The 144,179-nt window shown below is 47.1% G+C and overlaps 2 protein-coding genes across 2 annotated transcripts; both read right to left on the bottom strand.

Annotated features, from left to right (window-relative positions):
* Positions 1–35,944: 35,944 nt before the first annotated feature.
* Positions 35,945–134,852, bottom strand: DTD1 (D-aminoacyl-tRNA deacylase 1). The gene is made up of 5 exons (XM_082857554.1): positions 134,758–134,852; positions 129,243–129,333; positions 127,288–127,523; positions 108,767–108,873; positions 35,945–36,100 (listed from the first exon to the last, which is right to left on the bottom strand). Exons 1-5 carry the CDS (start codon positions 134,798–134,800, stop codon positions 35,948–35,950), a joined length of 630 nt encoding a protein of 209 aa, XP_082713680.1. The 5' UTR covers positions 134,801–134,852; the 3' UTR covers positions 35,945–35,947.
* Positions 134,853–142,304: 7,452 nt separating this feature from the next.
* SMIM26 (small integral membrane protein 26) lies at positions 142,305–143,727 on the bottom strand. Its single transcript, XM_082857559.1, has 2 exons — positions 143,598–143,727; positions 142,305–142,616 (listed from the first exon to the last, which is right to left on the bottom strand). The coding sequence occupies exons 1-2, from the start codon at positions 143,713–143,715 to the stop codon at positions 142,450–142,452; spliced, it is 285 nt and encodes a 94-aa protein (XP_082713685.1). The 5' UTR covers positions 143,716–143,727; the 3' UTR covers positions 142,305–142,449.
* Between the last annotated feature and the right edge of the window lie 452 nt (positions 143,728–144,179).

The following is a 144,179-nucleotide window of genomic DNA, read 5'->3' as shown; positions in this document are numbered from 1 at the left end:
CACTCTGGAAAAGAGGTTTCAGTATCTAAAATGGTTAGGTATTTTTGTTGGATATATCTGTACAAGTGGAATTGCTGGGCCCCAGACGATATTTCTAGGGATATAGCAACCAGAAATACCTGCATTTTGTTTTCAAAAAAGACACATATTACAATGTGTTGCCAAATCTGGCAACCACCCATACGCTCATCAACAGAAGAATGGATAAATTACAGGGTATCCACAAAGTAGGATACTAAACAGCAATGGGGATTAACAATCTACATCTATACACAACATAGTGAAACTCACAATCATAATTTTGAACAAAAGAAGCCAGACATCCCCCCTGCCAAAAAGGAGTTCATACAGCTTCCAGAGGGCTGGTAATTTTCTAATTCTTGATCTGGGCGTTTTACATGAGTGTCTTTCATTTGGGAAAATGTACTGAGCCATACATTTATGATGTGTGCTCTTCTCTACAGGTATATTATGCTTCAATGAGAGGTTTTAAATATTTATGCACACAGAAAAATTGCCCGAAAATCAGAACAGAAAGTATTGGAGGAAAGTGTCCACCTAATCTTCCACTCTCCCTCCCCACTCCTACCTGTGGGAAAAGCAGGGCCACGGCTGACTGGCGGTGAGGAGGGAGCAGGAACCAGAGCTACACAGATCCCGGGTGGCCCATTTTCCCCAGGATCCCAAGCGCCGCTCTGATCCCTCTGTCTTGACTGCCGTGACTTGAAACGTGAGAGGCAACAATTCTTTTGCCTGGCCAAACCAGTGGACCTGCTCTGCAGACCCAGGTACCACTGCTCATGGGCAACCCAAGTCCAGAAGGGAAGAAGCAGGAAGCCCTGTCTGGCTGTCGCCCAAACCACATTCTCTGGTCCAGGGCTGCCAGCAACAGAGGTGCTACTTTGACCTCCAATTCCCATTGCTTGCATCAATTTCTCAACTGATTCCAAAGATGGAAGGGGAAGACGCATGATTTATTATCACCCCCTAAACTCAACAACGTTTTTCTCAGTAGTTAAGAAATGAAGACAAGAATTAATGTATTGTTCTTCTTTTATGGAGCATTAAGACCAGAGGCTGTGAGTTCCTAATGGATCCGAGGAGATGATGCCTACCCCTTTGGAACAAAACCAACTGGGTAATTAGAAAAGAAGAATGAGATTATCTAATCTCCTTCCTGTAATATTTCCCTGTATTAACAAGAAACTGCTTCTCTGGGTGACTCCTGAAATGGAGATTTAGAGGTTTCGAATGTAGTGTCAGAGGTTATCCCACTGCTGAGTTAGATGTCCCAGGCACCAACTGCCATAGATGGAGGAAACGGGGTCACAGCAGTTTTCAGCTCCTCCCATCAAGAAGTGAAGTCCATCTCTCCATCCCTGCAGTCTGGGTCTGGCCAAGTGACTTGCTTTAGACAGTGGGATGTAGCGACTGTAAGACAAACAGGAGCTTGGAAAGTGCCGCACGATTGGGCGTGCCCTCTTGTTACTAGAACCATTCCACCACCATGTGAGGAAGCCTGGGCTAGCCTGCCCGAGGATAGGAGACTGCACGGATTGAGGCCCCAGCCATGGTGGCCAAGGCCCCAGAAATACACGTGAGATGCCTAGACCACCCAGCCCCAGCTGAGCAGCCCATGTGAGAAGAGCCGCCTAGACAACCCACAGAACCATGAGAAATGAACAATATGTGTTACCACTTCACACCTACTGGAAGAGCCAAAATCCATAACGCGGACAACACCAAGTGCTAGCAAGGATGTGGAGAAACAGGCAGGCACTCTCATTCATCGCTGGTGAGAACGGGAAATGATACAGCTACTTTGGAAGACAGTCTGGCTGTTTCTCACCAAACTAAACATACTCTTACCGTATGATCCAGCTATTGGTGGTATTTACTCAAATGAGCAGAAAACTACGTCCACACAAAAACCTGCACTTGGATATTTATAGCAGCCTTATTCATGATTGCCACAACTTGTAGCAACCAAGATGTCCTTCAGTAGGTTAAAACATAGACTGTGGTACATCCAGACAATGGAATATTACTCAGCACTAAAAAGAAATGATCTGTCAAGCCATGGAAAGACATGGAGGAATCTTAAATGCATATTAGTAAGTGAAAGAAGCCAATCTGAAAAGGCCACATACTTTATAGTTCCAGCTATATGACATTCTAGAAAAGGCAAAATAATGGAGACAGTGAAAAAGATCAGTAGTTGTCAGGGCTCGGGCGTAGTGGGGACTGAACAGCTGGAGCACAGAGGATTTTAGGGCAGTGAAACTGTTCTGTATGATACTATAATAGTGGATACATGTCATCAATTTGTCAGAACCCATTGGATGTACAACACCAAGAGTGAACCCTAATGTAAACTGTAGACTCTGGGTGACAATGATGTCTCAATGCAGGTTCACTGATTTTAACAAATGTACCATCTTGGTGGGGAGTATTGATGCTGGGGGAGACTATGCAGGTGTTGGAGCAGGAGTATATGGGAACTCTCTGCACTTTCTACTCAATTTTGCTACGAACCCAAAACTGCTCTAAAAAATAAAGTCAGTTAGGGCTTCCCTGGTGGCACAGTGGTTGAGAGTCCGCCTGCCCATGCAGGGGACACGGGTTCGTGCCCCGGTCCGGGAGGATCCCACACGCCGCGGAGCGGCTGGGCCCGTGAGCCATGGCCGCTGAGCCTGCGCGTCCGGAGCCTGTGCTCCGCAGCGGGAGAGGCCACAACAGTGAGAGGCCCGCGTACCGCAATAAATAAAAAAAAATAATAATAAAGTCAATTAAAAATAACATGTGCTATTCTAAGCCACTAAGCTTTGAGGCGGCTTGTTACACAGCAAAAGCTAACTGATGCTCTGGGTCAAACCCTGAGTCGGGGGAGAGCCAAGGGGAATCACATCTGCCACCTCAGAATCACAAACACAAATGATGCGAAAACACAGGAATAAACAGCCATCGTGGAATTCAGGAGTGAGTATAGCTGTGCCTGTAGTTGGGCAAGTTAGTTAAAACCAGATGACAGGCTGGGTCTGACATTTTACAAGAAGGACACACTTTACAGGCCCCGTTGTGTGCTGTTTTAGTCTTTTCCTTACTGTTAGGGGAACGGACTCCCTCCACTGAGGCCTGACAGTAAAATTCCTTTTTCTGGAAGCCTCAAAGGTGAAGCACAAGATAATGAATGCAATTCCTATGTCTACTTTTAAAGAGGCAGAGTATGGGCTGCTCGGACCTGAGCGGTTCAGCGCGTGCCTGTCCTCCAGTCACCGGATCCCAAAGGGTCTGGTTGTCAGCACCAAGGAGGGAAGAAAAGGTAACAGAAAATATTGACATGATGGACTACCCGGAAGTAATTTATTTGATCCTTTGGAATGAGTGACCTCACCACCCCTCTGCCTCCTTCGTCACCCACCTTGCCTTCTATTTCCCCCGTCCCTGCCACACACGCGCACACACACCAGCAAACACAACACTGCACTGGGTCCTAGTCCCTTTGTAAAAGACCCTGACACCAATAACCAAGGATTTCTCTGGGCATCAGGGATCATGTACTGAGAATGTTGCCTTGGATGGTGATACAAGAAAATTCCCTGTGGATGAAAAGCTGAAGCCGGGCAGCTGAGGTCAGACGCCAGCCCCAGCAGCTGGGAACCCTCATCCACTTCTGCAACAGACTCTGGGAGTCAGGGGGGACACTGGGGGGCAGTGTGGAGGGAAGGAGCACAGCTCATTAACAGACGGAGCTGGCAATGGTTTCAAATTAGCACCGTCTCCTGAACTGATAAGAATTCCACCAAGGCCGTTAATTAGCTGCTAACCATATGCCTCTCTTCTCTGAATGTGCTTCCTGACTCAACATGAAAATGACGACTGAATTCCAGACTGGTCGTGGGCTTGAACTTTCATACCTGAGCTGCTTTATTCATAGTCTCCTCCCACATTCATAGGACAATCCGGGATGGGAAGAAAACTGTCCTGGACAGTGATGAGACAGCCCTTCTTCTTCAAGGAGAAGACAGGAACAATTAGGGAAGCTATGTCCACAGATTTGGAGATGTTTTCTAGTTTAAATCAAATAATAGCTTGAAGACTTCACTAAATTCTTCATCTGCGACCATATAGGTCAAAAAATGAGAAGCTGGGGAGGGATGAATTGGGAGGTTGGGAGTGACATGTACACACTACTATATATAAAATAGATAACTAATAAGGACCTACTGTATAGCACAGGGAACTCTACTCAATACTCTGTAATGGCCTATATGGGAAAAGAATCTTAAAAAGAGTGGATGTATGTATATGTATAAATGATTCACTTTGCTGTACACCTGAAACTAACACAACAGTGTAAGTCAACTATACCCCAATAAAATTCTTTTTTAAAAAATGAGCTGGACACAAAAGACCTAAGAAACATGCTTTTTTAAAAAAAACTGCATTTCAAGCTTTATAAAAATGTGTGTGTGTGTGTGTGTGTGTGTGTGTGTGTTAATGTCTTGTCCCCATCCAAAGTCACATTATGATATTGGATCATTTTTTTAAATTATATTCCTTCTTTTACCAACGTCAATAGAGTGCTGACAAAACCAGATGTCGGCAAGAAGACAGAGCAGTTGGAATTCTCATACACTGCTGATGGGCACAAAATGATACAGGGCTTTTCGCTTTCTTTTGCTTTCAGTGGGGGACAAAGAGTCTGCTGTTCAACATTTACACTACAGCACTGGGGGAGCTAGTGAGAGTTTATATCGGGCAGGGTTCTTAGTTGCAGACAACAGAATCCACTCAGCCTGCCCTGTATGCATCTATTTGGGTGGGCCCCTCCAACCTCCAGATGAGAAAATGCTACGTTTAAGTTTCTGTCACTTTCTACCAGGCGCAGGAAACTGCTCCCCCATTTGCAAGTATGGCAGTTTTAAAACATGACCCTAAAATTATTTGATGCTCCCTTCGGGGAGAGAGTGGGGACTGTTTTCCCTTCCTATGCATCTGGGTGGGCTTATGACTGCTTGGAGCAATAGACAGTGTCAGAAATAATGCTGTGTGACTTCCAAGCCTGGATCAAAAAAGGCATGCGGCTTCACCCTGTGCACTGGACACCAGAACTTGGAGCCTGAGCTGGCCCCTAAGAAGGTCAACATGTGGAAGCCGCCATGTTATGAGGAAGCCCAACCACGTGGGGAAGCAGAGGGGGAGTGTCAGCTCTCTCAGTCTTCAAGTCTTCCTGCTTCAGGCACTAGACATGAGAGCGAAGGAGCCTTGGGATGATTCCAGCCCCCAAGTGTGGAGTCACCCCTGCCCCAGCACTGAAGTCTTCCCAGGGAAGGCCTTAGAAATCAAGGAGCAGAGACAAGTTATCCCTGGCATGCCCTGCCTAACTTCCTGACCCACTGAATCTGTTAAGCACAATAAGATGGTTGTCTTAAGCGGCTAAGTTCTCCGGTAATTTGTAAATAGCAATAGTAACCGGAACGGCAAGCAAGCCCATGTACAGCAGGGAGGTTACGCTGAAGCTGCTTGCACCGCAGGCAGAGTCCTCGGGAGCCGCTCGGGGGAAGGCATCGTGGCCCCTTTTTTGAAACATCTGAACCGTGGCAGGGGCTGGACCTGGGTCTCAGCAAAAGAAGGAATGTGGCAGTCCTGCTCTGGCACGTAAGACCAGTGGGGTGTATACCCAAAGTAACAGTCAGCACAGCCGTGTGTGCACATCACCAGGTGAGACCACCTGGAGTGCTGAGCTCTGAGCCAAAGACTCTTGTGGGCGGGGGGCCGTGGGAGAAGATCCTTTCTGGTTCTGTTTTTCAAGGGCTCTTTTGCTCTGACCCAATAAACGTAAAATTGGGAAATCTCTAGAGAAGAGACTCCTTTGTACTTTGGAGAGAGTTTGAACATTCTGGGCTTCCCTGGGGGTGAAAAATGCTACAAAAAGTCCGTTTCTCTTTTCATTATAGATAGTACTCATGGTTTCAAAGTCTGTTAAAAATGACAACTAAAACATGGTTTGGGCATTTGCGATTAGATGGAAAAAAGTCAGTTTATTCATGTGAAATCAAGTAAAGAGGCAGTAATGGTGCAGACAGATGAGGCCACAAGCCACTCTGCACAATTCCTCAGACGGTAGACTTGCAGCAAGAGAGATTCCAGAGGCTACCTCCTCTGGGTAGTTGCTCCAGCACCCAATTTTGCCCTGACACAGCTCGTTCAAACTGGATCTTCATTCTTAGGTAGCTTGAACCATAATTATTCATTGATCCTAATGCATCGGTGGGGTTCAGGGCACCAGCGGGCTCCAGCAGCACTTCCTCCCTTCTCCCCACAGGCCTGCAGAAGGCAAGGGCCTCTGGCTGCCTCAATGTCCTGTGTTTGCTCTCCTGCCCCTCCCTCACCTCTGTAAGAAGTCCTTTCATTAAAGTCTCTTGAAGCAGCTAAGATGGACTCTGTTTCCTCACTAATGCTGTAGATGAACATAATCTTCGGTCAGTGCAGAGTTTAGGAAGCCAGGTGGTCTTTCTGACAAGATTCTCCACGAGCTTCCCCATCACTGAGCAAATTCCCTGTGGATTGGACCACTCATCACTTAGGTATTGTGTTCAGCTGCAAGTAAGGGGGAGAAAGCAATGGCTTAATAAAAAAGAATGAAATAATGCCATTTGCAGCAACATGCATGGACCTAGAAATGATTATACTAAGCAAAGTAAGTCAGAAAGAGAAAGACAAATACCATATGATGTCACTTATATGTGGAATCTAAAAAAAAAAATGATACAGGTGCACTTATCTACACAACAGAAGCAGACTCACATAGAGAATGGACTTGTGGTTGCTGAAGGTGGGGGAGGGATGGATTGGGAGTTTGGGATTAGCAGATGCAAACTATTATATATGGATGGATAAACAACAAGGTCCTACTGTACAGCACAGGGAACTATATTCAATATCCTGTGATAAACCATAATGGAAAAGAGTATGAAAAAGTATGTATACATAAACTGAATCACTTTGCTGCACAGTAGAAATTAATACAACATTATAAATCAACTATACTTCAATAAAGTTTTTTCAAAAAAGCAATGGCTCAGATAAAGGCTTGGCAAACTTTCTCTCCAAGGGCCAGATAAGATAGTAAATATTTTAGGCTGCAGGCCACACAGTCTCCGTCACAAATACTCATCTCTGCCACTGTGGAGTGGAAGCAGCCACAGACAACACACAAACAAATGAATGTGGCTGCATTCCAATAAAACTTTATTTACAAAACACACGCAGCCAGGCCATGGGTTAGAGTTTAGATCAGTGGTTTGTTTCTCTCATGTGATAAGAAGGTCGGAGGTGTGCGGTTGTGGTGACAGTTCAGCAAGGTGTTCGCTGATTCTGCATCATCTGAAGGCTCCACTGGGCAGGAAGATCCGTTTCCAAGGTGGTTCATTCACGAGTGGCAGGTTGGTGCTATAGCTGGTTCCTTTCCTTGTGGGGACCAAGCATGGGCACTGCATGTTTGAGTGTCCTCATACCATGATGCTTGGCTTCCCCAAGAAAACAAGGTTGAAGTGCAATGCTTTTCTGACTTACCCCTGAAGTCCTACATCATTAGTTTTGCTTTGTTCTACTGATCACACAAGTCAGTGAAAGAAGGACTACACAAGGGCCTGAATACCAGGAGGTGACAGTCTTCAGGGTCCATCATAAAGGCTACGTACCACACCACCCGGGAAGGCTGTATGGCTACAGTACACATCTCACACCTGGACAGCAAGCAAAGGAGAGGCAGGAAGAGACCCAGCATCTCTGGGGAGGAGGACCTGCTGTGTGTCAGCTACCTTCGAGACACTTTTCTAACCACCACTGTCATCCCCACGGCATCTCTAATGAAAGCTGGGAAAGCCCAGAACTGAGGAAGGTTCCTCTGGCATATGGAGTTGACCAAGGTTAAGGGCTCTTTGAAGAACCAAGACTAAAGTGAAGTAACAGCTTTGGAAGGTGTCTTTGGACAGAGATTGGCTTCGGGTCCCTACTGTGAACCAGGCTGACCCTGGATGGCCCAGTTCCTCGCACTCTCCACTTTGATGTTCAGAACCGCCTTGACTTCACTTCTGGGGCAGCTGCCTGTGCGACCGGTAGTTCTCAATCCCACTGCGAGAGCTTCTAAGCATTCTCGGTCCCTCATCTCAACCCAGACTCACTGAGTCAGCATCTCTGGGGGCAGGACTCAGGTGTTTCAGTCCTTTCACTCTGATGCGGGGTCCAGCTTGAGAGCCGCTAGCACAAACACAAGATTCCTTTCAGTGAGGCGGAGACAGAACCAGATGTTCGGAAGCTACATCATACTTGCAACTCATCTGTCGCTTGTGGTTTGCTAAACCCCAAGTTCATTGCTGCAGAAACTCCTCTTCACCTAGATCCTGCCTGGCCTGTATTTTGCAAGTTTTATTTCACTCAAATAAACTTGTTTAACTGTATCGCATTGAAGGTGGGCTCTAGGTTCTGGCAACACTCAAGGTTCTCCTTTCAGGTACAAATTTGCCTTTTTTTTTGCGTTACGCGGGCCTCTCACTGTTGTGGCCTCTCGCGTTGCGGAGCACAGGCTCCGGACGCGCAGGCTCAGCGGCCATGTCTCAGGGGTGCAGCCGCTCCGCGGCATGTGGGATCTTCCCGGAGCGGGGCACGAACCCGTGTCCCCTCCATCGGCAGGCGGACTCTCAACCACTGCGCCACCAGGGAAGCCCCAAATTTGCCTTCTTGATGAACTTGACTTCATCTCCTTTGTTGGCAAATGTCCTGTCTGGAGCACAGCATGTAGCACTCCCCCAGCAAATTTCTGCTGAGAACTTACCTGCCACAAACCTCCTGGCAGCTCTCCTATCCTGTGTGATTTCTCAAACATTAGTAACAACTTCCCTAGGGTCGTAAGAGCAACTGCCTTTCTTGCACAGCCTGTGATGGCATCTTTGGCCCCACCTTCTACCCTTTACATCTTCCTAATCTACCTACGTTGTTCTAGAAGACCAGCCATTGTTCTTCTGGACACGACACGGAACAGGAACCTAGTGATTTTGCCTCTTCTGGGGCCAGATGGCCTCATTCAAATGCTAGTTCCTGTCCTGAGTAGCCGTGTGTCCTTGGACAAGTGACATAATGGCTCTGTGCCTCAGTGTCCTACCTGTAAAACGGGGGTTCTACTAGTATTTTCCCCAGAGGGTTACTGTAAGTTTTAAATGTGTGAGCACATGAGATCTGCTTAGAGCAGTGCTGGTACCTAAACAGCACTATGGAACTATCACCCATCATCACCATCATCATTACCACACCGTCGTTAATGTCATTGCTACGATTACTATCACAATGGTTTCTCCAAGCAGTAGAGCTACTTCTTTCTCACATCTTTTATTCAGGGTCGGGGGATGGACTGAATATATTTTTCATTTCTCTTATTCTACTTGCCTTAAATTTAAGTTACTCTTCCTTCTTTAGTTTCCTAAGAGGAAAGCTTAGGTTGTTGATTTTAGTTCCTTCTTCTGTTCTAATATATGCGCATTTACGCTATAAATTTCCCTCTAAGCACTGCTTTTGCTTCCTCCTACAAATTTTAATAAGCTGTATGTTCATTTTCATTTACTTCAAAATATTTTTAAATTTCTGTCAAGACTTCTTCCTTGACCCACGAATTATTTAGAAGTATGTTGTTTAATCTTCAAATATTTGGGGAGTTTCTACATTTTTTTTGTTGTTGTTATTGATTCCTAGTTTAATTCACTGTGGTCTGAGAACTTTGTACAATTGCTGGTCTTTTAGATTTAAGATGTGTTTCATGACCCAGAATGTGATCTGTCTTGATGAATGTCCTATGGGAGCGTGAGAAGAATGTGGATTCTGCTGGTGGTGGATGGAGTATTCTGTGAACGCCAATTAGATGAAGTTGATTGATAGTGCTGTTCAGGGCAACTCCATCCTCATTGATTTTCTGCTGGCCTGACCTGTCAGTTTCTGACAGGGGGATGCTGAAATCTCCATCTCTAATGGTGGTCTGTCTATTTCTGATTTTAGATCTATAAATTTCTGCCTCACATATTTTCACCATCTGGTGTCAGGCACATACATTGTAATGTCTTCTTGGGGAAATGACCCACTTACCACTAAGTAGCACCCTTCTTCACCCATAATAATTTTCCGCATTCTGAAGAAATTAACACAGCCACTCCAGCTTTCTTCTGGTTAGTGTTAGCATGGTATATCTTATTCCATCCCTTTACTTTTAACCTATCAGAGTCTTTATATTTAAAATGGGCTTCTTACAGAAAACATGTAGTAGTTTCTCTAGAGTTTAAAATATACATTTGAAACTAATCTAGGTCCACCTTCAATTAACACTACACCACTTCACATGTAGTGCAGGTACCTTATAACAGGATTCCCAAATCCCCCCTCCCATGCCTGGTGACATTGTCATTCATGTCACATTATATGCTATAATCACCAAATGCATTGTTACTATTATTACTTTAAACCATTAACCTTTGAGATCTCTTAGAGACTAGGACAGAGTCTTTAGATTTGCTTCCAATGCCAGCAGTCCAGTTTTAGAGAGGGAAGTGAGACGTAAGCTCCCTCAAATACAAGGCTACTCCCAACCCTCTAGAAAGCAGGACTTCAATTAAATATCTAAAGGCCATCAGGTATCACAGAACTCGGATGTCAGCTACTCAGGCCCCCGCATCTTACAGATGAGGAAACTACGGCCCACAGCAGGGAAGTGATCTGCTCCTGGGCTAGTCTGGAGGAAAAAGAAGCTACAGAAAGGCAGCCTGATCCTAGACTGAATCCCGAGTGAAAGTGTAGCAATAAAGGACATTACCGGGTGTCATACTGTGGTTTATAATAAGAAGTATATATTTGGTCTTCAGCACAGAGCTCCTAAAACCGCTGGAATTTCTTAAGTGATAAGAGCAACAAAGGTCTCTTTATTATGTTAGTGAGGTGACTTTTGGACCTCACTTAAGGATCTTGGGGAGGGGAGAGGGGCTGGAGGTTGAACCAATCACCAGTGGCCAGTGATTTAATCAACTGCGCCTCAGTAATGAAGCCTCCATAAACCCCAAAAGGACAGGGTCTGGAGAGCCTCAGGGAGGTTTGGGGAGAGTGGCGAGCTCGGAGAGAGCACGGAAGCTCTGAGCCTTTCCCCACCCCTTGCCCTGTGCATCCCTGTTCCTGAGTTACATCCTTTCATAATAAACTGGTAATGCAGTAAGTTAAATATTTCTCTGAGTTCTGTGAGCCACTCTAGCAAGTTAATTGAACCCAAGGGGTGGTGACTGGGACCTCTGCTCTACAGCCCGTCCATCAGAAGCACACGTGACACCTGCACTTGCACATATACAAAGGGGGCAGGGAGGAGTGATAATGCAAATGGGGCAAAATGTCAGCAATAGGCAAATCTGGATAAAGGATATAAGGGAATTTTTTTGCACTATTCTTACAACATTTCTGTAAGTTTAAAATTATTTCCATAAAAACGGTTTAAAATGTAATCCTTTAAACCGTTTATTATGATAGGTTATAATCCCAGGGAAACCCAGGGATCTTTCTCCATATTTCTAGTGTCTTCATATCACTGGTCCCAAAATGCCAAAACATAGTTTGTTTTTTGTTAATATAGACTGCTTTTCTGAGAGGTGGGTTTACTGAAAGGGGTTATCATCCATCTTGGGGAGGGGCGTCCGGAATATCGTGTGTGAGGAGAAACAGTCCCTCTCCGTTCAGAGCCAAAGCCTTCTGGGGTTGGGAGGATTGTAATTATGCCTGAGACCTTGCTCTCAACGGAAGCACAGCTTGGTCTGTCCTTCTCTGGGACTCACCCACCACCCCCGGGGCAGGGAGGGCCTCCTCTTTCCCTGCCCTTACTTAGAAGCGCCCCATCTGCAGGAAGTACTGAGAAACTCCAGGAGCACATTCTTTGCTGTCAGTTGTCCACGTCGTATTTATGTTTCTTCCAGCAGCAGTATTTGCGTCCACGTGCGCCAGAAGGAAATCCGGAACCTGAAGCCCCCAGCAGGCCTCTCGTGGCCCCCTCGGAGCCCAGTCCCCGACCCCACTCCCAGCCCCTCCTCCCCTCGCTGCAGACACAGCCCTGGCTGAGCAGCTGCCGTCCTGCTGCACGGGGTCCTGGGCATCATCGCCCTGAGCCTCACAGCAACGCCAGGCGGGAGGCACAGCCACCACACAGACAAGAAAGAGCCTCCGAGGTCCAACGGCCTGACCAAGGCACAACCGCTAAGAACGTCTATGACATGGGAAGCCAGACCTGGGGCTTCTGCCCAGACGCTTACAGCCCCTCTGCTCCACCTTCTACAAATGCTGAGCTCTGGGACACCATCGGCTTTTGTCACCTCCTGCCCAGAGCCCCCCAGGAGGGCATCCCCTCATTATGCCACAAAGAAGGCAAAGCCTCCTCTGTGGTTGGCCCAGATGACAGAGACAAGACCCTGATACCAAAGCCCATTTCCTCTGAATCCCACCAAAAATGGTCCAGAATCTGGACTGGTATTGCCCTCAAGATACTGCCCCGATTTTATTGAATAACCTGCTCATGGATCACAGGAAGACTCAGACGGGAAAGACTTGCAAGGTCTTGGATGACGCCTTCTGTCCAGAGAGTAAATCTCCCTGAGGTTCCCAGGGTGCTCCATGTTTCTCCAGGTTCGTGCTCCAGATGCACCTTTGTATAAGCTGTCCGCCGATGCCTGAGCAGCGCCTGCACATCCCCGACCACCAAGCAAGCTGCCCGGCAAATGCCCCTCAGAGGTCACTTCCTCCGAAAGCTCTGGAAAGCTTGCTCAGCCTCCTCCAGACCCTGGACTGAAGCACTCGCCACTCTGCTCTGCACACCTGTCTATCTGTCTGCCTGTCTTCTCAGCAGACAGGGCATCCTGGGATCAGGGCTCAGTTACATCATCTTTGTGTGCCTGGAAACTAGTACAGTAGCTGACATAGACGGCTGAACGAATGAATAAACAAAGCCTTGGGCTCAAGCCATGGACAGTCTCTATTTCTTTGATCTAGAGCAAGTCAGTTTCCTTCTTGATCCATCTCTGGCTGTAGCACAAGGTTATTCCAGCTCAGGGGTCATGTCTGCAAAAGCATTTTTAAACGTAAGGTACTATCCCCCGCGCATTATCTTTATAGTTTAAGGGAAGGAGGGTGTGGTTAAGGAGCTTTGTAAGCGGAAAGTGCACTGCAAGGTCAACCACCCCGCTGGTTCTCAGCCTCGCCGCTCACTGGAGTCGCCTGGGGAACGTCATGGGCTTGGGACACAGCTTGGGTACTGGGATTGTTAAAAACTCCCCAGGTGACTGTTCTAGAAAGCTAAGGCCAAGAGCCCCTGGTAGACCCAGAGATGCTTGTTACCCTGGTGCGTGCCTCTCGGGCCTCCTACCTGGACAGGTGAGGGCAGTGGTACTCAACGCTTAGCTGTATCAGCACCAGCTGGAGGCTGGTTACAACACAAGCTGCCAGGCCACACCCTCGGTGTCCAATTTGGCAGGTCAGGGGTGGAGCCCGAGAATCTGCACCTCCAGCAAGTTCCCAGGGGGTGCTGATTCTGCTAGTCTGGGGACCCCACTTTGAGAACCACTTGGTTAGAGAAGCAGTTCCCAAATCAGAAACACACCACGTGCCAGCTCAGGTGCTGAACTGCCCTCGCCGGAATCTGTTTTTATAACCAACTCAACAAGTGACCGTGACCAACAGGTGGATTTGAGAGCCTCTCCACTGCCTGATCCTAGTCTGTGCTGCTCCGGGGCTGCAGGGAACATTGCCCTGGTCCACAGAAAGCAGAGGCTGAGAAGACAGACTTGTCTGTTTAACTTTAAAAAGGGCAGCCCTGAAGCCTCATATGGAAAACCACTGAGTGTACGTTCACCCCGAGCGATGTACGGGTGACCCTTGAACAACCAGGGAATAGGGGTGTCAACCTCTGCGCAGTCGAATATCCGTGTGTAACTACAGTCAGCCCTCCGTATCCGTGGTTCTGCATTCATGGATTCTGCAACCACAGATCATATTTACTATTTTATATATATATAGTATTTACTATTGAAAGACATCCCTGCGAAAGTGGACCCGTGCAGTTCAAACCGGTGTTCTTCCAGAGCCACCTGCATCTGGGGTGCCGGCACCTGCCAGGAGTATGTCTGAGCCCACGGCAGGGAGTAAACACGGCACTCGACCCAGGCTCCTGGCATGCGACCTTGGAAACCAGTCACCTTCGTGCCCCCCACATGACAGAGCAAAGATCCGGTTGGATCCTTTTGTCACTAAAATATGCTATTATCCTCCTCCCCTCCTAGTAGGAAACTAAGAGTTAACTGGAAGGTCGATGGAGCAAATATTGATAGAAACATCTACACGAATCATCCGCAGATCTGGGGAAATCCTAACGGAATGAGGATCACGATAAGAAACTTTCATTTTTTAAAAAAATAGTTCTGTTTCTCTGTGAGAAGACTAAAAATGCTAGTTAAGATCGAAACTGACTTCCCGAACAGGTGACCATCTCCACATACATTTACTCATTTACTCCACAGAGTCATGGCCCTCGCCCCAGCAAGACAGATGGACCCGCCCTTGAGGAGCCTGCAGTTCAGTGGAAGAACCTGACAGCAACCAGGCCACACACCAGGGAGTGGACTGTCCAGCTTCACTAAGCGCCAGAAGGAAAAGAACAGAGTGCTCTTAGAGCACTGGTGGGAGGGACAGGGATCCTCCTGAACACTGGTGCTCACAGAGGCCTCTTGGAACTATTACAACTGAGCATGGGCCTGAAGCTTTAGAGAACCCAGCTGGAGACAGAGTAGAATTCCAGCAGGGAAAGTGCAAAGGCCCTGAGGTAGGAGGGAGCTTGGCTCAAACGTGGAAAACAAAGGTCAAAGACGTTAATAGCACAAAGAACAAAGGGGAGGAGTGGGAGGCGAGGTCTGAGAGCAGAGGGAGTTGATGTAGGGTGACCAACCATCCCTATTTCCTGGGATGTCAGACTTTCAGTGCTAAGACCAGGAAAAACCTGGACTAACTAGAACACACTGGTGATGCTGGAGGTGAGGTCAGAGAGGGTGAATGGAGGCGGGGTGGAGGGTCAGAAAGCCAGGTGGGCACAAGGCAATGGGAACTTTACAGACCTCGATAAGGAGGCTGGAGCTGAAGCCAAGGAAGGTTTTAAGTCGGGAAGTGGCTTGTTTCACATCATTCAGTGTATAGACAACAGACTGGAGGGAGTGGGCAGGGAAAGCAGGAAGCCTGTCAAAAGTGGTCATGGTCGTCCAGGTGGGAGCACCGTGGATCAGCGTGACAGTGAAGATGGACAGGGGGCAGCGAACAGGGCAGAGGCAAAACTGCAGGGCCACCTGGGCAACTGCTAAAGGCCCCAGGAAGCAGCGAGCCCACAGACAAGAAGAAACAGCCTTGTTGCTGATGTGGAGAAAGTTTTGTGGTCTGGATAGAAGATCAAACCAGCCACACCATTCCCTTAAGCCAAAGCCTCATCCGAGCAAAGCCCTGACTCTCTTCATTCCATGACGGCTGGGTGAGGTGAGGAAGCTGCAGAAGAAATGAAGAAACGAAGAAACGTTTGAGGCTGGCAGAGGCTGGTTCATGAGATTTAAGGAAAGACGCTGTCTCCATGGCATAAAACTGCAAGCTGAAGCGGCAAGTGCTCAGCTAGAAGCTGCAGCAAGTTCTCCAGAAGATCCAGCTGAGATCATTAATGATGGTGGTTACACTAAACAGACTTTCAATGAGATGAAACAGCCTTATATCAGAAGATGCCTTCCAGGACTTTAGTATCTAGAGAGGAGAAGTTTACTGGATATTTTAAGCTCACTGTTGAGATCCTCTGCTCAGAAAAAAAGATTCCTTTCAAAATATTACTGCTCATTGACAATGCACCTGGTTACCCAAGAGCTCTAATGGAGATGCACAATGAGATGAATGTTGTTTTCATGCCTGCTAACACTATACCCATCTGTAGCCCATGGATGAAGGAGTCATTTCTACTTTCAAGTGTTATTAAGAAATATATTCCAAAAAAAAAAAAAAAAACAGACAGACATTCCGTAAGGCTTTCGCTGGCGTAGATAGTGATTCCTCTGATGGATCTGGTCAAAGTAAATTGAAAACCTTCTGGAAAGGATTCACCCCTCAAGATCCATTAAGAAATTCATGATTCATGGGAAGAGGTCAAAATATCAACATTAACAGGAGTGTGGAAGAAGCTGATTCCAACCATCATGGATGACTGAGGGGTTCAAGACTTCAGTGGAGGAAGTAACTTCAGATGTTACAGAACATCTGAGAACAGGAGAACTAGAATTAAAAGTGGAGCCTGAAGATGGGACTGAATTTTCACAATCTCAGGATAAAACTTTCACAAATGAGGAGTTGCTTCTTATGGATGAGCAAAGAAAGTAGTTTCTTGAGATGAAGTCTACTCCTGGTGAAGATGCGGTGAAGATTGTTGAAATGGCAATGAAGGATTTAAAATATGACATGAACTTAGTTGATAAAGCAGCTGCAGGGTCTGAGAGGACTGACTCCAATTCTGAAAGAAGTTCTACCGTGGTTAAAATGCTATCAACTAGCATTGCATGCTACAGAGAAATTGTTCATGACAGGGTCAACTGATGCAGCAAACTTCACTGTTGTCTTATTTTAAGAAAATAACTACGGCACCCCGGCCTTCAGCAACCACCACCCTGGTCAGTCAGCAGCCATCAGCATGGAGGCAGGACCCTCCATGAGCAAAAAGATTACAACTTGCTGAAGACTCAGATGACGGTTAGCATTTTTTTAAGCAATAAACTATTTTTTAGCTAAGGAATGTACTTTTTTAGACATCATGATATTACACACTTAATACACTACAGTATAGTGTAAACATAACTTTCATATGCACTGGGAAACCAAAAATTCATGTGACTAGCTTTCTTGTGATGCTCACTTTCTTGCAGTCAATTTATTATCAGGAGGCTATAACAATTGTAAATATATATGCACCCAACACTGGAGGACCTAAATATATTAAGAAAATACTAATTGATCAAAGGGAGAAATAGACAACACAGTAAGAGTAGGGGTCTTCGATACTCCCACCTTCAACAATGACAGATCATCCAGACAGAAAATCAATATGGAAACACTGGACTTAAACTACACTTTAGATAGTAATGAACCTAATAGACATACACAGAACGTTCCATCCAACGGCAGCAGACTACACATTCTTCCCAAGCACACAAAAACATTCCCCAGGATAGATCACATGTTAGGTCATAAAACAAGTCTTAACAAATTTAAGAAGACTGAAATCATATCAGGGATATTTTCCAACCATAATGATATGAAACTAGTAATAAATAACAGGAAGAAAACTAGAAAATTCACAAATATGTGGAAATGAAACAACACATTTCTAAAAAGCTCATGGGTCAAAGAAGAAACCAAAAGGAAAATTTTTAAAATCTCGGAACAAATGAAAGTGAAACACAACATACCAAAACCTATGGGATTCAGCAAAAGCAGTTCTAAGAGGATAGTTCATAGCAATAAATACCTACTTAAGAAAAAAGAAGGACCTCAAATCAACAACACAACTTTATACCTCAAGGAAATAGGGGGAAAAATAAACCCAAAGTTAGCAGAAGGAAGGAAATAACAAAGATCAGAGCAGAAATAAATGAAATAAAGACAAGAAAATCAACAGAAAATATCAATAAAAGTCAGAGCTGTTTTTTTGAAAAGATAAAACTGACAAACCTTTAGCTAGACAAAAGAAAAAAGAAAGAAAACTCAAATAAAACCAGAAATGAAAGAGGAGACTTTAATACTTTTGTATACCACAGAAATGCAAAGGATCATAAGAGACTATGATCAACAATTACATACCAGCAAAACCCTAAAGACTCCACCAAAAAACTGTTAGAACTAATAAAGAAATTCAGTAAAGTTGCAGAATAAAAAGTCAATATACAAAAATCAGTTGTCTTTCTACACACAACAAACTATTGGAAAGAAAAATTAAGAAAACAATCCCATTTATAATGGCATCAAAACAATAAAATACTTAGGAATAAATTTAACCAAGGTAGGTAAAAGGACTATACATTGAAAACTATAAGAGACTGATGGAAGAAATTAAGAGAGACAAATAATTGTATAAATATCACATGTTAATGGATTGGAAGAATTAATATTCTTAAAATGTCCAACTACCCAAAGCCATCTATACATTCAATGCAAAATTCCATTGGCATTTCTCACAGAAATAGAAAAAAAAATCCTAAAATTCATATGGAACCACAAAAGACCCCAAACAGTCATAGCAATCTTGAGAAAGAACAAAGCTGGAAGCATCCTACTTCCTGATTTCAAATATATTATAAAGTAATCAGAATGGTATGATACTAGCATAAAAACAGACACATAGACCAATGGAAGAGAACTGAGAACCCAGAAATAAACCTAATTTATGTATATGCTTATAAAATATGTTCAATTAATATTTGACATGGGAGCCAAGAATACTCAGTGGGGAAAAGAGAGTCTCTTCAACAAATGGTGCTGGGAACACTGGATAACCACATGTAGAGAAAAGAAACTGGACCCCTATTTTACACCACTCACAAAAATTAACTCAAAATGGATTAAGGTAAGAAACCTTATAGGTTTCTTATAGGTAAGAAACTCCATGGTATTGTTCTTTGCAATGATTTCTTGGATATGACACCAAAAGCACAGGCAAAAAAACCCCAAATAAACAAGAGAGACTAAAACTAGGAAGTTTCTGCACAGCAAAGGAAACGATCAACAAAATGAAAAGGAAACCCATCTAATGAAAGGAAATATTTGCAAACCATGTATCTGATAAGGAATTAATAGTCAAAATACGTAAGGAACCTATATAACTCAACAGCAAACAATAAATAAGTAACCTGATTAAAAAGTGGGCAAAGGACCTGAACAGACATTTTTCCAAGGAAGATATACAAATGGTCAACAGGTACATGAAAAAGTGCCCAACATCACTAATCTTCAAGGAAATGCAAATCAGAACCACGAGATTTCACCTCATACCTGTTAGGATAACTCTTCTTAAAAAGAAAGAGATATCAAGTGTTTCTGAAGGTATGGAGAAATGGGAACCCTTGTACACTGTTGATGGGAATGTAAATTGGTACAGTCACTATGGAGAACAGTATGGTGGTTCCTCAAAAAATTAAAAATAGAACTACCACATGATCCAGCAATCCCACTTCTGGGTATATATCTGAAGGAAACAAAATCAGTATCTCAAAGAGATGCTAGCACTCCCACATTCATTGCAGCCTTATTCACAATAGCCAAGATACGGAAACAACATTAGCGTCTAGAGATGGCTGAATGGATAAAGAAGATGTGGTCAATATACACAATGAAATATTATTCAGCCAAGAGAAAGAAGGGAATCCTGTCATCTGCAACAACACGGAATGAACCTGAGGGCGTTATGCTGAGTGAAATAAGTCAGAGAAAGACAAACACTGTATGATCTTAGGTGTGGAATCAAAAAAAAAGTCAAACTCCTAGAAACACAAAGTAGAACGATGGTTACCAGGGGCTGGGGGGCATGGAAAATGGGAAGACTCTGGTCAAAGGTTACAAGCCTTCAACTCACACTGTTAGAATCGTTATCATTGAAAAGACAAGAAATAACAAATGTTGGAGAAGATGTAGAGAAACGGGAACTCTATAATTGGTAAGACCATAAACTGATGCAGCTACTATGGAAAACAGTATGGAGAGTCCTCCAAAAATTAAGAATAGAACTACCATAGGATCCAGCTATTTCATTTCTGAGTATTTACCCAAAGAACACAAAAACTCTAATTAGAAAAGATGCATGCACCCACTATGTTCACTGCAGTATTATATATAATAGCCAACATATGGAAACAACCAAAGTGTCCAGCAAAGGATGAATGAATAAAGAAGATGTGAGATATATATATATATATATAAAGAAATGAAATTGAGTTATTTGTAGTGAGGTAGATGGACCTAGAGTCTGTCATACAGAGTGAAGTAAGTCAGAAAGAGAAAAACAAGTACCATATGCTAACACATATATATGGAATCTAAAAATAAATGGTTCTCATGAACCTAGGGGCAGGACAGGAATAATAAAGACACAGACATACCATACAGAATGGACTTGAGGACACAGGGAGGGGGGAGGGTAAGCTGGGACGAAGTGAGAGAGTAGCATTGACATACACACTATCAAATGTAAAATAGCTAGCTAGTGGGAAGCAGCTGCATAGCACAGGGAGATCAGCTCGGTGCTCTGTGATGACCTAGAGGGGTGGGATAGGAAGGGTGGGAGGGAGATGCAAGAGGGAGGAGATATGGGGATATATGTATAGCTGGTTCACTTTGTTATAGAGCAGAAACTAACACAACATTGTAAAGCAATTACACTCTTATAAAGATGTTAAAATAAATAATAAAAGAAGATGTGATATATATACATAATGTGGTACACACACACACACACACAAGGGAACACTACTTGGCCATGAAAGAGAAGGAAATCCTGCCGTTTGCAACAACATGGATGGACCCTGAAGGTATTATGCTAAGTGAAGTAAGTCAGACAGAGAAAGCACATATTCTTGATACGTGATTTCACAATATATGGAATCTAAAAAAACAAAACAATCAAAATAAAACAAAAACTCATAGGTACAGAGATCAGATCAGTGGTTACTAGAGGGGAAGAAGGTTGGCAGTTGGGTGAAATGGGTGAAGGGGCAACTGGATGGTGATGGGCGGTCACTAGACTTGCAGTGGTGACCACTTTGCAGCGTATGCAGATGTCGAATTGTAATGCTGGACACCTGAAACATACAATTTTTAAAGAAGTGTACAAGCCTTCAGTTATGAGATGAAGAAGTTCTGGGGATCTAACGTACAGGGTGGTGACTATAGTTAATAATTTTGTATCACGTTTGTGGAATTTTCTAAGAGTAGAAGCATTCTTACCAAAAAAAAAAAAAAAAAAAAAAAAAAAAAAAAAAGATGGTACCTACATGAGATGGTGGAGGAGAAGGGAACCAGAGTTGCAAGCAACAGAAGTAAGAGAAAGAGAAGGTCCTGGCGCCACTGTGTGGCGCTCAACAGGCAGACGTCTCCTCCAGGCCTCGGTGAGCTCAAACCCGGGGCCCCAACAGCAATGCAAGCACAACGGTGCGCACATAGACACATAAAACGGAGGCAGCAGAGGGAACAATGGCTGTGATCGCCCCCAGGAGGACAGTCATCTGCTAAAGGAGCGGAGGTGACGATGTGGCTATGGAGGTGATGGGCTTGCTAAGTGCCTGCTGTCCTCCCAAGTCTGGCACTGCTGAGCTGGGGGAGCGAGCCCGCCGAGACACAGGCTGACCAAGCCTCCACTTGCCCTGCCTGCCCCTGAGGCCCAGGGTTCCTTCCTGTGAAGGAAGCCTGGAACGCATCTGTAGATCAGTGCTGTCCTTAGAACTTCCTGCAATGATGGAAATGTCCTCTAAGGGCCCTGCCGATACAGCTGCCACCAGGCCCACGTGGCTACTGAAATGTGGCTGCTGAACGGAGGGCCTGGATTTGTATTTGAATTAATTCGGTACATGTGGCCAGGTGGTCACTGTATAGGACAGTGCAGTTCTAAAGTTCTGACACTCTGGGTAGAAACCAAGAGACCTGGGGACACCAAGAGACTTGGCATTGCTATCTCTTCCTTTAGTTGAAGGTATTCTTTGGGAGAGGAAGGCGGCCCTGGGCTCCAGCCTGCAACATTAGGACTGCACGGCCTACGGGACCACGGGACCTCTACCCGGGACTTTAAGGTAAAGGGGGGCATGGGGCCAGAGAAAGCTGTGACACAACGGATGTGACACAGAAAGAACAATATAGGAGAAGAAGCCCCATAATTTTCCAAGGAAATTAACTGGGCGCAGGCCACGGTCCTCATGACTTCATGCCTCCCACTGCTGGTCACCATTAGGCTGTGGAGGTTAGGAGGAGTGGGCCAGGGGTGGGGGGAGAAGCACCCAGGGCCACAGTGAGGGGGACTCACCCCGGCCCTCGTCACCGGGTCCTCGGACCACCCACAGACACCTCCTTTGTCCAAACCCAACAGCAGTCAGCCTCCGTGAAGAGCAGGGTGGACAGAGCAGAGAGGGCAGGGAGGCAGTCTGTCTTGGAGGCGTCACCAGGCCCGGTGGGTCACCTGGGGATGGGGTTCGGGGGCCGGCAGAGGCTGACGCCAGCTGCCACTACTGCTCGCTTTTTACTGTAAATGGGGTGAGATCTATACCCTTCACAGCTCTGGCCAGCTACCTCGCCTCTTCAAGCCTCAGTCTGCTCATCTGTAAAATGGGAAAATAAAGGGCTCTGGTGATCACAAGGGGTGACACACGAAGGGCTTAGAATAGCTTTGGTCATGGCTAAGTGCCCACTTTAAGTTAGTTATTTGTTTCAAATTCAAAAAAGGCAAAATGAACATCGGAAAAGGGGATATGGGGCCCTGCGGTAGGTCGAGACACAGACTAGGTTCTCTGAATGAAATGAAGTTTCAAAACCCTGAAACAAGTTAAATATGCGATTAAGGAACAGACTTACCACGGATAACTTTGAAAAAGATTCTGAAAAGAAGAGAGGGGACAGAAAACCAAACATGTCCAAAATCCCAGTTTCAAAAAGATGGCTTCCAGACACATCAGGCCAGTTAGATGTATACTCCTGAAAATATTCTAGAACTGATGATGAAATAGATCGTCTGTGACCCAGTGGAAAAGAACACAGCGATCATCGGAAGACAGCATGAGTTCACAAGTGGGTTGTGCTGTACTATTATTTTTTGACAGGATCATTGGATTAATCACCAAAATACTGTGAAAATAGTGTAGCTTGATTTCGGCAAGAGCGGCGACATGGGGAGAAGGAGTGTGGGGTGAGTGAGAACATAACTGATGCATCTATTGATCTGTAAGAAGATCTCGAACAGGGTGCCAACTCCGTGCTATGCAGAGCATTTAGCCGAGACCTGGATAAGGACAGAAAACTCATCTGAAAATGACGCAAAGCTGGAGGAATAGCCGGGATGACACTGGGGCCCAAGAGGTCTGCACCGAACAGGAATACAATTAAGTTCTTCACTGGGGATCTTTCACTGGCCAGACAGTGATTACATGGGATACACGTGGGGTTTTAGTCGTCTGCAGGCCTGGTGTGAGCCAAAGAAGGGATGCAGCCACTGCAAGCAAGCAGCTTCCATCACGTGGGGCTGAGTCATCTCAGGGAGCTGATGGTGTGCCTGGGAGCGCCACCGGGAGGCCCTGTGCTGAGCGCCCGGCGTACTCTCTCCTTTAACCCTACAGCCATGCGCCAAGTGAACAGATGGGGGATGAAGCTCAGAGAACAGATCATGTGTAACTCCAAAACCAGAGAGGTGAGCTTTCTGATTTGTCAGATTTCTGCCCTTTTTCAGCCCCGCACTTTCGGAATTCTTAAAGTTGCAATTCATTGCTGATTTAGGTCTTTTAAAAAATAGAGTTAAAGCACCTCATCTCAGAAGACATGGACTAAATATCAAAGGTAGAGCCCCCCATTGATGGTATCAGAGATGAAGACGGAAAATCAGTTTTGAACGGAGTCGGTCTCCGGCCGCTGCCATTCGTGTTCTTGTTCTCTCCTGGGGTATAGAGGCTAGTGTGTTAAATTTTTAGAGGTTCTGGTAAACAGAACCTTAAATTCTCATTAGCAAAATATCTTCTAGTGATGGTATTTCAGATTTGTTAAACTCACTTTTGATAATATATTCCATACTTGTAGGGGGCCTTAAAATAACTTTTCTGTTTTTGACTCTTGTCCAAGGAGCGGTGGGTTAGAGGCTCCACCGTGGAGCTGGCATTGTACTGGGGTGTCTGTTGGAGGGGCTGCAGCTAACAGCTCCTCCGCAGCAGCGAGGTGGGCTTGGCCCACCTTCCAGAGGAGCTGAGACCCTCAGGATGAGGTGGGGCTGGCCAGGGGGAGGGGGAGAGCAGGGGAGGTCCAAACCACTGCCAGCAGGTGGGCAGCCTGGACTCGGGGAGGGGGCATGAGGGGCGGGGCACAGGCAGAAGAAGGCTGAGCGGAAACAGACCCCTCGGGGGCAGGTGAGCCGGCCACTACCACACGTTCAGGCCTCATCACTGTCCATCTTCTCCAGGACGATCTGTTCTAGTTCTTCAGCAGTTTCTCACACAATGTGGCCTTGAGAGTGACCTTGAGAGTGAGTGCAGCTCTGCCCACTGGGGAGACAAAGCCTCTGGGCAGCTGGTCTCAGCGGACCTGGGGTGGAGTCCCGGCTGCACTGCTGACCTCCGCGTGACCTCGGCATGGCTTCTCTGTTCTCTCTGCCAGTTGGCAACCACCTCCACTCGGGATGCCACCCGGCAGAGAAGATGCCTTCGCGAGGACCACCAAGGTGCGGTGATACTGTGGAGTGTCCGGCCCTGGAAGGCGCCTTCATTTGGTCTATGTTTTGTGTCGCCAGAAGAGCTTGGTCTCCTCTAAAATAAACCACGAAACGCAAGATTAAACAGCCCCTGCCAGCCAGTGTCGTCCGGCAGTGCTCTGTTTAAAGTCCCAGGCCTGAGGTCTGCCAAGACCTCTCAGGAAAGCCATACATGGTACGATTCTCTCCCATCCTCATTCAAGCGATGTTTTAATGGACAATAAACAGCGAGCTTTATAAATAAGCAGAAAGGAGGAGTTGGAGATGTTGGGAGGGACATGAAGACTGGGAGTTCTACACTCTGCAAGCAGAACTACACCCCAAATCTAATTTTAGCCATTTGTCCCACAGCAAGAGTTGGAAATGATCTTCAGAAGGAGAGTGAAGGGAGCTGGGGGAAGGGAGAAATTAAGGACCTCTTTGACGCAGCTGTGGATGTCATGGGGTTTCTTCCTGAGCTTTCATTTTTTCCTTCATAACCCTGCCTTGTGGTTAGATCTGACCCTCGCCAGCCGGTCTTTAGTGTGTACACGCTGCTTCTCTGTGGCTAGGAGTTGAAAGTGACCTTCAGGATGATGCAAAAGCCTCCTTCCATCCCATGCTACAAAAGTAGACATCTACCATCTTCCCTGCATACTGTGAGGGAGGGAAGATTTTTAGAATACAGTCAGCCCTCCATACCCACGGACGCGAACCTGCCGATACAGAGGGCCGAGTGTCCCACATCGTTTTACATAAAGGACTTGAGCACCTGCGAACTTCGGTGTGTGCAGGGGGTCGTGGAACTCCGATGAAAATAAATAAAAACTCCCGCCACACATAAGTAGGCTCAGAACTTCTGCTCCAATGCTCTCAACATCGTCACCCCCTGTTGAATTGTGTTGTTTCATTTATCAAGACAGCATCTGTGTTAATGACACTTACACCCATTGCTCCCAGCTTTGTTTCTAACCCAGCGTCTCCTCCACGTCCTTCAGACCTTCAGAGTTCTGGTTTTTTCCCCTTGTCTCCCTTTACCTTTTTCGGACGTTTCAGCAAGTTGACCACACGCTGCTACTCACACTCCGACATGTCTGAGTCTCTCTGAAGTGGGATTCGCGAGCCGGGGTGTGAGCGATGAGGGTCGTGTTTCACCACCGTCCACACGTCGAGCATGCGGGCTCTCCTCTCTGTGCGGTCCTCTCGCCCATCACCCCACGACAGGCTCCATCTGCTCACTGCGCATGAGCCGCTGGTGATCAAACACTGCGGCAGGAAAACGTCTGACAAATCTGTTCAGCAAGTCCACCACCCTACAGCTGAGTTTACAACACTGGAGATTCAAGTTAACTTTAGCGTGAATCTGAATTCACTCTGTAAAAGCCAACACAGACCACGGAAATGGGAGAGCTCCCCGGACCTGAGTGCCTGTGAGCTGGGGGAGCTGACCAGGCTCTGCATCCAGGACGGCATGATTTCACACCGAGAGGTTTATGCCATCGAGGATTCTACTGGACCATCTGCATCGGGTCAGAATAAGGCAATTTGGCAAACCCCTGTCCAGCTCTATGTTCCAAGTACTTGAATGTACACTGGAGATGTGATTAAAGCTTTTTTCCCCTCATATTTTCTAGCTATGTTCTTATCTGAAGCAGACAACTGGGTCAGAGTAGAGGGACTCAGACGTTATTACAATGTCACAGATCAAGTGTCAGCATTGCCACCCTGAACACGCCCCACCTCGTCTGGTCTCAGAAGCTAAGCAGGGTCGGGCCTGGTTAGTACTTACATGGGAGACTGCCTGGGAATAGCCGGTGCTGTAGGCTTTAAAAAAAGTTTCAGCATTACCAAAATGCCAAATAAGGACGTCTCTTCTATAGTTAGACAAGAAGTACTTCAAGAGAGGATAACTATATAAGCATTAGTATATTATAGATATGTTATATAAATGTATATTATGTATGGCAATAGATACATTATTATTGACATCCCATAAAGTCTAAAAATGATCACTATCGTTGTACCACTAGATCAAAACTAACTGAGAAACTCTTTGCTAGAACGTGGTTCTTTCTTCATGCTACTGTGGGGACTTGGATACACGGACAACCATGCAGCTCCTGGAAAAAGGGCAGCTGTGTGGTCCGACATGGCGAAGCCTCTCCCCCACGTCCCAAAGGCAGATAAATCAGATATTGAGCTGCACGCACGTGGTATCAGTCATCTGGCCTTTCTGAAACAGAATTCCCTTCCCACATACACTCCCCGTTCCTGCTGTCTTGTGTCCAAGGAAAAGGGCATCAGCTATACATCACCACAGACAGGCTCCCACCATAGAACCAGGGGCCTGTGTGCACCACTCAGGGAAGGCCTCTTGCATAAGAATTATTTGAAAAGAAGTACATACATACAGAGAAGGGTCAGACACATTGTATCTCTACAGACAAAATCCTTAAAAAGAAACATAGCAGGATTAGCAGGATTTGTTTAAGAATAAAGTAGTCTGTTGAGCTTTGGAGTTTATTTCTGTTTAGAAAAAACAGATAAAATTGACAAGATGCAAAGGTCTCACATAATACATTATCACTGATGACTATTCTCTTTACACCCTAACAGGAGCCCTGGCTTAGCCAGTGATGGGAAAAACACAGACAGCAGGAATGCATTTGGGACCCACCATGGACACGCGGAAATACACCACAGTGTGAAAGGGGGACTCGATGACAAGTGATGTTGGGCCAGCCTGTTCCGAGAGCAAGCTGAGACATCAGAGGGACCAACACAGCCATTCTGAGGGGGACGCTTGGGTGTATTCTTTGCCTGCCCTGTGCATGGGGCGCCTTCCCCACACTGGCAGCACCCCCTCCTCTACTAAATCACAGCAGCAACAGAAAATGGTAACACTACTTTGGTGGGTTCATTTTGTTTTGTTTTTGTTTTTGCAGGGCTATTCAGGTTCCCAGTTTCTTATTTCCATCTTCCTTTTTAGGATTCAGTTCCAAATCCTTAAAGTAGTAGGTGCCTAGCATCTTTCATGAATTTTTCAGGATCCAGTTCTGCCCAGTGATAATGCACTAAAAAGAACAAAGATAAGACACATTACTCAGAAGAGTCCCAAAATTTGCCTTCAATTCACATTAAAATACATGACCAAGCATAACAAAATAGCTGGAGATATCCTTTCAGTTCTTACAACGACAAGAGAATGACAGTGTTTCACTTTACTGTGAAAAATCTGCCGTGTTGTCACGTATAAATCCAAATACCTTCTCACCAAAGAGATGCCAATTTATTAGAACTTCACCCTTAGAGCTCAAAAAGCCACCAACCAAATATCTGGGAATTAAACAACACACTTCTAAATGGACTTTGCATCAAAAAGAAGTCACACGGCAAATTAGAAAATATTTTAAGGTGAGTGAAAATTGAAATACAACAATCAAAATTTGTGACATTCGCCTATAGCAGTGCTTAGAGGAAAATTCATAGCTTTAAGTGCGTACATTAGAAAATAAGAAAGCTTTTAAGTCAATAATCTGAGTTTCCACCTTAAGGAATTAAAAGAATAAAAGCAAAGTAAACCCAAAACAAGCAGGAGGAGGGGAATAACAAGAGCAGGAAGGAATGAAGTTTCAAACAGAAAAACAAAAGAGAAAATAAATGAAAAGGTCAATAAAATTGATACACTTCTTGTCAGACTTACCAAGAAAAAAGAGAAAAAACAAGTTAGGAATATCAGGAATCAAACAGACAACGTCAATACAGATTTTACACACATTAGAAGAATAAAAAGGGTATATCACAACTTTATGCCCACAAATTAGACATGGATAAGATGGACAAATCCCTTAAAAAAAATACAAAAGTCTCATTTCCACATCCTTTTAACAATGAGGGAGGCAGAGGGGTGGGGAGCCTAAAGAAAGCATAGGGACAGTGTACAAACTAAATGCTTGTTCTTGGAATATCTTTAATACTGCTCAAAGGAGGGCAGGTTCTTCGGTATAAAATGTCCAAACGTCCTGTGTTTCCTTTTGCAATTCTGAACCCACAACAAAAGCCAGCTGGTTGTGCCAAGATTTGTGTGGCAGGCGTTTGTCATCCAAGTTTAACTAAATCCCAAACTTCACACAGCAGTTTCTATTCCCTCAGACCTAAACTCTAACTGGATGAACTCCAGTAAACTCAAAAGATTATAGTCATTTGCACGCGGTGATGCCACATCTGTGAACATGCTTCCAGGTGTACTCAACACAGGTCACGTTCTCAAGAAAGGGTCACGTTATGAGCAGACGCCTCCATGGAATGACCAGCCTTCCATTCTTGAGCCCAGCTTGACACCAAGGCTCACAGGCCCACACAGGAAAGGCTGGTTGGAACTGCAGCTGGTCCATGTTCTTCAGGTCTATCTGGACCCACACAAGGGATCAAAATTTCCCCCAGGCCTACCCTCGTGCTCTGAACCCTGGCTGCCAAAGTACAACACTACTTCCTAGGAGATATCTAAAAAACCACAAGGGGAATACACAACCTAATTCCTGGAGACCTTAATACTCCCGTTTTAAAGTCAAGAAAAGCAACCCACTTGCTCCTATATTTTAATCAAGATGTTAACCCAAACTTAAGAACCTGGGGCCTTTTAATACCTCTTTCCTCACCTGCAATACTAGTAACCGCAATCCTGAAATGAGTTCCCACATTCCACCTTTGGGGAACTCTATCTTCTTGGCACAGATTAAAACCTTTGCTTTTGAACTTAAAATGAGCTTTGGGATCCTGCTTGAATACATTATTCTTTTACATTTGCACCAGTTAAATACTCTACACGTTTTAATGAACTGCGGTAGTAAACTTATGCTTCAAATGTTTGCCATGCAGATGGAGATGGTAAGGTTTACTACAAAAGAATGAACGATCGAGAAGATGTCCATGATAGTATGTTCTATGACAAAAGCAAGTACCTTTATGCAGACAGTATGTCTCTAACTTTGTAAAATTAGAGAGACATAGAATCACCTGCTTAGAGAAAATGTTATAAATGCATTAAGAAGTGTCTAATAGCCTGGCACCACCATTTCATGGCCTTATGAAAGAAGCTGCTGGGGTGGTTCTCTTTCACTGCATTCAACTGTTGGAGGCAGCAGGGAATAGACCAGGATCAGGAGCAAGGGATCCCTCAACAGCTTGTTTAAACACGGAGTCTCTCAAAGATGCTGACTCCCAGCTGATCTGTTTCTGGCTTCGGGCCATTCGAGCAACCAGAAGACGTGAGTGCTAGTCAGGATACGCACACACCACAGACTGGCTCTCCAAACCACAGTCAAAAGAACCCAACCCAAGTTTTATTTATTTATTTACTTCCAGTCATAGCTGGGAATCTAATATGAGCTCGTTTACACAAAAAAGGCAGGCTGTTCCATGGAAAAACATGAGTTGCTGGGAATTCGATGTTATCAATGAAGGACTCACACAGCCCTTGTAGCAAGTTAGGAACCCCAGTGAAGCCTCCACTGAACTGTCAGAGCAGACACTCCTCTGGTGCGTGAGTGCTGCATGCGGGTCCTAACTTGGCGGTGAGAACATGGGGACAGTGATGCCATTTTTAACTGCAAAAGGAAAGCTTGGTGTGAACTAATAAAGCAAGCAGGAAGAAACAAAAAACCAACTGACGTCGCCTGATTGTGGAAGGAACAAACTCTGACAGCAGTTAGTTTTTGTTTTTTGGATTAAATTCTACCCCATGTAGAATTTGTAACGTATATTTGTATATATTTAACCATGTCCGTCTTACCGAACTTACAGTGGTTCAGATGACAGTCTCAAACTTTACTTTGATCCCTCTAGGCTGGTGCCGCCCAAGCAAACTTTCTGCAGTGACTGACTGTCCTGTACCAGCTCTGTGCCACACAGCAGCCACCAGCCATATGTGGCTACTGGGCACTTGAAATGTGGCTACTGTGACTAAGGAAATTAAACTTTATTTGATTTTAATTAATTTACATTTAAATATCCACACACAGGTAGTGCCTACTTTATTAGCACACTCTAGGTTATCACCAAGCTTAGCTCCGCACTTGAGCAATAAACAGAATCAATTATTATGGCCAGATTCTTGCCAGTTTATTTCTCATAAATACGGCAACTGAGGAGCAAGCCTGGGCATGAAGTAAATCCAACCTCCCTGCCAGTAGAGTGACATAATATGCCTGCTCCGTACCAGCGAGCAGGCGAACAACATCCTGTGTAACAAAGGCCAGAACAACACTTTCGGTTTGGGAACAGTAATCTCCTCCCAGTAAGACGAGGGAAAACAGGGCAAAAAATAACGTTGGAAGAAATACTGCTTAAAATTCCCCAAATGTATTGAAAGACATACATTTATAGATTCCAGAAGCTCAGAAAACCCAAAGCAATCATCAGAATGAGACTTAGATGTTTAACACAGACGCTGGAATTATCAGACAAGGAAAAATAACTATGATTAATATGTTAAGGGCTCTACTGGGAAAAGTAGACAACGTGCGAGAACAGATGGGTTATGTAAGTGGAGACATGGAAGCTCCAGAAAGAATCAAAAGGAAATGCAGAGTGCTTTCGACAGGCTCATCAGCCAAGGGAGGAATCAGTGGGCCTGAAGACAGGTCCCTACAAACTTCCCAAACCGAACTGCAAAGAGAGGAAGGAACGGAAAAAAACAGACCATCCAAGAACTGTGGGGCAGTTGCAAAAGGGGTAACATACACACACCAGAAGGAGAAGGCAGAGAGAACAGAGGAGTAACAAAGGCCAAGAACGGCCCAAACTTAATGACAGGAGACACTGAATCACAGATCCATGAAGCAGAGAACACCAACCAGCAACCACACCTAGGCAAATCCTGTGCAAACTGCAAAAAAGCAAAGAGAAAATCTTGAAAGAAGCTGAAGGCGGAGTGGGAGGAGGGGGCACATGGCTGCGGATTACAGAGGACATCTCAGAAGAAACTATGCCAGCAAGGGGAGAGTGGAATAAAATATTTAAAGTGTTCAACCAAAGAAACCACCAAACCAGAATTCTATACCAGCAAAACTATACCTCAAAAGTGAAGGAGAAACAAAGACTCTCTTTGATCTGCAAGAAATGCTCAAAGTTCTTCAGGCAGAAGGAACACAATACAGCTCTGAAACTTGGACTGACATAACGAAAGGGACAGCATCAGAGATGAAATTAAGGTAAAATAAGATCTGTTCTTTTTCTTATTCTTAGTTCATCTAAAAAACTACTTATGAAATGATAACAGTAACAATGCATTGGGTTGTGGAACACATGAAAGTGGCGTGAGTGACACAGGTCATGAGGAACATAAGGGAGGGACTGGGAGATGCTGCCATGAGGCACCTGCACAGGTGAGGAGGCCAGGCTGTTTGCAGGTGGGCTCAGATTTGTTAAAAGTGTATACCACAAACTCTGTTATATCCTATAAATGACATAATTGTGAATAACTCATTAACCTCACAATGGAAGGTATCATTTCTCTTTGATTGATATTGTCACATAAGATAGATTATTGTTTTCCACTAATTGCATATGCTATCCAGGCATTATTGGGCATCCTAGAATTCTGTAAAATTTTCCCATTATCCTCACATTATTCTTCAAATATTCCAGATCTTAGTAAATATAAACATCATGGATTTTAAAAAGCTTAGGCCCGGGCTTCCCTGGTGGTGCAGTGGTTGAGAGTCCGCCTGCCGATGCAGGGGACACGGGTTCGTGCCCTGGTCCAGGAAGATCCCACATGCCGTGGAGCGGCTGGGCCTGTGAGCCATGGCCGCTGAGCCTGCGCATCCGGAGCCTGTGCTCCGCAACAGGAGAGGCCACAACAGTGAGAGGCCTGCGTACAGCAAAAAAAAAAAAAAAAAAAAAGCATAGGCCCATATAACAGTGAATTTGGATTAAATAATATTTTGTCAATGTGTTCTTTGAAAATCTTATTGTATGTTCCTTCAATATCATGAAGTAACACCGTAAGTGTTTTGGGGATTTTAGTATTAGCTTATGCCTATGAAAGAAGAAAACAAAATGTATGCTGCAAACTCTAGGGCAGCCGCTGAGAAAAGGTTGTTTAAAGTTAAAAAAAATAAAAACACTACCTCAGAGGCATAGTGTATTTTTATACCATGAAATGCACAGGGACTTGAAAAGTGGTATGAATGTTGACACAGGGAAGCAAAGTGAAGCTCTGGGAATAAAAGATCCCACCTTCTACAGGGAAAAAAACGGTGAAAAGTGATGGAATAGCCTTTTACAGAGCGTGCGTGCGCACACACACGCACACACACGCACACACACACACACACACACACACACACACACACACACACCTGCTCTAGCTCATCAGGAAGAAACGTGCTTGGCCAGGACAAGTCTTACTATACAGACAAAGGTCAAGTTGGAAAAGCAAACAGACGGCAGCTTCCAAAACTTTTTCCTTGCTTGGTTTCGAGGGCTGACATCTGAGGACAGAAACACGGGGTGCTGGCTCGAAGTGCGCCCCTCTCATGCACACACTCATGACGGCAGTTAAGTCAATACTCAAACGAGTGGATACTGCAGCCTGTGATCACAGGCAGAAACCACACTCTTTTCATGAGAAGTAGCCCTCGTTCCTTTAGCTGTGGGACACAAAGGGGGGAAAACTGAGCTGCAGCCTCACAGGAAACCATGAATCCTCCCAGCAAGAGGAGGAGCCCGAAGGAATGAGACAGAGGACAAAAGAGAAGTTAATTTTAGCAGTTTCACGTCCATTTGGTAAAATAAGAAATGTCTGCAATGTGACAGAGAGATGGCGGCACCCTGGGGAGGTCCTCCGAACCAAGTAGGTTTGAGCTCATTTTCAAAGGAACATACACCCAAGATCATGCAGGTTCTCATTCCATTTTCTCTCGCCTCTTTTTTCTCCCTCATGCCTCGGAAACTCAAAGCTGCTCCCCTTCGAGCCTGTGAGGCTCCCCAGGGCTCTTTCCGTTTTTAAAGAAAAGTAAATGAAACCTGCAGCAAATGAAAACTGCAGCTCCCCTCACTGGGGGCGGGGGGGCTGCTGTTTTTCAGTGGAACAGGGCCAATGCCAAGGTTACCTTCTGTCACCATGTAACTGAGCTCTTACAGACATTTGAATACTGGGTGGTGGTTTTGGGGGTCGACTGGGATGACAAAGTCCAGCAGAAGGGGCAACAAAAGTCCACGGGCAGCAAACCCCCCAATATATCCATGGAGTACCAGCTATCGCTTAGCCTAACCCCTTTAAGGTCTGCAAATCCGGGAGCGTGCCTAAAACCCGGGTGCTCTGCTGGGCATGGTGGCTCGTACCCGCCTGCATCTCCCCACTTCGCTGAAGGGATGAGCTTCACTCACTAAGTTCACAGAAGAAAAACCAAAGAAGCAGAAATTACATAACTTACTCGCTGTCACACAGAAATTGGTAGGATGCAAATAAGCACCTGACGAGGTTCTGAATCACTGCTGGACCCACTTTATTAATTAGCACAATTAGAAAACTAACCCAAAGAGCAGCCCTGTGCACTGTCTTTATGTGGCACGTTTCACCCCCAGATTTCGGATTTCTGGATGGACCATAAATCAGAAGCACTGCCGGTATTTCTGACAACAAAACTGACTATGTCAACGATGAGCAAATCCTCATCATCTTGGAGGGGAAGTTTTATGTAACATAAATGCCACATAAAAGGTTACCGTGTGGGGCTTCCCTGGTGGCGCAGTGGTTGGGAGTCTGCCTGCCGGTGCAGGGGACGTGGGTTCGTGCCCCCGTTTGGGGGGATCCCACATGCCGCAGAGCGGCTGGGCAGCGTGGGCCATGGCCGCTGAGCCTGCGCTCTGCGGCGGGGGAGGCTGTAGCGGTGGGAGGCCCGCGTACCGCAAAAAAAAAAAAAAAAAAAAGGTTACTGTGTGTTCATGAATATTTAACATTATTTATACACCAAATTCCACATTCAGAAGACTCTCCCTAACTTATAACAACTGTTTCAGTTCACAAATAAAAACCAACGGCTTGAGGCCGCAGCGTCAAGATCCAGAACAAGGTGGGGCTTGTGAACAAGGTGGGGCGACAAATGAGGCCGAGTGTGAAAGGCTCCCCTGTGACTCCGCTTCTTGCTCACCTGAGTGTGTGACACGCGTGAGCCCAGACCCGCGAGCACGGTTTTTACCTCCCCGGAGTTACACTTGGACAGAACATGGTGACTGGGGAAAGTCAACAGGGCCTTACAGGACTGACAATCCCACACGGCCCCCCATAAAACTACGATTCAGCAACCCCTCCTTTCCAAGATCTCCACCCCACCCGTCTGCTCTACTAACGTCTGCCGGCCGGTCCGCCGTGGGCTCGGCAAATCTTCCCAGCACCGGCAGCGGACATCCTGGGGACACTCCGCAGGAGACTCCTGGTCCCCGGTCGCTTCAGAAGGTACAAGCCGTCTCACAAGTGTTCCCTCTCGCCATGTGGCATCTCCAGGGCGAACCCAAGGCTGACTTGATTTGAACGACAGTCCACAACCCGAAGGCTCCAGACTGCACGCCCGGCCTGGCTCCTTTGGTTTCTGCAACTGGCCTGTCACTGGCCTGTCGCCTCCAGCCTGCTCCCCACGGCTGCTGGGGTCACCTTTCGAAACTCGGGATCTGACTGTGTCACTTGTGCACTTGACAGCTTTCAAAAGGTTCGCCATGATCCCAGGACAAAACCCACATTTCTCCAAAACCGGACCCTGTATGGCCCGGGCCCCTCCTCCACCCCTGCCTTCAGACAAGCTGCCCAAAAGAGCCCCATGTCCCTTCCCTGGAGCCACGGCCACGTCCCTGTCCACCTGGCCCGCGGTCCTGGCACCGGTGCACTGCCCGGTGCTCTGGCGGGACTGTCTCCTCGCTGCTCCCTGCTCCTGTGAACGCCGCCATGTGATGTGTTCACTCACGGGGAATGAACTTGAGCCGAGGGCCATCGGGCAGCTGGGACAAGCTCCAGAGGCCTGTGACCTCCAGGCAGGGAGGTGGACCCAAGCTACAGGGAACTGTGAGGCACTCCCTTCTCGGGAAAGTGAACAGGCAGCGCTGCGCGGGGGACGTGAAGGCCGCAGGCTGTGAGGGGAGGCCTCCCGCAGCTGCTGAGAGGAGAGCGCAGAGGCAGGAGCTCCCATCTGCCACACTCTAGAAGCGCCAGGAGCTGCAGTCGTTGCCTGACGCGGGCGCGTCTCAACTCTTCTCTCTGCCCTGGAGGCAGCAGATCTCAGGAAGCCACAAGGAACCGCCATAAAGCAAGCTCTGCCTCCAAAGCCACCCCATCCTCTACCCCGACTGGTGCCCCCGACGAGAGGCGCCGATGCAGCTCCGGGGGGAGCCCTACCTGCGCCCCGGCCCCTACGGCTCCCGCTCCGAGGACACGTCCCCCTCGGCCCCGCTGCTGGCGCTGCGGTCTTCCTTGCGAGGAGCGCTTCTTTCCTTGCTTGATTCAGAAGGCCCTTTGGCTCTGGTTTTTTCTTTCCTCTGCTGTTGCTTTTCAAGCTTCGACAGCTGGTTATGAAAAAGAAAGAGAATTATTTTACAAACGTAAACTCATGCCTGTATGTCCAAAGCACCAATTACTTCACAGGCAGCAACCACTAAAAACGCTTTCTGTCTGATAACATGGGGCATTGCAGTGGCTCCGACATGCCAGATCCCACACCAAGTGTCTGTCTGTCAGACACCAGCATCCTTAATACAGACACATCAGACGTATGACGTCCGTCAGATTTCCCCACCACTCTGCCTGTCTTGGGGTTGTGGGGAGGGGCCACTAACAGCCTTCTTTGACAGGCTGAGCAGAGACTGTAAATGAAAAGGCTTTTAGTCTGTTATTTTTTTCTTTGATGTCTCTATAGCTTTTTTCTCACCACTTTGTCTTCCCACTCACTGTTTTCTCCACCATTTGCTGAAGGTGAGAGAAGGCTGTGATAAAGTACATCAGACACATGAGACATCATCTGGGCCCTCGGTTTGTCCTGAGACTGAAGCCTGACTCGTCCACAGCCCAAACCCTGGGTGCTCCCAGCGGGCTGCTTGGTGGCTACACGGGGACACTGCCACAGGGCACATGTCCCACAGGCCACCCGGGGCCACTTCTGCCCTGGGTGTCTCCCCAGCTTGTTCAGAGACCACAGGCCGGACAGTGGAAAGACAGATCCGCTGACACTCTGCACAACGGTTCAGCCACCCCAGAAAGACCTGCCAAGAAACTCATCCAAGGAGACGGGCCAAGCCGTGGCCACGGGATTTGCTTGGACCATAAAAACCATCTGTGACAAAGCTTGAGACACGGCAACACCCAGGTTCATGGGCCTCCCAGGTCAAGTCTGCAAACATTTTCCCATTCACGTGGAAAGGGGGAAACAGGGAAGGGCCAGATGCTCCCCGCTGGTCTCTGCCCCGTGAAGACGCAAAGGAAAGTTACTGTAACCAACCTGCCAGATCATTGCTTTATTATTCTCAGACTCTGAATTAAACCTTTAGATAGATCAATAATCAGCAGCTCTCAATTTGGTCCAGAAAACCAAGTTTATTAATGGTGGACTTATGATATTATCTCCCCCACCTCCCAACCCCAGGTGCCTGAACAGCTGTAGTAAACAACCGGCTTGGTTAACAAGCTATTCCATTTTGTGAATGAAGGCTTCACTTCCCCTTTGACCCAGGACTCCCTTCCCAGAAAGCTCACCTGGATAAATTCCCTCTCGTGTTGCAGGAAAAGCTCCTGTGAATGTGCACCGTGGTATTGCTTGTATTTAGCAAGAGCCTAGAAACAACCTGAGTCCACTGTAGGAGGACAGGTAACTAGAACGTGGCACAGTCCCACAGAGCGATATCTAGAGCAGATGGACATGTATCAAAACAGATACATCTCTAGGGCTTCCCTGGTGGCGCAGTGGTTGAGACTCCGCCTGCCGATGCAGGGGACACGGGTTCGTGCCCCGGTCCAGGAGGATCCCACATGCCGCGGAGCGGCTGGGTCCGTGAGCCATGGCCGCTGAGCCTGTGCGTCCGGAGCCTGTGCTCCGCAAATGGGAGAGGCCACAACAGTGAGAGGCCCGCGTACCGCAAAAAAAAATAAAATAAAAAAAAATAAAAAATAAAAAACCAGATATGTCTCTAAACCCACGTTAGACAAACCAATGTAAGCTTCAGAGGCCAGAACAGTAGGATCCCATTTTCACAAAGCACTACGTGCCACTAATGGGCAGATGGAGGATGGACTGGGAGCATACAGGCAAGTCCAGTTAACTTTGGGGAGAAAGAGAAGAGAATGGGATCATAGTGGGATGAATATACATGGGCTCCAACTGTAACTGTCAGCTTTCACTTCTATAACAACAAAACCAGCTCTAGAACAGAGCTGCTGACCGCTGTCAGACGTGGACTGCTTGCTACTGGCCCTCGGACCACTGACGGTAAGACTCGTGCCAGGATGTAAACCAACACACAGCTTCCTTCGTCAACAAAGTCTTGCTGTGAAAAAGTATCACTGCTAAACTGTGCACTTAGTGGCAAAGCTGAGCTCCTCTGGCCATGGCCTGGTAAAAAACAGCTCAGGTACAGGCACGGTGAATAAGATGATCTTGAGCAAAGATGACAACAGGCTAGCACTTTTTTTTTTTTTTTTGCTCCGTGGCATGTGGGATCTCCCCAGACCGGGGCACGAACCCGTGTCCCCTGCATCGGCAGGCGGACTCTCAACCACTGCGCCACCAGGGAAGCCCCAGCACTTTTTAATTGAGATAAAATTGACAGACAACATTATATTAGTTTCAGGTGTACAATGTAATGATTCGACACTTGTATACACTGCTAAACCAAAAGGTTAGCGTTTTAAAAATCTGAGTAATGGCTACACAGAGCTCTTTGCTATATATTTCCCTCTGCACTATTATTTTTCCATGAACGATTATTCTTCTCTGTGCCATTCTACCGCAGATGTGGGAGGAATTTCCTTCATCAAGATGCCAGCCTTCCTTTCTTGTTTCCCTTTTGGTGTTAAATGCTCTTTCTTCTAAGAAATGATTAGGATGGTAAATGGGTGCCCTTCTGTCTTGCTCTTTTTCTTGCAAAATGATCTTGGATGCACAACATGAATGTACTTAACCGTACTGAGCTGTACAATTAAAAATGGGTGGGATGGTAAATTTTATGTTATGTGTATTTTACAACTAAAAGAATTTTTTTATAGTGATATAATTGACGTATAACATTATATTAGTTACAGGTGTACAACATAACGATTCCATAGCTGTACATACTGCGAAATGACCACCACCGTAAGTCTAGTTAGCGTCTATCACCAAAACAATTTCTTAATGACCTTAGAAAACATGAAGTTGGCAATTCGTGCTGGCCCCCTTCCTTTTTTATATTTCATGTCCCTAGTTCATGAAATCCAAACATCTGGGAATCAGTGTTCGGCAGTGAACTGTGATAATCGCCTTCTGCTGTCAGCCGTTTACATTCACATCAGTGTCTGTATGTGTGTTTACACGTGTGTGTTATATGTGTACATATCTGTAGGTGGATGGATACATCTACGAATGCACATATATAACCGTGAACATGTTCCAAGTTAGACACTGAGAAAGCATGATTTTTATTTCCAGAAGAGGCCCTCTCAGTTTTGTTTCCCCTCTTCAGAGGTAAATATAAAAAAATGTTGACTATCGCCAGTGACACAACCAAACCAAGGCTCCCGCACTGCTGAGATTCCATCTCATGCAAAGGCTTGTTTGTGATCCAACCTGTTACTCGCTTTCTACTCTTTAATGCTGCGGAGAAGCCAGATCCTGGCAGGATGATGGCGAATAATCCCCAATGGAAGCAGGCTTCCCAGAGGCTGCTCAGGGCCCCACGGCACCGTCTGACTCTGCACTGGCCCAGAGGCGCCATCAACGTTGAGCCGAACTGCAGAAACATCAGCGCGGCCTTACACCCCAGCTCCATCCCTACCGCCCTGGACCAAGCTTGTGAATCACTGAATCACGAGTGACAATTACCGAAGGGACAGGCACAGCCCGAGTTTCTGTAAACGATGTAATGCTGATTGTCGTTCATTATTTATCTTAAAACAACCCAACCACATATGGCTCCATGCCTCAAAGTAAAAGTTCTCTGAGGGAACATTGTGAACTAACCTAATAAATTTAAGCCTTTTCTCGGAAAACTTGGAATCCAATGCAGCCAAAATGTGGAATTTACATCTTAAGGCAAGAAAGCAATTGGATTTTTTTTTTTTTTTTGAGGAAACAAATGAGAAAGAAAGAAAAAGAAGAAAAGAAATTGGTGCTGCACACGGACTCCTGTAGCATGTCCACGGCTTTCAGGTTAACGAGCACACTTACGTCAAGGAGAATAAAAACCGCACAGGCCAGTGAACACAGGACCTAGACACCAAAATGGAGGACTTTTGTTTCTTTGTTTGTTTGCTTTTTAATCATCTGAGAGTGTCCATATTGCAAAGGAGACAGTGTCCAAACCATACAGGCTCCAGCGCCTTAAAGAGAAACCCAAACCTTCCAAAGGCAACTCCAGGCACGAGACACGGCCAGGGGCCAGGTAACTGTCCCAAGGCCAGCCCATGCCTCTCACGGTGGATCTCTGAAGAGCGGGGCCAGTGAGGGCGGGCTGGAATATCTAGACCCAAACCTCCCTGACTCACGCCTAAATCCACTGAGAAAATAAAGAACTTTCTTTTTAATTAAGATGACCATGCTCTGATTGCCTAATGTACAAATAAACTAGTTGAACAATGCTCTATCACAGGGCCTGCAAATGTAATAATGCCCTGAGGGACCAGGCAGAAGCAAAATGAGTGAAGTAACTATAAGACTTTAGGGCAGGATGGAGACTGCGGCCACACTGCAGAGGACAAGCCCCACCCACCCACCCACAAGCCCTACCAGGGCATTCACATTTTCTTTTTAAACAAGCATCTGCACAAAGGTATAAAGTAAATGGGGTAGATAGAGCCCCCCATAGGTACCCCGCTTTGCACCTCCGCCCACCTGATCTCGACTGCTCTGAACAACCCCGTAACAGTTGTATTCTCATCAGCGTCCCCTGGAGAAGCCACTGTCGGCAGCCTACGCTATAGTCATCCTCCAGCTCCCTCCTCTCTCCCTGCTGGCATGAGCAGCCTTCTGCTCAGAAGTAGCACTGTCTGAGCCTGCTGTCACATGGTCAGGGGACAGCATTCACAGCCACCAGGACCTGAGGGACCACCAGGGGGCTTCAGAGAAAGGTTTCTCTCCCAAATAAACAGAGGTGCATGGAGACCTGGGGACGGACAAAGACCTCTGGAGCGGTGGCAGCTCTTGGAACGAGATGGGGTGTCCAGGGGTACAGAGACACCTCCGGGGAGGGGTGGAGCCGAGCCGGAGGCATCAGCCACCCTCTTGGGGTCGGGGGGCGTCACTAAGCTCCTCCCTGTTTCAGCCACACTCGGCCAGGTTTGGAGCATGTGCAGCTGAAAGCAAAGCATCTCATCACACACTCATCGAAGTAAAGGAGCAACGGGCCTTCAAGAGGGTGGGGGGCTTGCTCAGGTGTCATGCACAGGGTGCAAAAGGCAGAGACGGGACCAGGCCTCTAGACGCCAAACTCCGTATTCTTTCCAGGGCATCACACGGCCCCTCTTCCTTAATCTATGAACTTCATTTCAGAGATATGTTTTGAGCACTGGGCTACACGTCATGCCCTGTCCTAGGTGCCAGGGACACAGAGGAGAACCAAGCAGAGCGCTGGCTTTCCTGGGGCCGACTGCCCATCACATAAATAACTGGCAGCTCCCACTGCCAGGCTCTGTTCTCAGCCCTCGGCATGCACGAGGGCACCATCACCATCCCCACTCTGAAGTGAAGCCGAGGGCGCCGGCGCCCCCAGCATCCTGCCTGAAGCACTTGTCCTCGCTGGTGGAGAACACGCAGGGACCTCAGCCTCCTCCCTTTGCCCTAACGCAGATCCTGCTCCGCGGTGGTCCAGCAGCAAGCCACCGTAGGACCTCAACGTGACTGCGTGTTTCCACCCTGTGGCTGAAGAATCAGAAGGCGCAAACCTAAGCTGAGTGAGCCGGAAACGAGGCTGGAGGAGGAAGCAGGATGGGGAAGCCCCCAAAGCCACGAGGGCCCAGAGGGAGCTCTCCAGGGGCCCTGATCCTGACCCAAGGAAAGGCCCTGCAGTGGGGCCCGTCAGTGGCAGCGGGAGAGGAGGACCAGGGTGACGGAGACCAGTCTGGCCCAGGCCGGCCACTGACACGGGGCAGCCCCGGAAAGCAGTGAGCATCAGAGCATCATAGCAGGGAACACAGGGCGGCCAGCATGTGGAGGGCTCGCGGAGGGTTGGGGGCAGGCCCCCAAGTTCTGGGAGGGCTGATGGAAGCAGGGCTGAGGGCGGGACAGGAGTCCCTGGAGGAGGGAGGAGAAGGCCTCCCAGGACCAGCATGGGACTCTGTGTTCACGCTTCACCACCAGCCACGCTGCAGGCCCCCTGGGCACAGGGTGATGACACAGAGGTGACTGAACTGGACATCAAGGGCTGCACGAGACAGGCTGAGGAGCGAGGGGCCGAGTGAGGTCAAGGCCACCAGGAGAAGCAGGGGAGGGGGTTAAGTCCTGCCCGGGGCGCAGCACCCACGGTAAGGGGGGCGTCCGGCCGGGAGCGCATGGGGTCAGCGCACTGTGGGGTCACTGTCACCCAGGACTGGGGCACAAACGGGACGCTGGCCGGCTGGGGGGATAGGTGTGGGAGAGCCCTGAGTCTCCACTGATGACCACGGCCGTGGTGATGGGCAGTCCGCAGTGCGCATGAGACACTGGACAAATGAGCACGGGGGCGGGGAGTGACCAGGTGATGGCCTCCGGGGGACGGGAAGCTCCGGCTCGAGCCCCTGTCGGCGGCGTAACTAATGCTCTTCAGCAGCACAAGAGAAGGAAACACGTGGGACCCACAGAGCAGGGCGCTGTGTGGGCGCTCCAGAGGAGGGACCCCTCCCAGGGCAGGGGGCGGACAGCAGACCACTGGAAGGGGAGAAGCGGAGACCCTCGGGCTGGCCGTTTGCCCTCTGTGCCTCTACTGCCAGGCCGCCTGCCCTGGGCACCGGAGGACGGGCTCTGAGACGTGTGAGCTACTCCTACCTGCCCGGGTCTTTCTCATAGAACAGCGCTGCTGAAGCATCTCCAAAGGCAGATCCCTTCACCCTGTGGGCTGATCCAGTGGACGATGACACAGAACATTAAATGAAGGAGCCCCTCCAGGCTGCCGTGGACACCACAAGCTCCCAGGACGCGCTCTGCGTACAGTCAGACTCTGGGCGCCCCCGAGATTCCACGTGTGCAGGGGAGGCCCAGCCAAGGGCTCTGCTCTGCAGCTGCGGACACCAATCCAGGCTGGGAGGGTTCAAAGGAGCTGCCAGAGAGGTCTGTGTCTGCAGTTGCCACCACCCGCCTGCCTCTTTCGGGAACGTCCAAACCACGCAGCTGACAGGCACTAGAAGCGGTTTTGGAGGGGTTCAAGAGAGATGGTTTCTTTGCAAGTCGTTTCCAAACAAAACAGGTGCCCAGCAACCCCTGATGGAAGGGTAATTCTCCGAGCGAGACGATGTCTCAGACTTGCTTCCAACACGATTTGGAAAAATGATGTGAAAAATTACAGCTTCTTGTAGATGCTTTTGTACGTTCACATAAGTCCCACAAAAACTATTTCAGGTCTTCCTCTTCTTCTTTTTTAGACTGCAGTTGACTAAAAGGGGCAACTCATTCCTCAAAGGGCCCATGAGTATAACCTGAGATTTTAATTTCATCCCTTTACAGTCTGTCTTCACACTAGGGAAATAAATGGCCCCTTAGATTGTGACAACCAATTTGTCACGTTGAGCATTCCGAGGAGTCAAGAGCAGGTATTATTACTCCCAGATTGCTTCTGAGCGCACGGGAAGTGGAGTCAGTTGAGAGAGAAAGTTCAAGGCCATGGCCAGGCAGTGGCCAGGCTGGGAGGAGCCTCAGGCCACCAGACTCCCAGCCGAGCCCCCAGTTGGCCTGGCTCCTTTGAGGCCGAAGCTCACCTGGACAGGGGCTTCTGAGGTTAGCCCAGGTCCGGGGCAGCCAACCCTGCTGTGATCTTGCTAGGGCGATGCCAGGTACAGCCCTGCCTTTGAGGTATTTTAATGCTGGTCATTTCCGGCCAGAATGTTCTGTCCCGTGAAGGAGCAAAATCTAATTAGAGAGTGAAGAAAGTAACAAAAGAAAAGCGCGAGCCCCATGAAGCCAGTTTCTAGGATTTTTATAGACCGTGATGCAGATGGAAAGGTTCTGTTCCAACCAACCCCTTGCATAGATTCCAAGAAAGTCATAAAGACCAAATGTCCCCTCTGCAATTACGTTGTAAAATACCACAAGGTATGATGGCTCCGCAGGCGCTGGCCCACACCTGTGGCCCCGCTGATGTCAGAAGGCACGAGCGGGCGACCACAGGAAGCTGCAGAAGGAGGACATGGCTGGCACGTCCCCTTAGAAGGACAGGAGCTAAAGGACAAAATGCCCCAAACCCACCAGCCCGTGAACCCTTTTCAACAGCGCTAGAACCTTCACTCCACGAGGTTCGCTGTCTTTCCTGTGTCCACCAACTCCTACCACCAGGAAAAGATGCCCTGACTGTGCCGAGTCATTGAAACCAGCGTGTTGGCCATTCTCTCACCCTGCAGAGCACGCGGACACCAGAGAATTGTTTTGCTGAATAACTAACACGTTCGAGGCAGTAAGCAAGACGCACTGTGGAGTGGAGCAATACTCCACCTCCACGGGCCTCCTGGGGTCAGGTGGAATCCCGGGGCTCCCCTCGACCACACACACCGGAGGCGGCCTGCCAGCACCGCCTAGAGATGCAGGAAAGCCCAAGAGGCCCCACACAGCGACCAGAACAGCCCACAGTCCCTCCACGTCAGGCGGGGACCCCTTCAGGGGTGGACCCTTCAGGGAATGACGGAGGACGGCGCTCAAGGCCGGGAAAGGGCGCCTCCACCCAAGCCCGATGCCCACGTGCCATGGGCGGGACATCTCCTGAGCTACTGGACACCCCTGGCTCCATGACCTTTTGCTTCTCCCTGTTTCTTTCCGCTGCCTACAGGCCAGAGGGCAGAGAGTGGGAAGGGGGAAGAAGAAAAGGCAAATTCCCATCAGCCTATGAGACTCGCAAAACTCCGAGAAGACAGAAGTGTGAATCTACTGTGGAATTTTAAACAATCTGTAGAAACCTACTTCCACAGATTAGCTCTAGTTGACTAAGCCATTTTTTAAAAAGCAATTGGAATTTATATTTGGGCAACTTTGTTTTATCGAATTGTAACTTGATATAATTTCATATTATGTGATAATTCTGAAAGCTTCTTTTTTAAAAATGTCCTTGTGTAATGGAAAATCTGACAGAACACTCAAAGAGGATGTTTCCATACACTCTGAAGCATCTGCCATTATGTCAACTGTCATGTTGTGTTATTTTTAAATCAACTGGCTGCTTAATAAAAACATTACAAAGCAATGTGCACACATGGTACCTAATTTTCATACATTATTAACTCTGCTTGAGGTTTTCGTGGGAATTAAAAAAGGAAAAAAGTCAGGCAAGGAGGCATCCGTTCCCATCTGAAATCGTGCAATCTAATTTTATTTTCTAATTCCCCATTGTTTACAAAAACCCTCTTAGGCATGCAAAGTGGCAGTGAGGGCGGGGTGCCCGGCTGTCTTTCGCATTATTCTTACTCTCTTCTCCTCCCGTCCACGTCCACGCTGGGGTGGCTCCAGCCTTCAGGACCCGGGGCGGCTTGTTTCAGGCCCTCATGGGATCGAGGTCAGCAAAGGCGTGGGTTTCTCTATCACCGCGGCAGAGGCTGTCAGGGCCTGCATGTCCCCCAGCCCAGAGGTCCCTGCAGTGTCAGCCCACGACTTCTGACCTCCTCCAGCCTGAGCACCTGCACCTTCAGCCTGAAGATGCCCCCGGGCCCAGGGGGGGCACCTGGCCTGAGTGTGGGCAGCAGACATGTCTGGAGGCAAGCACTCCTGGACGTGATCTCAGCCAGGGGGAAACGAGTGCTAGGGGTCCACCTCCAGCCCCCTCAGGCCGCACGGCACCCACGCTGAGATGTGTTCCATGCGGCCCCCCAGGGGGTGCCCTGCCCAGGGGTCACCAACGCACAGGTCCCCCTCTCCGTCTCGCTTCCACCCCTCACCGTGCTTCCTGTACTGGGAAGACCTGTATCGCAAGCTTTTCACTTCGGGGGGCACCCAAACCAGAAGCATTTTACATGCTTTGAAATGAGCCACATTTTAACGTGATCATTTGTTATGTGTTACAGGCCCCGTGTTAACCAGTGTTCTCCACTGGTGGGCACCCCAGACACAGGAGGGCCATGGGGGTGATGAGGATTCCACCCCCACTGAAGGCGCTGAGGGATGCAGTACAGTCCTGTGACATCTCACTATATACGTGAATTCTCTGAAAACTGGTCACCCATATACATGGCAAACGATATATTCTAGCAGCCAGGATTTTTATTATGTTGCCCTCCATTCCCTAACCCCACTGGGGACAAGGTATCAACTGCACTTCTAACACGACACAACCCACTCCTGTGGCCTGGCCTCTTCCTTCAATGGGGGCTAATTATAAAATTTCGAGAGTAATGGGCAAGAAGTTAACTATTTCCCCGCCGCTGAGGAAGCAGCAGTGGCTGTGGCACTCGGAGGCCAGAGGCCGGCTTCTCGCGCCCCACGGCTGAGCTAACAGCTCCCCCTCCTCTCTAGGCCGCTGCTCTTTGCGGGCAGAAATAATAGGCACCTACTTCATCAACATCTGCGTTAACATTATTAACGCATATATGTGGACCCTAGAAAAAGGGTACAGATGAACCGGTTTGCAGGGCAGAAATAGAGACACAGATGTAGAGAACACACGTATGGACACCAAGGGGGGAAAGTGGTGGAGGAGGAGGGTGGTGGGATGAAGTGGGAGATTGGGATTGACATATACACACTAATATGTATAAAACAGATAACTAATAAGAACCTGCTGTATAAAAAAATAAATAAAATTCTAAAATTCAAAAAAAAAAACAAACCAAAAAACCATCTGCCTCAGGCTGGAGTCTCTCTTGGCACGTGTCTGGTTAATAATCACGGGCTGTAGCGAAGTTTCAGGAGACACTAAAACAATTTCATCTTTGGTATTCCAATGCATAATTGGTACCAGAAAACTGTTCACGAGCATTTTAAACTAGTAGTGTTGCTTAAATGATTCAAAATGTTTCTTCAATTTGCAAGAGTCTTAAAAAAGAGGGGAGACCTTTTCTCTGCCCCACTGGGTCTTACGTGTACAAATGCCAACAGAACAGATTTGGAACGATGAAGAATTATTGTGCAAAATAATGAAGACGTGGGACCCAGAAAAACAGTGCCCACAACCTGAAGAAAAGTCAAGGTCAGGGTGCTCGGCAGCCGGGCCGGGGTGAGGGGCAGGGGGTGGCCACCTGTCCACAGGGCAGGCGAGTGGGGCAAGCGCTCCGGAGGACGGGGCTCCCGCAGGAAGGGCCTGGGCTCAGAGGTCTGGGAGCAGGAGCAGAAAATACAGTGCTCCAAACAAGATTTCAAGAGAAGAAAGACAAGTACATACTCCCAGAAAAGCAAAGGGCTGAACAAGGAAAAAAACGATAGGGTACGACTTGGGCCCTGTGGTGACCCACAGTCACAGGGTCATGGCAACATAAACACCATTTTTGGATTCCATTAAAATGATATCAAAATGCTGGAAAGATGGGAGGGTGTGCGGCATGAGCAGTGCTGGCTCCCCCTCTACAGTAGCATGAAATAAATGATGTCAGAACTTAATACATCAAGAAACAGTACGAGTTTGGGCTTCCCTGGTGGTGCAGTGGTTAAGAATCTGCCTGTCAATGCAGGGGACATGGGTTCGAACCCTGGCCCGGGAAGATCCCACATGCCGCGGAGCAACTAAGCCTGTGTGCCATAACTACCGAGCCTGCGCTCTAGAGCCCGCGAGCCACAACTACTGAGCCCACATGCCACATCTACTGAAGCCCGTGCGCCTAGAGCCCCTGCTCCGCAACAATAGAAGCCACCGCAATGGGAAGCCCACGCACTGCAATGAAGAGCAGCCCCTGCTCGCCGCAACTAGAGAAAGCTGCACGCAGCAACGAAGAACCAAAGCAGCCAAAAATAAATAAATAAAATAAATAAATTTAGTTAAAAAAAAAGAAACAGTAAAAGTTTATAATTTAGGGACAGAGGGGGAAGCACCCAAAGAAATAGCTTAAAATATGTTAAAGGCACTTGCTTGCGGGGAAGAGGACAAGGACGAGGGAAAACAGGCAGAAAAGGTTATTTTTCATTACAAGCCTTTATGTACTAAATGATTTTCAGTTATGCACATAATTGCTTTAATAAGCAATTTAAAATTTGTTTAAGAAAGAAAACTCATACAGTAGATATAGTTAACAACAGATCCAAGACTATGGAGAAAAATTAATGACTCAGAAAAATCAATGCATGCAATCCTTCCAATACTCAGAGGAAAAGACAATAGAAACTTATAAGTCATATATGTAGGATGGGAGAAAAGGAGAGATCAGAGCAGATACCAAAAAAGCAATAAGCAAAGACATTACAGAAGAACATCCCACGGGCTCCAGTATATCCTGGAGGCACCAACAGTCAGGGAAATTTAGGTAGAGAAATCCACACGGAGGGCACACCACTAAATGCCAGCAGGGAGCCAGACACAGTGAAACACTGGTGACACGTGTGTTGGATGAACAAAGGGATGACTGCATGATGACAGACAGATGCGTAGACAGACGGAAGGAAGGAGGCCAACCAACCATCGGGGCGACACCTGTAGAACCTGAAGGTAAAAGCTGGCGACCCAAGCATTCCCGGATCAACCAGGACGTTCCCAAACCTGCAAGTATCCAGAATGTTTTATGGCCATTCCCACCCTTAAAAAATAAATGCATAAATAAATTACAGAAGAACTCCAGCCTCTTGAGAGAGTAATAAAGAAACTGTGTTAAGTAATATAACCAATAAAATTGAGTGACAAGTCCCAAAACTAACCGGTGAAGAAGAAAATATAAAATGAGAAATTAAACTTATCGGGATCTAAAATTCAGATTCACAAGCAACCTCTTAAATGGGATGAAACGCAAATGCCTAATAAGCTTATGAGAAAGAGTGCCACTTCACTAGTAATTGATGCAAATAAAAACAATGAGATTATTTATGAGTCATCAAGTTGACAAGGATTAAACAATGATAATCAATGATAATGATATACTATTAATTATAATAATAATTAAACAATGATAATCCGATTAAACAATGATAATTAAGCAAGGATAAACCAGCCTTCGCAAGGGTTTAAGGAAAGGAACACTGAATGCTGGTGATGGAGAGTACATGTGGACCTTAGGGGCGCAATTTGGCAACACACATCTCAAACACTAAGTGTCTGCACATTTTGACCCAATAATTTCACCTCCTGGAATTTATCTCGTGGAAAATAAGTGGCTTCGTGCACAAAGATACATCCAAAAGGGTGTTCACTGAATTGCCTTTTACAACAGTAAAAACTGTGGAGCAATCTAAATGCCCACAGAAAGAGGATTTAAATAAATTACGAGACATTCTGTACAGACTGATTTACCATTTGAGGTGTTGCTACGGAAAATTTACAGCTGCAGCCATCAAACCCTAGAATTCCCCTCTCTTCACCAACTAAAAAAAGCAGCTCTTTGAGAACAGTACAAATGCAGCTCCGAGGGCCTGTCTGGTGGCGGAGGGTGTTGAAACACGAGGGTCCCCCCACTAGGCCGAGCCCGACAGAAAAGAACGACGTGCAGCAGACAAGCCCCAACAAGAAAGCCAGGGACACACGCGTGGGCTGAAGCCGCTCGGGACAAAGGGGTGGGGGGACCAGCACAAAACACAGCACCGGGGTGTCTCAGGGGGAGGCAAGGGGTTGTGAGGGGAGGGCCTGGGACAGCCCTGGGTGGCAGCGGCTGGGGCTCCCGTCTGAAAGTGGGGGGCAGTCACCCTAACGGTAGGCTTTGTACACATGCACGTTACATATGTCCTTTTTCAGTGACCACAGATTATGCAATAAATGTTTCTAGAACACACACGAGCGACAGCACCTCATCTTCAGCCACTGCTCTGCCCAAGCGGCTCCAACAGCCTGACTGGCCTCCAAACAGAACAGGCAAGGTAAACACTACTGAGCACAAACTTCCCGAGTGCGCAGCCTGTCAGAGAAAAACGGCGCTTCTGGGAATTCAGCTGAAACCCTGGCTCCAGGCGCCCGGAGCAGGGCTGGAGCAATACTCTTTTCTTTATGAATGCCATTTGTGTGGGAGAAAACACATGTACAAAAGCGCCCACTATAGTTTTGTACAAACGCTGCTCCACCCCGCCCAGAGATACCTTTGTCATCAGCCACAAGTCCCTTTACAGGAAGCCACCAGGAAGTCTCGCCTTCTGCGAGGCAGTTTGCTAACAGTGAAATCAGAGAACAGAAGTAATGCTCAGAGCCACCTTACTTTCGAGATTCTCCTTCCTCAAAATACACATATTTCTAGACAGACCCAGGAACAGTGCAGGTGCTTTTCCTAACACATCAGCACTGCCCTGCACCATGAGAAAGACCCGTTTCACCCCAAATGGGCACTGCCGTCAAGGTTCTTATGTGAAGAAGGTCCATCCTTCACCCTGCCCTGACTGCCCTTTGAAAGGGCTACGCTCTCCGTGATCAGTGTTTCTTGATCTCGGCAGTAGTGACATTTGAAGCCAGATGAATGCTTTGCTGTGAGGGCCGTTCTGTGGACTTCAGGGGGTTCAGCAGCATCCCTGGCCTCTACTCACTAGAAGCCAGTGGCACTTCCCCTCCCCCAGCTGTGACAACCAAATATGTCTCCAGACACTGCCAAATGTCCTTGGGGTGCAAAATGGTTGAGAAATAAAAATAACTTTTAAAAACAAACACAAACAAATAAGAACAAAAACGCCATTCTTAGAATTGCTGTAAGTCTCTCATAGTTGCCGTTGGTTAAGTGCCCTTTTTTCCACTTCTTGCACAGACCCTTTCAAAACCTGAGTCAAGCAGGGCTCCTGCACTGTTTTCCTGAGGTTCCTGCCCACATATGCAGGTAGGCTGAGTGCCCCGGTAGGAAGAGACACACTGGAGACCAAAATGACCAACCTATAAAACTACCTACCTACCAACTACCTAACCTACTCCGGTCAGCATTCTTAGGTGCGGACAGACAGCCAAAAACATCCAGATACTTGAGGGAGCATCCGCAGCTCAAAAGAGAAGGATCACGTAGAGTAAACAGACAACTGACTCTGAGCAGAGATAATTCGGCAAATAGAAATGAACATTTAAAAATCCAATCAGAATCTTCAGAAAGCGTTAAGAAGATACGATACCCCCCAGAGGACCTAAAGAGCCATTTTTCTAAAGAAGACATACAGATGGCCAACAGGCACGTGAAAAGATGCTCAACATCACTAATCCTCAGGGACATGCAAATCAAAACCACAATGAGCTTTCAATGAGATGAAACAATTCTGAAGCGAGTACTGAGATTTGCTTCAAAATAAAACCAAAGGTGGGAGGGTTAATGACATCAGAGGTGCCATAACTGGGTGATGATGACCTGGACGCTGGGTCCATTGGGTTCTATATGCTATATTTGTCTAAACTGTTGAGATGTTTCCACAATAAAAAGTTAAGGTCATTTCTCATTAACAATACAGAACTGAGCTATGTAGCTATTGTTAAAAACAAATACATCGGGGGCTTCCCTGGTGGCGCAGTGGTTGAGAGTCCGCCTGCCGATGCAGGGGACACGGGTTCATGCCCCAGTCTGGGAAGATCCCACATGCTGCGGAGCGGCTGGGCCCGTGAGCCATGGCCGCTGAGCCTGTGCGTCCGGAGCCTGTGCTCCGCAACGGGAGAGGCCACAACAGTGAGAGGCCCACGTACTGCAAAAAAAAAAAAAAAAAGAAAGAAAGAAAGAAAAACAAATACATCGGCAGATTCTAGAAAAGCCTAACAGAACAGTAAAATTCAATGTGTGCTCTGATAAAGTTTTACTGACTTGCTTATATATATGAGCCATAAATGTGTTCATACCCATTTCTTAGAATTTCTCTTACATCAAAAAAAAAATTATCAGAATAAAGATGTTCACTTTGGCATTACTTACAATTGTGAAAAAATTAAAAATAATCTAGGTGTCCAACCATAAAGGAAAGTTAGTAAGTTACAGTAGACTGACTTAATAACTAATATACAAACACAAAAATGCTAAATATAAAAATCAGTCATCCTCACTGAAGACATCTAAGAAAAGATTTAACTGGAAGAAGTCCGTGGTGATTACACCAAAACAAAGATTATGTGAATATTTGGAAAAGACTATAAAGAAGAAATTAAAATTGTTGCATTAACAAGAGTACATTGGTTCAATGGCTTTTTTGTAATGTTGTTTAATCATTTTTAAAAGATGTGCTCTGTCTTGAGTACAAGATTTTCCTCTAGTTTCTCAGTTTTTTTTTTTATGAAAAACAAGAAAAAACTACAGTCACCTACGAGCACAGTAACTCTTTTCTAGACTGCTGGAACATGCCATTCAGTCCCGAGAATTTCCTCACTAACGTGCATTTCAGTCACCCACACAGGACCCTCAAATCTAGGGCAGGCACCTGGGGTCAGAATGACCTGAAGGGTTGGGGAGACCAGACAAGATCTGGGAGAAAGATGTGGAAACTGCAGGTGTCACCTGGCCATCCAGTCTAATCTTGGCAAGAGGCTGTTGTCCCCTGCCCCGACGAGGGGGTTGTCCCAGCAGTCCCAGCTGACCCACTCAAACACTTGCAGTCCTGAGCCTGGGGAAACGCACCAGGGCTGGGAGCGAAGCCCACATTCTGCTCCCCTGGAGAATTCTAAGAGAGGCTCACGAGTGAAGATGTGCTCTTTACACAGAGGCCGACGGAGCCTGGGTATAAACAACAAAACATCTATAAAAACACGGACGGAACAGGAGTCCGCAACGCACCCCCTTTACGCCAGGGATTCACTGGGAGCATCCTCGCAGCCGAGCGGCATCCCTCGCGGATGCTGGGATGAAGCGAGGCAGCTGCACCTGACCCTGCAGGTCCTGTTCCCGGAAAAGGCCACTCCTCCCCCTGCCTCCAGCTGAAGCTGCTTTTCAAGCTTCTAAACCATTTCTGTGATGGAAAAGATTAGAGTAATAAGAGTCTCTATCTAATGCTGAGTGCTGAGCACTGGGTTTTACAAATACCTCTTCTCTGCACCTCTACCGCTGCCCCACAGGACAGGTACTGAAAACCCCACTCTCCAGATGGAAGAAGATGGCGCTCAGAACACTGACGAAACTGATGCCGAGGATGCTGGGCTGTTTCTCTGCAGCACTAGCCACTCTCCCCTTTGGTAAAACATGCTGTCCCTGTACGAGAGGGACAGTCCCCAGGAGCACCTGGGGCCCCAGGCAGCAGTGGGCACAGATGTCCTGATGTTTATTATGCGGGGGTCTCCGTGAGTGCCAGGCCTTCCCTGTTTCTCACGGTGGCCCTGCGGTCAGAACGGGGCCTGACAAGGAGACGCTCAGCAGTACCTGCTGGCTGGATAAATAAAGCTCATCCCCAAAATGCCTTCCACAGCCCTTCCGCTAGTACTTGCTCTGTGACAGAAATGTCCTGGTCTCCGCTAATACGGCAGCCACTAGACACATGTAGCCACTGAGCACTTGAAATGTGGCCTGTGGGGCTAAGGAGAAAACATTTGTTGTACTACCATCCTCATTTAATTTTATTTTTAAATTGAAGTAACAATGGTTTATAACATTATATAAGTTTCACGTAAACAACATTATATTTCCACTTCTATACACCCTACAGCATACTCACCACCACTATGGAAACCAGTAAGGAGATTCCTCAAAAAATTAAGAACAGAACTACCATATGATACAGCCATCCCACTTCTGAGTATTTACCCAAAGAATACAAAAAGACTAACTGCACCCCCCGTTCACTGCAGCATCATTTACAATAGCCAAGATATGGAAACAACCTGAGTGCCCATCATCAGATGACTGGATAAGGAAGATGTGGTGTGTGTATACACACACACACACACACACACACACACATATACAATGGAATACTACTCAGCCATAAAGAAGGGAAGTGTTTTTATTTTATTTACTTTTGGTGAATTTAAACTTCCACAGCCAGGTGTGGCTGGTGCCTGTCCCCTGGTCGGCCGGGTCTAACCTATCCTGTTCTAACGCAGCGCCGTGCCTTCCCAATGACGCTGCAGGCCTCTGCTCTCACATCACCCTGCACAAGTCCACTCCCATGTGGACACCACACTGGCACTGAACACACAGTGGGTGTGAAGGCTGGTACCTTCAAGGTGTTTATTTAAGGAGCTAGAAGAGAAGCTAAAGGACATAAGCATGACTCATGCTGAAGATGCAGTTTTTGGACAAAAGCTGGTAGAAAACAACATTATTTACTGACCACTTTCTCTTCGTTGATATAAGTGGGTCTTGAGAACAAATAGCCCCTCCCCTCCCACCCACCCCCAACTACAATAAGGAAGAGGCACAGAAGGTCAGGAAGAAAAGCAGAGAATAATTCTGTTACCAAATTTACCAGTTATCAAAAATTTGAGACATGGTTACTCAGGTGCCAATTAAAAGCAGAAAAGATGAATCTATATCCATGTCATGTTTCCAGAAAATGTGCAAATGTACAAGCAGCATATATCAAATTAGAAGAGTTCAAGGTATGAGGTATTTTAAGAAGGAGGGCTGATTAATTCATCTGCAGCTCTATCCTGTTGGCAGAAAGACGATCAGGCAGATTTTATAAAAGTAAGTGGAACTCCTAGGCTGGTGGTGTCAGCTGCTACAACCCCAGTTTGGAGCCACAGTTCTCTCTTCCAGCCTGATGAGCCTGCCTCCAGGACGTCCCTTTAGGCCACTGGCCTCACAGACAACCAGGTCAATGGTTGGCAGAGCACCTGTCCTCTTCCCTCAACGACCCTATCTACCAGTCGGGCTAGTCCTTGCTCTGGCGAAATCAGTCAACTTTGTGACAAAGGCAGAGGAGATGACCTCTTCTTCCTCCACGAGCCCCAGACACCCCAAGTGCCCTAGATGCGTGGCATTCCCACTGGAAAACAGCCAGAGGAAGCAAAGATACAGAGATCATGTAGCTGATATTAATACCAACACACCACATGCCAGAGACTTACCCCTACGAAGTCAGAAACCATTTCATCACCTCCATCTCTGACAAAGAGCCTCCAATCTGCAAACATCGTGTTACTATCTAACCACACACGGAAGAGGGGAACCTCCATTCAGTCCTTGCACTGGCCATGGGCACGCCGAGTAAGGAATAACTACAGAGAAGGGCACGGTTCCGATATGGTGCACACATCTTTGGAAGACAGTAGGCCCTCAATAAGAGTATGCTCTTTTATACACTCAGCACTGCACCTGAAGTTGCAAGCGAGGTGGTCATGTTTGTCACGGGCACACTTTGTCTTCTGCCTCTATGCGTGGCACCGACACCAAAAGGTGAGGGGCAGCCTGAGAGCTGGCTTGATGGTCACCAGGCATGAGGTCCTCCAAGCAGTACGGCCAAGGGTGCAGGCAACAGGCGGGCACTGCCTCGCCCTGCACTCGTCCACGACGGTCACCACCAGCCACACAGGGCTATTTAAATCAAAACTTAGTGAAATTAAATGTCGAGCTCCTCACTCACACCAGCCACATCTGAAGTGCTCACTAGTAACAAGTTGCTGGCGGCTAACGTGCTGGACAGCGCAGACGCGATACACTCCCAACATCACAGAAAACTCTACTGGACAGTGCTAGTCTAGATGGCTTTAAACAATCATAAAACTGACTAGGGCTTCCCTGGTGGTGCAGTGGTTGAGAGTCCGCCTGCCGATGCAGGGGACACGGGTTCGTGCCCCGGTCTGGGAAGATCCCACATGCCGCGGAGCTGCTGGGCCCGTGAGCCAAGGCCGCTGAGCCTGCGCGTCCGGAGCCTGTGCTCCGCAACAGGAGAGGCCACAACAGTGAGAGGCCCGTGTACCGCAAAAAAAACCCACAAAAAAAACCCTGACTAAAAGTCACCCTGGTCTTTACTGTCAACAGGCACTGGCAGCTGTAAACACTATTAGTGATGAAAGACTCTTCCCTGTCCCCCGACGCCCCTGCACACGCCGCTGTCCAAATAAATCTCCCTGGGGATAGGGGGGTCACTCATCCACAAGCAAATGGAAATCTCAGCACATCACTGCTCACATGAATGCTAAAAAGGGGGGGGACAGCTAATGTGTATTCTACCCCCTTTTTCTGTCCCTAACAGAACTACCCTAAAGAAAGTCTACAACTGATTCTACAAAAATCTGGAGAGAAAACTGGTAAAAAAATTGTGTATAAGCCCTGAAATTGTGTATAACCCCTGAATTGTGAATTGTGTATAACCCCTGAAAACAGCACATAGCATATATACAAGGGGTGGGGTGGATAACACAGAGCAAACTACTTTTCTTCTATCAGATGGACCTATTCATAGGGGAGAGAAAAGGCAACTCAGATCTCAAGGGTCTCGCTACACGGTGGGATCCAGGTCCCAAAGACAGGCCTAAAATAGAACCTGACTTCTTTCCTCTGGACCAGGCTGGAACCCACGGGGCCAGGGAGCGCTGCTCAGCTTTCTATTATGATCCAGGCATTAAACATTGATGGGCTACAGGCCTTTTCCTAGCAGAATATTAAAAATGCACACACTGCTTCTAATTTCAACCCATGATGGTCTGTAATGCTTTCAGAGGGTTCTGCATTTTTGATTTCTCCTTCAGTCCTCCCCTGCTGGCCACTGGGGCTCCATCTCCCTCCCCCACCCCCATCGTGGGTGAGCAGGGGGCCAGGACTTCCGAGCTCCCCAGCACAGGGCTCTGCATGATCCAGCACTGCTTCCCCAAGAAGGAAGTCTTTGCTCAGGGAATTTCTGTGAATGCATCGTAGCTAGAAGTCCAAACACTAGGAAATAAAATGAGAGCAGACAACAAAAATAGCATTCAGCTACCTATTCTAGGAAAGTAAACTGTTCCGGAAAAGGGTCCTTCCAGATGCTCAAAGGGTGACTGTTTACACCCTGAGTGTATTTAAATGCATCTAAAAACTGTGATGGGGCTTCCCCGGTGGCGCAGTGGTTGAGAGTCCGCCTGCCGATGCAGGGGACACGGGTTCGTGCCCCGGTCCAGGAGGATCCCACATGCCGCAAAGCGGCTGGGCCCGTGAGCCATGGCTGCTGAGCCTGCGCGTCTGAGGCCTGTGCTCTGCAACGGGAGAGGCCACAACACTGAGAGGCCCGCATACCGCAAAAAAAAAAAAAAAAAAAAAAACCTGTGATGCATTTCCCTGCCATTTCAGAAGAACACCCCAGAGTCACCTGCTCTCTTTCTTGGGGCCTTTGCACACGTGGCTCCTGCCCCCCGGGATGCTCTTCCCATCCCACTTCACCTCATTCAATGCTCCTCATTCTTTAGCTCAACTCTACTTCCTCAGGGAAGCTTTCCTGACACCCTGTTGAGTCCAGGACCCCAGATCCACACTCACATGACCCCCTGTATTTACACCTCATGGCATTTACCGCAGTTGACAATTACATACTTATTTGTAGGACTATTTGGAGAACGCCTCCCTCACCCCCACAAGTCTGAACCACCAGTGAGGAATGGCTCTGTTTTGTCCCAGTACCATGCATGGGACAGCAGGTAATCAATCAATAAATATTTGAAAGACGAACAAATCAACTACTGAATGAACAAATATCTTTTGAGAGTCAAGGAAATGTGTTCTTGTCCTGAGATGCAACTTCAGCTTCAAACACAGATGGCGGGGGTATGGGTCTTACTAACTCAGAGAGATAACCAGCCCCTGGCACAAGACTGCTCTTTTGGGAAATGGCCCCCTGCCTAAAAGTAGAAACGACTAACTGAACGACCTCAGAAGTAGGAGAAGAGGAGGTCAGGAAGACTTGCATAAAGATTAAGGAGGAGTTAAGATTAAACAGCCTTCTGCAAACAAGTTTTCTCAAATTCTAGAAAACTGCCTTCTTCGTTGCTGTCAAAAGACTGTGAACCCATCACTCAAAACACTATATTTATTTACTATAAACATAATGAACCTCCTTTTTCTTCTCTATTTCACTGAGTCCGGCCTGGGTTGCCAGCATTGGGAAGTGCTTGCTTCCTCATCAGAAGCTCCTTCTGCAATAATCCACAGTCCTAAATTCTAAAGCAGTTCAGATTTGAGGCCTCACGTCCCCGGCCTGGCACCCCTCACCTCCTTCCCACCAGCACCACCACCCTCACATCCCACGTGCCCTGCTAGACACACTTTTTTTTGGCTGTTTCTCAAACCCACCCAGCACTGCCCCTCTCTGGGACCCACACTGGCTGTTCCCTCCACCTGGAACGCCTTTCCCAAGACACTGCTCCTCCTTCCTCAGGCCTTGATGCAAACGGTTCCCTCAAAACACGGCCCACCAGACCCCCACCCCCACCCCGTCCTTCCCGGCCTTACTCTTCTCCATCACGTTCGTCACCACCTGACACACCTGTCTATGTGTGTACAGTTTCCCAGAGCTCCACACACACACCCCAACACACCATGCATGATACACACTCTGTGCATATCCTGTTTTGCTCACTGTCATATCGCAGTGTCTAGAGGCACCTGGCACAAAGCAGGTGCTGGATAAATATCTGTAGAAAAACTGAGAGAGTCAGCTTCTCATGAAATCTCTTTCACAAGAACCTCTGCTGCAACCTGGTCTATGAGTAGTCCAAGCCACCGCCCCCTTCAAGGAAGGACAGGCTGGAGAAAAGGCAAGACAAAATCACTAGGAAAAAGAACACCTTGATTTTAAAAAAAGAAGAAGTAAGAAACAGGCAATTCACACACACACACACACAATACAGATAGCTAGTAAATGTATTTTTTTTAATATTTGTTTATCCATTTATTTATTTGGCTGCATCGGGTCTTAGTTGAGGCATGCGGGCTCTTCGTTGCAGCACGCAGGCTCTTCTCTAGATGTGGCACGCAGGCTTAGCTGCCCCACGGCATGTGAGATCTTAGTTCCCCCACCGGGGATTGAACCCGCGTCCCCTGCACTGGAAGGTGGATTCTTAACCACTGGACCACCAGGGAAATCCCTGGTAAATATTTTAAAAGAGTCAATCTCACGTATAAAAAAGATATGTTAAGTTACACCTAGATCACTTATCACCTACAAAATTGACAAAGATTTTAAAAGCATACACAAATATTGGCAAGAACACCTTGCTGTTAGGAATGTAAATTATAAGCCTTCTGAGGGCCAACTGGTAACATCTAACAAAAATATATAAGGAAATATAATAGAAATTCCACTTCTAGAACTTTACCCTACAGAAAGTACCAGAGGTGTATGCAGAAATATACGTACAGACACACACTACAGCATTGCACCCACCCCCGTCCCCCAAAAAAGGAAACAACTTAATACCCAACAATAGATTTTTGTTTTAAGTTGTTATAGTCACATCATGGACTACTTTGTGGCCATTTACAATCATGATAAAGAGGAATAGTTAAAATGGGGAAATGTTTATATAATAACTGAGCGTGCACGGAACACAAACTATGGCTACTCTGTTACCTTGATACAGATAAATAACATGTAATTTATACATGTAACTACGTGTCTCAGACTTGGTCCCCGCGCCCTGCACGATGCTGACCCTGTGCTCGGGAGGTACATGCCCAGGTGGCAGAAGTGCAGCCCCAGAGAGAGGAGGTGAGACCCTGAAGAGCCCAGCAGGCTCCTGGTTACCAGGAGCCCCCAGAGGCAGCGGGGCTTTGCTGGGAGGATGGGGCCCAGGGCGACCTGAGCAGGGGAAGCGGCGGCTCCTCTGCCGGGCTCTGCTGCATCGCCTGCCCCCAGTGTCAGTGTCCCTGCCCCACACTCCCGGCGGCATCACCCGGCGCCCCCATCAGTCAGTGACGCGGCATCAAAGCACAAGCTCTTATGTAGCTTTGAGAAAAACCAAAGCAAAGCACTAGGTATGAACTACCCTGTTTCTCCTCTAAATTTGCTAAAGTGAACGGGGGTGAGTGCGGCCACCACAGGCGCCACGCGCCCTCGAGCCATGGTCACCCAGGCCGGAGGAGGCAGCCGCCTGTCCCCGACGGCCCCTCTGCCCCTGCACCGTCCCCTGTCACCCGAGGCCACGGACCCACAGCAGGAACCGCTGTCTCTCTCCCACGCTCCTCCCGCGGACCCCGACCGCCCCCAGCGCCCCCAGCTTCCAGCGCCTTCGCCCCGCCCCCCTTCCGCTCCTTCCGTGCCCCGAGGCGGGGACTGGCTCTGGCCCTCAGCTGCCCTCCATCTAGACCCCCTCCCTCCTTCCAGAAGCCTCTGTGGGGACCCGTCCTCAGGACCCATCACTTAGGGGTTTGAGAGACTCCGGCTTCAGCTCCGACACGTGCAGGCCCTGGGAATCACTCCCATCAAAAGAGAGAAAGCACTGAAAACCAACCACTCTGGTTGAACCAAGGTCGCAGAGTGAATCACCACCCGCGACATGAGAGACAGGCGCCCGGAGAGAGACACAACGAGGCCTGCCTGCGGAAGCAGGAGACGCAGGACCGGGGGCGCCGACGGGCTGCTGGGCACGGAGCGTGGAGCCCGGCGCGCGGAGCCTGGCGCGCGCTGGGGTCCTCACACTTCCATGTGACCGACCACCAGGCGCTGAGCCGGCCTCCACGGGGAAGACCCCGCCCACAGCAAAGCCTCCTCCTCCCGGGGGAGCCGGCCCTGCAGAGCCTGACCGCAGCTCTGGAAAGGGAACTGCTCCCACTCCAGCCTCTCCAGGCTCCCCGTCTAAGTGAGGCCGAAAAACAATGCCGCAGGGGTCAGGGCTTCAGGGAAACAGACCAGGAAGGAGGCGGCGGGGAAGGGAGCCGGGGTGGGGGGGTGGTGGAGGGGGAAGCGGTGCCACAGCCCAAGACACTGGCTCGCTGAGGGGATGACACTCACGGGAGACGGCAGGACGCTCCCTTGCACTCACCTCTCACCACCCGGCAGGGGCTCCAGCAACCACGACGGCTCACAGAGCCAAGGGCTGGAGACAGACCTTCTCCAAGGAGGAGAAGGGAGACAAAGATGAAGACACCTCGGGACCGGAGCCTCTGGCGCCTCCAGCTAAAGCAACTGTTTCGCAGAGACTACTTCCGGCTCATGAACATTAATCCTCACGTCCAGGGTCTCTCGACCTCAGCATCTATGCCTTCATCAACATGCCTGGTCTTCAACAAAAAATTACAAGGTGTGCAGGCCTGGGCTGCTCAAACCCGGCACACATCTGAGAAAGGCCCATTTTCATGACCGGCCTGGGGAGGCTCCGGGGAACTGAGCCCTTGGAACCTTCTGAACCATGAAGAGTTCTGCCAGCTTGAGGCCCTGTGTCACTCTGTCCAGACAGTTTACTTAACAAGGTGATTGTGGGGAACAGCTGCAGCTTCAGTAACTGAGGTCAGCCATGCAGGTACCTGTGCCCACGTGACCCACCTGCAGGACAAAGCCGGGCCACTCAGGACGGAGCAGAGTTCCCCGGTTGGCAGCATTTTACACGTATGGTCACACATCGTCCCTGGGGAACGAAGCACGTGGGGGACACCTGGAGGCTTGCACCTGGTTTCCTGATTTTACTCTGTATCATTTCACTGTAATAAACCGTAACCACAAGTATAACAACTTCTGAGCCCTCAGGGTCCACCTAGCAAATCACTGAGCCTGAGGGTGGTCCTGGAGACCCCAAAACAGAAGTGAGACGTGTCAGAAGTGGGATTCCCTAGAACGACTGACTCACTGAACCTTTGATGTCTGGTGGCTAATGAGTCATCACGGTACAGACGGCAGCTGTGCTGTGATCACTGCTGGGGGTGAGTTACCACTGGAATTTAGAAATGATGGATCTAACTCCCAAGGAAGTGGCTCACTGGACGCATAAACAATGTAAGATAATGAGAAACAGCCTACATGAACAATCCTTTGATTACTGTTAGCTGGGATAACGAAAATGAAAGTAACGGACAGTGCTGGCTCAGATCCCAGCCCTGCATCAAGCTTGGATTTCGGGCAGTCTGAGCTATGGCCACTAGCCTCATGGTCACTACCAAATGGAAAAATTGTGCCGGAATAACAGATAGCACCTCTGTGACTTGCGGTCAGTCACCAAGAAGGTAGTCCAAGTGGCCAGGGGTCAGGGCAAAACCAAGAAAACTACTGCAACTGAAACCAATGGGTGTACAGTAAAGGAGCTACCTCATCTTACAGCTCAATATTGCCAGATTCCTGAAGAATTTAGCTAAAATCAGTTGCCCCTTGGTTCTGAATACTGCAGAGCAGAGGTGCACGTCTGGGTCACTGCTGGGCCCACAGCTCACGACTGAACAATCAGTGGTGCTCTGACATGACGTAAACACACAGCGGCCTGCTCCCAAGGGGACAGCCAGCCTGACAGACTGGACTAGGGCCACTGTAAAGTTTGCTGACAAGAAGAAGGAGAATTACCCTGCCCCTCCTTTAAACGCAAAATAGAACACCCCAGGTGAAGTGGCTGATATACTGCATGTGAAGCCGTTCTGGACTGGCTGTATGATAACTGGGATGTACATCCACATGTGTGCCCTTTCCTGAGGTTGTGAAAACTGCTGTGATGAAAAGGCCCCTTAACCTGGGGCCCATGTAACCTCACTGCTACAAAGTCGAGAACAGTTTGAGACACTGTATCAGATTTGCTGCCTCAGCTTCCTCTTAAGGGTGGTTAAGATGCTAAAAAGTATTAGAGCGATTCACAAGACAGGGAAAGACTAAGGGGATGGCCAAGAGACCCCTCCCAACAGCATAGAGTCTCTAAATGGTTATTAAGAAATAGGTGAGTAAGCTGGACATTGACGGCATCGATGCAAAGGTCTCAATGTGACGTTACCGATGGCAACTCAACAGACGGATGCCCCCCCTGGGCCTCCGACACTGACAGGACCCAAACAAATCTGCTCTGCTTCCTACAGCCTGGAGGAATTGTAAAAGCCAGAAGGCAAGGATGGCGATGAGAAGGCTGACCCCCGATCACTGGGTGATATTATGACCGATTAGTCAGGAGGAGAGTTGATGAAGGAGCCAGTCTCTCAGCCTGACCCCGGCTGAGGACCCAAGGCCACACGCACGTGGGTGGGTAAAGGGCCCGTGAGTGAAGAAGCTTTTCTGAGGCCCCCTGATATGGAGCCCAGTGCCCTGTGACTCCAGGACCCACTGGTGAGGCCCTGACCGGGAGGATATGGGGATGCAGTCTGGGTGAGAAGTAGAATGTCTGGACAGACTTCATGTGAACTGGCCGCACCCCCCTTACCTGAACGTACTGTGGAGGTGGATACTATCTGACCGGGGACACGTTGCCTACCTTGTACCATTAATGTGAAACAACACAGAATACCTGGTGGACAAAAAGAAATCACCGCCTTAATTAGCGACACGTTAGAAGTACCAGCATGTTCTCTGTGTGACAGCCCTGTGTGGCCTGAGAAAGACGCGGGTGGCTCATGGAGATGAACTGCAGGGGATCAAGGCTTGAATAAAGTAGTAACGCTTACAGCATCAGCAGTCTGACAGGATTCTGACAAAGAAAAAGTGCAAACTACAGGAGACATTCAGTCATTGATCTTGTAAATTGCATTTTTCTCAATACCTACCCCAAAAGAGTCAACTGTGCTTTGCCTTCACATGGAAAGAATCCCAATTCACATTTATTGTGTTGCCACAGTTATTTGAATTCACCAGCTACTGCTGTAATCTGGTTAGGAAGGGTCTGTACCGAATGCAGGTCCTGAGTGTGATAACACTCCACGTTGATGATATATTATCAGAAATTGAAGCGCAAGCTAGGCCTGAATAAGGCAGTGGTGACACACATGACTCACAGAGTCTGGCTGATAAACCCAGCAAGTGCTCAAGGGCCCAAAGGAACAGTCAAGTTCTTAGGAGGAACTTGGGCAGGAGCCGCCCGTGCTATTCCTCAGGCAGCTAAAGTAAACGGCCGCCCTTGCCAACCCTGGGAACCAAGCGGGAGGCACAGCACCTGGTCAGGTTGCTCAGGTTTGGGGGACATATATCCCACATCTGGGGACACTGCTAGCTCCAAACCGTAAAACTACCCCAAAGATGGTCACGCTACAGCATGTAGTGTCCAACAATGGGCAAAGACACATCACATCTAACAGACACACATATCACACACCACCCTCAGAGGAGGAGTCTGATCAAGGATTGAAATGGGCAACTGAAACATCTTATCTAACATAAGAGGAGATAAACACGTCTCTACGAACGTGTGCTCAATCTCTCAGCGGGCCAACTACACTTCTTTTTAAAACTTTTTGTGACCACCCTAGAGCTTACAATATGCATTTTGTAGTTAATCTAAGTCCACCTTCAAATGAAACTGCAGTGTTAATGCCTGGAGTGCAGGTCCCATGTAAGGCCATGCCAATTCCTCCTTCCCATCCCTGGTGACATGGCTTCCCTGCAGCTCACCCACCCACATGCTAGCATCACACAGGGCATCATTACTATTACAGATTTAAATACACAGCTAACTTTTGGATCAATTAAGAATAAAAAAATTGATCTCGCCTTACTGTATTCCTTCTCTGATACTCTTCTTTATGGAGATCCAAGTTTCTGACCTGTATCATTTTCCTTCTGCCCTCAACAACTTCTTTCAACGTTTTCTGCAACACAGGTCTGCTGGTGATGAACAGTCTCACTTTTTGTTTGTCTGAGAAAGTTCTTATTTTGCCTTTACTTTTTTTTTTTTGCGGTACGCGGGTCTCTCACTGTTGTGGCCTCTCCCGTTGCGGAGCACAGGCTCCAGACGCACAGGCCCAGTGGCCATAGCTCCCGGGCCCAGCCGCTCCGCGCAGCATGTGGGACCTTCCCGGACCGGGGCACGAACCCGTGTCCCCTGCATCGACAGGCGGACTCCCAACCACTGTGCCACCAGGGAAGCCCTGCCTTTACTTTTGAAGGGTAACTTCACTGAATGTAGAATTCTAGATTGGTGGGATTCTCTTTCACCACTTGAAATATTTTTCTCTACTCTCTTCTTGCGTGCATGGTTTCTGACAAGAAGCCCCTCTAATTCCTATTCTTATTCCTCTCTAGGTAGTGATGTTTTGTTTCCATATTGAAAACCTTCCAGTAAAACACCTTCCTCCAAAAACAGACACCCTCTGATGGAGCCCATAAAATTCCCAGTGAGGTAAACCTTGAACAGTATGTGCAATCCAGGCAAATTAATGGGGCTCAAGTAGATGACCTCCATCATAAAAGCATCTGTGAAAGGCCTCACCTGACTGTTGCATTGTAATGCTTAAAAGAACTCCACGCCTTGCAAGCAAACCGGGTTGTAAATGAATCTGATTGCTGATAAGATGCCCCAAACTGACACATAGCTCAGTATGTCCAGCTGGTACCTGACCCAGAGATAACGAACTCCCATCCCCCTCAGGAGGCTCCTGTGGGATGGTGTGTGGCTCGGGACTCAGGATCACTTAACCACCAAGCACTTGCCAGACCGAAAAAAAAAAATCACTGGGATAAAGAGCAGAGAATGCTTACTTCTTGCAGCAGGCTATTTGTCAACTTCACGGAAACAATGGTTAAAAACTATATGAGGGGCTTCCCTGGTGGCGCAGTGGTTGAGGGTCCGCCTGCCGATGCAGGGGACACGGGTTCGTGCCCCGGTCTGGGAAGATCCCACATGCCACGGAGCGGCTGGGCCCGTGAGCCATGGCCACTGAGCCTGCGCGTCCGGAGCCTGTGCTCCGCAACGGGAGAGGCCACAACAGTAAGAGGCCCGCGTACCGCAAAAAACAAACAAACAAACAAAAAAACTATATGAGCCCAATAAATTATTGATACACATTCAAAACAGAAGCCTATCCATGGTGGTTTTAGGGATAAGGAACCAACTGGGAGAATTTTATAGTGTAGAAAACTGTCCTTGTGATCAACTCACTAATTCAGGGAACCATTTTAAGATGATGTTGCCAGGAATTCCCTGGCCGTCCAGTGGTTAGGACTCCACGCTTTTGTACCACACAGCCAAAAAAAAAAAAAAAAAAGATGATGTTGCCAAAGTTTAACCCATCATCCACTCTGAACGGGATTCACTCTATACTTTGAGCCCCTGCAGGACGGGCTCCCACTTGCTCCAGGCTGCCTTGTGAAAGGCCACTGTCTCCTCTGCAGAAAGTAGCTGCGTGGTTGCTCTGCTGTCTCCCCAAGCCTGAGGCCTGGGCCACATGGCCTGTCAGGAACCGACACAGCAGGAGGGGCGGCCTGTGTTCTAATCAGGACCCAGTTCCAGAGGCAGCAGTGCCAGGGGCTTTGTTATCCACCCATTGGCAACGGGCCGTGCTCCAACAAATGAATGTCAGAAGTAGGTACTCAGGGGACTTAACCACTCCCTGGTGGTGCAGTGGTTAAGAATCCGCCTGCCAATGCAGGGGGCACGGGTTCAAGCCCTGGTCTGGGAAGATCCCACATGCCGCTGAGCAACGAAGCCTGTGCATCACAACTGCTGAGCCTGAGCTCTAGAGCCTGCGAGCCACAACTACTGAGCCCGTGAGTCACAACTACTGAAGCCTGCCCGCCTAGAGCCCGTGCTCCACAACGAGAGAAGCCACCGCAAATGAGAAGCCCGCGCACTGCAACGAAGAGTAGCCCCCGCTCACCACAACTAGAGAAAGCCCGTGCACAGCAACGAAGACCCAACACAGCCAAAAATAAAATATAAATTAAAAAAATTTTAAAAAGTGGGTGCTCAGTAGCAAATTAGTGATTTGTTGGTCTGCATAACAGGTTCTCACCAGTGACATAAATGGTGTTCATGAAATGTGGAGTGGCTACAATATTTGAGGCAAACTCCCCGACCCTGCATAAATAGAGTGTAAGAATCCGCCTAGGTGTGTAGTTCTCCATGCCTGGGAAAGGTGCCCCAGGTTCCTTCGCCCGTGAGCAATGCTACGTACTCTAGTCCTGCACCAGGATCCTAATGCAGACCCAGGGACCCAGCGCAGACCCTACAGGTAACACTCCCTGCCTCTAAGTCTAGAAGACGCAGCACCTACTTGAGCTGCAAGTGGGGTGCATGGGGGCTTCAGCAAGCTGACAGGACGGGGGAGAAGCTGCTTCGTACCTGCTTAACACATGTCTCTAATCAATCCTGTGGAGAATTTGGTTTGATGACTGTTTCCATCTCATCTTGCAGAGAGGTTATGGGGGAAATAACTAACCCTCACCCACCTCAAACATTCTGGTAATGATTATTACCCACCGAAAAGAATATGAGCATTGCCATGGCCAGGTTGATTAGGTCAGTTCCCAGCAGCAGTTTATCCATCTTCCCTCCTGTCCATCACAGAGGTCAGTGTCACATATAAATCAGAGGGTAATTATTTTAAAATCTCATCTTTAATATCTGTTCTTCAAAAAACAGACCTCAAGTTTCAGACTCCCTAGAAGATTACAGACAGCAGAGGCCAATGGCAATCACTACCACAGATGGGATGTGCGTCACACGGCTCCCAGAGTATCATCAGAGAGCAGAGCAAGGCGGGGATGAGTCACTGTCAGGCACTGTGTAACAGGACGTCGTTCCACACCGTGAACAAAGAGGCACCTGCCCGACAGCACTAACCACAAGTATCATCGCCATAGCAACTGTTGTCAGGCCAACAGGCCTTTTCAGTTGCAATCAAAGAAAATGTAAATCAGGAAAGCTTTCAAAACTCAAAAGTGTGGCCTCAGGAAAACCAGGCTCACTCTTGGATTGACTTCAGGAGGACGTGGCTCATTATGAGTTTAACTCTAACAGCAAATTTGACATTTAATATTCAAATGACTTAAAGCCTGGGGTCTCGCCAGCATTTCCTTCCATTCCTCATGAGCCATCCTACGGATGGTAAAGCCAAACATGGAGAAAAGCACTCTCCTAGAAAGTCAAGGGACAGGATAGCAAGAAGACCTGTGTCTGGAAGAGTTTACTGATTCTAAGTCCAAAGTACACTGAAAAGAAATGAAATCAATTCTCTATGGGGACCCGGGGTGAGCAGGGGAGGGGCGGGATGACGCAAGTGGGGAGGCTGGGGAGGTGACAAGGGGCAGGACAGAGGGAGGTCGAGACAGAAAATGAGCATGACACCAAAAAGGTAAAATGTTGTCTTCCTGGATGGTAAATGGTTCATCTCAACATCAAGCACTTAGACAATACTCATTTTAAATCCTGAAAGTTTCACACACGTTTCAGATCTCTTCTTTCACAACAGATCACAGTTACAATATGGCTTCACCTGTAATCAAGTTTCAAAATACAAATTCCTTGAAGTGTATTACCATGATTGTGCAGAAAATGGCCAGCAAGTTATCAGAACTGCAGAGACACCACATCTCCAGAGAGAGTTGGTGAGAGGCAGGCAGCGGGTTAAACTAGGAAGACTCAGTTCCAAAGAAAGAACAATTTCCAGGCAGTAAAGCTGAATTACCAGTGGGAGTGTTAACAGTCCACCCCGCACCTGGGAACCTCTTACAATCAGCTCTAGTTCCTCCCATCAGGTGACTGGGCTTGGGGCACCTGCAGATGATGGCCGAGGTGGGGCTCCCGGCCCTCCCATGACCCCCTCCGACCCGAGGCCGTCAGCGCCAGATTCCTCCCGTGCACAAGCAATCTCTCTCTACTGCCTCCTCTGCTGCCCTATCTCGGCGCCACGGACATTTGGGTCTTGACGGCCTCTTGGTTTCAAATTCTTTTCTATGCCTTTCTTTTATATTTCCACCCATAAGGCTCTCCTATCATCTCGAAAACCTCGGGAAAACCTGCATTTAGCACTTACTACCCAAGAGACCAGAGCATCAAGGATACAGGGTTGCAGAATCAAGCCCCTCTCTGCCCTCTCACCACCCATGTTTTAGGAAGATCACACTTGTGTGTCCAGTACGGAGAGTAGAGGCTTCATTTTTAAAAAGAAGCAACTCTATTTCTCAGATCACTGCTTAAGACTTTGGTAGAGCAGATGCTCCTGAATTGTGCCTTGGTTTGTGGATGTATTTGGATAAGAGTTTAGCAAAAGTCAAGGAAAGGGAGGAAAATAGGGCATCTGGGGTCTAGTTCTCACCAGACTCAGCCCCACAGTTCTCTGCCCTCCCCGCAGGAAAGCTGAAGCAGGTCTCCTTTGAGCTGTGGGGATGTGTTTCTGCGGAAGGTTCTGACATTTGGGGAAGTAAGACGTCTTCATTAAGCGGTGCTGGCTGAACACCTGGAGCACAGGGCGGACACTGGGGGCCACGGAGCCAGTCTCAGCCTCCCGCCCCAACCCCCTGTGTCCAGTATCCTGGATGATAGAAAACAGCTCCTCAGAGAAAAACAAAACAAAACAGTGAAATAAACCAGGAGTGACTCTTCACTGAAATGTTCCCTGAGTCATCAGTGCTGCAGAGACAACACGGGTTCTTCAGCATCAGGTTCAAAAGTCAGGGCTCCGGGTCACAAAAAATGCAGCCCCTTCTCACCTCCTCGGTGGAAAGAGCTGTGTGTGTTTTCTTTAGGGTGACAGAAACAGCACACTGAAGCTGCAAACATTTAAACGCACACAGGCTGGAAAGGGTTGTAAAGTTCTTGAAGCCACGCAGAGAAAACAAAAGTCCCGAAGAAGAAAATATTTCCTCCCCCATAAAGTTCACGTGCAAGAGAAATTTTTAAGTTGTACATTATTTATGACTGGGATTAACTACTTGGTCGCTTGAATAAAAGAATGTATACGAAATGCCTGTTTCTGCTCCTTTCTTGGAGAGGGGAGGGGCAGTTAGTAGGAATAAGAACAAGACAAATACGCTGGGAAAGAGGAGCTGGAGTTGAATAAATGGCAGTTCCCGGCGCCTTCCGAGTCCTGCTCTTTCGGGGCCTGGGCCGGAATTCTTCAAAGGACCAGCAGGTCTCTGTCCAGGACACACGAGCATTCGGCACCAGGCTGGGATCCAAAGGTCTGCCCATCCCTGAGCCCTAAGTCACACAGCACAGAAGTCGAGAGCAGGTGTGACCAAAATGCCCTCCGAGGAGCCAGCAAAGGGGTACAGGATGTCGCTGCCCCCCATGCTCTGAAGCTACACCCATCACCCTGGGGATGGGCACCCCCTGTGCTGTGCTCTCTGCTCTTCAGCTGGACAGAACCTGCAGGTTGGGGTGGGCAGAGAGAAATGAGGGATGAAACGTAACAGTCAGTTTTCCAATTTCTTGGCTCCATCGTTGGTGGAGGAGTTGGCTTCTCACAGGGGAGGCTGCGTGGGTTTCTGCTTGAATGGTGTGGCTGTTCCTTCCACGCGGCCAGGCTCCTCCCCTCCCTCTGCTGCCTCAGCACAACTTCTTTGGGCAATTAGGAATTAACTGACATTTTTTTAAGTGAGGCATACTCTGAATAAACAAAATTTCTGTCTTTTTCCACTTTTTAACCTATCAAATTGGCAAAAATTCACATTGATGTGAAGAGCCCAATGCTCAGGAAGGGGCACCTGCTAAAGACATGATGGAGGAGGCTCTTGATAGAAGCATCACACCCTGAGTGTGTGGCCAGTGGTTGCAGGTCTGGGAACTATGCCAAGAATCAACCCGGGGTTCGGGGCAAGACTCAGGACATGATGCACCTCACCGCAGCACCACCCCTAAGAGGAGAGGCTAGTACATAACTTAAATGTCCAACAAGTGTGAGTTAGTTAAAGAGACTAGGATTCATCTCATGGCAGGATAGTAGGCACCCATTAAAACTGAGGTTAAAAAGATTATTTGAAGATGTGCAAAAATGTCCACAATATCATCAGTGGAAAAATTAGGTTATATAACAGTACAGGGGTGGCGCAGTGGTTGAGAGTCTGCCTGCCGATGCAAGGGACACGGGTTCGTGCCCCGGTCCGGGAAGATCCCACATGCCGCAGAGCGGCTGGGCCCGTGAGCCATGGCCGCTGAGCCTGCGTGTCCGGAGCCTGTGCTCCGCAACGGGAGAGGCCACAACAGTGAGAGGCCTGCGTACCGCAAAAAAACAAACAAACAAAAAAAAAACAGTACAGAGTGATCCCATTTTGCAAATTTGGGATTAAAATAGAGGGCGTGTGGGAAAGCACTACACAGAAAACAGACTAAAAGTATATTTTGGTGCTGCGGAGGGTAGAATTAAAAGGTGATTTTATTTTCTTCTTTGTAAAGACAAGAATAACTATTATCACTGATTTTAAAAGAACAATGTTTGAATAAAATGCTTCTGCCACGCACTCAGCAAGGGTGAAGCTTGCCTCTCTTATGTCTGGGCAGCCACCCTGCAAGCTTCCAGGTTATGATTCATTATATGGTACCTGCACTCAGTAAGCATTCTGTTCATCTTTAAGTTCATGATGGGGAGACAGGATGGATTTTACTGACTGGAAGGTACATTTGGGATGGTGTGGCAGCCAGTCTTCAAGATTCTTCAGGACCTTGTGACCCTCTGTAGCCACACTGCACAGGGCTGGCCAGTGTACCCATAGGACACTGCACAGATAACAGCGTGTGATTCAGAGGGAGGGCTCTAGGGAAAACCAGCTGTCATGTTGGGAGGACACCAGAGCAGCCCTGTGGCAAAGTCCCCGTGGCAAGAAACTGAGGCCTCCTGCCAACAGCCAGCACCAGCTCGCCAGCCCCGAGGGCCACGCAGGAAACAGGCCCTGCCAACATGCTGACTGTAACTTAACAGGAGATCACTCCCTGCTAGAACCACCCAGCTACACGGTCCAAATGCCTGACCCACAGAAACTGTGTGAAAAACGTTTACTATTGTGTTGAGCCGCTCAGTTTGGGTTAGTTGCCTACGCAGCGCTAGCTAACTAACACAGATGGTCTGACTTAAAGCACGACCCACATGCCCCAGGCAGGCTTCACTTCTCAGGGGCAGGGGGTCCTCACCCACGTGGCTGCAGGGAGGTCTCTGCACAGGCGGCGGCTCTGCAGGGAGCTCCCCAGGGAACAGGGGCGGGGATGCGTTTCTGTCACTGCGGTCCAGGGCTCCTCCGGTGACAGCTGGGAGGCCAGCTAGCTTCCAGCAGTGCTTGGTGAACACTCTCAATGGGACAGCAGCGGAGGGGCACCAACCCCCCCAGAGGAGACAGCACCTGAGCTTATCAACAGACAGCGCTCTGAATCAACCTGGGGTCATAAGATCACACGTGTGGCCCCAAACTGCAGGCCAGCCCACAGCACGGATGACCTTCTACAAAGAAACACTCGAAATGGTGCCCGCCGCCCAAAAGTGTCTCTGATGAACCTTTAACTCATCTGGACTTTTTGATTTCTGCTCCTAGTTCTTCTACAATCAAAATTATTTTTAACTCTCAATGTTATGACCATATTTTAAGTGACAGGGGTTAACTGCCCTCCCTATGTAACTGCTACAAGCAGTTTGTAATTTAAACAGCATTTTTTCCATTCCCCACCCTACCCCTTCCTTTTTTTTTTTTCTTTTTTTTTGTCACAAATTTTTGGTAAGGTTCTCAGGGTTGTCAGTTACTTTAAACACTGCAATGCAAACAAACACTGGAAATCAAGACAACTCAGGTTTCCAAGTCAATAAAATTATTATTGCTCAGAATAGTTCAATTGCAACAGTTTCCATGTATATTTATATCATCAAATCAGTAAATTGGAAAAAAAAAAAAAGAAAGTAGGAGAGAAGTACCTCTGATATAAATCTATGTGGAAAAATAAATTGAGCAATGCAAAATACAGGGGGAAATGTAAACTTGAGAAATTTAATTTGGTAACTTAAGAAAAGAGGCATCTTCCCCCCTTTATTACCAATATTTTTGAAAAAGTGATTCTGAAATGGTTGGTATCAGAATAGAATGTAACAAAATGTTTTAACTGTGAATTCTAAACAGAAAACTATCTCAATGTAGGGTTTTATTTCGTTTTGGATACTTTGTTTTTTTTGGAGAATAAGGATCAGATAAATGTTGCCAGGACAGGCTAGCAGGACACTTGGCTGAAAAATACTCAAGCCCACTCAGCCATCAAAGACTCCTGTGCTTGCTTCCCCAGGCATAAGCTAGAAATGCCACTTCTCCTACCCCGTAAAAGTGAGGCTTTTAGTGTCAATTTAGACGTGACCCAGGTTTTAAAGAGTTGAAGTTCTTCTGAGGACGATGAGTGACGGTATTTCAAAGAAACTGCACTCCCACCTTCCTCATCAACTGGCACGGACATTATTCTGTAAAGGGCAAGAATCATAAACTTGACAAGAATAATTTTCATCACTCTAGACCTTTCCCTTTTTATTACATAAGAGTAGGAACATGCAAAGAGTTAAGTCCCTCCCACTCCCTTCCCCAATAAATGAATAACAACCCCAAAATAAAATATGACTCATAGACATGTTCTACCATGTTCGCTTTGATTTGTAGCACTTTTCACACCAGAAAAGGTTTGACGTTTTATTAACCATAAGGTGCTTAGGTGAGTTCAAAAAAAAAAAAGTTGATCAATTGATCTCAAATGGTTTGAAACATCACATAAAAACAAAAATCACACTAACATCCAAGAAAACCTCAGAATTTCAATTTAAGACTTTAATATACTGGGCAAATTAATCAGCGTGGTTATCAATTAACACTCACAGATAATGACAACACCATGGAGACCAGGTGGCACTCCACCAACAAGCTACTCCCTAGGGACAAATGACATCTGGTCACTTGTACACTCTGTGGCAATTCATTCATCAGACAAGCAGTTACTGAGTGAGTAAGACAGGACCAAGCTGGATGACAGCAGATGCTCACCCCGTGGCTCAGAAGCAGGAGACGTCCGTCTACACCGAGGAAGCCTGATGATGGGTTGAACAGCATCTGCCTGTCTTCCCATAAGAGACATTTTCTGTACAATCGTAACCACACAGCCCCAAATCAGCCAATGTATCGATTAGCCAGATGGAAAGTGCCAGACCACAGGACTCACCATGACTACTTCCACTGGTGACGCGATGCTGACTTACTAGGTTTAAGCAACAAGTTCCCCCAGCTACCCAAAAAATTTTAAAGGCAGGGAAGACGATTCAAATAATATAAAAGAATAAAGAACCTTGAAAAGAATTCTTTTATCCTTAGAGGCTTTTTCTGAATGTAAAATTCTTTAAAATACAGAGTTACAATATTATTTTACAAACATTGCTATGAAATACTAATTTAGGAAGTATATTTTGGCACAAACACGGAAGCAAATCTTTTTTTCGCAAGTTAGTATTGATAAGCTTTTCTGTGAGCACCCAGATTCAAAGAACCAAAAATAATCACTGGATTATTTAGCTGTGGCATGTAAACCAAACTCAGGTCCAAGTCTGAAGTCAGCTTGGTACTTTACAAAGGGATCAAAGTTGCAAAAGCCTTAACTGGCTAATAAGGTCTCTCTAAACAGAATGACGATTTTCTTTTTAAGTTTGCTGATGTTAAAACAGTGGTAACTTGGCTTCTGCATTCTTAAAAGCCATCCTGCAAGGTGGTTTGGCACTGGGATAGCTCTGGAAAGTCCTACTAACTGTAAATGGAGAGGTTTCTGCCTGCTGGCCGAGCTCTTCAAGTTTACGTTTTCTCCCCGCAAACCTCCTCCCCAGCAACCTCATTATTCTCCAGGACCAGTTCTGGAAAGGGCCAACGGGTTGCTCTGCTCCCATGGCCCACAGCTCTTTTTTTTTTTTAATGTAGAAATAAATGTCCTGCAAATCATCAGAAATTAAATAAGCAAATACAGTCATGCCAAAATCTTCCTTTTAAAACATCTGTTCTAACAACAACCAATTAAAGTGATGACAGAGTCTATAAAAAATAGAACAGATGACCACACTGATGCCATTTTTAATGCCTGGTGCAGTGCACAGCACTGGAGTGAGGGGTCCAGCTACTCTGATGCAGCCTCTCGGTTATGAAGTCAAGGCTTTGAAAGGAGTATAACCCACAGTGCAACGGGCCAAAAACACGACGCTGCTCCGCGCTGATCGCGATGGGATGAAGGCCTTGGGAAATAATGGAAGGGAGGCCATTTACAGGATACTCTTTCATTCATCATAAGGATCAATTAAAAGCTCTGTGGGACCCCAGATCCTTTACAACTGCTATGTTTTAAACGTTTTTTCATCAGATGTTCTCAATTAAATAAGCCACGAAAGTAAGAGACAAAATTTACACTGTAATCAGACCAAAGTCTCAGAATGACATAAATACTGCAGGAGAGAGGAGCCCCCGTAACCAACCCCGCCCGCCGGCCTGAGGATAGCCGTGCAGGGCGGCCCCTCCCTCCCGCCAACGACACAGGCCCTCCACGCTCCGCAGGTTCAAGCCCATCTACACCTTGGAGACGTTCTGAAGAAGGCTGACCAAGGAGGGACAAAGCAACTCTCGTCCCCACTTCCGAGAGGTTGTCACCGTGGGCAGCCGAGCCTCGCGGAGCCAGGCCGAGTCCTGAGCTCCAGGAGCACGTGGATGCCCCCCCAGGGCACCACACCCACAGCGGTCTGTGAACGGACAACACTGAGATGAGGTCCCAACGCACAGAAACCTGAGCGAGTTTCACCCCACCGTCTTTGTTCTACTCGGCGTGAAGCTCCCGTGGACGGATGGAGAACGAGGCGGGGGCCCAGGAACCCCGCATCCGCATGCAAGGACACAGGGCAGTGACTGTCTTCAGATCTAACAGACCGTGAGTGCTTGTCGACTGCCCGCTCTGTGACTGGTGATGGGCGCTCTGGTTCTCTTGTGAAAGAGAGTTTGTAATTTAATGCAGAACAGGGCACGAGCTCTAGAGAAGTCAGATGGAAATAACGTACATCTCAGGGCAACGAGAGCGGACACACGGCCGTGTGGGGGGAAGGGGCTCGAGCCCCATCCTGGGGGTGAGGAAACCAGTGAGCTTCCGCTGACGCTGTTGGCCCTGACAGGGAGGCCGTGGGAGACGGGCCCCGGTGACCCAGGCGGGGACGGGCCGAGGTCCCATCTTCCCCGAGGGCAGGGGAGCCAGCAGACATGTGGCGGGATGGCTGTGATCAAAGATCTGAGAAAGACCAAGCAAGCCGGGGATGCGAGGCGTGGCACAGAAACCCTTCGTGCAGACCCTCGGGGGGCAATTACAATCACTCCAGCCTGCGGTGAGCAGCCCGCACGTTCAGCAAGGACATGGGAAGGACGGGTCACCCCGGTGAGGGTGAGGACACAGCGAGGGCCCCATCACCACCACTAGTGCCGTTACAGTTACACCTGAGATGCTGACGAACAGGCCCTGGTTATCCATGAGAAGCAGGACGCCGAGGAAGATGGGCAGGTCCCAAGGACCCGGCCGACAACAGAGGCTGAATGTGACCTGGAAAAGGAACACAGCCAAGGAAACACTGGGGCTGACGTGCTTCTGAGCAGGACCGTCTGGCCCAAAGGTCAGAGGGAGCCGCTGGCCCGCGGGAGGTAGCAGCACCAAGGACAGACCCCGAGGAGTGCGGCGTCCCTGCCCACGGACGCCCGAGTCCAGAGGGGAGGCTTCTGTGCCAGGTGGCCTGGGAGGCTCCTGGGAGGTGGCCTCAGGGACAGCGCTCCCCACCGCCTCCTGCAGGTGCAGCGCTAAGCCCCCGCGGGCTCGCTCTCGCCCGGTCCCCACAGTCTTGAGGATGCAATCATATGTATACAAAGGGGTTCCCGCTAAGGCAGTCTGCAAACAAGTGGTCCATGGTGTCCCCTTCCCTAACCGCTAAAGAGGATGGAGCCCAGACACCGGGGGGCTGCGCCCCACAGAGAACCCTCTTCTAGGGAGACTCTCCCCATGTCCGAGACGCTCGTTAGCCAGAACCAAGGGAAACAAATATCTGAAAACAAGGCACAACAGCTGCAAAAGTGTTCAATTCAGTAACATTAAAGCTGAAGAGAAAACCTTCTGGTGACCTCATATTCCAGCTATAAAAAGAAGCAGAAAAATCTGGAAAAGGGCAAGTAAAGCTATTTAAGTTTCCTCATAAAAGGACAGTGAGCGGTTCAGAAGAGGTCGTGGTCTGTGTGAAAATGAGAGCTGTATCGCTCACTTCACTCGTCAATTCCACCATGGTACCAGACCCAGAAGGACACCAACCCGGAGTCACACCTCATAACAATCATGAGAGGCCTCGTTTCTGTGACAGTGACCACGTTCATACCACGCGCTCCCTGCCGGGCCACACTCAGGACGGGTCCCTGCGACAGGTGTGGGTCAAGCTGGCTTGACCCGACAAAGGGGCCGCTGTCCCAGGGCCCAGCCCCCGGCATCCTCACCTCCAAATAATGCAGAATGTGGCTGTCACTCTCCAGGGCTTACACATTCACTCCAGAGTCCTCACCGAAAACATAGCTGCCTGCTCTTTCTTAGAGCTGGTTAGGAACTGACCTCACTGTTTTACAATTTGTGTATTTAACACACTGGCATCCCATAAACAGAAATCCAAGAAAATTCAGAACTCAAAACAGCTTGCCAAAACAAATCGTACAGTCAGGTAGCATGGAGCACTCCTTTCCACAGCAATATCCCAAAATGTGTTTTTTAGTTTCAAAACATAATTCAAAAATAGATAATAAAAACTTGTACTACAGACAGCTGGTATCTGAAAAAACGTAAACACATTGACAAACATATGTTGTTCTGTTCAACAGAATTACAAGAGCCAAACACAGACATGTGTAACACCTTCGGGAAGCTATATGAAAAACGATGCTCCTTGTTTCCTTACGAAAAAAGCATTGGCAGCCTCAGACTAAATTTATTACCTGTACGCACGTGCAGGTATTTTAATAAGTTGCCCTGTGCATCTTTGCACCTGTAAGCGTTTCTCATTCGGGCCATGCAAGCAATCCCAGCCTGATGAGGGCGGGTCAAGGACTGGGCCGGTGCCAGAGACGAGGCAGCAAAGGGACCCTCCAGAAGCAGAGGTACAGGCAGCCACATCCTCGCAAGGAAAAGGGGAGGGTGCTCAGATTGAAGGGCACCAGAGCCCCGGGACCGCTGAAGGCTTTCTGTGCAGACCTGGCAGGAGTCAGCCCCCATAGTTCAAGAAAACTGATGTTAAGCAAAGACAAGTGACCGGCATTGTTAACACAGAAAAGGGAGTCGGTTTAGGTAGGGCAGGTAGATCCTTGTCACAATTACTGAGGATGACCCTAAAACATGGCCGGGCAAAGAATGATGCCCTCATTCCATGGACAACATTTACTAAAGCTCCTCCTATGTGCCAGGCAGCTCTCACCTCCAAGGGACATTCAACCAGTCCAGTGCATCCTTTCCAATGAACTAGGAAGGCAACTGTCGGCAGGGAGAAGCCACGTCCCGTTCACCGAGCCCTGAACCCCCTCCCCCTCTGCCTGCCCCTCGGTGACTTCAGCTCTGCGGAGGCCCCCCTGGGGCCCTGGGACCGCAGCAGCCTCCTGTCCAGGGGGAGCTGGGGCACCTTTGAACAGGCAGTCCCTGCTGCATCCTGGAACACCTGCTACTGAGGAGAAGACAGCCCTGATCTGATGGGTACCAGCTGCGGGGAACAGAACACCAAGGCCACGGCGCTGCAGAACTGCAGCTTCAGTGCAACGCAGCACCAGCTGAGGGGTGAAATGACTGCCAGGAAACAGGAAGTCCCCGCCCACCCAGCCCTCAGCACTTGCACATCCTCTCAGTGAGCACTCTCCCACACCTGCCCGAGGTCAGGGAGCTGAGGCAACCACACCTGCCACGCACGGTCAAGTCCAGTGGAATCCACATGCTCGCTGCTGCTTAAGGAGCATGGACGTCCTGCTCCCCTGCCCCGCCCACGATCCACACTTGCAAATTCAGCACAAATCTTGTTTCCTTCAATTCTGGGTTTCATTTATAGGGACTGGAAACTAATGTGCTTTTTGGCTCATGTAATGAGAAAGATCCTTTGATTAAACACACACACTCACTCACGCTAATTCATCTTGTGAGGCAAACAAAACAAAGCTATTTTCCATGTTGTTTTAAAGGAAAATTAAGTAGACAAAGTGTAATCACTAAAATACATCAAACTCTGCTAAAGAATGACAGAAAGTGGGAAGAAAACTATAATAGGAAGATGGTGCAATGAAACTAAAAATCAAATGTAGGGAGGAAGAGACCAATTTTTCTTACAGAAGAATTCCAAATAATTAGGGTTGCCAGATTTAACAAAATACAAGACGCTCAGTTAAATCTGAAGTTCAGATATCACAAGGGACATATTAACACCAAAAAATTATTCACTGTTTATCTAACAATCAAAGTCATCTGGGTGTCCTGCAACCCTACAAATAATACACAGAGATATTTCCGCCCCCAGGAGGTGGAGCTCACTCTTCCCTGAACCCCTTCAAGGTGGGCTGTGCTTAGGGATTCACTTCCAAAAACAGAGTAGGGAAATGGAAAAACAGCAACCCTGCAGCCGAGAGACCGGCCAAGACAACACCAGCCAGGTGACCAAGGCTCATGTCACGTGGATGTCACACACCCCTGATACGATGAGACACAAAAGGGCACTTCATGTCAGTGGTGCTCCTTCTAAAAGCCCATAACCCCAGTCTAATCACAAGACACGTGGGACAAACCCAGACGTGGGGGCATTCTGCAGGGTACCCGGCCAGAATGCCTCAAGACTTCAGGGTCATGAAAAATGCTGCTTTTTCCCTCTGTTAACTGAGAAAGATGGAGAAACTGTCCCAGACAAGGAAAGGTAATGGGGTGCCCTGGACTGGGCCCTAGAACGGAGAGAGGGTGTGAATGGAAGATGGCTGAGATCCAAGCAAAGCCTGGAGTTTGATCAGCAGTCACGCACTAACGTCAGTTTCTAATTTTTACAGACGTGCCGTGGAAATGCAAGAGGGTGACAATGATATACATGGGTGGGAAGTATCTGGGAACTCTGTGCTCCTGGCAACACTTCTGTAAATCTAAAATTACTCCAAAATAAAATTTTACTTTAAAAAAATCAGATGTAATGGAATGAAAGGGTATCAGGGAACTGCTTCAAAATTCTCCAGCAAAACATAGGGAGGAAGTTGATAAAACAAGACTAATTAAGTGCTGATAATCTTAATTTTTTAAAAAAAGTTTTTTAAATAAGAATTTCTTTAAAAAGGGACATGAGGGGCTTCCCTGGTGGTGCAGTGGTTGAGAATCCGCCTGCCGATGCAGGGGATGCGGGTTCGTGCCCCGGTCCGGGAAGATCCCACATGCCGCGGAGCGGCTGGGCCCGTGAGCCACGGCCGCTGAGCCTGCGCGTCCGGAGCCTGTGCTCTGCAACGGGAGAGGCCACAGCAGTGAGAGGCCCGCGTACCGCAAAAAAAAAAAAAAAAAAAAAAGGGACATGAGCCAATGGCAGAAGATGATGACTAGAAACTTCACACAGGAGATCTCTCAGGTCTCACCATCCCTATCACTTTCTGCCCCAAGTAGGTCCTTTGCAGTTTGCAGGGACCGTCCCAGAGTCAACGCTGCAAGTCCTGTGTCCCAGAGAAGCCCTAGGTGCTGGGCAAACCCGGGCCTCTTGATCTCTGACTCTCTGCATGTATGTGACTATGTGTCTGTCTCGTAAGCACAGGCACACACAGACACACAGGTGCACACATGTACACACACGCACACACATGCATACACGCACACACGCATACATGTACCCACACAATCGTACACGCACACAGCGTGCACGGATACATGTGCGCACACGCGCACATGCAATGCACACACGTGTGCGCGCATGTACTTGCACGCACATGCACACGTGTGCACATGCACACACACACACACACACGGACTCTTGAACTGAATACACAAAAAGCTGGGCACACCTCCAGAGTCCAGGTAACTCACTTTTACAGAAAACTCTAGAATAAAACAGCCCTCCCTCCACTCTGCCATCCACCTACCACCACAACAGATTTGGGCCCAATATCACGCCCGGTCTGTAAACACAGAGCCACCTTTGTATACATCCTTCCACAGCCCCGGGGAAGTTTCCAGAGCACCCCAAAGTCCTGGGAAAGGCCACCCTATAAGCAGTCTGCTACCCAGAGGAAGTGTGGTTTACTGAGCACAAACCTGAACGGTGAGATCTGGGCTTTTTCGGGCTTGGCCTGCATTGGCCTGAGCACGGATGTCTGTAACAGAGAAGCGGGCTGGCCCCGCCATGGCCTCTGCCCTCCTGACTGGAAACAGACGCTCCTGGCACACAGTCTGGGGCGCTTGCCCACCTCACACCTGCACGTGGAAACCTGAACTGGAGAAAACTGAAAGCATTTGCCCACAGGGGCCAGGTAAGGAGACTGACGACCAGCTTCTCCATGAGGGAGTGAGGAATGCGGCACAGCAGCGACCACGCCTCGTTTACATGCCAACCATGGCTGCCGTTTACTGAGCCGTCATTACATGCCAGCACGTACCGCTGGGACCCAGCAGAAAACGCCAGGTCGTAGCTGGGGGCACAGGGGCTTCGAGAAGAAAACAAAATTAGGGTCAAAGGATTTCTACCAACTCAGATTTACACATTTTCAAAAATATAACATGAAGATATAAATATAAACATGACTGGGGCAGTGTCCAGATTGGAGGAAACCAAAGAGACATGACAAATGCAACATGGGTCCTGGAACAGAAAAGTGGGGAACTGGAGAAATTCACGTAAGGGTTGAGGATTAGCAATCGTATTGTACCAATGTTAATTCCTTACTTTGACAACCGTGTTGTGCTCATGTAAGATGTCAACACAGAAGGAGCCTGACGAAGAAACTTATTACTATTTTGGCAGCTTTTCTCTAAGTCTAAGATCATTTCAAAATAAAAAGTTTGAAAAGATACATTATGCAAGGAACATGCAAGAGATTATAAAAATAAGCCCTGCAGATCAGATGCATTCTTTTGTAAAGATATTCCAAGGGTACTGCAAAGACTATGAAAATTGACTTTCATTTCGTTTTTAGACTTCAGACTACAAAGTAACCCTTGCAAACAAAGGCAGCAAAGGATGTTTGAGCCTTAGTGTTTGTAGTTCGTCAAATGCTAAGGACATTTCACTTTGTTATCAAAGCCACTTGTCACATTCTGAACTCAGGGGCACCATCCAGATGGACCGTGGATATCCAGGCTGGGTGAGCCAGGATCTTCCTGGAACTCAGTGTGTTAGGGGAACCCTGGGCCTTAATGAGGGGACAGTGGTAGCCCCCTGGGGTCCTGGCTTTGGACACCGTCAGGACGGAGTCTGCGGTCTGTGCTGGCCCATGTGTGTGACAGGGTGTGGGGACACCACGTGCCGGGCCCTGCATGAGGCCCTTCCACTGGAGCGCCCTGCACAGGAGGCCTGCCTTGTTTTACAAACCAGGAGAGGTCCCCAGAAAATCTGAATGACCTGCCCCAGGCAGAACTACCACCACTTCCAGGGCCTGATGGGAATGCAGGTCTGACTCTGCAGCCAGCGTCCAGCTCACAACAGAGGATGCCTGAGGATGGCTTCCCAACCGTGACCCGGGTCACCAGGGGCAGTCACTGGTGGCATGTGGGCAGGTCAGCCGCCACCAGAGGGCTGAGTGGACACCTTGCCAGCACAGGCCTTCTGAGGACAGTGCTGCAGACAACGCCAGTGCCCTAGTAGAGCAACCAGTCATGGGAAGGGACTCTGGGCACAACTGCCAACACCCCTACCCCAGCCCCCCAAGGACCGGCACCCCCCAGCAATGGTCTCCACCCTTGGGAAGCATCCACCCCACTGGTAAAAGGCATGGGGCGTGTGCCCCCAGTGATGCACATTCACTTACGTATAACGTACATACATCTTCTGTGGAACTCGCACACTAAGAACGTTATAAATGCCCTAAAAATAGAATGTTCTAAAAATCAGATGCATATAAATAGGAGTGGTGATATTTACTTCCCATTCTCCAAATGGCTTTTCTTCCCCACAGCCCACTCTGGAGACCATTGGGGTATTAAGTCTGTAGTCCCTGCAGCCTGTGTGTCCGAGTCTCCCTCCTGGAGGAGGGGGAAGGAGGAGGTGGGATGTGAGGCTGGTGCGGGCTCTAGCCCAGCTCCAGATGCCCTGTCGGGCGGAGGCCCACAGGCCTCCAAACAGACCAGCTGCTGGCCTTGGATCACACACCTGCCTCCCACCCCAAGGCACTCTGCACTACTACCAGAGGTAGAATGAGAAAGCAGCTGAGGGCTTCCCTGGTGGCGCAGTGGTTGAGAGTCCGCCTGCCGATGCAGGGGACGCTGGTTCGTGCCCCGATCCGAGAAGATCCCACGTGCCGCGGAGCGGCTGGGCCCGTGAGCCATGGCCGCTGAGCCTGCGCGTCTGGAGCCTGTGCTCCTCAACAGGAGAGGCCACAACAGTGAGAGGCCTGCATACCGCAAAAAAAAAAAAAAAAAAAAAAAAGAGAAAGCAGCTGAGCATGTCACTTCCCTGCTTAAAATCCTTCCAGGACCCCCCAAGACTTTGAAGATAAAATACAAAATGCTTAAAATGGTGTCCAGAGCTTGACCCAAGATCCTCAATCCAATCAACTCCCCCAGTCACAGCCACCCCCAGGTACAGACCAGCTTGGAGGGTGGCTCCACCTTGAAGCCACTGCAGGGCCAGAAGAAGATGTAGAATGATGGGTAGGACTGGTCAAAGGTGGTCTAAGCTGCCCTTATTGCTCTAAGCAGGACTTCAACAGCCTGGCCATGCCCTGGACAGAGCCCTACGACAGGAAATGCTCAAAGAACACTGAAGCAATGAAGGACTGCCAAGAAGGATGGATGGGTGGATGCATGGATGCATGGATGGATGGGTGGGTGGATGGATGGGTGGATGGATGGATGAACAGATGAAGGAGTGGAGGGATGGAGGGATGGACAGATGGACAGATGGGGAGGTGGTGAAGCAGGAGGGGGAAAGGGACCAGATTTGGACTCCTGCACTGCCTCACCGGCTCACCCAAGAGTGCCAGTATTGCAATAGCCTTGGCAAGAGCAGGGGAACAGCTTCCTATAAAGCCTGTATTAAATACTAAAATTCATCTACAGAGAAATCACAAGAAGCCATTTCCTGAGTCTGCTCCCCCAGTGTTGCATTGCTGCAGAATCTGAGCTGTGCTGGAGGATTTCCCATCACAGGGGACAGTACAAGAAGCAGCAAGGAGCTGGGCCCCAGATACCAATATTCAATCAGAAGGCGTTAGCACAAGGGGCATTAAAATGGCCAGCCCCCCCCACCCCGTTCACTGGAATGTCTTCAAGAATCTACAAGTAAGGACTTCCCTGGTGGTCCAGTGGTTAAGACTCCATGCTTCCACTGCAGGGGGCGCGGGTTCAATCCCTGGCCAGGGAACTAAGATCCCACATGCCACGAGGTGCGGCCAAAAAAAAAAAAGTCTACAAGTAAGAAGAACACTTTGTTATGTGGGGTAGTGGATATACCAGTGTCTACTGTCTTACTCCTTTTTATTTGTCTTAAATAATTCACAGTAAAGTATTTTTACTTGGAAAACAACGTACAGAAACTGAGCTCGGCTCAGAGAAGCAATTCTGTTCTGAAATTTCTTTGAAAAAAATAAATATTTTGATTTACTAAATTAAATGCACAATCCATTTTGAAAGGAGCATAAATCAAGGTACTTAAGTCAACTATTGTCAAATACTTTTCATGAAACTCTTCTCCCAAACTGGATCATGAAAACAAGAGTTCTTCAGGATACCAGCCCTATTAAGACCCTGTCAAAGGAAAAGCCATTTCTCAGAGGGGTTAGCAATGCCCTTCTGACCCAAGTAGGATGACAAGGGGCCAGGGAACTGGGAGGGCCAGACCACTGGGCAAAGCCAGAGACACATCGTTCCTGCCGAGGCCCGAGCTCTCCCCCCAGCCCTGGACCTTTATTCCCCATTCCTGGTACATAATGAAGGCAATAAAATGATTTCGAAATAAGAGCCATAAAAAGAAAGTTAATTTATCAGTAATTTAGCCTCCCTGAGCCACAATGGAATTATCTGAAGCAGCTGTATCTGTTCAACAATGTGACAAGAAAGTCAGTAGTGACCAGATGGCTGTTTTATATCTGTTTAAAGGAAAGCAGAACCAAAAAAGGGGGAGGGGTATAACTTGACCTCTATTCTTATCTAATTTGAGATGTCAGTGCATACAGGTGGGCCTCAGTCTTTTAACTAGTGCGCAGTATCCTACACTATGAATGAGGTAATTTGTCCAGCCTTTCCTCTATTGACTAGCATTTTGGTTGTTCCCGTAACACTGTATGGGGCATCCTTGTACCCATATCTTCGTGCACAGGTGCACAGACTTCTGAAGGAGATGCTCAAAGCAGTGGAACTGCTCAGTCAAGTTCTATCTGCTACTCGTTTTGATTAACATTGCTAAGTTCTTCTAAAATGCTTCACCCGCTTGCTGCCACCAGCAGTGTATCACAGCCCCACTTCCTTGTACTCTCATCAAATGATGCCATCAACTTTTACTTTTAACCAGACAAAACAAAGGGATCTTCTAATCTGCACTTCCTGCATCATGGGTGAGATTAAGCCTCTATTCAAACCTTGGTTACCATTTGTCTTTTTTCTGGGAACTGCCTAATAATAGCCTTTTCCCAGTTTCCTATGTGTTTTGGCCTCTTGTTTGTTATTAATTTGTAGGTGCTCTTTATAGATTCTAAGAATTAGTTCTTTATTTTTAAAAAAGAAAATGTTTCCTAAATGGAGAGACATACCATGTTTATGGATTAGATGCCACAACACAGTAAAAAAGAGAAGTCTCTGCAAACTGATTCAGAGCGTTAATGCAATTCCTATCCAAATGCCAGCATGGTTTTCATAGACATAATAAGTTTATTCTAAAATTAATGTGGAACAGCTCAGGGTCTAGAAGAGCTAAAACAAGTCTGACAAAGGAGAATAAAGCAGGAGTCGCTGTGCTCAACATCAAGGCTTACTATATAAACACCAGAGCAAAGAAGACAGTGTGGTGATGGGGGAGCGGCAGACACATGGAGACCCCAGAAACAGACCCACACAAATAAGTGTAACCGATTTTTGACGAAAGCATAAAAATGGGGGAAGGACAGTCTTTTCAACAGATGCTGGATCTACTAGACAGCCATAGGCAAAAAAAGAACTACCTAAAGATGGATGGATTACATCAGTCCCAATGTCCTGATTGTACCATACTTTGCAAGGCTCTGCCATTAGGGGAAACTGGGTGAAGGTTCACAGTATCTCACTATTATTTCTTACAACTGCTTGTGAACCTATAATTACCTCAATAAAAATCTCAATCAAAAATGTTGAGAAGGGCTTCCCTGGTGGCGCAGTGGTTCAGAGTCCGCCTGCCGATGCAGGGGACACGGGTTCATGCCCCAGTCCGGGAAGATCCCACATGCCGCGGAGCGGCTGGACCCGTGAGCCATGGCCGCTGAGCCTGCGTGTCTGGAGCCTGTGCTCCCTGGCTTCCACTGCAGGGGGTATGGGTTTGATCCCTGGTTGGGGAACTAAGATGCCACAAGCCATGCAGTACGGCCAAAAAATAGAATAAAATTGAAATTTAAAAAAAAAGGAGTACCTGTGAGCAAAGAGAGACCACCCGTCGGTGATGGGGATGTACAAACAGGAACCTGAGAGCAACTCTGGCTTTATTTGTCAAAGTATCTCCTTTGACAAAATACAAATAAGATCTGTGGATTGGAATTTATCCAGGGGAAGCTGGGTGAAGGTATACAGGTCCCCTGGGTACTATTTTTGCAACTGTTCAAGATGATAAAGTTTAAAAAATAAAATACATTTAAGGCAGCAAAAAAAAGAATATTGCCATTAGAATGTAAATGACACTAAATCCATTCCTCGGGCTCAGATGCCAGTTTTCCAGAACACACTTGGAAAGGCTATTCTAACACAGCCATAGTTAAGGAGGGGACTGAGACACAAGGAGTCTAAGCTTGATTTCAAACCTCCTTTCCCTTGGGGGGCAAAGACTTTTAAGTGTTTGGACAGGCAAACATGGGGCTGGAGGTCAAGGGCGGTCAAGTATACAACATCCCCTTCCTTGCCAGCTGAGGACGGGCACAGCCACAGTGCTTACCCAACATCCAAGCACACCCCCAAGCCCTCCATTAAGTGAGTGACGCTGACAGAAACGTGAACAGAGATGACGCGTCAGAGCTGGTAAGGTACCTCCACCCCTCTCTCCTTCCGCTGGGGAGGCCAGTATTACGAGCTGGAGGGAGCCTGGATCCCTGAGTCAGGAGCAGACTCCTACCAACCCAGGCGATACTTTGATGATACCAACTTTTGTTGTGTTAAGCCATGGAGATTTCTGAGTGTCTGCTGTGGCAGCTAGCATTTCTTAAGACAGTCCCAATAAAGATAATTCCATGCAGAGAATAATTAACCTAGAACTTCTAAGAAAAGAACCAAAGTGCTAAAATTTAGCAGGTTACAGTATCTTCATAGGGAAGAATGAAAATATCCAAGCCTCCTTCATATGTAGATGTTTCCTCCATTATCCTACAGAAATACTCACATGAGTACGAAAACAATTTCATACAAGCATGTTTACTGCCACACTGCCCATTTGTGTTAGCAAAAAAAAAAAAAAAAATTAAACTAAATGCCCATCAAACAGGGAAAGAATACAGCCATTCAACAACCTATTCTCTGTGGTCCCCACACACCCCCCTGATGTGTGCTCTGCTAAACCCAATCAGCAGTGCCCAGCTGGGCCCCGCACAGGGATACCCATAAGATGTGAATTTTCTGGGATGGATGATAGTCACTGATACAGGATGCTGAGTACATGGGGATTTGTTACACTATCCATCCTATTTATGTGAGTTCAAAGTTTTCTATAATACAAAGTTTTAAAAATGTAAATTTTAGAAAAACTGCCATAGTTAAAGCTGACTAACCCTTGCAGTAATCAGAAATGATTATGTTCACTAAAAGAGGCAAGAAAACTAACCCAGGCAGATAAAGCAATTGCTCTAGTACCTCAGTGGTTAGAATGGGCTGCCGATTAACTCATTAGTCTACGAAAATCACTCACATAAATTCAGTGGTAATCGAAGCTATTTAGATCTAGATTAACTTAAGAGAGTTCATGACCTTGTTTGAAAAACAAATATATTGAATAGGAAGCATTCCCAATGGACCCACATTTTCTAGACTATATTGTAGACCCTAAGATTCAGTTCTTGTTTTGTTGTTACTGAAATTAAATTTAAATGGAATATCAAAACATAGTGAAACAAATTAATAACCAAAAACACTCTTTGAAATAACTTTATATTTTACAGATAAAATACAGAAGCATGATCCATAAATATTTATTCATTTTCCAACTCATGATTACCTTTTAAAATAATAATGTGCCAAAATTAGTTATTTGTTGTCTTCTTGATGACAGCCATTCTGACAGGTGTGAGGTGATGTCTCATTGGGGTTTTGATTTGCATTTCCCTGATGATTAGTGTGTTGAGCATCTTTTCATGTGTCTATTGGCCGTTTATATGTCTTCTTTGGAGAAATGTCAATTCAGGGTCTCTGCCTGTTTTTTAATCGGATTGTTTGTTTTGTTGATACTGAGCTGTATGGTTTCTGTATATAATCTGGATATTAACTCATTATCAGATGTATCCTTTGCAAATATCTTCTCCCATTCAGTAGGTGGTCTTTTCATTTTGCTGATAGTTTCCTTCACTACGCAAAAGATTTTTTTTTTTCTCACTGTTGTGGCCTCTCCCGTTGTAGAGCACAGGCTCCGGACGCACAGGTTCAATGGCTACGGCTCACAGCCCCAGCCACTCCGCGGCATGTGGGATCTTCCCGGACCGGGGCATGAACCCGTGTCCCCTGCATCGGCAGGCGGAGTCTCAACCACTGAGCCACCAGGGAAGCCCTGCAAAAGCTTTTTAGTTTGATGTAGTCCAATTTGTTTATTTTTGCTTTTGTTCCCTTGCCTGAGGAGACATATCCAAAAATATACTGCTAAGATCAATGTCAAAGCATGTTCTGCCTATTTTCTTCTAGTTTTATGGTTTATGATTAAGTCTTTAATCCATTTTGAGCTTGTTTTTGTATATAGCGTAAGAAAATGGTCTAGTTTCATTCTTTTACATGTAGCTGTCCAGTTTCCCTAATACCATTTATTGAAGAGGCTGTCTTTTCCCCATTGTATATTCTTGCCTCCTTTGTCACAGATGAACTGACCTTACAAGTGTGGCCAGGGTGTGAAGAAAAGGGAACCCTCCTGCACTGTTGGTGGGAATGTAAACTGATGCAGCCACTATGGAAAACAGTATGGAGAGTCCTCAAAAAATTAAAACTAGAATTATCATAAGATGCAGCAATTCCACTTCGGGGTGTTTACCCAAAGAAAACAAAAACACTAATTGAAAGAGATATATGCACCCCTATGCTCATTGCAGCACTATTTATAATAGCCAACATATGGAAGCAACCCAAGTGCCCATCAATATATGAATGGATAAAGAAGATATAGTATGTATACATACATATATATATATATATATATACATACACACACACACACAATGGAATATTAAACCACCATAAAAAAGAATGAAATCTTGCCATTTGCAACAACATGGATGGATCCAGATGGTATCATGCTAAGTGAAGTAAGTCAGGCAGAGAAAGACAAATACCATATGATTTAACTTACATGTGGAAAACAAACAAACAAAGCAAAACAGAAACAGACTCACAGATACAGAGAACAAACTGGTAGTTGAGGAGGGAGGGAGCTGGGAAAAGATGAATAAGACTGAGGTACAAACTTCCATTTACAAAATAAATAAGTTACACGAACATAATACACAGCATAAGGAATACAGCCAATAATACCACAGTAATTTTGTATGGTGACAGATGGTTACTAGACCTATCACGATGATCATTTAGTAATGTATTTAAACGTCGAATCACTATGTTGTATACCTGAAACTAACATAGTATTACATGTTAACTATCCCCCGTAAAACAGATAGATAAAGGTGATCTTACCAAAAAGAACACTGTTAATACCGATTAATGCTCAAAAAAGGAGGTTCTTTTAACTTTGTAAGGCACTTTTATTTGCATATGATTCCCTTATTAACCTAAACTTTTACTCAACAAAATTGTTTCCAGCCTATCAAACACAGACAATACTTCTAACTGTGAGATACAGAGGCTCTGGAGATGGGCCAGTGATTCCCAGAACCTGGAGAAATACAACAGAATAAGTAAGCCCTGAAAGACGGCTTTGCAAGCAGCTACTGAGGATTCTGGTCAATACCATCCAACTTTGGGGGAGAAAAGGAACACACAGACCTGTAAACCTCAGTGCAACTACAAGTGAACTGAAGGTCACTGGCAAGGACATGAATCCACTTCTAGAACAGCTGACTTCTGAAGGACCAAACGTCACCCACTGGTCTTTGTTTGAACAGACCATGTTATAAATCAGAAAGATGGTAGTTAAGGAAGTTCAGTCAGAAGAAGCCTGAGGCAGGATGACCTAAAAGACTGTCTTCTGTTGGAACGCAGCTCACTCACTTAGTGGCCGCGTCCCAAGACCTTGAACAAGTTAATCAAGGAGAGAATTGCGCTTCTCCCCTCTCACGGTGGTTGTGAGGATCACACGCATGGATGCAAAGCTTAGAAACTGTTAGTTCTCAACTTTGTTTTTATTAACAATGACAGTCTGCTATTTATTATAATCCTTCTTCATGTATAACAACTGCATTTTTCAAAAGCAAGGTTTACTTTTAGAGTTATACATTTCTCCACCCCTCCCCCCAAAAAACATTCTCAACACTTTTTAAAAAAAATTTTATTGGAGTAGAGTTGATTTACAATGTTGTGTTAGTTTCATGTGTACAGCAAAGTGAATCATTTATACATATATCCACTCTTTTTTTTTTTACATTCTTTTCCCATTGGGCTATTACAGAGAATTGAGTAGAGTTCCCTGTGCTATACAGCAGGTTCTTATTAGTTATCTATTTTAGATATAGTTCAACACTTCTTTTTTTTTAAGCATTTTATTTTTTAAATTTTATTTATTTTTTTAACATTTTTATTGGAGTATAATTGCTTTACAATGGTGTGGTAGTTTCTGCTTTATAACAAAGTGAATCAGCTATACATATACATATATCCCCATATCTCTTCCTTCTTGCGTCTCCCTCCCTCCTACCCTCCCTATCCCACCCCTCTAGGTGGTCACAAAGCACCAAGCTGATCTCCCTGTGCTATGCGGCTGCTTCCCACTGGCTATCAGTTTTACATTTGGTCAACACTTCTTTTTTAAAAAAAGAAACTTCTGGAAAGAACAGCAGAGCTACTATGCAAAGAGAGAAGAGAGTTTAGAAGTTGATGAATCTGTGTCTGGCTAACTTGTAAACAAGCAGACTGGCTGTCTGTTGAGCTGATTTACCTCTCATATTATTATACGGCCCTGGTAAGTAAAATTACTTGTATTTCATAAGCTGCTTTCATTTTTTAGCATATTTTTATTCCATACTCAAAGCACCAAACTCAACTACTACTTTCAAATATTTGTAGACATTAGATCAGTATTTAAGTTCAAGCAAAGATAATTCATGAATCTGGTCACTATTCTTCAATTAATATTAGGTGACATGGTACTCAGGCACAATGTATTTGTTAAATGCCACATCCGCAAAAATTACATTTCTGCTCAATATTCTGTAACAACCTAAATGCGAAAAGGATTTGAAAAAGAATAGATACATGTATATGTATAACTGATTCACTTTGCTGTACACCTGAAACTAACACACCATTGTTAATCAACTATACTCCAATATAAAATAAAAAGTTAAAAAAAATTACATTTCTAAAGCAAGTCAGCCAACACCTGCTCCGAGCACCTGTCCTCCAACCCCGGTGCCACTGTCCTTCCCGTCTGGGGGTGCCCACAGCTGAAGGGGCCAGTGCATTCCCCAAAGAGACCCAGGTGCCCGAGGGGGCTGGGAAGGCTGACCCTGTGAGGGACCCTGTACGTGGCATCCCTGACCCCATGTCCTTCAAGACTACACCTAAGATGAGGTACCCACACAGCGACACAAAGCTGGGCCCAGGAAGTCACTGCATGCATCCCCAGAAGGGTCCCCTCACCCGTCACCACCTGCCGAGGCCTCCAGGCTGCACCTGGCTTGGTCCAAAGGCTGGATGGGCCCCTCCAGGCTCAGCCCATTGGTTCCCAAACAGGAGCCAAGCAGGAACGAAAGAAAAAGCGTTGCCTAAGGATCTGATTGACTTATTCTTCCTAGGAGCTCCTCTACCAGACTGAAAACAGAAACAGAAATGAGACTTTTCCCTCACCGCTTTAAAGAATATTTCACTCTTACAACTATAATTTTCCAGGTAACATTTAATGAGAATCCCCCAAAATGCCTGGAAGTGCACTTAATGTTAAGGATGGGGTGCGTAAGGATATGCAACGACTTAAACACAGAATCACTCTATCTGAGTGCCTGCACGCCGTCCCCTTGGCCACAGCTGCTGATGGTACCATGCAAGTTCCAGCTCAGCTAACAGCCAGGACTCCCTCTCTCAAGCAAGCACTGAGGGTCTTTTTGCCCCAGGGCCTTCTCAGAAGTCACGGGAGCCTGCTGGCCTGCCTGGAAAGCCAACAGGGGTGGGAACCAGCAGCTAAAGGCCCCATCTCCATCCTCTGGACAGACAACCCCGGAGGGCATTCTGCACCCTTTAGTAAGTGGGCTGGTCAGAAGTACCGCAGATGCACCTCTGTCTCTGTATAACTGTAAGAATCTGCTGAGCCCCATGCCCTAACCCTTTGGAGCGGCTCTTGGCCTCGATCTTGTTATGCCTCAAAAGGAGGAATTCTTACCAGATCCAACAAGAACAGTGGTTTTCAGCATTAGCTGCATGTTGGCATCTCCTGGGGAGCTTTGAGAAGCTCTGATGCTCAGATCACCCCCCAGAAACATCACACTGACCTGTCTCAGGTGGGGCAGGCTGCCTAGGGCTCACCCTATACCAGGACCCAGGAGTTCCAACCTAACCAGGAATACAGTCAGCGGAGCCCCGCAGGGAGGGCCAGAAGATGCAGAGACTCTCAAGGGGACCAGTCTTGAGAGGTTTAAGATAAATCCTCTCTTAACAGACTAGCGGCTGCCAGAAACGTGGGGTGGGGGATGGGCAGAGTGGGTAAAAGGGGTCAAAAGGTACACATTTTCGGGGCTTCCCTGGTGGCACAGTGGTTGGGAGTCCGCCTGCTGATGCAGGGGACGCGGGTTCGTGCCCCGGTCCGGGAGGATCCCACATGCCGCGGAGCGGCTGGGCCCGTGAGCCATGGTCGCTGAGCCTGTGCATCCGGAGCTTGTGCTCCGCAATGGGAGAGGCCACAACAGTGAGAGGCCCGCGTACCGCCAAAAAGAAAAAAAAAAAGGTACACATTTTCGGTAATAAAATAAATAAGTCCTGGGATGTAACGTACAGCATGGTGACTATAGTTAATAATACTGTACTGCATATTTGAAAGTTGCTAAGAGCACACATCTTAAGAGTTCTTATCACAAGAAAAAAGAAATTTGTAACTGTATATGGAATGGATGTTAACTGGACTTGTGATCGTTTCACAATATATACAAATACTGAATCATTATGTTGTACATCTGAAACTAATATAATGTTATGTGACGATTATATCTCAATTTTTTTAAAAAGATAAATCCTCTCTTTACCAGAATGTATGAGAGATGGCAGGTCCCTGAGAGTGGGAGGCAGATAAATGAACTACATACCAACAGATAGTCTTTGCTTTTATATAACTGGAATCACACTACATGTATTCTTTGGAGATGTGCTAGCTTCATACAATAACAGAGCCGCTGTTTTTCACACAAGTTCATAGATCGCTACTGCGTTCAATTTTTAAAACGAACCAGCCAGTTGTCGTAACACCTCTGATGAAAACCCACCTCTTGCCCTGATCTGAAACGCTATCTTTATCACAAACCAAACTTCTCATAGACAATCGGTCTCCCTTTCAGGCCTCTCATCTCCTTGGTGACAGGTTTCTTGCTCAGCCAGCACCATCTGTTTTTATTAACTATAACGCTGTAATACATTTTATACCTAGGAAGGCCAGTATACTCAGTGAGATTTTTTAAAATTACATTTATCTCTTTAATTCCACTGGAATTTTTTTAAGGTATAGTAAAAAGTAAGGCCGTAAAATGATTAATTTTTCCATAATTGCCAACCAGTTGCCCAATTACTGCTTATTGTGAAATCCTTCCTCTGCCATTAATGTGTAATGCCTACTTTATAACATGTCATATTCTTGCACAGTAAATATCAAATATTCAATTCTGAACTGCCTTCCCTTATTTGGTGGAAGATCCCTGCCCTTTGGGAACTTATATTCTAGCAGGGGAAATAAACGATAATTTTTTTAGGTAACCAAAAGTTACAGTTATAATATTTTAGAAGGTGATAAATCTTTAAAAAAAGAGCAAGAAGTGGGGCAGGGCTTCCCTGGTGGCGCAGTGGTTGAGAGTCCGCCTGCCGATACAGGGGACACGGGTTCGTGCCCCGGTCCGGGAAGATCCCACATGCCGCGGAGCAGCTGGGCCCATGAGCCATGGCCGCTGAGCCTGCGCGTCCAGAGCCTGTGCTCCGCAATGGGAGAGGCCACAACAGTGAGAGGCCCGCGTACCAGGAAAAAAAAAAAAAAGAAGAAGTGGGGCAGGTAGGAGGCCCTGGAAGTACAGAGCAGGCTGGGGTCAGGGGCAGGCTGCAGTACGATGCTGGGTGAGCAGGGTCGGGGCCAGGAGTGTGGGCGCTGCGGGGAGGAAGAAGAAGAGCAGACTGCAATATGACAGAGGGTGTGGGGCTGACTTCACCGGCGTGTGATCACAGCAGGCACATGGGGCCTCGTGCTCAGAGGACCTGCACTTGGTCCACTGCTCTGCCACTGCCATCGTGAAATTCTTAATAATTTTATCTTCGACTCTTGTGTTTTGCAGCACAGTCCAGTGGGACAAGGGAGCATGCACGTGAGCAGGGCAGATGTGCACACGACGTGTGTCTGCCGCCCCATCCACAGACAGCATCCTGGAGCACACGGTGTCAGGTGAGCATGTCAGGTCCAGGACTGAGGAAGCGGGGTGCTAACAGCCCGGAGAGGCCACGATTCCTACTGAACCAGAACTTGCTTTGAATGCAGAAAGCAGGTGATGGTGTTTAGGGTGAAGGTCTGACATGGCCACTCTGCTCTCACCCTTGTCCAGAGAGGGCTCACTTCCGCCCTGGTCTCTTTCAGGGCCTTGGGGACACATGTGAGTAGGTACCCATTACACTGGCACTTCTCGGCCTACAGACCCGCAGCAGCAGCCTGAGGTCCCAGACGGCATCACTTCAAAGGCCAAACACTCTGCATCCCTAGAAAGGATGCAGGAAAAACCCTCGGAATTACTATCCACACCAGAATCCTCATGTGATGACTGAAACAAGTGATGTCCACTCTGCTGTGGACAGCATTTTAGCAAATGCTGACACAGAACTTCAAACAGCACAGAAAATGAATCCCCGAGAGTCCCAAATGAGCTTCCTGGCTGTGGTTACCGTTGCTGCCACTGTCTTTCAGATGTGAGCCTTTTTCTCCTTTTTCTACCCACAATCCAGGTATCAGAACTTAAAAAGTGAAAGCCACATTCCCACCAAACACAACTTCAGCCAGGAACAGGAGTCCAAAGCAGTTTAAATGTTAGGAAACCTCCGTGGTTCCCTTTACTCCACTATTAATAGGCCAGGAGGAATGTTATTTAGCATTAAAAGCAAAACCCAGGAAACACGCACCGACAGAACACAGAGACGTCACTTCTAAGGAACTGAGACCATGTCTCTCTCCTAAACTTGTAGGAGCTGGTGTTTGAGTGGATCGCGCTTTTCCACTCCTGGTGGGAAGACACAGCCAACCACACACTTGCTTCCGGCCGAGGCTGTAAGCAGTCGAGGGCTCTGCAGTCCAGGGTGGCCCGCAGAGCTCTCCCTGGAGGTGTGGGTGGGGATCAGGAGACAGCGCGTTTCCATCTCCACAGGTGAAAAAGGAGACGCTTCAACAAAACTCAAGAGGCTGCCTGTCACTGCCGCGTCCCTCTAAGCCCTGAAGTTATGGGCTTATTTATCTTCGGAGAATTCGGTTTCCCGTGGCTTGTGAAGCCAGCTGGGCTCTGACCTGATTCCCTCCCTCTCCTTCCCTTGATCTGCCAAACGTCACGCGTGAGCACAGAGCTGATTTATCACAGGTCTATGCTGGGGCCTGAAGCAGGCTCGAAATGAACTCCTGAAGGCACTTTTCACATCACCTGACGCCACAGCCAAGGAACGGGCCCAGCAGAGAGGTGAGTCTCCCCAGGGGCCAAGCACGTCTTTCAGGTCCATTATCCTTAACCTCTGGTGATTCCTCCTCCTGTCTTGTTTCAATAAATTCTACTAAGAGACACATGAAGAAAGACTAAATGGAAAGTTGGCTGCACCTGTGTGGTAGTTTATTCCCAGTTCACTTCTGGGTGGTAGGCCCACATTTTCTGCTTTTTAAGTCTGACTGGTTTTCCCAAAATACCTCTCTCTTAATAAAGCCACACTTCTTTTTTTTTTCGGCCGCACTGCACGGCATGTGGGACCTTAGTTCCCCAACCAGGGATGGAACCCGCACCCCCTGCATTGGAAGCTCGGAGTCTTAACCACTGGACCGCCAGGGAAGTCCCTAAAGCTACACACTTTTGAGACAATTGCATCATTAACAATAATTCTCACTCAGTGAGACAGTAACGTTGAGCAAGTGTCAGTAAAACTCCCATTTACTGACTGGGATGACAACTTTACCAACTTAAAGATTCTAGACCCAACATTCACAATGGCTAAAGTTGAGTGCTGTTATATTACTCTCCATACGTTCAGCATGTTTGAAATATTTCAAATTTAAAAAATAATAATAAAAGTCTGTTGCCTCGAAAATCTACATCCACAAAAGAGATGCAAACAAGGATGATTTCTGCATCATTGTTAGTAACAGCAAAAAACTGCCAACAACCCCTAAGTCCATCAAAAGGAGAACAGCTAATCAAAGGCAGTGTATTCACATGGCAGAATCCTGTCTCGCAGTTAAAATGAATGAACTAGCTGTAGATGTAACAACACAAACAACATTGCTGGTGGGAAAAGCAGCCTGTTTCAGGACAGTAAATGTAGAACAATACCAACAATACCATGGAGGTCAAGGGCATGTGCACACACATGCGTGCACACACACATGTGCATGTATGTACACACATCCATCCAGAATGTAATCCTAAGGAAACCCAAATTGAGAGCCATTTTCAAAATAACTGACCTGTACTCATCCAAAGAGTCAAGGTTATGAAAGTCAAGGAGAGACCAAGGAACTAACGTAGAATGAAGGAAACTAAAGACATATGACTATTGAATGCAACATGATTCTGAACAACTGCAAAAGACCAGCTATTGGGATAACCGCTAAAACATGAATGGGGTCTGAGGACTGGATGGTGTTAAAATGCCAATGATAGTTTTTCTGATTTTTTTTTTTCGGCCACACCATGCAGCTCGTGGGGTCTCAGTTCCCCAACCAGGGATCAAACCTGTGCCCCCTGCAATGGAAGTGTGGAGTCTTAACCACTGGACCGCCAGGAAATTCCCTAGTTTTTCTGATTTTAATGGATGTTTGGGGGTTCTATAAGAGAATGTCTTTGCTTGCAAGAAATATAGACTAACATGTTCAGGGGTGATGGGGTATCAGGTCAGCAACTTACTCTCATGTGGCTCAGGGAAAGTCACTGGTACTGTTTTTCCAACTTGCCTGCAAATAAAACCTTATGACATTCACTTTACACCATATATAAAAATTAAGTGAAAATAAACATGAAAGGCTAAATTATAAATCTCTTAAAAGAAAATATAGGAGGAAACCTTCATGACACTAGATTTGGCAACAATTCCTTGGATATGACACCAACAGCACTGTCCACAAAAGAAAAAATAGATAAATTGGACTTCATCAAAATGTAAAACTTTTGTGCATCAAAGGATACTATTAAGAGTGAAAAGGCAACTCACGGAATGGGAGAAAATATTTTCAAATCATATATCTGATAAAGGGTTAATATCTAGAATAGATTAAAAAAAAAACCTCCTACAACTCAACAAAAAAACAGCCCAATTCAAAACAGGCAAAGCACTTGAGTAGATATTTCCCCAAACAACACACACAAATAGTTATTAAGCACATGAAAAGATGCTCAACATCCGTGGGTACTAGGAAAATGCAAATCAAAACCACAATGAGATATCACCTCATACCCATTAGGGTGACTATTATTTAAAAAAAAAACAGGAAATAACAAGTGTTAGGGAGGATGTGGAGGAACTGGAACCCTTGGGCACTGTTGGTGGGAATATTAAATGGTGCAGCCACTGTGGAAAATGATAGGGCAAATCCTCAAAATATTAAACAAATAATTATGAGTATGATTCAGCAATCCCATTTCTAAGTATATACCAAAAAAAAATTGAAAGCAGGGTCTCAAACAGGTATTTGTACACCCATGTTCATAGCAGCACTATTCACAATAGCCAAGAGTGGAAATAACCCAAATGTCCATCAACAGACAAATGAATAAACAAAATGTGGTCTATACATACAATGCAGTATTATTCAGCCTTAAAAAGGAATGAAATTATGATACGTGCAACAACATAGATGAACTCTGAATACATTATATGCTAAGTGAAATAAGCCAGGCACAAAGACAAATATTGTACAATTCTACTTATGTTGGGTCTCTAGTAGTCAAATTCAGAGACAGAAAGTTGAATACTGGTTACCAGGGGCCGGGGGCAGGGGAGAATGGGGAGTTAGCGTTTAATCGGTAGAGGATAGTTCAGGAAGATGAAAAAGTCCTGGAGATGGATGGTGGTGATGACTGCAAAACAATGTTAACGTTCTTAATGGCAATGAACTGTACAACCAAAAATGGTAAAATGATTAAAATGGTAAGTTTTATGTATATTTTACTACAGTTTTTTAAAAAACCATATGACATACACACACCAACAGATACCATGTATTTTCTATGACTGTGTAAAATGTGCATAAACATATTTTTATTAAGTCTAGAAGAAAACATATGGAGCTTATTAATGGTGTTACCTCTGGGAATGAAAGATTATAGTCAAAAGCAACGTTAATGTATCTTAAACTTCTGGTTAAACTTCTAATTTTTTAAAAAATATTGATTTTATATATTATATATAACAAAAAATGAATAAAGATGTTATTCTATGGGCTCATGAGAAAAACAGAAGACAGGAAAAGAACTGTTTCCAAAAAAAATCTTTCTACCCAGGAATACTATAAAAACTTACTAATAAAAAAAATAACATTTCTGGGCTTCCCTGGTGGCTCAGTGGTTAAGAATCTGCCTGCTAACGCAGGGGACACGGGTTCGAGCCCTGGTCTGGGAAGATCCCACATGCCACGAAGCAACTAAGCCCATGCGCCACAACTTCTGAGCCTGCACTCAAGAGCCCGCGAGCCATAACTACTGAAGCCCGCATGCCACAGCTACTAAACAAGAGAAGCCACTGAAATGAGAAGCCCGCGCACCACAATGAAGAGTAGCCCCCGCTCGCCACAACTAGAGAAAGCCTGCGCACAGCAACGAAGACCCAATGCAGCCAAAAATAAATAAAAATTTTTAAAAATAATAATGATAACATTTCTAACCTGGTACTTTCCAGTCAATACACTGCTGGCATGAAATTTTTAAAATGACAATAAGAGACTCTTCCCTGTAGAAAAATGAAGGGGGCAAAGGGACAACATGAAATGAAAAAAAAAAAAAGGAATCCACAGGGCATAAGGCCAGATGAAGTCTGGACTTTGAAATGAAATCTTATAGAAACTGTCCTTATCCCCCAAGGTCTCATGAGCCAGCAACGAAACCGACAGTTAACAGCAGCCTCTGCCCTCCAAGCCGTCAAAGCGCCTTGGCTCCCTGACAGACTCTGGCTCGGCCCGCCATGGGCACCGCGACCCCATGGGGCAGGAAGAGTGGAAATGCAAACAAGGCCACAAATTAGCTCTTCCTGTCCCACAGAAACGGAAGCTGCAGACTGCACTTTCACAGTTAAAAATGGAAAAAGAAACTGACTTCACATTCTATGGAAAGTCATCAAAGGAATACATTTTGTGTGAAGAATCTTCATGGAAGAGCTATTCTTCTGTGTTTCATACTGACAAAAGTAATGAAGGCTGGGGAACGAGGCAGGCAAAAGCAGCCGCTGTGAGATTATGGATCTGCCGCCAGCCTCCTCCAGCCCTAGAGCTGCTGCGCCCTCCTGACAATTACTCCCCGTAATTCCTAAGAGCGGTGAACACCAGGGGACACACTCTTCCAAAAATAAACCCTTTCTTTTCCCTGACAAGCTCTGAACGCTTAGAAACTGCCCTGACAATATAAGCTAAAATGGTACATATAAATCAAATTCAATATAAATGTTGATTCTTGGGATTTTCACAATTTCTTCTTATAATTAAAGTTTTTTGCATTAAGGGGAGAACTGGGCCATAGAGAAGCATCACGCTGACCTGAAGACAGGGAACTGAATCCCTAAAATCTGCTCTTTTTGAACCGCATCAAAAAGAGGTTCTGGTTTAGCATCCAGCCTGTGCCCAGGGTCACTCAGGACCAGGGCAAGTGTCACACCCCTTGATGTCGAAATGTCTGATCTTAACCTAGAAACTCAAAGAAGCTCGGAATCCCCTCACCGTCCTGCACAGAAGGCAGGAATAGGGTCCTTCCTGTAGTGACCAGTGGGGGCTGGACTTTGCAGAGTGTCCTGACGCTCACACCACGGGATAAAAGATTTCCAACACGAGTCTTTTCTAGGGAAGCTCCGCTGGGGGTAGCAGAGCACCAGGGCAGCCGAGACCCTCCAGGGGCGTCCAGATCCTGTCCACAGCTCTTGGCCACCTGCTGTAGGACCTCCTAAGTGCCCCCCGCCACCTTTGCCCCGGCCAGCTCTACAATCCAGTGTCAGCCAGCTCTGTGAACACACACACACACACACACACACACACACACACACACACATGTAACCCTCTAGTAACCCTCCAGCTCGCTGCCACTAAAACCCACACTACTCACCCTGGCCATGAGGCTGGGGTCATGGCTCTGCCTTCGTGTCCACTCTCTCCCTGCATCCCCGACCTCCCCCTACCACTCCCCGGGGCTCTGCACCCGCCAGCCCCTCCGTCCAGCACACTCCTCCCCATCTCCACGTAGCGGCCCCCCAGCTCAGCATCCCCACTCCCAGCTCCTGTGCCTGAAGTGGCCCCTCCCAGCAGCCCTCTCTACACTTCTCCCAGCTTTGATTTCTTTATAATATTACAGTTTTAAATGATACTTGCTTGTGTATGTTTCGCACTAGAATTAGAATGCAAGCACCATGAGGGCACAACTTTGCCCAGCGCTGTTCGCGATGCAAGGCCAGCAGCAGCGCGCACCCTGTGAATACCTGCTGGGTGGACAGATGAGTGGGTGGTAGGTAGGGGACTGGACAGATGGATGGACACAAGGGTGGAAGGATAGATGGAGAAATGAACAAACAAACTAACAAAGGAGAAACATGGCGGGTATTCAGTCCGTGGACCACACCACGCAGTGAGGGCTCAAAGGCAGGAAGGCCTTGCCTGGATGGCACTGAGGTGAGCACCTTGGATGAAGCACTGTCTGAAACAGACCTTAAAGATGGGGAAGACAGCAACAGGTAAAGAGAGAGGGAATTCATTTCAGGGGGATGAACAGAAACACAATATTCAAGAAACAGTGAATAACCTGCAGGAAACGAGTCCTACAGCTCAATGCGAAAAGCCTTTACGATAAACCCAACAAGAAATGCACCATAAAAGATGAACGTTTAACAATGTCCCACGTGTGTTTAAACAAAAGTGATTAGTCAACTGCCCATGAAGCCTCGACATCATGCATTTCACTAAACTGCAATTCTCCAAGCAAAGACTGAGGTGCTGGTCATCCCCGGTTTTTATTCTAGTCCAATCAATAAGCCGACCAGTGAGTAAGGCATTCCATGTCTGGGACCCAAAAAACCAAGAGAACTATAAATTGCTTTTCAACTAAAAACTCTAAGAGGCTACAGCACTACAATCTCGCCCACACTTCGGGTTCATCTCTCTTAAGAAACAAGTTATTCCGCTAGCTCAGGCCTCAGTGCCGCTCAGCAGAGGGCCTGTCATACGTCACTAACGTGCTGAGCTGCTGTCGCTCTATCGACTTTTCCTGACACATCTGTAATTGCGTCGAGAAGGCCCCGTGCCCTGGGAATATTTCCATCACCGCTGGGCGGGTGGGGGATGGGTACTGAGGGGCGGTGATGAATGCCAACGGCCTCATATGTGACCTCAATAATCAAGCCCAGCCAGCCTGCTTCCTGGCAGCTGCAGTAACACAGGTTGTAAAGTATTTTTAGACATTTCAGCTGGGGATGAAGCGTGGTCCAGAAGAGACCAACGCCTGGAGCAGATTAAAACGGCAATGTCCGACTGTCCAGTTGCCTCCGGCCCAGCAGTTCTTCTACATCAGTGTCCTTGGAGGGCACAGGAAGAACTGGTTAAACACACAAACCTGCTACTCTTCTGCCTTCCACGTCCAGACACGCCAGGAACTCGGATTCAGAAAACCTGGGGGCGGAGGGTGGGGTGGGGTGGTGTCCAAGACTCCTCCCTTTAATACAAACCCTCGGCGCTTACAGTGGGTGGTCCTGAGTGACTCTGGTGGACAGAGAACAGTAATCCCTGAACCCAACTGCTCCCAGCACCCCCCAAGCATCTTCACTTCCTTGGGGCCTTCGGAGGGTCTGATGAAAGCCCTGGAACCTCCCAGCAAAAGCACTGGCGTGCACAGGCATTAAGAAAACCTGGCTGAGCCCAGGGTGGTTCATGAACCCCTAAAAGCCCACGTGACCCAATTCACACCCCACCCTCCCATCCTGACCTTATCTTAAAGAGAAATCAGGTTAAAAAAAAGATAAACCCTTGGTCAGTCAGGCTGACAGATGTTGGCAAAACACCTCTGGGTAGTTAAGGGTTTTATTTATTGAGCAGTCCTTTTTAAAAAATTATAGGAAGAGCTTCACTTTTTATTTCCTTCATTTCCAGATCATTCTTCTCTCTCTGTTAGAAACGCAGATGTTTGAACAAGGCTTTCTACAAAATACCGCTGACTGGCCGAACATTTTTCTACAGTTACCCGAGACTATGAAGCTCCTAATAACTTAGCTAAAAAGCTAAGAATTCCCAATGATAATTCTGAGTCTGGATGATTACATTACTGCTGTGCTCAATGTATAATCCCTGGCAGGATAAACTTTACCTCCCTCCCTTGGGAATAAAGAAAGATGCTAGTTAATCTTCAGTAGGCCAACTCAGTAACGTAAGGAGTTTTGTCTTTCTAGCACATCCCCAAATGAGATTAGAAGATTAAAATAACTAAGAATCTGCCCAAAACACATACACAGGAACAAACAAAACCCGTAAGCCTTAAATGTACTAACCCATTAGTGCCCTGAGAGAGTTATTTAAGGCAAAACAGATGTTTTTCTCTAGTTGGAGATTAAGAAATGTTGCATGTATCAAAGGTGGAAGAGGAGAAGATTGCAGTTTTTAATTTACCAGCCATATTCCAATAGCAGGAAACAAACTCTTCTCAGTTTTCACAATTTCGCTGACCCATTATGGACTGAAGAAGCAAAGATGAAGTTCTGTCGACTGATCAATTCATCAATGGGTCTCCAGGCAGAGCCAGTCACGTATCTCTTGGAAAGGCTTCTTTTTAACTCTATGGTATATACTGAGTTAGGACAACCATCTATATAAAAACAAATTAAAATGCTAAAACAAACGCAAGCCCTTGCAGCTCCCCAACTCAGAAGAAGCCAGCCTGGGTGGAAACTTCTATGAGGCTCCCAACCCTTCCGACCAGCCAGACACACATGCCCCGGGCATGGGCGCCCGTGCACTGATGGCACTCAGCAGGGGCCCTGGCTGCTCGAGCAGAGAAGCCCCCCAGCTTCCAAACCCGACCCTTGGCCAGATGGTTATGCAGGAAAGTGGATGTTCGCGCTGAAAGGATGAGAAAACCAGCAGTGATGCCCGTAGCCCCAGCGGTCTGGCAGGTGCCAGCACTGCCCCATCGGGAAGGCTTCCGTACAAGGTGAGGTCCCGGGACCCAAGGTCACCAGCACACCCACGGTGAAACGGAGACAAAGATGAACATGAGCAGCAACAAAAACTCTGTGATGAAGCTCTTGCTAAGTTCCCGCTTTTGTCTTAGTAACACTTCAGTATAAACAAGGCAGGACCCTCAGTCAACATTTGTCCAATAAATCAATGTGACACAATGAACCAGCGACTGGAGTGAAGGACAGGATCCAGTGCCACTGTGGCAACCAGACCCAGAAGCTTGCTCTGTGGCCTGGCTCAGGCCACGCAAAACCTCACACTGACACCAACAGAGACCGGGGAGTTCGCACCAGAGTTCAAGCCTAAAACAGGACGAAAAAGGGAATACGTACATTTAAATAAACGTTCTTCCATGAAGAAATGCAAACGTATGGGCATCAGTATAACTCTTTCTTATATTCAGAACACTTCTCGTTAGACCGTCGCTCATACTGAACTGTGCGGTAACTCAGACCCACCTTTGTGCACCTGCAGGGGGGCTGCCACCTGTGTCCTGGCCTGTCCTCTGCTTCACCTTCTGGATTCTGCAGCACGTGTTACTGAAAAGTACGGGTAAATGAGGCTGACCGGCGCTCCCTCCGCACCCCCTCTCTAGCCCACACATTTCCTCCTGACCCTACAGAAGCCACCAGTGTCTCAATCTCCACGTCCCAAGGTTTCAGGGCAAAGGGATGGGTGCTTGCTGATAAGACGAGTGCAGAGAAAGTTACAGGCGAAGTGAGGGTGATAATCAGAGAAGCATGAAATGAAACGCTCTGGCACCATTCTTCACTGGTCAACTTATCCCAGAGATCTGTCAATAAACTCATGAGCCAATTCAAGGATGTGTATTTGAAAGTTCATTTTTTTCAGCTCATTCCAGCCTTTCATTTAGTGAGGTTTACAAGCCCACTAAATCCGTGAAAATATAAATACTTAATGGCAACACTGTGAACTAGGTGAGCCCTGGGCCCCAGGAAAGAGCCCTCCAATTAGTGAAATGCCCTCCTGGGTGGGGGAGGGGGGGAGCCCCCACCTGCTCTCACCACGTGCAATCCCGACCATGTGAGACTCAGGAAAACACCCCCCACCAAGGGAAAGCAATTAAGATGAAAACAAGAGCAACAGTAAGTTTCTCCCCACAGGCCAGGCTGGCAAGGGTGTTGAAATTTCCCTGTATCTAGCCACCCACAGAAGAACTCACGCACTAGCGATCTTCTCTAGGTTATAATCAGGATGTTCCTACCAGAACCATGTTCTTCCACAAAAGTGCAATGGGGAAGACAGCCTCTGTCTTCTGTCTGGTGGCTCTGCTACTGCTTCCACCCCCTGTTCTTTGAGGGATGTCCCTCAGAGCGAGCACTACCCATCTTCTTCCACTTTCTCTCCGTCGGGAACATCAGGGGACCCACACTGCAGCCCCTACTGCGCTGGGTGTGGTGCCCATGCAGCCATGGGAAATGTGCAGGGGCTGCCACTTCCAGACCCGAGCAGAGACCTGGTTAAGGCAGGCACACAACGAGCTGCCTTTACAAGCCCAGTCTTCACCAGCAGTAGCTGCATGACCCATAAATAGAGCTCTGGGACTCTTAAAAACAGGAATTTAGCCCTATTTCAAGTGCAAGTTTGGAAACAACAACTGAGAATGCCTCCTCCCCCCACCTCACATCCTTAAAGGTCAGCAAAACCACCAGTCCCCTGGGAGTTCAGGCCAGCTCTGTGCCAACGGCAGTGCCAGAAGGACATTCACAGACACACAGCTCACGGGCCCAGGACACACGACTCCAGAACAAAGTGCACCCCAGGCTCAGCCCCAGGCAGTGAAAAAGACTCAGAGCAACGGGAGGAGTGGCTGACGGGGGCTCACTGGGGTTGAGGGGTCAGAGGATACCCTCCGAGGAGGAGACAAACGCTGAGACCAGAGTCCAGAGGCAGGGGAAGTGGGGGTCTTGAAGGGGCTAGTGCAGAGCAGGCCACGAGCCACAGCAGCCAGGCACGTGGTTCAGGTTGGAACCCAGATGTCTCTGGAAGGCACTGAGGGGTTTAAGGCAGAGCATGAAGTGGTGCCCTTGTGATGTGTCCCAAGTTGTTGGACACTGTCCTTTACCCTCATCACTGTCAAGAACCTTCCCGGTTTATGCTGCCCTGAATCTGTCCCCGGAGCAGGGACCGGGTCACGGCACTTCCTCCCCACCCAACACACTGTCACACACTAAAAAGACACCTGATGCCTAAATACACACACACACACACACACACACACACACACACACACAAAAGGACCTACTGTAGAGCAGGGAGCTATATTCAATATCCTATAATGAACCATAATGGAAAAGAACATGACAAAGAATAGATATATGTATATGTATAACTGAATCACTCTTCTGTATGGCAGAAACTAACACAACATTGCAAATCAACTATACTTCAATTAGGAAAAAAAAAGCTCACACACGCATTGTTCATTTGTTCAGGTTTAAAGAACCTGTATTTTTAAAACACAACACAAAAGTGAACAACTCAGCTATAAGCCCGAAGAGGAAGCCTGTTCTTACTGAAAGGGGGAAGGCAGACAGGTCACCCCAGAGCCCCCTGTGCCTGCCTACCAGTACCTCCTGACAGCTCGGGGACAGAGATCCGGGCAGTTTATAGGGTCTGAGGCTTCTGGAGTCCATTAACTAGAGCAAGTAATTGAAATTGACTCAGAACAACTCCTGCATTTGAAGAGAAAGCTCCTAAAAGATGCAGAACTAACGAAACTGACTTTCTTACTGTAACAAGTTAGCATGGCCTGTTAATAAATTTAAAAAATGTTGTCTCTAGGGGCTTCCCTGGTGGCGCAGTGGTTGAGAGTCCTCCTACCGATGCAGGGGACACGGGTTCGTGCCCCGGTCCGGGAGGATCCCACATGCCGCGGAGCGGCTGGGCCCGTGAGCCATGGCCGCTGCCTGCGCGTCCGGAGCCTGTGCTCCGCAACGGGAGGGGCCACAACAGTGAGAGGCCCACGTACCGCAAAAAAAAAAAAAAAAAAAATGTTGTCTTTTTCTTTATGGTAAAGAAGAGGGGGTGCTTGCTCAAGAAGGTTGAAGAGCCTAAAGATTTCATGTATTATTCTATCACTTCTAGAAAAATATTTAGAATGAAAAAAACTTGACTAAATTTTCTCTCCAAATACAGCTGAAGCACAATAATAAATCAAAACAACGAAACAGTGATCAAATAAAAGCAGAGGGAGAACAGCCAGGGGCAAGAGGAAACCGGGAGAGGCCGGTATCCTGCGAAACAAGGTAAAGATGAACCTGTCAAATGCACAACCTCAGTGTAACCACAGGGAAGGAAACCGAGGAACATTCTACAGAAGCAGCAGACCAAAGCCACGAGGACCGGGAAAGGCCGTAAACACCACATGGGATCCCAGATTATCCTGAAACAGATGAAGGACGCTAGAGAAAACTAGTGAAACTTAAGTAAGGTTGTAGCGTCGCCAACAGTATTGTATCAATATTAATGTCAACATTTTGATGAGCAGACTGATTACATAAAACGGGAAATTTAGGGGATACCGGGTAAAGGGCGTATGGAAACTCTGACTCTTTTCAACTTGCCTGTAAGTCTCAAGTTACATCAAAATAAAAAGTTTAATTTTTCATGTGGACTTTTCACTTGTGATTTTCTTTCATGTTATCAGTAATTCCAGGAACCTCAATTATCACCTTTCAAGCCCAGCACTACTGCGCCAGCTGTGTTCCTGCTTCTCTATCAATCCAGAGAATCAGTAACATAAAAGAAAAGATCTGTTCCCCTTGGAAATGATGACTTTGAACAGGTCACAGAGCTTTACGTTTATATAATACTCCCCACCACCCCTGCATCCTTCCACTTCGGTGTCCCAGAAGGCGAGGGCAGGGGGAGAACAGGGCTGCCCGCCCCCAGCTCTCACTCCTCCTGCCCTCCTGCCTCTCAAAGGCCACAGAGCAGCTGCATTAATTAAAGCCTTCAGAAGTGCTAAGCACCTATGAGAAGCACACAGCTCACAAGGACTAGCACAGATTTCCTTTCTCTAGTTTAATTAAATTTTTTCTGAAAGCTTACAGAGTTGGCAGCAAATCCAGGTCAGACGTTGCTTTAGAAAAATAAAGATTTACAAAGACCCTCTGGTGGCACATCTACCCACACCTGGGATAAACCCACTCCTCGCAACCATTCCACACTCGGGAACCGGGTCCGGCCAAGGGGAGCCGTGCCGCTCCTCTGCTGCCACCCAGCGGCCTGTGGACGCCCAGGCACCTCGCCCAGGACCAGCCTGGAGGAAGACTGGGCTCTGGAATGCAGTCAGGTGGAGGCAAGGCCGCAGCACGGAGACGCGGGGCGACAGGTGCGTTCTCGGGAAGGGATGTAGCGAATAAACTCTAGGTTACTACGATGAGGCGGTTTCTCCACCTCAGACTCAGAAGTGCTCCAGGAAATAAATCAAGGTCAAAAGATGTTACCGGCTCCCAGGAGACAGACCCGACCCTTGACTCTGGGCTTACCTGCTTTGGGTCGGAAGTAGCAGCACCAGGAGCCGGAGATTCCAGTTCAATGGTCACAGGCCCATCGTTCTGAATGTGAACTTGCATGTAGGCACCGAACTTGCCGTCTGTAAGAGCAATTCCAACGGTCACAAGAGTTGGAGACCTCAGATTAAAGCTAACCTCGATCAGTGTAATCAGAAACCCGGGAGCAGGACCGCCCAACTCCCCCCTCTGCGCCCCCGAGTAAGGAAAACACAAAACCACACGGCAGAGGGCCTCCGCAGGCTCTGCAGACCTGGCAAGAGGGCAGGGTCAGGGACCACGTGGGTTAACAGGCCTGTGAGACACTGAGAAGGTAAAGTGTACAACCACTGTGGAGGTCAAGTTCAAGCTGAACAAACCCTACAAGCCTGGAATTCCACTTTGGGGCGTCTGCTCTAGAATCTCTTATCCAAAAGGAGACAGCCAAGGGTGTTCACTCTGGCAGTGTTTATAAGAGAGAAAGTGGACCCAATGTGACTGTCCTGGAGGGGAACCAATGCAGAATCTCTGCCTGAATTCTCCCACAGAATACCATTCGGCGGCCACACCTGTCAACGCAGCAAATCTCAAACCCACAATGTGATCTTTAAACAGTGGCGAGGACACATCAGTGCAACACCATTTAGGTGGTATGTTCAAACACCAAAACAAATTCTATCACTTGTGGAGAGAGATGCATGAAGAAACACGGCAGGAAGACGAACAGCAAAGGCAGGGCGGTAGCGACCTCCACACGGGCGGGGGGGCAGGGCAGTTGAGAGACACGTGAAGCACGAGACTGCCTGGCCAGTGAGCCCCCGGTGTCTGTTCTCTGCATGTTTCCTAACGAACGTTTTTAAACAAATCAAACACAGTAGGCAAAGAGCTTAGGAGGCTCCCCCAGAACAACCTCCTACACGGCCCTGTGAGCGGCCGGCGGGCCCCTCTGTGTAAGACGCGGAGGGGGGTCCCTCACTGTGAGGCCAAAAGGCAGGTCAACCTACAGAAGGTCCCACAGGCCAGAGAACAGAGGGACACCCCAGCGAGGCTGCAGAGCCATCCTGCTTCCCGGGGTGCATCCTCAAAGTGGCCACGGACCGCCCCAGAAATGAGCGCCTCTCCATGTCCTATTCCGAACCTTCTAACCCAAACCCACGCCAACTGTGTCCAATCAATCAAACAGTATCTAATCAACCCCCGAATGCTGAATGACGTTCTTCACAAACGACGTTTGTAAAGAAAGCCCAGCACACGCCCTGAGAGCTGGTGCCGCGCAATCATCCGAACGCTGCCTCCATCCACCCGAGAACTTCTGATGTGCACTGGGTCCAAACGCAGCCGATGACACATGCGGACACCTGCTCGAGTGACTGCACACCGTTCCTGATCAACCCAACAGGGAGAAGGTGCCGGGTCCACAGCGTAAAGACAGTGTGAGCCCTTCTGCTACCTCCCACCATGAAGGAGTAGAGAGAGGGCGAGATCCATGCCCCGCTGACGATTAACTCACAGCAATGAAGTGCCAGGCTCACTGCTGGAGACCAGAAGACCCTGCTCAGCTCAGGGGCGCGGACAGCCCGGCACTCATGCCCAGGGTCTCACAGGCGACAGGTGGGTGCAGGGTGGTGATGATGCGGCACCATTCAACCCTGAGGAATCCCGACCCTGGAGGTCAGAGTCCCCCCCCTTAGGGGATGAGGAGGGAATCAGAGGGGCTCCCTGGAGGAGGCTCCACCGGCTTCAGGATGTGAAGGGCAACAAGACTTGGAGCCAGCCCCCAACCAGCTCCGAGGCCTCAGCATCCCACCTGCACCACAGGGAGGCCAATGAGAAGCCCTGGGTCATGGTGAAAGTTCAAGGAGGCCGAGCACAGAAGCGCTCAGGGCCGCGGCCGGCACGTGCCTGCGCAGGATCAGGGTCTGCTCTCAGCATCACACTCGGGGACCACGCCTGCATGCCGGCCCTGGGGGTCACCATGCACCGCAGCAAGGATGGGCTCTCAGGACCTGGAGGAGGGAAACCTGTTTCATTCCCTGGGCAGGGAGCCCTCGCTTCATGGGGTGGACGACCTCTGGGGGACAGGCTCACCTCCGGGGAGAGAGCCGACCTCTGGGGAGACAGGCCAACCCCTGGGGGACAGGCCAACCCCTGGGGAGACAGGCCGACCCCTGGGAGACAGGCTGACCCCTGGGGAGACAGGCTGGCCTCCGGGGAGATGGCTGACCCCTGGGCAGACAGGCCGACCTCCAAGGAGACAGGCCGACCTCCGGAGGACAGGCCAATCTCTGGGGGACAGGCCGAGGAGAAGAGCAGCCCAGGACGGGCCTGAACCAGGAGCCCCTCCAGCTCCCTCCTCAGAGCAGCTCGGCTCCGGGGCTCTGGATACCAGACCCGCTGCAGCAGCAAGGGACTCCCACCAGCTCGACTCCGCCCCACCAGCTGGCACTCGCTCCGATGACCCTTGACCTCACAGAGGGTCTCAGCAGAACAGGCACAGACAGTAGCCCTGGACACCGAGGGAAGACGAGCTGTGTGCCCTTTTTAGAGGCAAGATGAATCTAGTTCCCACTGGGCAGCCAGTCTTGCTCAGATAACGGTGACTTCCTGTGACCTCCCATCAGATTAAAGTGGCCGCTCAAATCTACAGAGCTTTCGTGTTATGCATGTCAGAAGAGCTAAAAAGACATCAGCTGGGATGAAATCATGTGTTTAATTGCAGGCTACAATTAGGAGCAAATTTCAGCTCCTGCACTCCTCAGGGAAGCTGAAGGCGGACTCAGGAGGAAAGGAATTATTTCCGACCTTGAATTTCTGTTGTCAGGATATACGGCATATGCTTCACCGTGTTTATCATTCCAAGTAGCAAGAAATTTATTTTCTTTTCCTGTTTTTCTTCAGTTAAGAACAGAACTATTATCTGAATTTCCATTTGTACGGACAACAAATCCAAAGACATGTTTTGAGAGATCTTAAAATGGTAACATTCTTTTCCAGTCCACATCAAAGAGGAAAGCCCCCAAGAAAAATTACATTGGCCAGGGAAAATAAAAACATTGTTTTAAATAATCTTAAAAGACAGAAACATATCTACAAAACTACATCTAGGCTCCAGTGATGACATAACCAAGTCACTCTTAAATATAAGTCCCACATGTTTCCAGCAGGAAGACTCCCCACTGGGGCCAACCCTGCAGGGTCCAAAGGCTCTACCAGCCCCAAACCAGAGCGCCCCATTTACCTGCAAAGGCTGACTGCCTGCCACCACCCAACGAGAAGCCCTGCCCTGCCTCTCTGTGCCCCAGTCTGTTGCAGGATGACAGCAGGCCGGTCACCACAAGGAGGGTGCACATGAGTTAGTACAGGCAGGGCACCAGGCCCAGAGCCCAGCAGTCAGCATGCAGGAAACCTGGTCCCTATCACTGCTATCACTCCTACCACTGTCCATGTAGTATATGGGCCAAGGGGCGGTGGGGGGAAGTATATGAACAAAAGGTGGGGGGAGGGGGGGAATAGCAGAAAACGAAACTGAAGAAGATGCTTTTGAAGAAAACTGGGGAGAGCAGAAGACCCTGCACATAAGTGTTCTCTGTTCTCCAGGGCTGGCCCTGTGCAGCTGGGACCCAGCTGGGGCTCGGCCCACCTCCGCAGACGGTCCTGGACACCCACACCAGACACTGAGCCTCAGGCCCGCCCATCTAAGCTCTCTACCAAAGGCGGCTCCCTCGGCCATCAGGATGCATCCTCACCGCCCAGGCTTCCTCTCTGTTCTCCTTTCAACCTGTTCTGAGCCTGGGCACGCAGGGGAGAGGGGTTACTGATGGGGACCCCAACATCGAGTGACAGGCTGGGGACCAAGAAATCAAGCAAATGGGTGGAATCGGGGGCTCAAAATAAGCAGGTGGTGAGGCTAGGGCCATGGGGCTGTAGGAGTTTGGTCCCCGTGGGAGTGTGGCCCTGGGGGACGCATGGCGCTAGGGCAGCTCTGTCCGTTCTACAGAGTCCGATTGCTTCCTGGCCCCCGGCTCCCCAGAGAGCTCAGCCCAGCCCAGGGGGGAACCACCACTGGGGTAAGGATCTAGCTCGAGGGGGCCTGGAGAGCAGAGACCAGGGCTCAAGGAACGGCATCTCCTAAGTACCTTGGCTGGGGAAATACTCAGTTGTCAGAAACAAGGTGCATTCCAGGCCCTTTGGATTTCTCAGAGCATGAGGGCCAGGCCCAGGTGGGCACATCAGAACCACCACCTGACTCCATGCCACATTCAGGGTCACAGAGGCCGCAGAACAGCAACCCTGACCGGAATCTTGAGGCTTCTCCCTGGGCCCAAGTCCCTCCCAACTGCCGGTCTCTGCTTGGCTCTACGGTGGTTCAGGCCTTGGAGGGAGACACCCGCTCTAGGCAGCAGGCATCCGGGGACCAGGACTCCATAGTAAGAGACACTGGGCGACAGGCCCTGTGGCCCAGGATGGAAAGTGCCCCCTCAAAGGAAAGTGAGGGCACCTGTCCCCAAAGGGGCGTCCCCAATTCCAAACCGCAGACCTAAGAACAGGGGCAGCTTCTGTGCAAACGGACATTAAGATGGTAAATGCCTAGGACCAAAATTAACCCCTTGCTGGGAGGTTAAATTCTCGTCCTAGCTGAAGCTCTGAAGTCGCCCATCCTGCATGACAGGGAGGCTCAAGGCAAGGTCATCCCTGACCACCAGCTTTGCTCAGACTTCCCCGGGCTCTGCCGGTGTCCTCGGTGTCCTGCTGCCTGGGATACCTGTGTCCAAGGCTGCCCGGTCTCCTCACTGAGGCGCGAGAGAACGATGCAGTGTCTGAGGCCCTGAGGGGCCCAAGTGGACCTGTGTGTGACAGAGCCAGGCCTGGGCTCTGAAAGAACCTATTCCACCAGGCAGACTCCCCTCCACCGAGAGCAGCTGAGTGAGAAACCAGGGAGGGCAGCTTCTGAGCTCGTCTGGCCACGGGGTCTGATTTCAGACTTTAACTCCTTTAGACTTGAATATGACACAGAACTTAAACTTGATCTGTAACTTTTCCCTGGGACTGTGATAATGGGCGAGGGTTTATAGTTAAGCTCAGGTCCTCTCCATGTCTTTGGCTTTTTATTATGAGTTTCTCATGTATTTATTATTGGAATATATTAACACCGTCACTTCACCTCACTGCAGAACCTCTCGAGTGCTGGGCCGGGCCAAGGCTGGACATGGTTTAGGACACAGACTAGGGAAGAAGTCTTTCACCTTGGGAGCAGAGTGGCCCTGGAGGGGCTTCACAGCAAGGTTCTGACCCAATTCAGGGGCTCTGGGGACAAAAGACACACAGCAGGAGCAGCCTCAGTGTTTAAAGATGGATTCAAAGGACTGAGCCTGTAAACTCTGACCCTCGTCCAGAGGGAACCTCTGCTCCGGACCACCTGCCATCAGCTCCCGCCACCTCCTGGGCTAGAGCCCCAGGGCTCAAGTGGCCGGCAAGCCCCCCACCCCCATGAACACCTATATATGTAATGGTTCTTGTATCTGTTGTTGAGAAGACAGAGGAAATCCCAAAACATTTCCCAAGCCTGAAAGCTTGTTCTAACCTGAGGATCAGCATCCGTGGGGAAGTGACTCACTCGGGCTGCTGTGGAGGCGGAAGACCCACTAGGGAGCTGTCACGACAATTTGGGTGGGAGGAGAGGCGGCCGCCGGGCCGGGGGCCGCAGACGCCGTGTGTAGCTGCTGGATTCTGTGTGCATGTCAAAGGTCAGGCCCGCGGGAGCTGCTGATGGGGGAAAGAGGAGCCAAGCAAAAGTGAAGTTTGGGGCCTTAAATGCGCCTGTTAGGAAAGAAGACTGAAAGTACGTGAAATACGGAACCAGGAAAAGAAGCCAAATAAACAACACACACAAAAGGTACGCAGAATTTCGAAAGTGAAGATTAAGGGAAAATAATAAAATATCAAACAAAAAAATATAACCAGATTTGATAAATTAAGAGCTAGTTTTCTGAAAAAATATTAAAAACTCTGATAGAGAGCAAAGGGGGAAAATACGTCTAACAAAGCACAATGAGAAAAGGGTATGATTCTAGATGCAGAGATCATTCTAAATCACCCCGCAAAAAAATCTGTACGCTGCCTCCTGATGCATTTGAAACTCCAGACGGATAGGAGACACAGGCAAACTGCCTACAGGGGCTCAAGGGTCCTGGGAATCCTGACCAGAGCCGTGACCAAGGAAGGCCACCCAAAGGGCTGGTCCGACAAGATCTATTAAAACAGATACTTCCGGGGCTTCCCTGGTGGCGCAGTGGTTGAGAGTCCGCCTGCCGATGCGGGGGACACGGGTTCGTGCCCTGGTCCGGGAAGATCCCACATGCCGCGGAGCGGCTGGGCCCATAAGCCATGGCCTCTGAGCCTGTGAGTCCGGAACCTGTGCTCCGCAACGGGAGACGCCACAACAGTGAGAGGCCTGCGTACCGCAAAAAAACAAACAAAAAAAAAAAACACAGATACTTCCTGTTGATTAAATTGGTCCAGACCAACGGAAAACGATGAAAAGCCTTCCAATTTATCCTGCAAGGCTAGTATTACCCTAATATAAAAACTGGATATACAAAAAAAAAAAAAGCATAGCCCACTTCCGCCTTTGAATACAGAGGCAAAAAACTGTACAGGGACGTGTGGTCAGTTTCTCACAGGCACACACACCAGAGGAACACGGTGCAGTGACCAGTGAAGGGTGAGTCGGCACAGCTCCTGATTAGGAAGGGCATTCACCAGGTTAAAACTTAGACAAAAAGACACTGGAAAAAAATCAACTCCCCTTCCTTTAAAAATGAAACACTTGGCTAGCAAGGGAAGCTCGCTCCTTTGAACTGGAGAAAGACTATGTGGTGACCTGCTTTTTTCACAGTCGGGTAACGAAGGCACCCTGATGACCTTCCCCGCCTCCCAGGCAGCACAGCTGACACTTAAAAAGATGGACCGACTGGGCAAACACCTCAGTGATAACTGCTGCAGCAAAGACCAGGGATGAAGATAAAATCAGTGGGCGGGGTGTGTTGGATATCAGGATATTGGCACAGTCTCACAGTATCTCCACACAGGATATTTACACAAAGAGGAAAAGAATAACTTGACCAGAGAGAAATCTGCCAAATAAGCAGACTGATCGACAGCAGGTACCCAGGATCTAATGTACAAGATCACCTCCGTGGTGTTCCTGCCAAAACGCACAACCTGAACCTAACGTCGAGAAGACTTCAGGCAAACACATGCTGCGGGACACGGACAGACAAACTGACCAAACAAGTCACCCTTCAGAAGTGGCCACAAAAGACAAGGAAGGACCCAGGAACCGTCACCCCCTGGAAGAGACTAAGGAAGAGACGCAACAACCAAGTGCAACGTGGGTTCTGGACTGGATCCTGGGACCAGGAAAACGACGCCAGTGGGAACACTGGCAGAATTCAAACAAGGTCTGTAGTTCATTCGACAGTGCTTCAGCAAAGTTAATTTCCTGGTCTTATTAAGTGCACTGTGGCTGTGTCAAATATTATCAACAGAAGCTGGAGGAAATACACTATTGTTTTAAATTGGAGTATAATTGCTTTACAATGTTGTGTTAGTTTCTGCTGTACAATGAAGTGAATCAGCTATATGTATACATATATCCCCTCCCTCTTGGACCTCCCTCCCACCCCCCCACCCCCAATCCCACCCATCTAGGTCATCACAGAGCACCGAGCTGAGTTCCCTGTGCTATGTAGCAGGCTCCCACTAGCTATTTTACACATGGTAGTGTGTTTACATCAAACCTAATCTCCCAATTCGTCCCACCCTCCCCTTCCCCCTCTGTGTCCACATCTCCATTCTCTATGTCTGCGTCTCTATTCCTGCCCTACAAATAGGTTCATCTGTACCATTTTTCTAGATTCCATATATATGTGTTAATATATTTGTTTTTCTTTTTCTGACTAACTTCACTCTGTATGAGTCTCTAGGTCTATCCACATCTCTACAAATGACCCAATTTCGTTCCTTTTTATGGCTAATACTCCATTGAACTGGGTTGGCCAAAAAGTTCATTCAGGCTTGATAACATCTTACAGAAAAACCTGAATGAACTTTTTGGCCAACTCAATTACATGTACCATCACATCTCCTTTATCCATTCCTCTGTTGATGGACATTTAGGTTGCTTCCATGTCCTGGCTATTGTAAATAGTGCTGCAAAGAACACTGGGGTACATGTGTCTTTTTGAATTATGGTTTTCTCAGGGTATATGCCCAGTAGTGGGACTGCTGGGTCATATGGTAGTTCTATTTTTAGTTTTGTAATGAACCTCCATACTGTTCTCCATAGCAGCTGTATCAATTTACATTCCCACCAAAAGTGTAGGAGGGTTCCCTTTTCTCCACACCCTCTCCAGAAATTATTGTTTGTAGATTTTCTGATGACACCCATTCTGACTGGTGTGAGGTGATACCTCATTACAGTTTTGATCTGCATTTCTCTAATAATTAGTGATGATGAGCATCTTTTCATGTGCCTCTTGGCCATTGGTATGTCTTCTTTGAAGAAATGTCTATTTAGGTCTTCCGCCCATTTTTCAATTTGGTTGTTTTTTTGATATTGAGCTGCCCAAGCTGTTTGTATATTTTGAAGATGAATCCTTTGTCAGTTGCTTCATTTGCAAATATTTTCTCCCATTCTGAGGGTAGTCTTTTCGTCGTTTATGGTTTCCTTTGCTGTGCAAAAGCTTTTAAGTTTCATTAGGTCCCATTTATTTATTTTTGTTTTTATTTCCATTACTCTAGGAGGTGGATCAAAAAAGATCTTGCTGTGATTTATGTCAAAGAGTGTTCTTCCTATGTTTTCCTCTAGGAGTTTTATAGTGTCCGGTCTTAACATTTAGGTCTCGAATCCATTTTGAGTTTATTTTTGTGTATGGTGTTACAGAGTGTTCTAATTTCATTCTTTTACATGTAGCTGTCCAGTTTTCCCAGCACCACTTATTGAAGAGACTGTCTTTTCTCCATTCTATATCCTTGCCTCCTTTGTCATAGATTAGTTGACCATAGGTGCATGGGTTTATCTCTGGGCTTTCTATCTTGTTCCATTGATCTATGTTTCTGTTTTTGTGCCAGTACCATTTTGTCTTGATTACTGTAGCTTTGTAGTATAATCTGAAGTCAGGGAGTCTAATTCCTCCAGCTCCGTTTTTTCCCCTCAAGACAGCTTTGGCTATTCAGGATCTTTTCTGTCTCCATACAAATTTTAAGATTTTTTGTTCTAGTTCCGTAAAAACTGCCACTGGTAATTTGATAGGGATTGCATTGAATTTGTTAGATTGCTTTGGGTAGTATAGTCATTTTCACAATATTGATTCTTCCAATCCAAGAACATGGTATATCTCTCCATCTGTTGGTATCATCTTTAATTTCTTTCATCAGTGTCTTATAATTTTCTGCATACAGGTCTTTTGTCTCCCTAGGTAGGTTTATCCTAGGTATTTTATTCTTTTTGTTGCAATGGTAAATGGGAGTGTTTCCTTAATTTCTCTTTCAGATTTTTCATCATTAGTTTATAGGAATGCAAGAGATTTCTGTGCATTAATTTTGTACCCTGAAACTTTACCAAATTCACTGATTAGGTCTAGTAGTTTTCTGGTGGCATTTTTTCTCTATGTATACTATCATGTCATCTGCAAACAGTAACGGTTTTATTTCTTCTTTTCCAATTTGTATTCCTTTTATTTCTTTTTCTTCTCTGATTGCCGTGGCTAGGACCTCCAAAACTATGTTGAATAACAGTGGTAGGAGTGGACATCCTTGTCCTGTTCCTGATCTTAGAGGAAATGCTTTCAGTTTTTCACCATTGAGAATGATGTCTGCTGTGGGTTTGTCATATATGGCCTTTATTATGTTGAGGTAGGTTCCCTCTATGCCCACTTTCTGGAGAGTTTTTATCATAAATGGGTGTTGAATTTTGTCAACAGCTTTTTCTGCATCTATTGAGATGATATTCTTCAGTTTGTTGGTATGGTGTATCACATTGATTGATTTGCGTATATTGAAGAATCCTTGCATCCCTGGGTTAAATCCCACTTCATCATGGTGTATGATCCTTTCAATGTGTTGTTGGATTCTGTTTGCTAGTATTCTGTTGTGGATTTTTGCGTCTATATTCATCAGTGATATTGGTCTGTAGCTTTCTTTTTTTGTAGTATCTTTGTCTGGTTTTGGTATCAGGGTGATGGTGGCCTCATAGAATGAGTTTGGGGGAGTTCCTTCCTCTGCAATTTCTTGGAAGAGTTTGAGAAGGATGGGTGTTACCTCTTTTCTAAATGTTTGATAGAATTCATCTGTGAAGCCATCTGGTCCTGGACTTTTGTTTGTTGGAAGATTTTTAATCAGTTTCAATTTCATTACTTGTGGTCTGTTCATATTTTCTATTTATTCCTGGTTCAGTCTTGGAAGGTTATACCTTTCCAAGAATTTGTCCATTTCTTCCAGGTTGTCCATTTTAGTGGCATACAGTTGCTTGTAGTAGTCTCTTAGGATGCTTTGTATTTCTACGGTGTCTGTTTTAACTTCTCCTTTTTCATTTCTAATTTTATTGATTTGAGTCCTCTCTCTCTTTTTCTTGATGAGTCTGGCTAATGGTTTATCAATTTTGTTTATCTTCTCAAAGAACCAGCTTTTAGTTTTATTGATCTTTGCTTTTGTTTTCTTTGTTTCTATTTCATCTATTTCTTCTCTGATCTTTATGATTTTTCCTTCTGCTAACCTTGGGTTTTGTTTGTTCTTCTTTGTCTAGTTCCTTTAGGAGTAAGGTTAGATTGTTTGAGATTTTTCTTGTTTCTTGAGGTAGGCTTGTATATCTATAAACTTCCCTCTTAGAACTGCTTTTGTTACATCCCATAGGTTTTGGATCATTGTGTTTTCATTGTCATTTGTCTCTAGGTATTTTTTGATTTCCTCTTTGATTCCTTCAGTGATCTCTTGGTTATTCAGTAACGTATTGTTTAGCCTCCATGTGTTTGTGTTTTTTACGGTTTTTTCCCTGTAATTCATTTCTAATCTCATAGCATTGTGGTCAGAAAAGATGCTTGATATGATTTCAATTTTCTTAAATTTACTGAGGCTTGATTTGTGACCCAGGATGTGACCTATCCTGGAGAATGTTCCGTGAGCACTTGACAAGAAAGTGTAATCTGCTGTTTTTGGATGGAATGTCCTATAAATATCAATTAAATCCACCTGGTCTATTGTGTCATTTAAAGCTTCTGTTTCCTTATTTGTTTTCATTTTGGATGATCTGTCCATTGGTGTAAGTGAGGTGTTAAAGTTCCCCACTATTATTGTGTTACTGTCGATTTCCTCTTTTATAGCTGTTAGCACTTGCCTTATGTATTGAGGTGCTCCTGTGTTGGGTGCATATATATTTATAATTGTTATATCTTCCTCTTGGATTGATCCCTTGATCATTATGTAGTGTCCCTCCTTGTCTCTTGTAACATTCTTTATTTTAAAGTCTATTTTGTCTGATATAAGTATGCTACTCCAGCTTTCTTTTGATTTCCATTTGCATGGAATATCTTTTTCCATCCCCTCACTTTCAGTCTGTATGTGTCCCTAGGTCTGAAGTGGGTCTCTTGTAGACGGCATATATATGGGTCTTGTTTTTGTATCCACTCAGCAAGCCTGTGTCTTTTGGTTGGAGCATTTAATCTATTCATGTTTAAGTTAATTATCGATATGTATGTTCCTATGACCATTTTCTTAATTGTTTTGGGTTTGTTTTTGTAGGTCCTTTTCTTCTCTTGTGTTTCCCACTTAGAGAAGTTCCTTTAGCATTTGTTGTAGAGCTGGTTTGGTGGTGCTGAATTCTCTTATCTTTTGCTTGTCTGTAAAGCTTTTGATTTCTCCATCGAATCTGAATGAGATCCTTGCCAGGTAGAGTAATCTTGGTTGTAGGTTCTTCCCTTTCATCACTTTCAGTGTATCATGCCACTCCCTTCGGGCTTGTAGAGTTTCTGCTGAGAAATCAGCTGTTAACCTTATGGGAGTTCCCTTGTATGTTATTTGTCGTTTTTCCCTTGCTGCTTTCAATAAGTTTTCTTTGTCTTTAATTTTTGCCAGTTTGATTACTATGTGTCTCGGCATGTTTCTCCTTGGCTTTATCCTGTATGGGACTCGCTGCGCTTCCTGGACTTGGGTGGCTATTTCCTTTCCCATGTTAGGGAAGTTTTCGACTATAATCTCTTCAAATATTTTCTTGCGTCCTTTCTCTCTCTCTTCTCCTTCTGGGACCCCTATAATGCGAATGTTGTTGCATTTAATGTTGTCCCAGAGGTCTCTTAGGCTGTCTTCATTCCTTTTCATTCTTTTTTCTTTATTCTGTTCCGCAGCAGTGAATTCCACCATTCTGTCTTCCAGGTCACTTATCCGTTCTTCTGCCTCAGTTATTCTGCTATGGATTCCTTCTAGTGTAGTTTTCATTTCAGTTATTGTATTGTTCATCTGTTTGTTCTTTAATTCTTCTAGGTCTTTGTTAAACATTTCTTGCATCATCTCGATCTTTGCCTCCATTCTTTTCCCAAGGTCCTGGATCATCTTCACTCTCATTATTCTGAATTCTTTTTCTGGAAGGTTGCCTATCTCCACTTCATTTAGTTGTTTTTCTGGGGTTTTATCTTGTTCCTTCATCTGCTACACAGTCCTCTGCCTTTTCGTTTTGTCTATCTTTTTGTGAATGTGGTTTTTTTTCCACAGGCTGCAGGATTGTAGTTCTTCTTGCTTCTGCTGTCTGCCCTCTGGTGGATGAGGCTATCTAAGAGGCTTGTCTCCTTTGTTGCTTTTAATATTTTTTCTTTGAATTTAATTTTTGTTAGTTTGATTAATATGTGTCTCGGCATGTTTCTCCTTGGGGTTAACCAATATGGGCCTCTCTGAGCTTCCTGGACTTGTGGGTGACTATTTCCTGTCCCATGTTAGGTTTCTGAATGTAATCTCTTCAAATATTTTCTCAGATCCTTTCTCTCTCTCTTCTCCTTCTGGGACCCCTATAATCTGAATGTTGGTGCGTTTAGTGTTGTCCCGGAGTCTCTGAGACGGTCCTCATTTCTTTTCATTCTTCTTCTTTATTCTGCTCCTCAGTAGTTATTTCCACCATTCTATCTTCCAGCTCACTTATTCGTCCTTCTGCCTCAGTTATTCTGCTATTGATTCCTTCTAGTGTATTTTTCATTTCAGTTATTGTGTTGTTCATCACTATTTGTTTGTTCTTTAGTTCTTCTAGGTCCCTGTTAAACATTTCTTGTATTTTCTCGCTCCATGCCCCCATTCTATTTCCGAGATTTTGGATCTTGTTTACTATCCTTACTCTGATTTTTCAGGTAGATTGCCTATTTCCTCTTCATTTATTTGATCTTGTAGGTTTTTACCTTGCTCCTTCATCTGTAACATATTTTTTGTCATCTCATTTTTTTTGATGGGTGGGGCTGTGTTCCTGTGTTGTTGGTTGTTTGGCCTGAGGCACCCAGCAGTGGTGTTTGCAGTCAGTTGGGCAGAGCCAGGTCTTGGTGCCGAGATGAGGACCTCTGAGAGAGCTCACACTGATTAAGATTCTCTGGGGTCTGAGGTTCTCTGTTAGTCCAGAGGTTTGGACTCAGTGCTCCCAGTATAGGAGCTCAGGCCCAATCCCCAGCCTAGGAACCAAGACCCCCTCAAGCCGTGCAGCGTGGCAAAACGAAAAGCAACAAAAAGGCTGGGGAGGTCCAGGCTGGAAGAGAAATTCAGGAGTCACCAGCACATGGATGGCTTTTAAGAATTTAATTTATTTTATTATTTTATTTTATTTTTTTATTTTATTTTATTTTTTATGCGGCTTGAAGGATCCTAGTTCCCTGACCAGAGATCGAACCTGTGCCCCCTGCAATGGAAGTGTGGAGTCCTGGAACACCAGAGAATTCCCTAGATGGCTTTTAAAAGCCATTGGACAAGATGCCCAAGGGCCCAGTGTAAATGAGAAAAGTTCAAAGGCCAGAGCCCTCTAATGTCACAAAGCCGAGGAAGTAGGAAGAAGTAACCAAGAACTGAGAAGGGGCAATCGGTGAAGCAGGAGGAAAAGCAGGAGAGTGCGGAGCCCTAAACGCCCAGTGAAGGACTACTGTCCCACAGAGGAGGGAGGAAGCAACAGGACTAAACCTGCTGATGGGCCGCTGAGCTGAGGATGAGAACTAACCTGGCCAAGTGGAGGGCATGGTGCCTTGCCAAGAGCAGCTACAGCAGTGAGAGGGGCAAAGGCGGACTGGAGTGGGATGGGGGCAGACAGCCCTCCACAGACCACGCAGTCAAGTGAAGCAGAGAACTGGGGCAGGAGCTGGAGGTGGGGCTGACAGGCTGTCTCCATGATGGGAGGACCAACAGCAGATCTGCAAGCTGGTGGGGATGGTCTGGGCATGGGGGAGCAAAACTGACTCAGAGACAGAAGAGGGGGCAGAAGAACGTCCCTGCTCAGTCCCTGCACAGGTGAGAGCATGGGGTCAGCCACCTCGAAGGAAGGCAGGCTGGTTCCTGGTGCAGATGCCAGCAGGTGGAGCAGACGGAATTCTGGAAGTTCTCTTCTGAGTGCTTCCGTTTTCTCAGGAAAATGGGAAGTAAGGTCAATAGCTAAGGTGAGGATGGAGCTTTCAGGAGAGAGAACAGTCAAGTGAATGAACAGGCCGATGTATCACAATTGCTGAGCCACCTTGCAGGTCAAGGTTATGACCGTGAGGCCAGTTGATGTGGACGTTGTCTCCAGCCACATTCAGCTGCACGGGCCCAGGGCAGGCTGAGGGCTGGCGTCCTGCCAGGGCTGCAGTTTGTCCCAAAAAACAGTTAAGGGAGGTAAGGAAATATGCTAAGAGTAATTATTATCATGAAACAAAGGAATTATGAACTTATAAATTTAATGCAAATCAAATAAAAATAACAGATTATTTTCTGGAACTAGACAAGCTGATTTTAAAATGCATATAGAAAAATAACAATTAAGAATAGCTAGGCGTGGGCTTCCCTGGTGGCACAGTGGTTGAGAGTCCGCCTGCCGATGCAGGGGACGCGGGTTTGTGCCCTGGTCCGGGAAGATCCCACATACCGTGGAGCGGCTGGGCCCGTGAGCCATGGCCACTGAGCCTGCGCGTCCGGAGCCTGTGCTCCGCAACGGGAGAGGCCACAACAGTGAGAGGCCCACGTACCACAAAAATAATAATAATAATAAAGAAGATACAGGTATAGGCAGAAAGAAAATCCTTTCACTGTTGTCACTGTCCAAAGACTTGAAATAACTCAGGATAAAAAGAAAAGTCTGAATCTTTCAGCAGGGGAAATAGGAAGAGTTTACACCCTCCATCCAGCCCTTAACAACAAGTAAGAGAAGCAAATTAAATACACATTTGAAATAAAGTTTCAGTCATTAAAGAGGAAGGGAGTGAAAATTAATGTCTAATTAAACTAACAGCCAAGACATGGAAGCAACCTAAATGTCCACTGGTGATGAAGGAATAAAGAAGATGTGGTCTAGCCACACAGTGGGATACCAGTCAGCCACAAAAGGAGGAGATCCTGCCATTCGTGATGACATGGATGGACCGTGAGGGCTTTACACTGAGTGAAAAAAGTTAGACAAAGAAAGACACTGTCTGATCTTACTTATATTACAAAACCTAAAAAAAACAAACCCATAAATACAGAGAAGAGACTCGTGGTTGCCAAAGTTGGAGGGTGCAGGTACAAAAGGTACAAACTTCCAGTTAGAAGATAACTAAGTTCTGGGGATGTGAGGTACAGCATCCTTACCTTAACTGTCAACCCATGTGAGGTGATGGCTGTTAATTTATCGTGGTGATCCTTTCACAATATATGTGTATATCAAATCACCATGTTGTACAACTAAAACTAATGGAGTGTTAGAGGTCAATTATACCTCAATAAAACTGGAAAGTTTTTAAAATTTTTTAGGGTTAGGGTTAAATGTTTTAATTTTCGAATTAAACTCCTTTAAGTCTTAAAGTCACTAAAGAGGTCCTGAAAATCCTAAAAGAAAGAAAACGTATTTAGCAGTTTGTGTTCCATCTTCCCTCCAGGTCACAGAGGCCTTTCCGTACCGGAGCTGGAAGCCAGAATCTCAAAATTTACCAAAAGACAGCAAGCACGTAAAACACGCTCCCTGCACTTGGTTCCACTAGAGACCATAAAGGAGATAAAAGGCGAAGAGTGAGTGAGGCCCTGGGAAAACACTGCAGTGCCTCTGAAAGCCCAAAGGAGCAGAAAATAAACTCTGATGAAAACCCGTGGCATAATTCATGTTGATTTTTCATCAAAATGACCAGAGGTATCATATCCCATGAGCTTAAATTCTGATCCATTATAAAATTATACTGTTTGCAGTACATTGCTTCAGGCACTTCATATAATTACCTGGATGGAATACAGATTTTTTTCAAAACGTAAAAGGTGTTTTTAGGAACACAAAACACTGAATAATAAAACGCTCCTCTTTAAGGCTTTAGACGAAAGTGGTTTTGTTTTCACTCAAGCATTCCTTCACGACCATCACTGTTCTCCCATGGAAAGGGCCCTCACCTGTGCTTTCATGATATTCCTTTTTTTATACATAAATTGATTTATTTTTGGCTGTGTTGGGTCTTTGTTGCTGCGCGCAGGCTTTCTCTAGTTGCGGCGAGCGGGGGCTACTCTCCGTTGCGGTGTGCGGGCTTCTCATTGCGGTGGCTTCTCTTGTTGCAGAGCACGGGCTCTAGGCATGCAGGCTTCAGTAGTTGCGGCACGTGGGCTCTAGAGCACAGGCTCAGTAGTTGTGGCACATGGGCTTAGTTGCTCTGCGGCATGTGGGATCTTCCCGGACCTGGGCTCGAATCCGTGTGCCCTGCACTGGCAGGTGGATTCTTAACCACTGCACCACCAGGGAAGCCTTTCATGATATTCCTTCTGCTCATCCTTCAAAGGACTTCAGTGCATCCCCAAATATGTCTGAGATTACTCAGAAATGGGATGATTCTATAAACATCAAGCAGAGAAGGCAATGCTGGCAGCATTAATCCTTGTCTCAACCAAGAAAAATTATTATTCAAAGCACTTGACTTAATGGCTAATTCTGGGAAGAACCTTGTTTGCAGCAAAGCCACAACGGACAGAGGACCCCAGTGGACATCCACGATCGGACGTGTCAATGGAGTTCTAAACTTCGATGCTCCCAGAAGAAGCGAATATATTCTGCTCTACCAGGACCCAAGTAAAGAGCAGGATTTGACTTAAGGCGGGAGGGTCCTGATCACATAGAATCCATTTGTCCTGTTGGCAAATGGACACCTGACACAAGTAAGAGGAGAATTAAAACGAAAGGAAATACCAGTGGGGGTGGAACATCACTCCTCAGAACACAGAGCCACCTGAGGAGCTGACGACCCTCCGAGATGTGGGGCTCTGCTACAGAGCTCCAAAGTCATGTCGTGACTTTTATTACTTACGGTTGAAAGCAGGCCCGATAACAAAGGGACCTGGGTTTGTCAAACCCACTGAGAGAAAGTTAAAGTGTAGGAAACACTACAGAGTCAACTACTAACAACTACTCAACAGCTAAGAGAGTCCGACAGCAGCAGGAGCAGCTGCAGTCAGACTCGGAAGCAGACACCCTGCTGAGCAAGTTCACACCCTGAGGTGCGTCACCAAAGGAGGCTCAATACGCTTCCCAATAACTGAAGGAAAAGCACACTAGGAACATGAAAAGAGACTAGAAACACCCCCTCTTGAGAAGATTCATAAGTTCCGATTCATAATCCTCCCACAAACCAGGTCCACGCTTCTCAGGCGTTTTCTAGGCTTAATCTTGATCGGTCAGGCTAGGCTGACAGTCCCCACGACAAGCCGTTAAGCCTACACTGTCCAAATGACAGCCGAGGGCCACACACGGCCACCAGGCGCTGGACATGTGGCTGGTCTGAATCGAGATGCACTGTGAGAATGAAAGACCTCAGTAAGAAGAAGGAACGGGAGTTACCTCATTAATAACTCTTTACATTGACGACAGGGTGAAATCAGAATATTGTGGATATCCTGGGCTAAATGAATTACAGTTTTAAAATTAATTTCACTTGTTTCTTTTTCTTTTTTTTTAATATGGCTCCTAGAAATTTAAAATGACACATGGCTCCCACTGGTGTCTGGCAGGTGTATTTCTCTGTTGGGCAGGATAAGCAACCGAAATGAACCACCACTATATCAAGCGCACTGCTGGGTTGCTAAACATTCCAAATGTGGACAGAAGAATAAAGAAGGGTAAACGGTACTGGGGCATTCAGAGGAAACGCATAAGAGCGGCGGCGGCAGCGGCCCTTATGCTGTTTTAAGAAAGTAATAAGCGTAAACAGTGAACTTTCTGGAAAAGGAAATGTTGCATCTGCAGATTGCCTTTCCCCTGCCAGGAAGTGTCCAGGGGACGCCCTCCTGGGCGCTGGGCTCCCGCCTACCTTTGACAAGCTCCGGCCGGTATGCCTTGCGTAGCTGCTCCAGGAAGCCGTTGTAGAAGCCCTCCGCCTGCTCTGAGGGCATCGCCAGGTGGAAATCGGGCTTGTTCCCCTTGAGGACGCACTGCAGGGTGAACTGGCTGATGCACAGCACCTCGTACTGTTTGTCCATCACACTCTTCGACCAGTGTTTCCCACCTTCATCCTCAAACACACGCAGGTTTAAGATCTTCCGGACCCTGGGGGAAAACAGGGGTGAGCGCTACCTGAAGAATCATAAGCCCCCCAGACACACCCACACCCCCAAATGTCACAAGCACCCTGCTGACTAGGGACACTGTGCTGGCTCCATCACTTACAGCAGGGGTGACCACAGGCAAGTTACTTTCTACTCTGTGCCTCAGTTTCTGCATCTGTAATAGGGGTAATAATAGTCCTACCTCTTAGCGTTGATTGGCGATTTGCTTTTTTTTTTTTTGTCAGCCCCTCCAATTCACAGCAGCTTCCGGTGGGAACCGGATGTGTCAAAACATGGGCTCAATTCTGATTTTTTACAGAATTCCATCTTTACACTGGAATAAATGATGCCCCGCTTTTATACCCTTTCTTGGAACTTCTCAAAATGAACAATTCAGCAAATACCCTGGAGAAAACTCATGGTCATTGCAGATATGCAAAACGATCTGGGGAAAGACACCTTGACAACTATGTCACATGCTCCTTATGCCCCAGCGGGGCTTTCCCTATACACGTGGATGACAAAGGACAGCCACCCTGGCAAGGAGGAGGACCAGGTAGCATTTATAAGATCAGACTTGAGACGAATGACAAAGAACTACCTCCGTGAAAGGTGCAATTCCACCATTTGAAGCCACCTTTCTGGATAATGTTGAAGACATGTTCAAAGCCTGAACAAATACTCATTCGCCGACACCTTACATGGGAACCCTCTGCGGTGGGCGCTATTCATCACCCCTTCTCCACAGCGGGGTCTGCCTTATGTTGAGTCATTGCTCTTAACCAAGTTAGGTACTAGCTCTCCATTTTGTCAGAGCCACGGAGAGATTCAGACCAGTCCCCCGGCTTTTAACCACTACACCACTTCGCTCCCTCTTTGCGAATCCAGGGGACAGCCTTTAAAATACCAACATCCGTGAGTGTTATTGAACTAGTCATCAACACCTCAGCGGGAGCTTGGTTCCAAGTCTGGTTTTCAACCTAATACAAAAGGGACAACTGGGCAACCGTCACATGTAGGCTCTGGGCACCAGGGGCAGAGAAAATGGATCCAAGCATCTGAAGTACATGTGCAAAGCGGTGCGGGGGAGAGTGAACATGAGGAGGGGAGGCTGCCTGTACTAAGGGCCAAGAGCAATGACAAACCTCCCACCTTAGTAAAAAGAGCACTGGCTTCCAGGCCAGGTGGCCTAGGTTCTAACCTGGAGTCAGGCTTTTTGCTAAGGACGTGTGCATGACCTTCGGCAGGTAATGTAACCTCTCTGAGCTCCAGATCCTATTGTGAACAGTGAACAACTGGGCATTCTTAACATGTATAAACAGTGCCCAGATCATACTGCTCAAACTGAAAACATAAAACATTCCTATGAAAAGAGGCTTGGTTTTCACACCAAGGGAATGGTTCAAGGCTGAAGCAGCAAATAGGGACAGAGGCTAAGTTGTGGTCCTGCCCTGTTGCTGACTTACTGGGTGACGGCTCTTCCTCGCTCTCCCCATCTGTGACACAGAAATAACCACACTGCATCAAAAGGGACATGGGTAAAACTGACAGAGTCTCACTTTATAGGAGCAAAATACTATGGAAGTTCCATATATATATATATACACACATATATATATATATATATGTATGTATAATTTATTTAAATAGCTAGCCAGCCAGCCAGATGACCAGCACATGTCCCACTAGAAAGGCAGTGACGTGGAAATCCGCCTCTTACATGTGCTCCAGTTCCTTCTGCGTATCTTCCAGGGAAATACCCAGCAACACACAGATGCCCCGTCCAATGGCACTTATCTGTTCTCCACCAACTGGAAAGGAAACAAAAGGGAAAAGAGACAAAAAGGGAAATGAAACAAAAGGGAAAAGCAAACAGGTGCCGTGAAGCACATCTGAGCATCCACAGGAAAGTCTGAACATCACACATACTTCTCGTAACTTCTTTGCCAAAGTCAGTAGGTACTGAAACGTGAAAGGGGTTACGTCGATGCAGTATGATAATCATACTTTGTCCATTCTGACTTTACATTTGGAATGAATGAGTTGTGAAGTGAACAACCATTACGCGGTATTTTCAGGCCACGTTTTCATCTGTGCTACCTTGGTTGAGACCCCTGAAACTTTCTATGAGTTTGCCCGTCTGTAACAACAAAAGTTTTTCTCCCCAGAGAATCCAGCTCAGCTATGGTAATTCTCAAAAAGGAGAAGCCTGCTCTTCTTGGAAATCAGCAAACCTGATAACATAATACACAATGCACAATGGAAAACATTTATGTCATAAAAATAAAGAAATGATTTCTCTACTTACTGCAGAAAAGATAAATATATCATACATAAAAAACACAGTTTAAAAGTTAAGCTTCCAGGGGCTTCCCTGGTGGCACAGTGGTTAAGAATCCGCCTGCCAACGCAGGGTACACGGGTTTGAGCCCTAGGCTGGGAAGATCCCACGTGCCACGGAGCAACTAAGCCTGTGCGCCACGACTACTGAACCTGTGCTCTAGAGCCCGTGAGCCACAGCTACTGAGCCTGCACGCCTAGAGCCCGTGCTCGGCAACAAGAGAAGCCACCGCAATGAGAAGCCTGCGCACCACAACGAAGAGTAGCTCCCGCTTGCTGCAACTAGAGAAAGCCCGCACACAGCAACGAAGACCCAGCACAGCCAAAAATAAAATATTAATTAATTAAAAATAAATGAATAAACTTTTAAAGAAATAAAAGTTAAACTTCAAGTCAGTAAACTTCTATTATTTCCCAGTTTATTACTAAGGTTGTATTCTAAGCCAATGACCTCCAAATCTTTTTTTTTTTTTTTTGGTTTTTTTTTTTTTGCGGTACGCGGGCCTCTCACTGTCGTGGCCTCTCCCGTTGCGGAGCACAGGCTCCGGACGCGCAGGCTCAGCGGCCATGGCTCACGGGCCCAGCCGCTCCGCGGCATGTGGGATCTTCCCGGACCGGGGCACGAACCCATGTCCCCTGCGTCGGCAGGCGGACTCTCAACCACTGCACCACCAGGGAAGCGCTCCAAATCATTTTGAGTGATGCACCCCATGCATAAAAAAAATTCTTTGAACATAGATTCCTATTCCAAACATTTGCATAGGTATTTAGCGTCAAATGTACACTCTACTACCACTAGACAGTATCTCAGTGCTGGCACTGAGTACTTAGGTCAAGACACATCATTATGGTGGTGAAACTAAATCCATATTTCAAATGTTGATCTTCATAATTTTCAATTTTTTTGGCCAACTTTTTGCCAAAGCTCATTGATTATTGATGTTTGGTTATTTTATCGTATACTGACCTAATGTTCCAATCAGGAGAAAGGTCCACTCTGCCATTTTCTTGTTATTTGCTTCTGCTAGATAATAATATTTACAAATATACCCAACAAGGCATCACAGACTGTTCCATGTTGCCACATCCTGCAAGCTAAGGGAAGAGTGAGAAACCCTCTCCCTGCAGGTGTCTGACAAGGGACCATCTGACAGACACGAGGCGAGCACGAGCATCAGTTTGTTCCTGAAATAACTCTTTTTTAAAGAACATTTACTGATTTATTTATTTTGGCTGAGCCGGTCTTAGCTGCGGCACGCAGGATCTTAGTTGCGCCATGCGGGATCTAGTTCCCTGACCATGGATCGAACCCAAGCCCCCTGCTTGGGTTCCACTGCTTGGGACCACGGAGTCTTATCGCTAGACCACCAGGGAAGTCCCTGAAATAATTTTTATTAAAGCTTAACTTCTCTTAGTTTTATGATTAAGAAAACACAAATATTTTAATATTTTCTTCTGTGCTGCTTTTTTTATAATGGACTATGAGTGATTTACTATCCTTTGAGCCACTGACTCAAAATCTGAAACAGAAATCAGCTATCCTGACATAAGCAGTAAACAACTGGGGTTGCTTGCCTGTTTGCAGTGCTTTAGAAAACTGTGGCTTTATTTGTTCTTTAAGTAAGTCAATATTATTTTCTTACAATATCAAGATATTTTTAAAATTTTCCCCAGGGCATATTTTAGAAACTTAAAAAAGATGATGGTTGAACTATGTCCACCATTAAAAGTAATGCACATGCAGTATAGAAAAACTTTAAAAAATAAAAGAAACAGGAAAGCAAAAAGAACAACTGAAGACAAGCACTTCAGTATGTTACTGATTCCCTTCTGATATTTCCTCTATTCACAGATTTTACTTCATATTTGTTCTCAACTACCATAGTAATATTGTGTATAAATTTTTGTGTCTCATCTTTTTTAACATCTCACAAGGATTTTTCCACATTATGAGCTTTTCCTAAGCATCTTTTAATAGTTGCAGCCCATCCAGTGGAACATTTGCATTCCATCCATGGATGGACTAACCATCCTGTTTGGCTGGATAAATGGCTTGTTTTAAAATTTTTCACTTCAATAAGTAACACTGTGGTGAAAATCTTTATACACTAAAGTTTTGGGGTTTTTTAAATATACTTTCATGTATAGAGTAGTTTTAGGTTCACAGCAAAACTGAACAGAGGGCACAGAGATTTCCCATATACCCTCAGCCCCACATGCAGTCTCCCCACTATCAACGTCCCCCTCCAGATGGTACATTTGTTCCAAATGATGAACCTACACTGACACCTCATTATCACTCCAAGTCCACAGTTTACATGAGGGCTCACTCTTGGTGTTGGACATTCTATCGGTTTGGACAAATGTAATGACACGTATCCACCATGACAGTATCGTACAGTGTAGTTTCACTGCCCTAAGGATCCTCTGTGCTCCACCTGTTCACCCCTCTAAAGCTTCTATAATTAGGATTATCTTCTTAGAATAGATTCTCAAAAATAGAATCACTATTTGAAGTGATTCAAATCACTATTTGAACAGTTTCAATATTTTTATAATGTGGTATTATCCTAATAAGAAATGAATTATGCACCAAGCCTTGAGATGACACAATTCGCTCTCTTATTTTGGAGAAGTTTTGTCCCTCCTTCAGGCAGAAGAATTAGGAGGTTAAAGGGATGTTTTATTATAGACAAATGGATTTCCAAGGGGAAAAACTTGAGAATCACCACTTTAGACAAAAGGTCACAGGGCTAGAAGAGACCTGAGCTATTTGGTCAATGTTTATTTGACGCCACGTACAGTGGCATCACCCAAGACTTCCTCTTTGAGAAGAATTCACCAGCTCACAAATTAACGCATTCAAACCCAACCAATCTCTTCCCAACATTCTATGATTCTATTCAGATTTCGGCTTATAAAGCTGAGTGATGGACATGGGGGTTATTGTACTATTCCACGTGTGTAACCACATGAATATGTTTGAAGTGTTCTGTCATAAAGCTTTTAAAATTAGATTATCACAATAACCACGCTAAGGCATCAAATGTGCCTGACCAAGCTCATCAAGTGAGCCTGCCACGTAGTATGTGACTCTTAATACTGTCCCACCTATAAAACTGGAAGTGACATTTTAGAACCTTTGAAATAAAATGCCATTCGAGAAAGGCCACATGGAAGTGAAGCCTGTCAGTCACATTCTAAAGGAATCAGAAAACCTCTCCCCATTACAATGCAAGTAGAAGGCAAGGCTAACTCAAAGTTTCCTCCAGCACCGTGAGAGAATTCCATCTTATTAACAGCTTCAGACAGTTAATTTGTTGTTTTTAACTAAAAGCATACAACTTAAATAGTAAAGTAAGATCATTCAAACTATTCAGCTAATCTCACAGAAATGTGTTTTTGATATTCCAGATCAGCACAATGGAGAGTTCTCCATTCTGATCAAAACTTACATTCTCCAAAGTCTGTTCACTGGCCATCATGACCACATAGGGCAGGCTGCAAGATTCTTCTCAAAAAAAGCAAGAAAATCTTTTCATCTATGAATTTTCCCAGTTTTAGTGAAGTTACATATTAACTAAAATACTAAAAAAAAAAAAGCCCACTTTGTTTTAAAATTTCATAAATCCCAGAGCTATACTATTCCCTATTACTCCAGGACGATATCCAAAATCACTTATCAGAACAGCTTAGAAATCATTAGCCAGGACTGAAAAGTAGAATCTCGGATCTAAATATATGGTTTTACTGAGTTTGAATGTTTCTTTAGGGGATTTTGTTGTTTCGTTCTTAGATTTATACTCTCCTGGACATAGAAACACACATTTGGTATAGGCTTGAAGGAAAGGATATCTAGAACTACTTGAACTGAAACAATATTAGAATTCTGCCAATAAAAATAGGAAAGACTAGAAGACAATGTAAAGTTAATCATTCAAAAAAATTTTAACATCTATACTATCTTCACTCGAGGTTTTTTTTTAAATTGGAGTATAGTTGCTTTACAATGTTGTGTTAGTTTCTGCTGTACAGCAAAGTGAATCAGCTATATGTGTATATATATCCCCTCTTTTTTAGATTTCCTTCCCATTTAGGTCACCACAGAGCACTGAGTAGAGTTCCCTGTGCTGTACAGTAGGCTCTCATTAGTTATCTATTTTATACATAGTATCAATAGTGTAGGTGTATATATGTCAATCCCCATCTCCCAATCCATCCCACCCACCCCTTCCCCCTTGGTGTCCATTCGTTTGTTCTCTACCTCTGTGTCTCTATTTCTGCTTATCTTGGCTTGAGCTTTTAAAAGGACTTCCTTCTACCTATTAATCATCTGGACCCCTGATGTTCAAACTAGACCGCAGTGTTCAAGCCATGACTGATGGTTGCGTGGCTCGGTTCACATGAAACTGGTGGAAAAGAGAAACAGCTCATCCTGAATCCCCTGGGTTCCCACCCGGGTCACGTGGGCAGACACGGTCAGAACCCACCCCTACGAGCACCTGTCACGAGCGGGCACCTTAGGGGAGTCAAGCTCCAGGTGAACCGGGACACGGAGAAAACCAGCAAGAAAGGGAGACGCGGGGCAGAAGGCTGGGGAAGGGGTGTGTGCCCCGGAAACGCTCCCACGCGTCGTCTGTTTAACACCGCGTGGAAGGGCGGGCCGGGGGATGCTCGGGGGACGCTCGGGGGATGCGGGAGGCCACCTGCGCTCCGGACTAAAGGAAACGCTGCAGAAGACGACGAGGCGCGGTCACCGCGACACTAAGCGTAGACCCTGCAGCCCGTGGACGGCGCCCCGGGACGGCGGGGACTCGGGGCGGCGGGGGCCGGGCTCGCGCGTGGCCGGCGGCGGCCCGGGGGCGACCAGCCCGGCCCGGCCCCGCCCGACTGACCTGTGACGCTGGCCCGGGTGACGCGCTGCACCACGGCCTTCATGGCGACGGCTGGGGCGAGCGGGGCGGCGCCGCGCGGCTTCCGGCCTCGGGACTCCGCGGGCTGCGCAGCTGCCCGCGCCCTCTGCCGGGGACACCTGGAAGCGCGCTCCGACCCCCTGAACCCGCGAGTCGACGGCCCGCCCACGTAGGCCACGCCCACCACAGGTTGGTCCCGCCCATCTGAGCTCTCCGTGTGGCCCCGCCCCCGCGAGAGGCCCCGCCCGCTCTAGGTCGGGCCCCGCCCACTCTTGGTCCTGTCCCCCGTACAGCTAGATGAGCCCCGCCCGGACGCTGGAGTCCCGCAACCCCCTTCCCCGTCCCCACACCCCAGCCCGACTCACTGGTGCCCAGACAGTAGTTTCTGCCCCAGTTTCTTTTCACAAACCCCGGCCTGAGAGACAGTCATCCCTGAATCCCAGCTTTGTCCTGAATACTAATCCTAATCGTGTACCTCCTTCCATGTTTCCACCATTCTGCCCCCAGATTCTCCCAAATTCTTTTTCCCTTGTTTTCCTGCCTCTGTAACTCCTCAGAAACCAGACAGGAGAGTATCTGCTGCCTAAAATAGCCATTTAACTGTTTAGGTATTCATTTGACCTAGCCGCGTCCTGGCAGTGCGCAGATACGTGATTCTGTAATTGTAATTCCTCCTCTAATACTGATACTTGGCCCCTCTCCCAGACTTGTTAGAAGATTTGAATAATATATACTGTGCAAAAGTGTTAGAAATCTGCAAAGGACTGTACAAGTATTACCCTAACAAATTATTATCACTGATAAAAACAAGCCCTTCTCAGTGTGTCTTCTTCTTACAGCCTAATAGCGCTGGTGGGTGTAGAGGGAGGGAGTTGAGGATGTTCCCGAACCAAACTTGGGTCTGCTCTACCCTGCTTTTCCTCCTGGCACCTCAGAAGTGGCAGTTGGTTTGTGGCCTTTTTGTGTCTTATTGTTCATAACTGCCCCTGTGACTGTGCATGGGTGCAGTTATCTGCAGTCTCTCATAGTTTCTTTGTATCGGTTGCTGTAGGAAATGTTTGTCCAGGTGCAAGCGTTCAGGTAGAGGGTCCCAGGTCCCCACCCTTCTGTCCTGAAACAGGTCATAAATGTGAGAGGTGCCCTATCTGTACTGGGAGGGAGGGAGCAGCCTTATCTCCAAAGACAAAAGCATACCAAGAAGAATCTGAACCAACAGGCCTTGCTAAATTCCCCCAGTTTACTCTGCCTACCTCCTATTCCTTAACCTATCGTGTTCCTCCATGACTACTCATGCTTCGTCAAACCTAACAACAAAAATTACACAGGTCTGTTTCTTTGGGTCTTCATCTCCTTATGAAGGCTCCCACGTCATGTAAAACTTAAATAAATTTGTATGCTTTTCTCTTGTTCATCTGTCTTTGTCACTTTAATTTTCAGACCCAGACCCACACTCTCAAGAGAGTGAGAAAACCTTTTTCCTCTCCTACAAGAAAAAGCTTCAAATGGAGAACAAGGAAGAGTCATTTGGCCAGAAAAGACTATACTAATATACTTGAGTGTTAAATACTGCACACTAAATTGCCAAAGATAGCATCACCAGTAATGAGATAAACAAACATCATATACTTCTGATACTGCACCGAGAAAGACACCATGTCACTTTTGTGGTATTTCTGCCAAAAATGTAGAATCTGAATCCAATCATGAAGAAACATCAGACAAGCCTAAATTAAGGAACACTCTACAAAATAACTAGAAGGATCCTTCAAAAATGTCAAGAAAAAGAAAGTCTGAAGAACTGTTCCAAATTAAAGGGGACTTTTAAAGAGACAGGAAAACTAAATGTGATGCATGAACTGAGTTTTATCCTAGCCAGAAAAAAATAAAAAGAAAGAAGTGCATATTGGGACAATTGGTAAATATTTTTGTTTAATTTTGCATCAAATCAACATATCTCAAAACATTTTGATCTCAAGACCCCTTTACATTCTTAAAAATTATTGAACACCCCAAATAGCTTATATCTTAAGATTTTTACTTGTACTAGAAATTACAACCTAGAAAAATTGTTAAATATTGACTTATGATAATTTTTTAAATGACAATAATAAATCCATTATATACTGACATTAGAGCAATGAGATCATGACTTACCATGAAGCCTCTGAAAACCCCATTGTACACTCTTGAAAGAATAGGAATGAAAAAGTCAAATATTGTCTATATATTATTATAAAAATAGGTGGAAAGCTCAGCTCCTCTAAGGAGGATCTCAGAGAACGCTTTGAGAACTGCTGGATTTGATAATGGCATTGAACCAATATTAATTTCCTGATTTTTATGTAAGAGAACATCCTTGTTTTTAGGAAATACACACATGTACTTAGGGGTAAAGGGACAACATATCTGCAACTTTCAGATCTGGTGAAGAATGATATATACAGAGAAAATAGAGTGATAAAGCAAAGTAAAATGTTGACCACTTGGGCTATAAGTGAAGGTAACTTATTTCAAAAATAAAACGTTTTTAAAATATACCAAAACACCAGGATTCTTTTTACATATTTGTTGAGCTCGAAAAGGTCAGCATCAGGAGGCAGAAGCATCCAGCAGCCCCTCTTGCGGTGCCTCCTTCCCTCTGCACGCTCTCCTTTGCCCTCTAAATCGCCACTCTCCTCATGTTTTTGAATTCCACCTTGTGCTATTGACTCGCACATTTTCATTTCCATTCCCAACACATCCTCTGTGCTTGTGCTTCCAAATGCCTTCTTGACCTCTCCACTTCCATGAACCAAATTAACAGACTGAAAATGGGATTCAGGCTTTCCACCCCTGCCGTATGAAAAAGAGTTTGGTCTTTGTTCTGGGTTTCTGGCATGGAGCTTCTAAGATCCTTGGAATTTCCCAAGGGATAGGAGTTCCTAATGAAACATTTCAGGGTGGGAGCCGGTCACCAGAAAGACCAATCATGTGGTTAGAGGGTGGGACTTTGAGGAGGGGCGGTGGGATGCAGCTGGAGATTGAGTTCAGTCACACAGCAGATGAGTCCATCAGTTGTGCATGTGAGATGGAACCCCAATAAAAGCTGTGGACACTGAACCTTAGCAGAGCGTCCTGGCTGTTGAACACATGGATGAGGAACCTGCACCCTGGTTCCACCGAGAGAGCAGTGAAGCTCTCTGTTGGGGACCTTCACAGACCTTGCCTGATGTGTTCCTTCGTTTGGCTAGTCCTGATTTGTATCCTTTATAATAAAACTGTAAGTATAAGGCTTTCTTGAGTTCAGTGAGTCATTGCAGTAAGTTATCTAACCTGTAGGAGTCATAAAAAAACTCCCAAATTTGTAGCCAGTTGGTCGTAAGTAAAGGTGGCTTGGCAACCCCCAAGGTGCGCCTGGCAACTGAACTGAGAGCTGCCCTTTTGGGGACGTGCCCTTAGACTTGCAGGGTCTGTGCTAAGTCTGGGTGGTTAGTGCCAGGACTGAACTGCAATCCCCCCAAGCCCCCCACACTCCACCAGCTGGGCCACCCTGGTTCAAATCAATGGCTCCACTGTTTCCTCCAGCCATAAGTGACTCATGATTGCTCTTTCCCTCTCCCTGAGTAACTAGTCCATCAACAAACCTCCTGACTCCCCCAAACGAACCCCACGCGCCCTCTTCTCTCCAGCCCCAGTGCCATCCTGCTCCATGGCCCGTCATCTCTCACCTGCATCTACTACAGCCGTTCAGTGGTCTCCTTACTGCCACTTCTGTCTTCACCCAATCCATTCTCCATAAGACGTAAAAGTGGTTTCTAGAATATAAAGTCTTCACGTTCCAGACTCTGATCTTCTTTAAATTGCTCAGGTAATCCACTTGTTGCTACCTCGGGACCTCAGCATCTGCTGGTCCTCCACCTCGAATGCTCCTCCCCCATTCTTTGTCCATCTCGCTCCCCTCCTTCCTTTCATTTTCAGCTTAAACGCCTCCTCATCGGAGAGAACTTCTCTGACCACACAAAGTTAAGAGTCCTGGTTCCCCATTATTCTCCATCGCTATCCTATGGTTTTTCCCTCATAATCTTCTGGCGACTTTTTTTTTTTTCCTGGCAACTTCCAATCACTCCAGTGCCCGATAATTTGCTCTATTAGTGTCTCGTGCTTACCATTCTATCCTAAGCACCTAGCACACTGCCTGAAGCTCAGATAACATTGCTGAATGAATACAGGTGTGAACTTGATTTTTTGACTAACAGGGGGTCATAGATTTACAGTATGGCTGTGGCTGTACTGGGCATCCTATCCAGACACAGTGTTCAGAAGTACAGGAGACTATCTCCTCCTAGTGCTTCCTCTGAGGCTGGGACACCCTGCCCAGAAGCCCCTCGAGTTTCACTAGCCAGAGTGAGATCACATGACCATGCTTAACCCAGCCACTAGCAAGGGAGATGGGACCTACTCCTCCTGACTGGTTCAGATAAGAGGTTCTCACCTGGGGCATAGAGACCCCCAGGGGTTACTGGAAATGTGTGTGGGGAGGGGTGTCTGAAGCTGTCACAAGCTGTGAAGATTGTTACAGGCATTTAGTGCCCAAGGAACTTGAAATGCTAAAGCACTTGCAACACCTGGGGCAGCCCACAAAATGGACTGTCACACCCATGGAGGCTGCAGCGCCCCCTGGAGAAACACTGACTTGGACCAATCAGGACCTGGGCCAGTCCCCCTGAAGCACCTGACGGGGGTGAGCTCAGGGTCTGTTATAAAAGCGGAGTGGGATCAGTGGGTGCTGGGAAGGCAATCGGCACAGTCGACCTAGAGGTTGTTTCAGCTCGAGGCCATGCTGAACGAGTGATGTTGAAGAGGCATCTTCCTAAATCTTTTCAGGAATCTCCCAAATTCTTGAAAGTGAGATTGCCGGACCAAAGGATGTGCCATTTTCCATGTTGATACACGCTGCTAACCTGCTGTGTTGAAGAAGCAAGTTACTACCCATGGAAGCCCTGTTTTCAGACAGGCCAGTTGTGACGAGGTAACTCCCTGGGGAGCCACAAGGAAGAAAGCAAAGCGGCTGGAGGACGACAGAAGCAGACTGCATTTATCACCAGAAAGAAGGCCCTTCACGCCTCATTTCCAGGAGTAGCTAAGACATTCTATTCCTAAGAATAATCATGCGTGCACAAACACTTTCTCATTTGACAGTCACAACCCTATTAGTAGACAGGCTAGATATTATACCTCTTCTTCAAAAGAAACCAAAGCTCAGAAAACACAGGAGATTTTTCTATCATGAAAAGTTAGGTACCATTTCTAAAAAGAAATGAATAGGGAGATGTGATTTGCTTAGAGTTACATCAACTGTAGCAGAGACCCAAAGTCACAATGGCTTAAACTACGTAGAAGTTGATTCTTTCTCTCTAAAGCCCTGGGCTGTGTGGTACTCCACAGGGCCGGAAAACCCAATTCCTCTTCTCTTGTTGCTCCACTATCTCTCAGGAGTCCTTTTCATCTGAATGGTCCCCGATGGCTCCTCCAGCTGGACGGATGTCAGGAAGGGGGCGCACGCCCCGGAGATACATACATCTTAAAAAAAAGAAAAAGAAAACCCACTCCCTCTAAATACTACCAGACCTCAGAATTTTGGGAAACTTATTTCTAATCCTACAAACTCTCCTTCAATGGGTGATTCCCAACTTCTGAACAGACCGTGTTCCAACTGCACCTGAAAGATAGACGTTTGGAATTCTGAAAACCTTCTCCCAGAAGAACACTTTAAATTATATTTTGGTTGTTAGATTAGTCCACAAAGGTCTATTTAAGCCAAGATTCAGCAGAACTACGGGAATTGTTGAAGCTCCAGGCTGTTTGGAGCCACATACACACACACACACACACACACTCAGCTCCCAGAATTCCTACAGCCAGGCATCCACCCCCGGGTAGAGAAACCTTCTCTGGGGAAAGTGACCTACAGAGGCAGGTATCTTAGTGCCTCCCGATGAAAGTCTGGCTTGCTGCCTGGAGTGGACATTTGTCCTGGTATCTACTTGCCCAGCATGCTGTGATCATCCTTCCTATATCTAGGAGATGCCCCACTTTGAGGGTCAACACATCCCTGATGCGGAAGCCAGAAACGCACTTTCCCAGTCTCCCTGGCAGCCGGGGGCCAGGCATGAAACTGAGATTCCAAGGAGAGTGAGGAGAAGCAGGCTGCTCTGGGAAGCCATTCAGAAATTCCCTTCCACCATCGTATGCTGCTTCTTGCACGTCTGATGCCCATCACAGGTGTCCACCAGGGTGCCCACCCCACTGGCACTGAGCCATTCTTGACCTCTGATGTCCAGTGAGGAGCCTCTGCTGCTGACATCTGAAGCTGCTACTTGCCATCTTGGAGCCTCTGTCACTTAGGTTGACTGCCCCCAAAGCACTGCTCAGGCCACCCACAAGGTAGAACTGACACCAAGGAGAAATCAAGGCAAAGGTTTGAAGGTGACAGTACTATAGCAGGAACCCAGAAGTATCCCATTCCTGTCCTACCAGGAATCCCTAGTCCTCACAGGGTCCCAAATAGCTGCGCACAAGAAACACTACCCAAATGGGCAACGAATGCTAGTTTCTTACTAACTGAGGCAGGACTCAGTGATCCACAGGAAAGGATCCGATACACAGGGAAGTGACTCTCACAGGAGTGGAAGACAAACTCTGGCTTGGGAAGAAGCTGATCAGACTTTGACGCTGTAGCTGCAAAGTGATGTTACTACAGAAATAACGGGGACAAAACGTGTGCAGTGAGAAAGGCAACAAGGCAGACAGTCCCCAGGCAGGCTCAGTGAGTGGCTACATTCCGGTTCCTACTGCCAGGCCCTCCGAAGACCTCAGCATACTCTGTTTGAATTCTGAGCTGTCTATACTGGTTTTTTGTGTTTTTTTGGCCACGCTGCATAGCTTGTGGGATCTTAGTTCCCCGACCTGGGATTGCACCCACACCCACAGCAGCAAAAGCACCGAGTCCTAACCATTGGACCACCAGGTAATTCCCTGTCCACACACATTTTTAATAAACATCTCTTTCTGATTTAATCGCACTTATGTGGGTTTGTTACTTGCAACCAAACGAGCCCAGCGGAGAGAACACTGCAGCACTCAAGGGCAGGAACCCTGCTGTCCTCACTTTGTATCCCCTATCTCTAGAATACTGGCAGCCACCATTGGGGTTTAATCCACTCCTGCTGAAAGAATGAGGGTATCTGTACAGCTCCTAAAGAACAGATCGAGTCTATTTAATCCAGGAGTTATAATATAATTCACAACATACTTACCAAGCACCCACTAGTGCCCAAAGGGCTGCTCTAAGTCCCAAACTGAACACGGAGATTTGCTTAAAGGGACCACAAAAGCTATGTCTGACAGCAACATGAAAGGAATATAAAGTTACATGAACTAATTTCAGAAAACCAAGCTTATGGAAGCTCAATATGACATTTCACTTCAATCTTTTACTCCTGTGAGTATAGAAGGACACCTCCTGAATATGCAAATTTACTTTTCTTCAAGGAAATATTTATTGCATATTATTAGTGATTCTATTTTACAACAAAATTAAATGTATACACTTTTCACAAAGAGAAAGTGGAAATCACAGTATCTCTCAAATTTATATGCTGAACCAAAGTCCTGTTTTCAGAATTCAGCCGTCCATCATGATTTTGGTCCAGGGCCACCAGTCCATGATTTCAAATAGTTGACGATCCTGGCAGTAATTGGAACAAAATTGTCTCTATATGTGACAACCGTTTCTACATAAAACCCTTTCGGGGGTTCAGACAGTTCATTTGTTGAGACATCCTTTTGTTCTACTTCACCACCTTAAAAAAAAAAAAAAGTAACAGCTGCATCACTAACTTTCATTTTATCTTACTTTATTTTTTAATTGAAGTATAGTTGATCACTAACTTTTAACTTAGGCAGCAGTCATTAGAATTATTAGTAAAGTCTTTGAAATAAAATAAACTAAGGTAAGAATTACCCCCACCCCCATCAGGTTCCTGACACTGTTTTCTTTCTGTAAAAAAGAAAATGTAAATAATTTTTTTAAATGACCACTACAGAGATAAATGTTTTAAAATGCTTAATACTGACATGTGCACTTTCAGGCCATTGGTGATCTTCATCACCAAATGTAATCTTCAGCACAGTTTTTACATAAAAAGCTTTACTGAGATAATACTTATTATACAATTAACTCATTTAAAATGTAAATTCAGTTTTTAGTATCTTCAGATCTGTGCAACCAGCACCAAAATAAAGTGTAGAATATTTTCATCCACAAAAGGAAACCCCTTATTTTGTAGCAGTCGCTCCCCCACCAGCTCCTCCCCTTCAGCCCCAGGCAGTCCCTACTCTAGACGAAGCCACAGATTTCCAGAACATTTTTGAAAGCTGCGGGATTTCCTTTTCCTCCCAGCAACTGGGAAGATTTCAGTACTCCTTCGCTGGTGTAAGTCAGCAAAATCGTTTGGTCGCCAAAGGCGACCATGCGACCAAAGCAGGGCTGAAATTACAGAAGCATCGCCTCTTTAAACCACCATCCAGGGTCTTTGAAATTCCACCTGAAATCTCACGGATTCTTCAAATTCTGAGGATACGGGCGGCCTCGCTCAATAAACCAGCAAGGTTCGGGGAAGAGGCTCTAAAAGGTCGTTGCTGGCAGATTCCACGATAACGCGCGGCTCTAAGCACCGCTCCCGGTCTCTTCGCGCGGCACAGCGAAGCCACTTCTGCGACCCCCCCGGACACGCCCCACGCAAGGCCGCGCGTCCCCCGGAGGTCCCGCCCGAGAGCCGTACCTGGAGGCTTGCTCTTTCTCTGATTATACAAAAACAAGGAGCCCAGCAGGGTCCAGGCGCCCAGTCCGTACAGCATAGACATGCGCCGGTACCAAGACAAGGCCTTTTCCGGACGCATGACGCCGCCGGGAATACCTCACTCCTCGGAGTCCCAGGGCGGAGGCGGGCCTTCCGGTGGGCGCGTCACAGCCGCCGCCGCCTCCAATGGGGAGCCGCTCTGGGTTGGCCGCTTCCTGCGCCGGCCCCGATGCATCCTGGAGCGTGTAGTCCGGACGTCGCGCTGGGCAACGCACTCGGGTCTGGCGCCTGGGGTCCGGAGACGATCTTGCCTCCCACGTGACGGGCCCCAATGACACTTTCTCTCAGGCAAACCTCCCACTTGCAAAGTCCTGCCTTACATAGGCTTTAGGTGGCCCTTGTAAAACTTAATTCCTTCCCTCCTCCAGCTCTCAGGTTTGCGAGGACACCCCGTCTACGACCCGCAACTCATCTTCCCCATCTTCCTGCCTGGAGCCCTGTCTGGTGCGCGTGGGTCCCTCCACGTCTGAATTAGCCCCTCCGCTAGGCTGTGGGTCCCATTCT

This window comes from Leucopleurus acutus (assembly GCF_964270905.1).
Source record: "Leucopleurus acutus genome assembly, chromosome: 16".
Classification (NCBI taxonomy): Eukaryota; Metazoa; Chordata; class Mammalia; order Artiodactyla; family Delphinidae; genus Leucopleurus; species Leucopleurus acutus.
Note: the sequence above shows the minus strand (reverse complement) of the source record. Positions and strands in the feature narration are given on the sequence as shown.

What these genes read in the sequence shown, in the direction of transcription:
- DTD1 (XM_082857554.1), bottom strand. Translation starts at nt 134,800, where the DNA reads ATGAAGGCCGTGGTGCAGCGCGTCACCCGGGCCAGCGTCACAG. An exon ending in CAGAAGGAACTGGAGCACAT is followed by an intron (nt 127,524 to 129,242) that starts GTAAGAGGCGGA and finishes GTTTTCCCCCAG; the next exon opens with GGTCCGGAAGATCTTAAACC. An exon ending in CTACTTCCGACCCAAAGCAG is followed by an intron (nt 36,101 to 108,766) that starts GTAAGCCCAGAG and finishes TTTCATAACCAG; the next exon opens with CTGTCGAAGCTTGAAAAGCA.
- SMIM26 (XM_082857559.1), bottom strand. Translation starts at nt 143,715, where the DNA reads ATGCGTCCGGAAAAGGCCTTGTCTTGGTACCGGCGCATGTCTATGCTG. An exon ending in GAGAAAGAGCAAGCCTCCAG is followed by an intron (nt 142,617 to 143,597) that starts GTACGGCTCTCG and finishes TTTTTTTTTAAG; the next exon opens with GTGGTGAAGTAGAACAAAAG.